The sequence below is a fragment of the Molothrus ater genome, chromosome 1 (genome assembly GCF_012460135.2).
Source record: "Molothrus ater isolate BHLD 08-10-18 breed brown headed cowbird chromosome 1, BPBGC_Mater_1.1, whole genome shotgun sequence".
NCBI lineage: Eukaryota > Metazoa > Chordata > Aves > Passeriformes > Icteridae > Molothrus > Molothrus ater.
In genome coordinates, this window is record NC_050478.2 from 49960853 (window position 1) to 50105031 (window position 144179).

Sequence of the window (144179 nt, forward strand, 5' to 3'; positions counted from 1 at the left end):
TCTCCATAATTACAGTATTACAAATGCAGCTCTATGCCCTTGTAATGACGCGAGACTCTTTCTCCTTTGCTTGTGTCTCAGATCACCAAACTTTTCACAGAACATCTACTTTGGAAGGAACCACTGAACAGACCAACCTTGCCAAAACTGTGGGGACCTAAACATGTAGTGCCTCTGCAACTTCCATTTCGCCACACAACAAGAAATGGCACACACTTGGTATACTCTCTGAAAGTATTTCTGAGTCCTGGGTCTGTTTGTACATCCCATCTAATAGTTCTTGCTCACCTCTTGTATCTCCCCTGTGCCACTGTGTGCCCATGAGAACTGGTCTTGAACAACACATTTCCATGCACTCCCTTACTGAGACACATGAAAAATTTAAAATAGGATCTCAACAACAGGCCTATCATGCTGGAATGAATTTTCCCAGCAATGCCAATTGCCAGGCAAAACTCTGAACTCCTTATCCATAGCGATAGCCCTGTTGACACAAGTACAAGGCCAGACATTCAGCATTGTTTCCTCATCCTCATAAGCAGAAATGCTCAGTGGTATAAAATTAAATTCCCTGTCACAAGTGTATCAAAACTGGAGCTACTCTACCATTCTCTGCCTTGTGGTTTTGATTATTTGCTCAAAACTCTGGTGACCTTTGCAAGGGTAGGAAGTTGTTGTGCCATGACACAAAGGCAGCGATCACCACCATCCTGCTTAGTGGTTTGCCTGGAAATTGCTTGCAGTTTAGGAAAGCTTTCCTCTTAATTTACTGCATATGTGAAATAAATTATACTATGGAATGGTGCTGTCAAATATTTATTTAGTATCTCAGTACTTTAAGTCACTTGCCAATCAGATAAAATTAGTTTTGAATTCTTTTGTACTGACATCATTTTCCTAACTTACAAATTCCTTCTCAGACAGAGAAGTAACAAATGTTTGCATTGGCCTGTTGTGAATAGCAGTGATGTTTAGGAATTTTAATGTACAGTTCAGTGTTTTCATAATGTCACTGTGAATCAGTGCTTAATTTTAGCTGGAGACAACTTTGTCCTTAAACAACTTTCTTCATGTATTTTTCTATTTTCTAATTCAGCCTGAGTGTTAATGTTGGCTCCTTTTAGATGATTTGCATGGAGTTTCAAAGGCATAGGATTTCCCAAGACATTACTAAGCAGCAACAGTGGCTGCAAGGCCAAGTGTATATTGCTGGATCAAGAAGATTGGCTTCTAACAATCAAATAAAAAACATAATTGAAAATAATGACTAGTATTTTGAGAATTGTTTTACTGTGTATGTTACAGTGCCAGCATCTTTCCACGTAATCCTGCTGATTATCTCTCATATAAATAAGCATATTAACTTGTGAAGTTTATGAAAATAAGGTCTGCTCTAGAATGTGTTGAAGTCCATGCAACCAGTTTAGCTTCTCTGATATTTTCTTCATACAGGATTATAAATTGTTGTGTTATACTTTAAGCCTTTTTTTGAAAAAAATGTACAGAATTAAGTTAACGATGTACTATACAGAAGTTGAATCTTATTTGGATTCATTTTGTATTGCTAAAGGTTGTTCAAAATCCAAAAACTAAACACAGACAAAAATTAATCCACACGGTTTTGCTGAATTTGCTTGCTAAAATGTAGACAATCTTAAACACATAAGTACTCTAATAACACTGCACTCCTACTGTGTATTTACCTTTTTTCTTTGTGCTTTGCATGACTGAGAATTTTATCACTGTCAACTTTCAGTCAGAGATAGAACATACTTGAATAAGTTTTGCATGGCCTACATTAAAAAAAAAGGAAACTGTGCATGAAATGATGGGAAGTTATTCAACTCCAGCTTTTCAGGTTTCTGGTTGGATTTTGTACCCTAAAGTTTTGTCTCTGTGGCTGCCTTACTTATGCCTACATCACTAGTGAGGGATCACCAGAGCAGATGAGTTCTTGGAACTGCTGGTCGGAAGGTTCCTGAAATCATTAATAGTGAACAGTAGAAACACAGGAAGGTAAAAATATCTTTGCCCCTTGTCTGCCTGGAGAGCAAGTGAATCTCTCAGTATATATGCTGACTGACAAAGGTAAAACTTGAAAGATTAGTTTAATTGGGTAGCTAGTAAAAAAAGTTACTTTCAGTGTGTCATTTTTTAGAAAGAGGCATAACATCAACTCTGTAATTCTAGTAGTTATTTTAGTCTTTATTGATCAAAAGTCCTAACTGTGCTTTTATAAGGACTGCTTCTGTTTAACTGAGCCATATCAGCTGTGTACTAGAAGTTGTAATGGAAACAGAAATTAGATATAACTTGGCTATACGGCCTAACCTGGTAATAGAGTCCAGCTTCTGTGGGACCATTTACATCTGCGGTCATATGGAACAGTCTGTTACAGGATTATCCAAGAACAGAGTGAGCTCAGGCTGAAGAAACCCCAAATAGTGCTTTTGTACTCAGAATTTCTCAGTCATAACCAAGCATGTAGCTTTTTATTTTTTTCACAGTATGTTCTGCACAACCAGACCATAGAAAATATTGCTTCCACCATTTACAGTGAAGAAGACCAAGAAAAAAGGGGCTGAGGAACTGAGGAGCTGAAACTGTGGTGTATGGATGTACTGCTGAGCTTTTTTTTTTTTTTTTGTGGTTCATTGAAAAAAACATTTAAGAACTGTAACATTGTAGGTTGAGCTACCAGCACTGGAAGGGAACTGGGTCTGCAAGTAGATATTTTCCTTACAAAGTGGTCTGCTGACTGAAAATCTGGAGCACCATCAGAGTTCAACTAATTGAGCCAGACAGCTTGTTAGACTGTCTTATAAAAGCTGGATGTCTGGCTAGATAACTTTTGGCACTTTGAAGAATAGGGAGGCAGATTTATGAACTGGACAAATGAGTGTTACAGTCAGGAATTTTTCTAACAGTTTGGCTCTATCTCTGAGACCCTTTGACTCTCGAAAAGGTGCTGCTTCAAAGGCCACTTTCTGCCAGCTTTTAAGTGCACCATTCAGCCTTAGATATTACTGCAGATTTTAATCACCTTATCTTCCTGTGCAGCTCAGGAAAGGAACAGGGTAAGTTTAGAGCCAATTTTATTCCCATTTACTCAGTAACATGGAAATATAGAAATGGCAAGAATGTTTAGGAAGGAGACAGGTGTGCCTGCACACAGGAGAGGAACAGGGTGACATTAACATGCAGAAACAGCTTGGTGCACTTCAGGAAAGGTGAATCTGAATCTGTGATAGCATTGCTGTCACTAGCATTGCTTTAGAGACATCCGCCTTCCTCACACCATGTATGCAGTCATGGCAGGCACGCACCTCTGCAGTGCACCCACAGACCCCTCCTGCTCGCTCCTGCTTGGACAGGAATTGCTGAACCCCTTCCATGGCTCTCTCTCAGCAGCCGAGCCCTAGCTCGCCCATTAGCCTCCATATGCTCGACCCCAGCAGGCAGCCAGCAGCAGCACTGCCAAGATTTCTGCATTTGTTTCTGCCCTGACAGTGTAGCACGTCATTCCAATCCAGATCCATCAAACTGGCCACCGCAGAAACCGAAACACTGTGGGCAGAGGAACACACAAAATAAGAATTTCTTGGAAAAATCCCAGTTGCTGTCATTGTAAATAGCTGTTTTTCTTCTTTGCGTGCTATTTCCCTTATGGATTCCACAGTTTCTGATTTCTGAGCTTTAGATCAGCTCAGAGTGGAAGAGATAAATTCATGCCTAGAAGGGACTGAAAAATAAGATAGCAGCTGCACAGAGAGGCACATGTCATGGGGTATTTTCAACATGACCAGGGTGCCAGACACCTTGTCCACACAAACAGAAGGAAAACAACTGAGAACTGGGAACATCATCATAGGCTTGTAATTTTTCTGATCCCTCTCATAATAAAACCAAATAGAAAATACAAAGGTTGATGGGAGATAAACACACAAAGATCTTTTCAAGTTTGGAGAAGTTTTTTATGTAAGCTAAGCTGCTACTGAGACATCTTTGAGACTGTTAAAAACAAAGCTAAGCAATTCCCCTCACACCCAAGGTGAAGATAGATGATGCTGTGGCTTAGCATGTTCCCTTTTTGCTCTTGAGCACAAATCATGCTCACCACTTGCCAGTGTTGCCACACTCCCTTTCTTTTTTGCCATTATTTGGTCTTTGTGATCACAAGACTGCAGGTGGCCTGGGGGACCCGCCACAGAAAGGAGGCAGAAGAGTATATTGTTTTCAGAGCCAGACTCAGACACTATCCACACTTGGGAATTGAGAAAGGAGGAAGCACGACAGTCACAAAATTCCTCTATTTCTTTCTTCAATCACCACTTCTTGTTTTCACAGATTTTCAGGGTACACACTCCTGTTTTGCAGGCAACAGATTTTAACAGTCAGTCCTAAAAAATCCTGCACTTAGATTTAAGGTAAGAGTAGAAGAGGAAGCAAATATATGGAGAAAGCTCAGACCAATTTTTGGCAAATCCTCTGCTTGATCTGTGCTGCACTGTTGCCAGCTCTAAGTGTTCCAAAATCATACGTGATGAGGGTGGCTTAAAAATAATCAATTTGGAGTTACTTTTTATTTGCCTTCTGGCTTAAAAATAATCAATTTGAGGTTCCTTTATTTGCCTTTGGTTTCTTAGCCTTCAGGGTACGCTCAGATAATGTTTTCTCAGAAACCATGTGTGCTAGAAAGCTGCTTTCTATTTTCCCAATAAAAATTACTATGTCTCAATTTCAGCCCTAGCCCTATGCTAAGGTTTCATGTACCAAATAGCATAAGATGTGCAATGAACTTACTGCAGGTAAAACCATTCATCTTGTTCACCTCATGTTTTGTTTTGTTTGTTGTAGTCTAGGGCAGGACAGAAGAAGAAGAAAGTGGACAAGTTAGTATGAATAAAAACATGAGAACAGAGAGCTAGGGAAGGAGAGGCAGCAACTTAAGGAAACAGGAAAGAGAAAGGAGGGCAAGGGTGGAAACCAAGATGAAGCAGGAAGATGGAAATATTCACTATGGGAAAGATTTAAGAGGAGAAAGCAGAGCTAACAGGGAGCAAAGATAATTCTGCCTATACCTGTCCTTTAGTACAATGGCAGCTTTGGAGCTCTGGAATCTATTAGGGCTATAAATAGATATATATCTGTAATTAATTATTTCAAGTTGTGCCAATATTGAACTAGGAATTAGTGCTGCCAAAGCAAAAGGGCAGCAGCAGGTGGACGTTTAGAGACCAGATATTTTCCAACTTCTAAATGCTGCACACTTGTGTAGTTCTGCATTTATGTGTCTTCTACAGGGCCAAGTTAACTTGAAATTCAGAGATATTTAGAGAGTTGGGTTAGAGGGACAGTCTTAAAATTCTTAGGTCTAAAATTAAATCTGCAAAATTTGCTTTCTTTAGCAGGCAACTCAGGTGAGGGCTATCACAGTCTGATTTTTGATAGTGTGAGTATATGTGATACATGACTTGCAGAAGATTTGAAGGAACAATTCAGCAAAACACAGCAGTCTGCATATTTCTTCAAATGAAATGCTTCTTTTCTATTTTAGAAGAAGCTCCCCCTTTTATTTTTCTGTATGTTTTTGCTACAGTGTCTTCTGTAGCATTCCTACCCCTTGCATGTGATGTTGAATTGTCTTTCCGTTGCTCTAACACTTTTATGTTTCTCTCTCTGGCCCAAAAATTGGAGATGTCCTACTTAATGTACATTGAACTGCCTCCCATCTTCTTTTAAATATGTCAGTGAGCTTGCAAGATTTCTGTAACATGAGCCATAACATGTTCTCTTTGCAACCATCTACTCTTAGAGCTTGTGAAATTGGTGTGTCACGTTTAGTACCTGCTTACCACTCCATGTATCCCCGTATCCCTATGGAATGAAGAGTAATTAACATGGTATCTAGTTAGGGAGGTTGGATTTAGCTTTGTTGTAGTTGGTGAGCCATATTTAGTCTTGGTAAATGTCAGAACTTTCTCCCCCTCTCAGATTTCAAATGCAAAGGCAAAATTAGAATAAGGTTCCTTGTATACAACCTACCTGGAAGGAGGTGTTCTCACTGAGTGATGAATACATAACCAGAGAAGCACTGATTCTGTGACTTAGATGAGAAGCTAAGATGGCTATTGTGATACAACTCTGACCAGTAAAAGGTTGAAACAAAGAAAAAACTTGAATTTTCATTGACTTCCCTCTCTTCCACACAAAGGCACAGAATATTTGCACTTGGCATTCACATGCAAAGCTCTCTCTCATCTCTCCTCCCTTAAGACTGCTTGGCTTAGTAGAAAGTACTGGTTGTGCTCTGCAAAGGCAACAATTAGACTGAAAGAGACCAAAAAAGATGAGGCAAATAAAAAGAAAAGATGGATTGATAAATATGCTATGACTAAAGACCAAACAACATTGAGACAGGACTTATTTCAGGCATCATGTGTTGGTCAATAATTTGTTGCTCATTTAAAATTGACGTTTAGTAAAGTAACTTGGTCAGCAATACCTCAGCTACTGAAATTAGATCATATTTATTGTATCATTAAATGCTGGTTTATTTATCAAAATGGGGTTTGTTTAAAAATTTATTTATTTATTAAATAGCTTGCTATGTAACCTTCCTATCCCATAGACTTCTTTTCTTTTGTGAATATTGAACTTTAAATCTAATTTAATTTGATCCTTTAGAGCATCTTCTTCATACATTTAACGAAACATATCACATGCTCATAAGGCACACAGGAAAAATACAAAAGTCCTCTGAGTGGGAAGCCTTAGCCATATATGCCATTATCAGCATTTGATGAAGTCTGCACCATTAGATCCATGCCTGGAAATCACCTATTGCCAGGTGCTGAGCTGCAAATATAAAGAACCAAGGAAAATATTTCTCCTTTTTTCTCTCCCTCCCTCCTTCTCCTACACCCAGAGGAGCACACCCACCCGCACGTGTGGGTGTGCGTGCATGCATGCACGTACACACAAAAAGCTTCTGTTTTGATTCCCTTCTCCCAGCTTCTTTGTACAATTACAAATTGCAGATGTTCCAAACTTCAGGGCAGAGCTCAGTTTTGTTTGCCAATGAAATATATGATTAGTATGTTAAAAAAAATTGCTCATCGTCTCAAAAGGAATATTCAACCCTTGAACTGGCCTAGGAATACAGAGTTATTTCAAATTTCCTTCTACTTATGGAGTTTAAATGATCAATTATTTGAGGACACACAGTGTTGATTTTTCTTCCTTTTTTTTTTAACCAAATGAAGGAGAATAGGTCTTTTTTTTCCCCTCTAAATAAATATTTTAATATCAAAAATATCCTGGCTACTTCCACTGCTAAAAGAGCATGTTTTGGTGTCCACTTAAATTTGGTGTAACAACATATTTATATTTTCATGGGTTTTTTTAGCTAATAATAATCCACTACTATTTTTGTAGTGGGTAATAAAAATCAATGGTTGCAATGTTAGTAGCCAGGCATTTGTGGGCACACCAATTACAGTTCCTTACATTATTCAACTCAAACCCATTTGCAAGAGCTGACCAGTTCCAGGGGCTGACAGTAACTCATAGACTTTTAAGACCATATTTTGGTACACAAATTAGATTATTGCCCAACCCCCATCACCATTAAGGGCTTCTGGGGTTTGCCTTAACAGTTGTTCAATTGTTAGTCAGCTCCTGATACCAGGACTCACTGCAAGGATGGAAGTGTAATGAACTTCAGGTGTTTTGGATGGTATTTGGCAGGTAGTGTGAATGTGGTTTGAATGTTGTGTATCCATTTTCCTGACACAAACTGAAGGTTGCTTTGAAAGGGAGGAGATGTAAGGTGATGCTCCCAAAGTGAACCCCAACTACTGTGAAACTGATTGCAGATAGGTCTGCTGATCTAAGTTGCTTGGGTGTTTGACATACCCCCATGCCTACACATCCCACCAGAAGAGCTGAGTATCACCATGAGACTCAGAAGCTGAAATGTTGGAGGAAAGATGCAAAAAAGATGCAGGAGAAGAGATTGAGAGAAACCTGATAAACAAATTTTCTGAAAAGATGGAGGTGGGGGGATTGAGAAAACAGAAATTAGGCTTCCCTAGCCTACAAGCAAAAGAGCTTGATAATTTTCCTTCTATCCTCTTCTCCATGCTTCAATTCTCCAAACTCCCATAGTAGCTTGGAAACCTCTGCATCTGCATGAGCTTTTCTAATCTACTCTCTGTTATACTAATTCTTCCAATGATCTTCACATATCACTCAGAAGCCTTATGCTCCCAAATGCTCAGTTCCATGCTTCTCAAGTACCTGTATATATCAGAAAGATCACAGAAAGGTGTGAAACAAGTCTGACCTGAAAGCATGCTGTGTGGAAAAGGGAAGATGGGGAGTGTGGAAGGTTATTTTCTTCCCAAGTACAAATCAGCAGCAATGACAAGAAAGACTCAAAGCTTCTTCAGCATTTCCCATTTTCCTATTCTTTATTGTCTTACCAAAAATTATAGTGACCTTAGTAATGGCATGCTTGGCTTGTGCAAGGAGGGAAGGCATTTCAAATATTTATATCAACAGCCTTGCTTTCAACTCCCTGTACTCAGTTCTGCTGAGTTAGGAAACATGACAGCTTTATCCTAACTGCTACAGCACGTTTCAGCAATGTCATTTTCCCCAAGTGGAATTAGGAAAACACAGCATTTTAGAGTCTGCATAAAACTGAACTTAAAAATACTACTGGCTTAGTGCAAAGCACTGTCACAAGTTCTTGCATAAGGTTTGCAAACTGCGAAGCATCCAGGCCAAAACTCACTTATATTTCCTGACTGTACCATGGCTGGTGGCTGTGACAGTCTGCCATAAAAACCTTCTGCTTCAGCAGAGCCCTGTACTCCCTTTGGCTCAGCTGTTCCTTTCACTGGGACCTTTAATTCCAGGCACTGAGGTGAAGAACTTTCTCAGTTGCCTTTGCTCAACAGAGCACTTGGTCACACTCCCAGCAGCCAAGAGCCTGTGGGGTGGATCAGAGCCACAGGCTGAGCCACTTAAACGTGCAATAAATAGATTTTAGTTGAACCGGTTGGTGCTGTAAAATGCTGGGGTATAGGCAGGCTGTGTTTAAGAGGTTTGCTGTTTAAATGGTTAGAAATAGACTGGTGACCCACTCCCAGGAGGCACAAAAAATGTCAAGTCAGTTTAGTCAGCTTGTAAGTTTTTGGCAGTTCGGTGTTTGAACACCAGCCATGGCTCTGTGACACACCACCCTGTGGCAGGCACAGCACTAGAGGGCAGAGCTAACACCTGACGAGAAACTAGGGTGCCTTAAGGTCCAGGGAACATTCCTTAGATTGCACATAAACGAACTCCTAGCAAATAGCTGGAGAAGGAAGCTGAGACACAAATGTCAAAATATGAGGTGGCTGGTAAAATAAATGACAAATTAATTGCTGTGCTGGAAGCATGGCAAACACTATAACCATGGCCTTGTGTATTCCCCACAGCTTCTTGGGAGCATTTTCAGCTCTGAGGGACTCCTTCTATATTTGTGGGGATCTGTTTGCAAATGGAAGGACTGGAGGTGTCCCTTTGAAAACCATAGCAGAGGCGCTGGAGGACAATTCTGCAAGGGGAAGGAAACTCCATGCTATGAGCTGTGTGCCAGGGAGGTGGCAGCTTTGCTAGGACCAAAGTCCTCCTGCCACTGGCCCTGGAGTATTCCTGGGTCTCCATGCAATGCTCACACGTGGTTGGAGGCAGTTAAAGTGGGAGTAGATGGAGACAGTGCGAGGTTTTGTGATAAATACTGAAGGTCAGTTCTCATGTGTTGGTCCCTGTTGGCCCTGTGTGTGCAGGGGATGCAGCACAGCACCTGCTGATGCAGGTACAGGTGTGGGCAGCCTGCTCTGGAGGAGACTCACAGCATCAATGAGAGCTCAGAAAGGGACTGTCTTTTATCTGGTTGTTGCCCTGGGACTGTGAGAAGATGAGCCACATTCCATACTTGCTCATGCCATGCCATATATCCACAGTGTGGGGCATTGAGCAGCTATAGACAGGGTAGATGAAGACAGCCTTGAATTTAATTGCTCTCTCTCATCTAACTGCAGGTCATGGCTGGTGAAGGTTGGAGAGTGTGAGAAACTGGATGAAATAGTGAAATGGGAGTGTTTTCTCTGCAGGCTCAACATAGAAATCTAGGCAAGGTATTAGATTCTTATCCACCTAGACTTTTACAGATGCCCACGAAGATAAAACATTTGGGTAAAACTACATAATTTTCTACACTGCTACATAACTTTCACCCTTTAAACTGATGCAAGGCCTCAAAAAGAGAAGAAAGTAAAAGTTATCACACTCCCCAGCCAAATAACACCAACCAAGAGCAGCCAAAAGTTTGGTTTTCCTCTGTTTGTAAAAAAAAAAAAAAATGGAATTAATTTTTATATCACTAATATTGCAACTGCTATTTTATGACCAGATATCTTCATTCTTTTCTTGAGACTGCTCAGTCTCCAAGAAATGAAGTGTGATTTTTACAGTTTACATGGCAATGATTTATATGAAGGTCATGGCCTGTCACATGATAACACCTGACCCCACACAGCATGATGTAAGTGTAAGAATCACACTTTTTCTTAGGGTCAGCAGCTCCATGACACAGATCCCTGTGTTCAACCCACCACCCACAAAGTGGGGGAAATATGTCTTTTCCTTTTTTAAAAAATTTTCTCCTTTTTTGTCAGCTCCCTGAATTACCTTCAGGTAGTTCTGCACATTTCTACTTTTTCATTTAATTAGGTGCAAACACTCTGTATAAACAAAATAAAAAGTTCTCTGCAGCTAGTAGACTGTTGCAGACTGCCAGACACCGAAAAATGTTTGTCTGTGTTGCCGTTGCCTAATAATTCACATTTTATAAACAAAGAAATCTTTCTCTCCCACTTTTTTCTCTCACATTTCCTGTTAGCTTTTGGGGGTTAGAAGCTTGGATCCAGCTGCAGAATAAGTTTGGATCCCAGTATACAGTAGGTGTACTATCCATGGAAACAATAGGTGTACAGTACTACCAAGGTTCCCTGCCTGCCTTTCAGTCACACAGACTCCATATCCTTTAGGAGATGTCATGGCAGTGCTTGTATGTAAATGCTACATAATCTGTTAGGTATTTCAGATCTCTTTACGTGATCCTTGGGAAGCCAAGTCATAATTCTTTATGTCCTTTTTCTAGCAGGAGGCACAAGACACAGACTTCCCCCATTACAATGATATGATACTATGGAAGTATCTATAAAGAACTTATGTTGATTCACTAAGAGCATGTCAGAATGGTGTGTAAACCTGGTTATCTCTTTATATGTGAAGAGAGAGAGTCTGGAGAAGCTTTGCAGGTTTATGAGTTGATGTGCTAGTAAACTGCAGAACCCAAATCCTCTTGGTTTCCACAGTCCCACAGAGAGCCATTGTCAACATATCTGGCCCATAGGAAACCAGTTATTTGGTTGCATTTATATATGGATCAACTGGTATCTGAAAGCTGGGAACTCATACCTGGGCATGGTATCACTGCAAATAGAGTTATCCTATAGTGCCATAATTCTGTGTAGATGCTGCAGCTGAGTGTAGGGCTCTGAGAAAACTGTATGCCTCAGTTACTGATGCATTTAGCTCCTTTCAACTACTGCTCAAGACAGGACTTCAGAACTTCCAGACTGTATCCTAAATTCTAGTAATCATGCTGGTTAGAGTAATTTAGTCACCACCGTGCTCTCTTTCTGGATCTCTTTCTTAAGAAGAAAGTAGTGAAAATTTAGGATGATAAGTAAACTTGAAGCCTATGTCACATTTAAATTCAGTTCTTCAAGCTAAATTGTGCAGACTGTCAACACCTATTGAAGCTATTGCATTATGCAGAGAATCAATTTAAACAGAATCTTATGCTTTAGTGATGGAAGAGAGAGGTATCTTTTTCTGAACAGAAACTTTATTTATATTGTGCTTTATTCTGATACGAAAAGTGACCATTCCTGCAACTTTCCATCATTTTTTCTTCAAAGACCAGTTTCTTGGCCAGCTGCAGCACTTTAACAAATCTCCCAAAATCTGCCCAGTTTGGCCTGAAGTAGCAAATATTTCGGAGTGTCTACTTGCTCAAGACTTTAGGACCCTAGTTCTTATCTTGAAGAGACTCAAGATCATGCGTTAGAATCTGCAGAATTGGAGAAATGTTTACAGTATATAAATTTTCAGTGTCAGAAAATAAATATTCCTAGTAGTAGATCTGAAGAGACCAAATACAATAATATGTAATGTAAATAATTGTGTTGCTGTTTGCAAATGTGTCTTTATTCACTTCCATTTCTTTTAGGTGTTTTATTTAGTCTTAACAATCCACTCTAACTTGAATGACATATTCCAGATGTAAATGTGCACGGATGCTGTTCAGGTTGTAGATGTCCAAATCTTTATTGTGTGCTTCACAGTACACAAGTGTCTTGTGTGTGTGCATTCATACCTGTATGTATATGCTTTATAACCCAGTGCCTTCCTGTGTCTTACTCACTGCATAAAAGTTTGCACACAATGAAACTCTCTTTTATAAAATATCCCCATTGGCACCTTCACTGCTCCCAAGACAGGCCCGATCTATCAGTGGTGTAAAGCTGCAGGCACAATTAATCTTTTGTAATCTGTCATAATACATTGTATTTCATACACTGAATAGTCTGACTGATGTGTTACTATAGTGCTATGAATGCCAGAGGTTCTGAGCAAAAGGTTATATCTGTTTCTAAGCATCTTAACTTCCAGATCTCATTTTGAGATTTTGGTTCCAAGAAGGATTTGATTCTAACAGCAGGATTTTTTTTCCTCTATTAATGTTGATTTCAATGCAAAACCATGCATATCTTCTAAGTATAAAACCTACTCTGCTGAGCTCTATAAAAATCTTCCAAAATACACTAAGACCAGGAATTTTTGCTGGAATCTAAGACTGGAAGGACAACTCTTTGGCAGTGAAATACTTACCTTCCAGGAATTCATAACTGGTAAATATCCTTACCTTTCCACACTTACAGACTTCCTTTACAGTTGAGATGGGATGGCAGAAAGAAGCCAGGTCATTCTACAAACTGTTCATGCCTTCAAAAAGGAACAGATCTTGTGGTCTTGTGGTAATTCTTTAAAATCAAAAAGATGTTCTACTCAAGAATACAAGCTGAGATTTTCCAAGACAGAAGCCAGAGTGGCAACATGCCTTTACTTATATCAACACAAGGAAATGAGCCAATTATAGCAAAACTAACCCAACAGACCTTAGGAATTTTAGATGGAAATCCAGAAGATACTGCCCTTTCCTCCACCTGCTTTGGCCAAACTCATGAGGACAACAAAGGGCCAACAAAGTCATCATCTCTCTGACAAGTGTCAGGGAAACCTGGAGCTATTGCTGCGGTCATGGTAGGTCTCTGTTAATGTCTGTGAGTCTTGCTGTAATTACTTACTCAGTTCCATGGAATCTCTTTGCTGTCTCAGTGAAAGTGTCCACCACTTTTTAAAACAGGGACAGAACAATTGGTGTATCAGAGGGTTAAAACTGCATTTTATGCCATTAGCTACATTGCTAGTAAAATAAACATAAATTCAATGCATGTTACAATTTTCTGTTTCCCTTTCTGTTATGTTGTATGTTCATTCCTGTTACACAGAGCATGGAGTTTCTGTTGAAATGAAATGCACTTCTGGAGTTGTGTTATGCCAGCCATCCTAGGTTAAGGATGAAGTGAGAAAGAAACTTCCTATCCTTCTAATTTTGGGGGCAGTCCTTATGTGTTAGGCTAGCAAGGCAATGCAAAAAAACCAGCCCTGCTGCCCTTTCTATTCTCTGGCTAAACAGAAAATTCAAAGCTACCTAAAACCTATCTGCAAGTTTTCAGCCTGTAGATTCATATGCCAGTTATGGGTATACAAGAGAGGAAGAAGGCTACAATTCTTTTGAAGTCAACAGGATCAGAGCATCATCTTCCCAAATTCATCAAATGAAGGTGTTTTAAAAACTTCTACTGCTATGGTGTTACTTGCTTCCTTGAATTTCTTATACAGGAGTTCCTGATCTTGAGTCATTTTTGTGAGACCGAAACCAACACTGCCCAAGTTCATCGTTCTCAGACCATGGCTGTAGCTGCCTACACCTGGCCTTGCAGGACACCAGGACTTCTGGCAGTGAGAAGGGTCAGCTCCTTATTTCTGCTTCTGGTAGCTCATGGTTTCTTGCCAGACTGAACATTTCTGCCCAGCTTCAAATTTCTAAGGGAAAAAATTTTAAGAAGCTGAAATAAAAGCAAAATAGGATGGGAATATGAAAACAACATTTCTGAGCCCTGCTGAGTTCCAACAGCAACACAAAACTATTCCGTTTATATATTTAGCTAAATAAATCCTGGCATCACCACTAGTATGTTTCCTCTCATTGTGGGGGTTTCTTTTGACTTGTGTTGGGACAAATATAAGATGAATGAGAATGAGGGACAGATGTCAGTTCTCTAAGTGCTAGTGGGAACTGGAAACTCCCTTCAACAGCTGCTTTCAGAGTGTTCAAACCTGACCAAGACCATTTATCTGGAGCAGGAGCGCTGACAGAGACCAGCTGATGGAACCCAGCTTCAACCTGCAGTTCCTCGTGGCCGTCCCAAAGCTGGAATCTGAAATAGCAGGATTAATCCGTCCCAGTGCTGCTCTTCAGGGAGGCTTGGTCACCAGGGTCCCATGCCTTTGTCACTTCTCCTCAGCCCTCACCTGAGCACCATCACTCTCGCTGCAGCAGCCACTGACCTCAGCAAGGCACTGCTGTCTGATTTTGTGTTGAGGAGAGGAAAAGGCTCCCCACGCCTGCACCCAGCCCTCTGGAGATGCACAGCTGAGCTCACAAACACACCGGGAACCAGCACCAGCTCTGGAGCTGCCCTTCTCCTCTCACACAGGGATTGCTGCTGCTCCTCGCTTGTCCTTTCCCCCCTTCTCTCTCCCTGCTGGCTTTTGCATTTCCTCCACGGTGATCCATTAGGCATTTACCGGCAGGATAATGTGACTTTTCACACCGGTTCTCTGTGTGCGCTGCCCTGCAGACCGGGCTGGATAAAGCCTCTCCCCAACCCCAGCTGGCTGGACATCTCCCCCCACCTTCCCCTCCCCTTCACACCAGCCAAGCCAAGGATTCCTCTCTCCCTCCCTCTTTCTTTTTCCACCCCTCCCGCCTTCAGTGCAAACCCAAGACGCAGGATCCTGCCGAGGGAAAGTGCTCCTTGAAATCATCACCGCAGAGCCCGCTACGAAAGTGCAGAGGAGGAGAGAGAAAAAGCCTCGGCAGCCAACCTCCTGCAGCTGAGGGCTTTGGGAGCAGGGCAATGGCTCCAGGCTCTCAGAGATTCTCTCTCACCTTTCTCCAGGGCGTGGGATCTGTCTTCTTCTTCTTCTTACTTCAGATCATCTCTGTTCAGGCTGATGGTGAGTCTCCCATTCAGTTTGGGCTGGGTTGATATGGCTGGAATGAGGGCTGTTTGTTGAAATGTGTTATTGCAAAAAGGAAAAAAAAAACCAAAACCAACTTTTTTTTTTTTTTTTTTTTTTTTTTTTTTTTTTTTTTTTTTTTTTAATAAGAGGCTTAAATACACGCCCCAGTTTGTATTAGGAAACTTCTGATTCAGAGCTTTTTGAGACTTTACAAATATCCTGGGGTAAAGCAGAGAAAGGAAATAAGATCCCAGAAGGCTAAGATTATTTTATTACAGCAGAATGACAGGATAGTGAACTTTTCCAGAGGAAATAAGAATAAAGAAACAAAGCCAGAACACAACTAAGAAGGCTCAGCTATATTTTAGGAGACCTCTCCTTATAATTCAAAGTACCTTTTCTCCAAAGGACTTTCCCATCTCCCCACTTCAGATGTGTCATTTTATATGGGCAGGTACTTGAGAAGTGAAAGACTTTGATAACCTCTTCTGTTCAGTGCCACACATGCTGGAAATGATTGCCCACCTTTCTGCACATGGGCTTCATCTGCACTCCCCTGCTGAGGGATGTGATCAGGACACGGATTTGGCTGAAGCACCAGCTACCAGTTACTCTGAAATGGGACTTTTTACTTGCTGATGGTGATCCTGAAAAGCTGCATCCCTTGAAAGTTTCCAGTAACCCAACGCCCTTTTAATGATTCAGCTTGTGATAATGATGACCAACTTGTCTAAGTTGGTCATCATTACTTTTGAAACAACTGTATGTTTTCCTAGGACAGCAATGCTGAATTTTCCACATTTTTCCACTTTCACAGCTGCGATAGATTTATGCCCAATCTCAGGATTTTTTAATTCCAATACCCTAATCCTTTACCATTGATGTTTGCTGCATTATTCCAGACAACAGAACTTAAACATTTTAGGGCAATAAAAATCTCTTCTTGTTTGTTCTCACAGAATTTTTCCTGTTTAACTTAAATTTCTTTCAGCTGGTGACAAAGTATGGCAAAGGAAAGGGAGAAAATTAATCTTGTCTGTATGTTTCTACAGCTTTGAGTACAATGTATAAATGTATTCCATTTATACAACAGAACCCTTTCTTGTAAAGTTTAAGGAGAGTTACACTTCATTCAGCATAAAGGAAAAGAAATGCATCAGATAACTGTACTATGTTGCAGTAGGCAAAACTGTGATTCTGTTTTTTGGATGTACTCCTTCCTTAGCAAAATGCCTTTGAAATAAGAAGGGGGGGGGTGGGGCGGGGGGAAGCATATCCATGAAAAAGGAATCTTCATAGAGCTTAAGGACACAGGGCAGGAATAATAATTTCCCTTGCTGAGAATGCTTCACCTGAAGATCCCCTTGTTCTTTCAGGGGCACATTCCAATTTTTATTATTTCCATAAAACTAACAAAACGAACTTTTTGATTCCTAAACAAGCATCTTCTAAAAGAGAAAGGGAAAAAAAGTTGGAGATCATTTTAAGGGACAGGTCATGACAGATTTTAATTGTCATTCAACAGTTCGTCAAATTTACTTCACATGTGGTAAAACATTCATAGTATGAAAGGCAGAATATCTGAAATACATTACAGTTGTCAAGCATTATTACAATAATGTGGTTTGCAATTTTATTTAAAGTCTAGATAGCATTGTGAAAGATGTGTAAGTCTGCTATTAACTTGATCTTCAGTGGGTTCTCCCAATATTAATATTTGAGCACACAACTGTAACACTGTCTTATAAGCCATCTGGGTTAAAACAGAAGAAAACACTGTATGTCAGCTTTAAAATTCACCGCTATGTATTTAAGAAAATCTGAGAGTATGAATTAGGATTAATCCTTTCTTTTATAGCAGATTCTGGTCTGATCCAGTCAGAAACTACCTTCTCATTTTTAAGGTGTGGGTGAAAATATAATGGTGCTAGTTTCTAATACATGTTAATGTCACTTAAGTGCCAATGTTCTGAGTGACACATACGTGTTTGTGTATTTGTCATTTTTAACTGAAGGTATCTGACTGTGTTGCAAACTGCTAAAGGGATTTCGAATATGTCTTGTAAAAAACCTGTGAAATTCAGACTGGCCCCTGTTACAGTCAAACCTCTGCAACTGGTTGCAATGTATTTCCCTAAGGAAGACTTTCACTTTATTATCTCACACAAAAATAATGGCAGAGAGTAGGCAATAAAACTGATGGCTGTCGAGGTCTGGTGAAGGTGTAAAACTTCAGAGCTTAATTGATCTCTCTTGACCATTATTTACCATGGCATATATTGCTGTAGCACAAATAGGCTGCAGAAATACCCAGGCAAATGCAGAAATAAAATAGAGCTCCATTTCACTTTTCAGCTTTTTTTTTGCTCAAAGTTGTCCAGGTCCAGGTCAGATGGACAGAAGACTCCCCAAGGGCTTGTTCATACTCTGAGGTACCATGGTGTGCCACTGCCAGTGCAGTTACTGGAGAATAATATGTGTAATTGTGGCAGTTCTCAATTGTATAACTGCAAATTCAGGAGGTTTGAATTGTTTTCCATTTGCACTGGAATAGGAGAACAAGGATGTGACTTCCTGAATCCTGCACAGGAGTTGCCTCCACTTTTTTTGCCTCCCTCTTCTGTTTGTCCAAGGCTTCTAAAATATCCACACGTATGAACCACAGTTTTCTGCAGAGTACTTGCTCTGAGACAGAGCATGTCAGGAGAGGGTGATGGCGATTCATCCACCGTACCGAGACACTCCTGAAATGGAAAATGTGCTAATTTCAAAGCATTACTAATTGTGCCAAATTGGAGCTGCTCTGTTGGCTGAATTTGGATAACATGAAGCCCTATTGGCCAAGCCAGTAGTTAGCAGTGTCCATGCATAGTGCCTGCAGAGGTTGCAGGTGAAAGGATCCAGAGTCCATGAAGCTGGGCACAAACAAGATCTGAGAGATATGCCTCTAACTAGAAACTGATGACGTTCAAAGTAGGAAAACACCCCTACTAAAGTATTTAATTTGGCTTGTTTTTCATCCTTTTTTTTTTTTTAAAGTAAAGGAAAAAATGTATGTTTTTTCTCTTCTGCTGTCTCTCAATGCTCAAATTTCTGTAACAGGTGTCTACACATTTCATTTCCTGCTTACAAAATAACACACATTCACGCGTGAACAATTCCAACTGTTTGGTCCTAAATTGTCCAGTAAAATCAAAATTTAGGCTCAAGCTGGGTTTAGCTGATGGAAAACTCAAAGATGACATCTTGATTTTGCTATATTTCTGATGATGAAATATTTTTTTAATTGAATAAGACATCATTCACTGTTGTTTCTCACAGAAATAAATTACACATTTGTGAAAACTAAGTAGAATTAGTAATTAGCCAAATCTCTCTCTGCAATTGTAGAGTGACTGGATCTTCCACCTTTACACTTACAATCAAGATACATTGTTTCACATATCCATAGAAATGAAAATTAAATTTCTCAGAATTTAAGAGGTACAGAAGTGACCTCTCCTTGCTCTGATCTCTTTCATCTCAATTTGAAATTTTTAACATTCAATTGAAAATGTATTGGACTCCACTTTTGCACATCTTTCACCAAATTTGTTTTGTTGAAACTGATTAAGTTTTATTATTTGAAATAGGAAGTGTCATATTGTGAGGTCAGCACACTGGGCATACCTTTCAAAGTGCTTTCATTGTATAGTATTTTTGAGGGATGTTCTTACTTTAAGGTATATTTGACTATGCAGTTTTCTGTTCCTTCTTCAAACACGATGCAAATCCTGCTGAAGACATGGGGAAATTTGAACTCATTTCAGTGGGCTTTGAGCTGTGCCTGTGCACCTCAGAAGAACTTCTTGTTGTATCTCTTTCTGTAAAAGAATAAATCAGCCAAAGTCTTTTCTTAATAACCAATAGAATTCTGTTAAACCCACTGATCTTCTGTAAAATATGAAGAAACAGATTTTGGACTGGTTTTATTTTTGAAGAACTCCTTTTTTGCACTTCCACATTGTAGATGTCTCTTAAGTCTTGAAAGCATTATGAGGATCAGTTGTTAGAAGCTGAGTTTAGCAAAATTTGGAGCTGGAAATAAGGTGGAGTAAGAGTAATGAACCATTGGAACAGTTTACTATAAAGTGTGCTGTAAATTCTCCTTTACTTGGAGGCATTGAATCATGACTGGATGCATGTTGAAAAGACAAGCTCTAGTTCAACCATGAATTTTTGGACTTGATTGTGGAATTACAAGGGGAAATCTACAGTCTAGTAAGGCAGGAATTGAACAAGGTAATAAAAATGATTCCTAGAAGCCCTGAGATCTATGTCTCTGTGGTTATGTTTTCAATCAGAATACAGTGGGGTACTCTTAAGTAAAAATTATATTAATCCATTGCAAAAAAATAACTACAACTTTCTCAATAAATCAAAATATAATCAATATTCTGTAATAACAGTGATCAGATAATGGCAGAAGATAGCAATCTAATAGACGCTAGTTATTAAAGAGGAAATCTCTTTTGTTTCAAGCATGAATTTTTCATGTGAACTGTGAATCCCACTGACAGATAGAGGTTGGAAGAATGATGTCTTATTATTTATGCCTCATCATTGAAGTGAAAAGCTTTATCACTTTTTTCAAATGGGAATTTAAAAGAATCTCACTGTGACAAGAATCTTTTTCATTCTGAACCTGCTAAACTCAACAAGCTCAGTACGCATTCTGAGAAATACTACTTTGCATGGATTTTTAGCTTGATCTTGAAACCAAAGGGACTTACATTGTTTAGAAAAGCTTCAGAAAAGTGTGTCATTTTGGTAACAAATTTCCACCCCCCTGTGGAGGTGAAAGTGTTGTGGGAAACGAATGTTACAGGGCAGAAATGAAGTGACAGAGTTGAGAGGGAGTGGAGACATGGTGTCTGCTCAAAGGTACCACAACCAAAGGCATACTACATTCTTCATGTACAGATGATCCTTCATCCTGTGTCTTATGGAAATACAGGACAGTCTCACATTTAAAACAGAATGACAACACATATCTTGATACTCTCTCAGAGATAAGGCTGACTTCAACCACCCCAATATAAAAAGATGACTGCTACATCATCAACTATAAGAGACAATCCTTTTTTAGGAAACATTTCATTACAAGTAGGACCGATAAAAATGTTACAAATAATTATCCAGGATCCTCAGATTCCCTTAGACTGAAAATGATACCACTTTTGAGATTAAAAGTGAGAAAAATTTTATACATCCATATCTTGAGTATGTTAGCCATGATACTGTAAGGTGCAGAATTCAGTGTTGCAGTCTTTTTTGTTTAAGGGGATTTCCTGTTTTCATGTGGTTTTGTGGTTTTCCTGTTACCATGCTAGCATGTCTCCTGTATTTTTTCTGTCAATGCCCCTCAGTAATGTGACACATCTCAGGATATTGAGGACTCAGCTATTCCATTGGTCAACCATCTGATAAATGAACTTCGCTTGCTATTTTATTTTCTAAGTAAGAAATTAGACAAAACAAAGGGCACATCTTGAAAAATGGGCAGATAGCCAGAGAGCTTCTAAAAGTTTGAAGAAAAATCACAGGTTGGTCTGGTAAACAGATTGGCCTTCTTTACCCACTTCTAAGCAAATTCTGTCTGACCAGAATTTCCTATAAAGTAGTTCACTGTAACTTCCCAACCAGTCTTTCCTAGCTCACCTTATAATTCATTTGTTTGTATAATTTGATCATCCCAGATACCTTTTCAAAGGACAAATTCTGTGTTGGCAGCATCTCCACAGTTTCTAGTAAAAAGTTAGTGTATCTTAAGTACTAGCAAACAGCTTAACAGTAGTCAAGGGAAGCTGTCTCAGCCCCTGTCTTGGATAGGCTGAAAAAGTAACTCTTTAAAAATGTAACTCTTGCTTCCTGGTAAAAGGACTAAATCATTAACTAATTGTATCTAGATGGAACTCAAAGTTTGATGATTTTCCTTTCTTTAAGGTTTCTAAGTGAAATACTAATAGCTAGAAAATAAGGGTTATGCCATGTCAAAATAACATTCACGATTTAATTTCGATGTTATGCAAATTTGCCCTATATGTCTTTGACAGTGCACCTCAATCCTGACAGTCTAAATGTAGAATGTGGACAAGTTTTTAGCTGGGACAGAACCTGTAAATCATTACACTTAATCCCTGTTTTGCTTTAGGAGCAAAAGCTGTTTTGCCACTTAAGAATGGCTGTTCAAAACCATCACCTCTCTGTTTACTGTCTCTCTCCCTAGGCCATGCACATTTCACTGTGTCTGTTGAAGCTTTGGAAAAAGGAACCACATTAGTGTCATGTGCATTATTTGGGACATATTGTAGAGAATTCTGATGTTTGTGTACTCAGGGATGTAGAGGCTTGCTGCTTTCACTACTTTGTGTAAACCCCCCCATTCTAATGACACTTAATGGTTTTGAATACAGTGGAGAATCCAAAGACAATGTAACCTAGTGATTATCACTCTGACCAGTGTTTCTGGCTGTATTCCTTGGTCAGCTGCTGTTAGCTGCCTTAGGAAAATTGTCTGGGTACTCTGAATTTCTATTCCTTCTCATAGCTGCTTGTCCTGCTTATTTGAATTGCCATTTTCCCAAGTCAGGATAACTTCCTGCTGTGCACATGTAGAATTCCCACCAAAGTAGGAGTCCTCATTAGGACCTGTCTGCCCTTGTTACCTAATGTAAACACAAATTACATGCTTACTTGAGAGAAACCACATTTTTTGATGTAAGGACTGTGATTCTTCTAGTGGGTGTAGTTGTGCACAGGTGAGAACAGAAAGCTGTTGGAGGCACATCTACCCTGTATAAATTGCCTGTATTTAGGATTAGAATCAGATTTACCAATTTTTTTGAAAGAGTATGTGGTGAGAGTGGCACCTGGTACAGAACCAGGCTGAATCAGTCTGAAGAATTCCCAATACTGGTCAATATCTCCTGTGAGTGTGAAGCTGGCTACATAGCAAGCACTTGGCATGTGCTGGAAGTTATGCATTCCTGTAACCACTACCACGAATCCTCTTTGGAAATAAGACATAAATAAGAGTTTCCAGGCATTTACTGAATGAGTGGTGCTTAAAAAATTTCTTCCTGCAACTGCAAGCAATCTCAGTCTGTACCTTTGAAATCCAGGAGGAATTCTGAGGGATGCTATCACATCCCTCAGATGTGATAGAAAAAAAGATAGTTTCTGTGTAGCAAAAAAGATAGTTATGTCAAATTAAATGTCAGCTGCAAAGTGTCTCATTGTTTATTTCTTTTACTGGAGCACCCAGCTAACATGTTCATTCCATAACCCAGTAACTTCTCAAACTTCATTGCCAAAACCCCAACTGACCTGTTCCCAGTTGCCAAAACCTCTAACTTTCACCCTTTCAGCTTTCCTGGTATTAGATAAATTAAAGTAAAATAAACTGAACTGAAAATAAAAATAACACAAAAAATGTTATGCTAAATATGTTCTCATGCTCATTCAAAGAAAAAAAAAAAGCCTTCCATTAATAAAAAACTCTGTCTTTCCAAAAAGACATGGTAATGAAGCAGTCTGCATTTAGACACCAGATGTCATGGAATGACATAATTTTGATTTTAGAGAGTAAGTAGAAATCTATTTTTGATGTGGAAGGCAGGGCTGCAAAACTGGCTTTCAGGCATGTGCTTACTTTATGGATGTAGCTGTTATAGAGTAACTGTAAAATGTTTAGTAATGGATTCCAGCATTAGTAGCCTACAGGAGCTGTTCTTTGTGATTTTAACTTTATATGTGCATATGAGAGAGTATCATGCTTTATCTCTCCAGATCTGAAGCACAGACCTACAGAGGCAAGGCAAGCTTTCCCTCTGAGTTAGGAATGACTAGTGCCATTCTTGCTTTTCCTGTGGTAGACAAAATTAAAAGAAAAGCTAACACAAGGATATTTACAGTCCTGATTAAATTAGGCTTTTCAAAAAAAAAAAAGGTGGGCCATTAAAATAACCTTAGTAAAAGCATGAAGGCTTTATTTGGTGATAATTTGCAATATTTCTGTTGAATATGTATTGAGTACAATTCCATGATGGATGACATGTCCTTTCTTGGTGTTGCAGGGAAAGTGTTTGCACTTGAGTCCAAGAACAACTCTCAGGGTCTGGATTTAGCTGAAGCTGAGAAAGCTTGTGTTGACCTGAGTGCTCGCCTAGCAACTGCAGAAGAGCTGAAAAGGGCTGTTCTGGACTGTTCTTTTGCTGGCTGCACCACAGGATGGCTTGCCAGCGGCTCTGCTGGGTAAGGACAACAGCATAACACCTTCTGGGAACTATGAATGATGGTTGTCAAGGAAGTTTTCCACCTTGACTAAGATTTACTGAAAAACACTGGCCACAATTCAATCACCATGACATACAGCTAAATTGGCCACTCTCCCCCAATAATTAGTTTTTTACAGCTAATATTGCAGGTACACAAGTATTCACAATTCAATCACCATGACATACAGCTAAATTGGCCACAATTCAATCACCATGACATACAGCTAAATTGGCCACTCTCCCCCAATAATTAGTTTTTTACAGCTAATATTGCAGGTACACAAGTATTCATCAGTCTCACATTACGCGTTCACAGATTTGATGCAATTTCTTCTTCTTCTTTCCCACTGAATTACATCACTGTGGCTCCTGTCACCCTGGCCTGTAGTGGGGTGCTGAGCCCTAAAGAGCCTTGCAGGACACATGTCCTTGCTGAGGACACGGTGCTGGAGTTGGTGTCAGTGCTCCCACTGACTGCTATTCTGCAGTCCTTCAGAAGCTCAGCAAACAAAACTTCTCACGGGAACCACGTGTCTGTCTAAGATATTGATGCATGGCTGAGCAGACAATAGGCATGTTCAAAAGGGCACAGATGCACTTAGATATGATAATCCACATGTGCTAGGGAGTTTGTTGGGAAAGCCCACCAGGGAACTGACGGTGTCCCTCAATGAGTTTGAGGTAGCTTGAGTGACTCAATGTGGCACTAGCATGAAGCACTGTTGCCTCTGTAGATCCTTAAATTTAAAGCAGGAATGTAAATGGAGGGAATGTCTTCCCTTGTGTTGAGGGAATGTCTGATGTCACTGAAGCTGGTGGGCTTTCCCAACAAACTCTCTCAGATGGAGTGTATCAAATCTATTTCAATGTTCGATGAGGATAAAGCTTTGTTTTATGGAAAAAAGTTTCCAAACTTTAGCATATTATTAGGTTTTGTGACAGTTGCCAGTTTTTTAAGTAAGCATTGGTGTTTCTGTATTTTTAGAAATAAAATTTCCAAAGGACAGAAAATTACTGCTATTAATGAAATATTATATTGAAACTATTTCAAGAAAAAAGCAACCATTTTCTCCAATTATATTCTTTTCCAGGTGAAAAAATTGTTTGAAAATTTATTTTTATGTAAAAAAAAAATATTCCAGAAATATCTCAGGATAAAAGACAGTGGTCTAAACCCCAAAAATCTTTTTTCCCAAGACAGTTGCTGAGATGTCTTGCAGGCTGACTAGCCAGGAAAACTATATACTGTAAGAAGTCCATGACAAAGTTGTTGCACAGGGTCTTTTATACAACCTCTGTATTCTGGAAGTAAGGATGGGTAGGAGAAGAAATCATGGCTTTTTTATCTAAGCAGTACCACTAGTTAGTCCAGTGAGATCCTAAATTAATTGCTACAGGCACTTGAGCTGTGACTATTAATAGATCAGCTGTGGACTGAATATCTTCAGCATCAAAATAGTGATAAAAACACATCATAAGCATGGGAAGGAAATTAAGAATTTTCATCCCTTCTAACTTGCTGTATTCCATTCCCCCAGTAAACCTGTCTTTAGTATGGAAGTCTCTAAACTATTTATCAGAAAGAACTTTGTGGGGGCACATCAGTACACCATTGTTGTGCAGTCACCAGGTCTGACCTTCACTGGAAAGCTTCACCAGAGAGAAAAGCTCTTCAGAGCTGGAATTTTATACTCTGGGGCTATTTTACCCATGGCTGGGCAAGCACCAGAATGTATGTTACTTGGTTCATTGAACTGGGTATTTTTGGCCCTGGGGGAAAATGGGAATTGTGTACTGCCTAAAAAGGCTAATCTGTTTTAACTGTAAGTTAATGCAGCTCTGGAGAAGGAACTGAGCTGTTGAGCGCAAAGAGCGCAAATGGGACAAAGCTGTTTAAGTTGAACAAGCTCAGCTCCAATACAGATATTTACAGAGAAATTTAGATGAAAGGGTGAAATGATGCCAAAAGGAGTTCAATGATACATGATGATACATGCAGGAGAGGAACATGCAATCTACTTGAAAATATCTTTACAGGGTCTGATTTACCTCTGTCAGGTCAGGAAAGATATGAGGACATCGCTATGGACAGCACAAAGAAAACCTCTGTCTGACTGCAGCTGTAGTAAAAAACAGATGAACAAACAAAAAACCAAATGTTCAGCAAACAAAGAAATTGCTAGAGTGTTCATAGAATGGGATGAAAAATATGAAAAATATATATACATGTAGGTCAGTGTAATAGCCTCCTTTGGAATATTATGTGTATTGTTACGGTGTCTTGGGAAAAATACTAAAAGGGTCTCAACAAAGGGCACAAGAATGACTAAAGTAATAGAAAATCTATTAACAAGGGACTCCAGTTATTCTACTAAATTAGTTATTTTTTTTTTTAATATACCGATTCAATACTTTGGGCATTTACTTGATAACTGGAAACATGACAGCAGGGATAAAGGACAGATGGTATACAGAAAAACCTCTGCACATCAGTTGATGTAACCCAGAGAAGGGAAAGCAAACTTCATAGTATGCCCACAAGTTAGAAAAGTATGGAAAATTATTTCCAAAAGAAAGGACTCCTTGCTGGGCACACCTTGTGTATTTATCTTGATGAAGCACCACATCTTTGAATAATAGGTGACCTCCTCACATATGGCAGGTCCAGGACTGTTCAGGACTTTATAAGTTGGATCTAAAACCTTGGAATCCTCCCAGCAGCTGACTGGTGTCCAATGCAGAAAACAGAGCTTCAGCTGAAAACTCTCCTATACCCTCTTGGACTGTGTACATCAGGAGACAAATAGGAGGGAGCATGATAAAAGTTCCTGATTTCAAGAAGAATGAGGTTTCGTTTATTTATTTGGTGCCTGGAAGGTATTCCAATCTTTCTCCTGAGGAAAAATGGATCAGACATTGACAGTAGAAGTAAACACAGACAAATGATGTGATTGAAGTCATTACAGTGTTACAGATTTTCTGACATGCTTCAGCCTTCCTTTCACCACTTAGATTTAAAACTGAACAGGAGCTCTAGCAGGCGTGTAAGGACTTTTTCACTGCTAGATCTATTCTCCAGGTTTCACACAAGTCTGTGATCTGTTCACTTCTGATGGCTATTTATTGTTTTAATGAGTAATTACAATCCCACTCCTGGTAAATATATCCATCACTGTTGATTATTTTGTCATTATTATTATTTTTACAGCCAAATCATAGCCTGGAAACCAGTGGGAGTTTCTCCTGTTATGGCAGAGGCACATCACTGAGTCAGTGTGAGCATGTTTATACTGCCTGCTCTCTGGGCTGTACCTCTTCTATGGGCAAAGAGGAGCATTTGGCCTAAAGAGCCAGTCCAGTTTGGGTGACTGTCAAATTTCTGATGACTCTCCTGTCCATGCAGATCATCCATATTTAAATATGCCCACTTCAGTCCCTGCAAACTGGGCTAGCCCAAGCAGCAGGTCTTGATGAATATGAATCATTTCTACTGATGCAGAATGGAAATTGCTTAAACAAATTGATCCCTGCCAGTAAATCCAAAGACACAATAAACTGGGTGGTTTTGTGGTTTGAGCAGCCTGAAACAGAACTTCTTTCACAGGAATAAGGGCATGTTCTTGTCTTTCCCTTGCAGTTGTTCAGGCCAACCCAATTCAGGGTTCAGAGCTCTTCACACAGACAGACGTGTCTCTGGCAGTCCAGGGGCTTGGGAACTTTTTGAGAAGAGCCACTGACAAGTAGGCAAGGATAACTTTCCCAGCAAGCCAGAAGTCACCCTTTACAAGTCAGTCCTGACATGTGTAACTTATAAAGCATTACACATTGTTGCATTTCAGGAAATGAAACGTCGTTAGGCAAGTCTTATTTGTCAGATGAGCCCTAATTGCTATTTATACTAAAAATGACACTCTTATGACTTGCTTGCATGTCAGACAAGTGAGTCAGTAAAACCATCAAGTGATCTGCCAGAATATTAATGAAAAAAAGGTGGCAGAGTTCTCTGAAAGGCTCTCACTGCTATCTTTTGAATTCAGATGTCATGCTGGAAAACTTTGTGTTGAGTCTTCCAACACTGGGCAGCATATCCTGTAGGGTCTTGACTTCTTTACTGGGGTTTTTGAAATTTAGGAAGTGAACATGACACAATTGGTATTAATATCAACCCTGTACAAACAGCCATTTATTTTAGAAATTGTTAAACATCCTCAACACCTTGTATTAATATCCCCATAGCAAATTTACTCATTTCCAGTGCTTTTGTAGGATGGAAAAGCTGAAGCTGCCCTATTCCCTATTCTGTTCCTTATTTGCCTGCAAAGAGATGGAGCCATGTTTCTCTTCTACAACAGCTTTAATGCTCTGCATAGAATTTTTCTTCTATGACAGACTTCCTGCAGGGCTTTCAACCTGCTCCTTTGTGTGAAATCCCTGGGTTGGTTCCTACCCAGTCCCTGGAGGACTTATTCCAGAGCGGATAAGTCGGGAGTGAGCAAGCAGAGTCAGCTAGAATAAGCTCTGCTGTGAGAGTCAGAAGACAGGGTTTCTTTTCTTGGCTGCCCACAGACCAGGTGTTTGTTACCAGGAAAATTATTTTGTCTCTATTTTTCCTTCCTTTTGTTAGCTTTTTGGGTTTTGCACTGGCTGCTTTTGAATGTTTCTACAGTGTCAAACACAACAGGGCCCTCACTGCAGATGACACCAGTGGGAAATGTAATAATAAGAGTCAAATATGGCATTTCACAAGACTACCTACTTCTTTTTCTGCCTACTGTGTGGGACTTGCCCAGTACCTGACAGTATGGCAATAAAAGCACATTTCCTGGGAAAGAAAAAAAGCACTATCCAAGGAATGAAATAAAGGGTCAATTGCTAACTCTTGCCAGTCCTCTCATCTATATTTGTAAAGCCTTGGGCTTGTGGGTCCCTTGAAATTCGTCCAGGAGTACACACTAAAACAGGCCCACTAGCTCTTTCCAGAGAAGCAGTTCTGGTGATACGTCCCTTTGGCAAGCTCTTGGTTTTATTTCAAGGCTGTGCTCTGCTGACTGGTGATAATGCCCATGAATTTGCTCCCAGACATGTCTTTGAGGCAGGTCAAGTAATTCCCTTCAAGAGAAAAATCCAGACATAACTGGCAGGACACAGTCCAGTTCAAAATGCTGAAGTTGCTTATGAAATTGTCTGAGGAGGTCTTGGGCTACAGAATGCTTTCATGTCACAAACTCCAGTCCCACAGCTCACAGCTCGTGTCATGACTTTGTCTTCCTGTCAAGCTGCTTCTTGTCAGTCTTCTCAGTAAGTCTCATGCAAGGTAAAACAAAGTAATTTTGTTTCAGGAATAGGGATTTCTGCATAAAGCTCAGTCAGGAAACTTGAATTTAAGAAAAGGGCATGGCCAGTTTAGTCCAAGGGATGATATCATTGAGCAATGTAGCCATGAGCCACTTTCCATCAGCTTTGGGAAGAGAGAAGCAAATCTTTTCTTAGCACAACTTGGGACAGCAGCATTGACAAAGTATGATAGCTATGTTTCTTGTGAAAAAGACAGCCCAATAATTCAATAACTTTTTAGAAACTGTACTTTTTTTTTGAGGAAAAGCACTGCACAAAAGAAAATACATATGTTTTTTGTATTTTCTAGGACAAGCACCCAAACCACCATCTGCTGGACTGTAGCATCACAGTCCTAGAGTTGCCATTTGCTAAGTGAGATATGACTCGCACTTTTAAATTGTATTTTTACTGGAAGGTATTTTGTAACAAACTCTAAGGGATTTAGCAAAACTTTAGCAAGCTTTGGCACAAAAGGCATGGGTTTGCTAGTGAAATTAATTAATGCCAGAAGGTTAGAGATCTTTCATAAGACCAAGGAAAAGCAGAATATTGAACAGGAAGACAAGCCTGACTTTAGAGATGGAGTAACAGAAATGGGGTGCAATGCAACAGTATTTTATGAAGGCTAATAGGAAATTTCTGCCTTAAACCAGCTAGAAAGGCACAGCAGGAGAAAGAGCTGGGTGTAGTCACAGAACACAGGACAGCAGTGGGCTTGTTGAAAAGTGAAATAACTCACCTAAAATTTGTGAGAAAAATGGATGTGATAATCCTAAAAGACATCCAGCAGCAATTCCAGAGGAGAGAGGGCAGTACTGAAGAGCTTGAATGAGGCACAGTGACACACCACCTGCAATAGTGTAATGCAATTCTTTGCATTCAAGCTCAGGAGGTCTGGGCTCAGATAGGATTAGACAAAAAAAGCACCTCTCTTATCAAAAGGGGATTAAAGGTGATCATTTGTTTATCTGAACAAATGAAGACAGAAATGGGATACGCTTATTCTTTGCAAATGCACAAGAGGTGCTAATACCAGGATTGTAACTTGCCAGACAGTTCTAATGAGGTTGGTTTTCTGCTTTTCAGAAGAAGTTCATGTATTTTGCCTTTTGTTTTTTTAGAATCGCTGTAATGCTTTGTTGTATCTGAAAGCCTTTCCTCTGAGAATGAAACTGTTTTGTAAATTAATAGCATTCAAAAAATATTTTTGTATTTTTTTTAAACCCTTTAGTAACTAATCAGTAACCTCTGTTATGAAAGCCATGGATTAAACTGGAGCCTGTAAAGTGAAATTGGGTAAAACCACCTTTCTAGTGATGCTTGACATGTCATTGAGCACCCAACTGGTCCAGGCCAGGAAGCAACATGCACTCCTTTGCTTGCACTCAGAATGCTCAAATTATATGTGCCTAGTGATATTAGAGTAAAATGGCCATATAAAATCTTTCATACTAGGCTACAGTATGAAAGCCTGCATGAATGGGCCATATTTATTTAATGAACAGAGGCCTTACTATTTCAGTAGTCATATGTACAATTTTAAGCACAAAAGGCTGCATTTTGGTGTATATTTTTAAGAATCTAAAGGATATTGGTTCTGCCTTGGTAAGACCTCCTTTTGACATTTCCAGTGGCAGTATTGCTGTTGGAATGTCTTCATGTCACACTTAGCAGCTGCTTTCTTTGGGACATATCCAGCCAAAATTAGCCTCTATAGTTCCCAGGCAATGGACTTTACAAAGCCCACCTGCGCTCCCCTTCATGACTTTTCAGGGAAATTTTCTTCCCTCTGGTAATCATGAACATGTCATTTATATTTTATTCCTCATCAGAGCCAACTTTGTAATATGCAGTTTCCCAAAATACAGAGGGGAAAGACTAAGAATAAAAACCCCCTAATTTGGCTCCCAGACTACTGTTGGTTTTTTTCTCTTACCTAGTTACTGAAACACAAACAGTAAAGCTGACCCATTAAAAAAAAAAAAGCACAACATGTTAGAGATTTATCTTGACTAAGAAAAGTGATGAAGTTTTTACCTTTCTAATTAGGGGAAGGTTTCTCATAGTGTGTTATCAACCAGACTTTCACAGTGCCTCAACAACCACGTTGTTCCTGATGTTCTTCTGAGCTGAATATATTGCAAGCTCATACTACTATGAATCAATGTCATAAGACCATTCTGACTCAGTTCAGTGAATTTCAGTTCAGTGAATTTATTGACTAAGACCTACAAAACCTAAAATCAACTGGTGGATAAAGTAGCAACTACAAAAAATGTCCCACCTACTGTTTTCTGATGGATCACATTTTATCATATAAACTCAGCTGTCAAATCCATATGTTTTAACTTGGACTCACTGAAACATTTTCAAGTATTACAAAATTGCCTTGTAATTTTCTTAGAAAGCAAAATTATCAATGGATACTGCTATAAAGAGTTATCATTTATATAAAAATACTATGTCTTTATTAAAAATTCCTTTATTATACATACATACATACATACATACATACATACATAAAATTTATGACATTAACTATAATTACAACAGTTCAAGCCTATAATTATCATATATTTATTAATACGTATTATATTATGGCATGTTGTGGCATATTGTAAAATAAGTACTGTTCACGCCAGCTTTTCTGCTATTTCCATCTTTGAGAGTGGAGCAAAATATCCCAGTTACTCATTCATTACATAATACATTAGAAAAAAAATTAAGCAGCACAAGAGTAAGCAGAAGGCTTCTGGGAAGTCTGGTTCATACTTTACTGTGCTACATATTAGAATTTCTCTGTGTGTGTGCACATGATATCTGCAATATCTGAGTCATGGCACAGGAAAACAATGATCAGATTGGCCAAGCTCTTTCCAAAATGGGCACAGAAGAAGGACTGTTCCTTGTTCTTAGTTGGATGAACCATATTGTACAGCAGGATTTAAGCTGAGGTTCAACACAGTGCAGAATCCCTGGTCCCTTGTTTTCTCTTTTGAGAGAGAAGAGGCATTGTGAAGCAGTTTGTCCTTCTGAGCTGGGTAGCAGTAGACTAAGAAGATTCTCAGTAGTTTGTCAAGGAAACAATGGAGACACCTTTAGGCACCTTCCAATTTTTCATCAGAGAGCAGGGGCTGCTGTCAACACCACCAATCATGTCTTTATCTTACTGGATAATATGTGGTACATTCATGGTCTATGGTGATAGTGTTTCTGATTGGTTTTTATGCTGAACTTGTGAGTTCATGGCCATGTAAGAATAATTTTCAGGGATGCACAGATGTTCCAGGCAGATTTGGATCACAGACAATTGTTATGGGTGATATGCTGTCCAAACTCAGTATGTTTCTTCTGAGCACGCCTGCCTTCATCAGAAATCTCCACAGAAGGAAAATGAAATCAAATCTGTTTCTTAACTAAAAGGCACAAAATCAAGCATTACACTGCTCTGAGCATCAGACAACATTATATGCTGAGAAATGAGCTCAAGTTCAATTAATGCATGAAATTATCCATAAATAGAATTAAACTTACATGACTGCATTCTTCTGAATGGCTGTGTAGGTGGATGTATCCCTTAAAAAGTACAAAGTTTGTGACATTCTCTCAGCCATGATGCACGCCCCAGGGTAATAATTCAAAACAGTCAAGAAACAAATCAGCAGCAACACCTCTCAGCAGGGTGCTGGAAACAGTAGAACTGCTGTACAATATTTTTGTCTCTTATTTCAGAACAGCTGTGCTGCTGCTGAAGAAATTTCAAGATATGATGAATTCTGAATTGGTAGCCATTTTTAAGTCATGAAAATTGTAACAAATTTAAAAGCATCACATTCCACCTTTTAGAACTGTGACAAAAGTGTACCTGTGTATTTCAGCTCTAATTATAGATTAAAAGCTAGCATTTTAGGATTTAAGATTTTAACCCTCAAGAGCTCAGAAAATAGACTGTTAGTGTGTATTTTTAGTCATACCTGAAATCCTACTGATTGCAAAGAGACTATTTCTATGCCATGGGCATTGCAGGTCTGATCGACTCGCTACTGAGAAATGCTGAGCGCTCTTGAAGCGGTAGTCATCAGCAGCAATAACAGCTTACTGGAGGTGTTTAAAGCTTGCAGGACTGAGCTTGAAGTGGGAAACCACTGTCAGAGAAGAAGGAATGAAAGAGATTAAATGGATTTTTTCTTCCTTCAGTTTTTTAGAATCACAGAATCATTAAGGTATGAAAAGACATCTGAGATAATCAAGTCCAATCATTGGCCCAGAACTGTCTCTTGTGTACAAGGCAAGATTTCTTTCATTTCAGAAGAATTGCATTAGGATGTTTGCAGTTTAATCAGATAAATTTTGATATGACAAAAATCCAAATTAAAGTCCTACGTAGCAGATACATGTAAATACACATAAAATATCTTAATTTAAAGCCTTTCTTTATTTATAATGTTGAAACTAAATGCAAGGTACACCTTTTAAAGTTTGGTCACACTGGATAGCACCTGAGAAATGTTCTTAAAATGAATTAGCTAATTGCTAAAATCTATCAACTACAAACCTGCAATTTATTGTACAATATTTGAAAACAAAAGGTGAGAAAACTAGCACTTTAAATATGCGATATTACTCATGAAGGTATCCTGTTTTGGCAATGACCTCATTGTACCAAGGATGTGTCACCCACAGATAACTTTGTAGCCTGATGAAGAACTGATAAAGAAATTACAGTGTTTTGGGCAGAAGCAAAATACATAAACATAGAAATTGGAATTAGAAATCAGAAAATTCAAGACGAGAATTTCAAAAATGTCTTCCAAGTCTCAGGAATTTTAGTCTTTGATAGAACATAGAAATGAGTCTGGACTGATTTTCAGAGACCAGAATTTTGTGTTGGTGACAGTCTTCAAAATGAATTTGTTTTCTTTTGTTGGTTTTGGTTTTTTGGTTGTTTGGTTTTTTTTGAGAGAAAGAGAAAGCTTGAAGCCTAAAGTAGAAAATTACAGACAAAAAGCACTTTTCTTTTTGCAGTCATATAATTATTTGTTTATTTAGTGTTGCAAGACATAACTGATCCAGATATCTAAGCAACTGAGTAATTATTGGAAAGATTAAGGTTGATGAGCTTATTTTTGAAGGGAAGCGTAAGTGTCTCATTCTCTTAGACCTTGTAAGACCCACTGGAACAATATGTGAATATTATATACATATAGAAAATTTTTAATTGATGTCCTGGTCCTCCCACTCATCTGAACTTATTTTAGCAGGTCAAGTTGCTTTTGTCTAAGTGCTTAATTACTGACTTAGAGGTCTCAGACTTTAAATCCATTAAATTATGAGAGAACTGTATTTAAAATTTGTGGAGACATTATTGTCTTTAAAAAGGGACTTTTTTGAAGGGATTTTTTTTCCCCTCAAAAAATCAAGTGGAACTTTCTATACAAAGGAAACAAATTTGGTTTTAAATCAAGTAAAGGGGCTTTCAGCAGGGAATGACATCATGTTGTTTTCCAGAGAAGAAGTGTGGCAGGAACCATTCTGGTGCATATGCGTGACCAGCACCATACGGCTCCTTTCATGTTGCCTCTGTTTGTTTATATTAAAAGAACAGTAAAGTTACATATTTAACTACTCAAAAGCTAACATGTGCCCAAAGGAAAATAGTCTGTACAACCATAATTCAGCCTATTTCTGTAAATCTCTATATAACATTTAAGTTCATGATCAAATACTGGGTTTCCACTGGATCTTTTTCACTCTCAATGAATGGGCATTTTGTTTACTTTATTTTGGGGTCTTTTGTATTATTGGATTTTATTCCATCTTATTTTATTCCTCAAATTTAGTGGAGGACTGATGGCACATTAGTTCAACCATTGCAAAATACAAAATTATAAATTTCCTCCACTGGAAGGATTTGTTCTGTGGAAAGTGTTTTTATCTTCCTTTCACTAGAATAGCTGACTGTGCAACACGTCTACAAGCTTGCTGTCCACAAAAATATAAACCCATGCCATTAATATCTAGCTGCAAAAATTTGCTCTGAAATGACTTTCCCAGCCTTTGTAACCTTCAATCTAACAGTAAAACCAATATTTTCTACAACAAATTCTCTTCCATTTTCTAGTTTTAAGCAGCCAGTACAGCTGAGAGAAGAGGTAATTAGTAAACTCTTCATCATCAGCATCTACAGGCTTGTAAAACCCAATACAGATCTAATACCTTTCTTCAAGCCTATCAGGGGCAACAGGATAGATTAGGTACTGCTGAGTACCAAACCAGAAGAAATGGGGTTTACTTAAAAGCGTGAAATTGCTATAAAAAAAAAACCAGCTGTTTTTCTTCCAAGAACCCAAGCTGAATTTTCTAAGTAAGTTTGCCTGTGTTAGCTTTTGAGCAGTTAAATATACAACCTTAATGGTTCTTTAATGTAAATGCTAATGATTTATAAAATTTCAGATCAAATCTTGAGTTTCCTATTCATTTCCATCCAGGTGCCATCGTTGGGAATATATATTGCTGAACTGTGAGAGCAAAATATTGTCTTAATTACTCTGGGTATAGGTCTGATATTTAGAAGTATTACAGAACATAATAAGATAAACATCCTTTATTGCTCCCTATGCCTTGAACTGATCTACAGCAAACATTTGTCTAATTACTTCTATTTCTCCCTTGGCTTTTTTTCATAGATCTTCCCACACTACTACCAATGCTGCCAATGCTGAAACAGCTAAGGCTTGACTACTCTGATTAAAAAATCTCCAAATTTCACCTGCATGTACAACTCCAGAAGATTTCTGATTATTGTTTTCTTCTTCTTCTTTATTTTAGGACAATTATATGCAGAAAGACGGGCAGCAAACAGCAGAGCGTGAAAGCCATTGATGTTAAAATTGAAACCGATCCCTTTGTGAATGACCAATATGATGCTTTTTGTGTAAAGGATGAAGGTCAGCACTGATATACTTCTGAAATAACACAGAGTCATCACTGTCTTGTAACATTAAAAGTTTTGCCTTCAATTTTTCTGCTGCTGAGAGAGAAAGGGGGAATGTTAAGGGATAAATCTTTGTAGTAATCACCCACTATGAGAGGCAACTGCTGCAAAGACATTGATTGCAGCAAATAAATTGTGTTGTCTTTTGTCTTTCCTGCAGTTTAGTGAGTTCAAACAGCACTACTGATCTGGCAGAACCCATTTTGGTGCTCACAGAACATACTTTATGGAAAGGAATATATCTGACAGCAATCTAATGGAGATGGCTGAAGCATGTCCCTTACTCAGCACTGTAGCTGACTGTAACTCAGCAAGCTGGTTTCCAGCTGCAACACACCACCCTGCTGTATATCAGTACACAACATTTGTATGCAAGTAACTTCATTGCCTCCATTTTAGTTTAAATTTGGTTTGGTTTTGGTGTTTTTTAACAAGTGTAGATAAGGCTGCTAGGGACACTGATATATCCCAGATGATTCTGAAAACCAAATTATTTCCAATGTGCGTTGGTGCTTAAATTTTTCAATATTTAAGTTCCAGAGCCCACAAACAAATATGAATTCTGGAGGCAAAAAGTAAATTGTTACTGATAGGCAGGATTGCATAAAGAAATTTGGGAACCCCTGAAACAGATTGTTGATGTCTGCAGTGAGTTTTTGCATCTGATTTCCAAGAAAAGCAAGGGTAAGCTGATGGCATTTACTGAGAAACAGTAAGTTCACAGCAGAGGGGGGTCATTCTGATAAACTGTCAGTGGCAGGAGTGGGGATGAAAATATGGTTGAAGTGAAATGTGGCAGAGGTGATGCATGACCAAATTGTTCTTTTTAGAAAGAATGATTTTACCAGAGTTTGACCATCCTCTCAAGTAACCCTTGTGATATCAACTCCAGGCTCCGTGCTGCTGTGAGCGATGCCAACTCTGTCACCCAGTTGCTAATGTGGTCACACAAGCACCTTTGTGCTGTCTCCATGCTGCTCCTCACACATAGGACCAGCTCCCTGTAAACATCTGCAAAACTCTCTCATTGTCTTCCTTCAAATCTCTTTTGTCATCATCCCCTCCCCTTGAGAAAAACCTTGCAGTGGGTTGGGACAGCTGTGAGATGCTGAAATCATTGCTCTGGCCACTATTGTTCCATTGTGCCCTTGTCCTCCCCGGCATGTCCCCATGTGCTCCACCTGGAAATGCTGGATCTTGGAAAAGGAGCTGTGTTTACCTTTTGAGTTTGGCTACTGCTCATGGTAAAGGGGCAGGGAATTTTCTGATGACAGAAAGGGATGATCATCTGTCATGGTTTGACACTGGCACAATGCCAGTGCCCCCATGAAGATACCTTCTCCCTGGTTTCTGCTGTGAGATGTGACCAGGAATAAGCAAAGCAGGCTCCTACTTAGGGAAAAAAGAACCAGAACTTTATTAACTACTCTACAACTACAGATAAAAAGGAACACACACACAGGGAAAATGAAAACTTCACAAGTGCATTTCCTCCTCCCCCCACCAAATTTCCAACACAATACATTTGGTTCCTCAAATCACCAACTCTCGGTCCAGCACCACCTTTTAGACAATCAATCCTCAGTTCATCAAGAGGAGAGGAGTCCTTCTTGTATCATGGGCTTCCCCTGGAAACACAGCTGAAGCCTCGTGTGTTTCTGTGTCACTCGTGGCACCGCCCGGAGTGCATCTGCCGTCGTGACTTCTTCCTTTCCATGTCCAGTGCTCTCACCACTGAACACGGACCAGAACTGCTTCTAGGGTTGTCTTTTAAGGATGCTCTGTCCCGATCCAAAAAAAGGCACAGTCTCTCCTTTGGGACACCTGTCCCCCCCATATTTTTTCACCCCCTGGGGCCGAGGGGCATCAACACTGAACCCTCTTGGTTCTGAGGCCATTGCCTCCCCCTAGAATGCAGTCTCTGTATCACAAGGAACATGGTTCTGTCCATGGCTGTACAAAAAGAGTCCAGCAAAAGCCACTCCATCATCTCTTCCCACTAGGATTCTTCTCTATTCTTCTACTATCTCTCATTCGCTCAGACCTCTCTCACACTGGCCCATTTCTTTCCTCATCTTCCACTCTATCTTCTAGGAGAGGTCAATGATCTGTAAAGTTCTCATTCTCCAAAAAGGGGTTAAAAGCTCCTACAATCGGCCGGCTGAACCCCCCCCCTCTTCTCCGTCCCAGCCGTGCTGCCGGCGCAGGCCCATGTTTATCAAGCTTCAAGGTTACAGTCTCAGGCAGCGGCTCTCTCTCTCCTCTCTCTCTGTGTCTCTCAGGGGGGGCTGCCCGATGGCTCCCGGTGTCACTCTCTCTCTGTGTCTCTCTTCCACCCTTCCACCCCCGGGCTCAGGCCTACCTCTCTCGGCCTCATGGCTTTCCCCTCCCCCTGCCCAGCCAGCAGCTGGGCCGGGGGAGAGACCCGAACTCTTTCCCGCCGGAAACCCAAGAGGACCCTCCCAGGGGAGAGCTCTGCTTTTAACCCGGTGTTCTCAGAGGCGTGTCCATGTCCCAATGGACAGGTTAAATGCCAATATTAAAGTCTGAATATCCATTGGCCAAAAACACAGCATCCCAAAAAACACATTTCCTGTCAAACCACCACATTATCCCAATGCACTCAAGTAGCCCTTACACACAGAACCATTTCTGGATGACTGTAAGGTTCCCTCTTCCTTAAATATATTAAAAAATGGGATGTAGAGCTGATGTTTGAACAGGAAGACTTAAGTGAAGTTGTGTGGCAGAGCCTGGTTTGTAGCTGGTATGAAGAGAGCAAAATCTGGAAAGGAAATGGCCTTAACGTTACAACAGTGACACACAAGGCAGCACAGAGCTGTTGACTGATGAAAGAACATCCTCAGGGATGCCACTTCCAGTTTTAGCAAATATCCAGTAAGAAGCAGCAAGAGTAAACTCTGCACCACAATCTCACACAGAGCATATCTGTTCTGATCTTATGTACATGTGGCTAATAAATACACATCTAAGTTTGGATTAATAAGTTGTTTTCTTACTTGAAACCTCATGAATTTTTTTTTAGTCTTAGAAAAGTGGACATCCCTTTTTATCTATACATTTGCAATTATAATATAGAAATACATTATAGTTAAGTGCAAAAGGCAAGTTGTTTTGCCCTGCTGAAAGTTATAAATCCCAGGTTTCTTACACTGAGATCTATATTAATTTCTTCAAGCCCTTTCATTTCTTTTACATCCACCCAACTAATAATCAGCAGACAGCAGCTTTCCTTCTTTGTCAGATTTGGCTGAGAAGAGCCAAAGGCTCAGACAGACTGGTAGGTTGAAAACAGAGAGGGAACAGTCACATCAACCTCTACTTCAGAAACTAAGCTGACATTAATAACACCCTGCAACTCTATACTCAGTTCTTAGGACTGTGCAGAATGCATCTCAAAACACCATGAAAGTTCTAGTACAAACCAAATTGACTTCTTATCCCTTGATTTATGACTAATCTTTGCTAAATTAACCTTTCCCATGCACGTGAGTGGAGTCAAATTCCTTAAGCACACATCTCAGCATGCCAATACACCAGGGCAGCAGTCAGATGCTAGCAAGATCTCTGGATGTGCTTACAGCATCAGGCTTTTGCAAATAGAAGTCCTGAAGAGAGAGACAATTTTTTTGTTTGTTTCTGAAATGGATTTTGATCTGTACACACAGAAGAATCACAGCAATTGTTGAGACTAAGAGACTTTTACGGGGAATTGAATCCAAGGGCTCTGTTTGACAAGGAAAGATGAAGCTGTAATGTTTTATGAATGCTCTGAGTGTAGCTGCAGTTTGCACAGTACAGAGAAATGTGTCTTCTCAGCTTCTCATAAACACATGTTTTATGCAGCCATTAGAGTCAGCAAGACAACTCCTTACCAGCTCAGGATCAGCTGAGAACGTTTCCCTTTTAGGCCCTGAGTGCCAAAAAATATCTAAAAATATATTAGATTTCAGCCAATTCTGAAAATGCAGTATCACACCTAAGTTAGATCTGGCACACAGAGTGTGTATCTCTATCAGAGTTCATAAGAAAATACCTTAAAGTATAAAGTGGGTAAAGCAAGAAAACCAGAAAACTGGAATTTTTCTTGCCTTATTTTTTTGTAATAATACATACCATTCAATTCCATATGAATATATACAATCCTTTTAGTTTTCTTTCTTATTTTTTTACTGCAGCAAAGGAGAAATCTCTTTGTTAATAACCCCCAGGTTTTACTTGTTCTTTCTTTCAGTGACCCACTGTTATTTACAGGCAACAAATAAGATCTGTTCCATAAGGCTTTGATTTGCTGCTACCACAGGAAAACTAAACAAGCAGCAACTTGTAGCAGAGTACAGCATAAATGCAAATCAAACTTTTTAAAATATGACTGCTGGCTCCAGCTATCCATCAAAGCTTGATGGCTTATGTACAAATTTTAGTTAGTTTTCTTACCTTTTTCAGCAGTAAGAAAAAAAGAAATCAGTGTAATCTTTACAGCAAATTTATTAAGGGCACTTTACAAGAACAATCAAACTGTAGTTTGCCTTGTGTAATATTTGAACTATTTCTTTGTATTTGTCATGCTTTGTTGTAGATTTTTTTTTTTTTGGTGTTACAGCTTTATTTTTCATGGCTTTTCATATAGCTGACAGTTAAAACCACTTCTCTGGTGATGCCACTTAAACTAAAAAAGTCTCACAAGTCCTGTCTGATGTCAGAGGCATTGGCATCCTAGCACTGGTAGCTTACAAGCATCATTTACATTTGCTATAATTGAGTTTTTATTCGTCATACTCAGTACTTCTATCCAAACAGAAAAATTCCGTATACTTTAGGGTCTCTGCAATCAAGAAGCAAAATAAACACCCTCACTCATCTCATATATAGGTCTGACTGCTAGGAGTTGCATTTTCTAATTTCTTAATGACAAGATGACATCCTAAAAATGCCAGTGGCCTCTCTGGAAAAACTCCACTGAATTGAGTGGTTGTAATGGGAGATGTTTTATGTCAAAGGGGATGTCTCATGTCAGCTTTCAGAGTGTGGTGCACAGTTAAAGCAGCATTTCTAGATAATCAGATTTCAGTAAATTCCTGGTTCTGCCAGGTGGGGCGGAAGTTGAAGTCTGCATCTTCTTCATGATAGTTTTTTTGCATTGATCTTAGGCTATCCTTTCTGTAGACAGCATTTTATCAAGACATCTCAAAAAAAAACTTTACAGACTAGTGGGATGCTTATAGGTCAAATAAAGGAGATGCTTCTGGTGTAATCTGGACTGGGGAGGGGAATTGCTGTGTTCTTAAAATGACACGTGCCAACTCTTTGCCAGAAATCACCTGTCTCAAAATCCTTTCCACATGTGTTCTGGGTTTAAAGTTACTATTCTGAGGAGATATTTTTCCTAAAAGCCAATCATTACTGAATGTGCTAACTCAATTAAGAGGAGAGCTCTTTAGTCTCATGTATAAAATAGTTGCTGAGTCTCTAAGAGGTCTGTAACCACAGCTGTCACTAGCCCTAATATATCTGTGCTCAACACCCATGTATATCTTTGCTGTGCCACTTATTCCCATGCATTTACCAGGTGTTGTCTCTGTTCTGATTTCTGCATGTGTATATTGAGATCTTTCTTGACTGTAGTGGTGACTTTCACTCCAGGACACAATCTGTGCCAAATTACTGCTGATGTGAGGATGTCCTGTGAACTTTAACTAATTTCCTTATATCTATGCTGCGCTGTCTTGCTCTGAAGGCCAATCCACCCTCTCTTACTGGAGGTCAATTATCAACATATGGAGGCCTGTTATCTGTTTGACCTCAGTGTCAACATGTAGAAAATTCTGGAAGGGTCATGATGTCCAGAAACCAATTCCAAGTGTTCAGGTTTAAGATATGATCTTGGACATAAGCAAGCCAAGCATGGGACCTGCTTGATGTTCTGCTGGATGGCCCTTAAGTATCAAGCAGATCCAGCTTTTTTACTGGGAACCATGAGTTGGGCTAATTTTTCAGCCAGTAGCAAGAAAATATGCAGGTTTATGGGAGGATAGATGAGGGAAAAATCAGTGCTCCAGATGGATGGAGGAGCCCAGCCCTCATCTACCCAACAGCAGCACTGCAGGCAGCCCCTGTGGTCACCTTAACAAAGAGCACTACTGTTCCTCTGCATGACAAGCTGCTGCCAACACACCCTCTGTCACGCTCCGTGGCCCAGATCTGCCTCCTCTCTTCCAGCAAGAAAATGGCCTCAATGACAGCACTGAGCACACACTGTTGCTCCAAATAAGCCCATGCTCTTCCAGCCCCTGGTACAAAGGCTGCACACAAAAACATGAAGCCTGTCCCCAGAAGTGGCTCAGTGTGATGAGTTGCTGTGCCAGTGTCATTTCTGTACGTGTGGCAGAAAGAACAGGTTTGGCAAAAGGCTGAGCAGGAATTGTCATAGCAACTGAGACTGCAGCAGGACAAGGAGCCATAAGATGCTATAACCTGGAAAATTCCTGCACATTTTATGCAGGAGAGGACAGCAGCAAAATGGATGTAGGAACTTGAGTTTGTCTTTGCAGTGTATCGGCTTTCACTTATGCTTGTCCATGCTGTCACTCAGTATGTTCTGCAGCAAAGGCATGATTGTACAAAGTCTCATGTGAGTGAGTCAAGAGTTCCCCACACAGTGTCAGTCCATGAACATCTTTAAAATCTCTGCTTTTCTTTTTGTTCATGCATCAGCCAGAGCTCTCTTTCAGGGGTTCATAATTCTGTTACCGAGTCTGTTGTCAAATTTTACTGTAAAGATCCCTTCAGCTTTCTTCTTTCCTGTAAGGTTACAATGTGCTTTTTGAATATGTTTGCCATGGTTAACTAATGTGTTGCTTTTCTGCTTCCTCTGGCAACAGAATCAAGGAGCAAGGCTTTGTAGATAAGAATACTCTCTGATGTATAATTGTTCCGTACAGCCTTGGGATCAATACTTCCCTCAGAACAGATACACAGCTCCCATTTGTAGGGATGGAAGTAGCTACATAAATAAAGCACATGAAATGCCAGGCTCTGTAGCCTTCCTATGAGGCAATAAAATAATTTTTTATGCCTTTCATCCACATCAATCTCTGTTCATTCGGCCAGTTCACAGGAAAAGCATTAGCTGCTAACTGCTCCTCACTTCCTCGGATGTCAAGCCTCCATAAGATTCTATATAAACTGGGCTTTGTGTAGCCTCAAAAGCTTGTTTTTTCTGTCAGTGTGTGTGTGCATAACTCCCACTAACTTCTGAAGGTGTTAGACAGTATATATATATATGTGCCTCTCTGTGTGTACAGTACAGAGAACAAGCTTCAAAGTTTGATTTTAGTAGCATGTCCTTTATATTAGTGGCAGATATTTTTCAGCATACCCAGTTGAGAAGTGGTTAGTCAGGTCTCTCAGACAATTTCCAAAAGCCTGATCCAAAGGAATTTTCACAGAGTGTAGATGTGTATCATAGGATTTTCATTTCACTACAAGGTAAATGACTGGCAAAATAAATACATCATATTTCTAAATAAGCATGTATTTACCTATGCCTGAGTCAGAAGTGGGTAGATGATGGGGAAAGCTGCAGCCTGAGACTCACAAGTATTTTGCAGAATGTCCCTGGCCAAAAGCAGGAAAGGGGAGATTGCAGAGGGGAGATAGAAAAAGCTTTTCTGTCAAGTCTATTGCCCATTGAAAAACCCTGGACATTAACTGGTGTCAATGAAACACTTGTCTTTCTTGCAAGATCTTGTGGTGATGATGCCCTAAAAGTAGACTCTAGCAAAATAGCAAGGGTGCTCTTTGAAGATGTTTCTTCTTCTGCATGTTTAGGAACATAGTCTTGGAGTCTTTTCAGCTTCCAAACAAAAGTCTTTTCAAGGAACATCATCTTTGCTTTACCAGTTAAAACAATCAAGTTTTTGTACCAAAGCAAACTATTTCAACAGGAGAGATCAATACTAAAACATAGACCTAGCCCCATGTTTCCCTTATCCAATATAATTCCCAGAACTCATAGCGTTTTAATTTTGGTTGTTCTGTACCTGGACAAAAGAAGATTTTGGATCTTCAGTTACTTTGGCAAGAGAAACAGCTGGCTTTTTCTAGCACAGTCAATAAGGGTTCTAGAGCCACTGGGAAGAATTCCCAGATTTGAGAAAGAATATAGAAGTGATAATTTGTACCAACACCGCAGTCTTTGTCCTTGGGTTTCTTGTTAAAATCCATGTTTTTATATTATATTTTTTTTTGTTTGTTTTGTTTTTCTGTAACCAAGAGGCACCTATTCTAAAAAGGACTGTAAAAAACATGGAGGAAAAAGGGACATGGCAAACCCCGTGTGAAGAGCTCTTGTCAGAGAGGAAGGTCTTTGAGGAAAGAGAATCCACAATGTTCACACGTTCTCTAGAAAATCTTGATCTACCTTGTTAGCAATGGCCAAGATCATTCAAACCTGAAAAAGAGAGTTAAAATTCAGTTTACACTAGTGGTAGCAGCTGTCAGCTGTCAGCCTGCCTCCTCTCCACACTTCTTTAATGCAACAAAAACCAGTTTTGATCTTGCTCATAGTAATTTTTCTTCCTGGCTTCTAATGCTGTCAGCAAAAACACTATCAAACATCTTTTTGAGTTTTATACCCTGCTATAAATTTAGCTTTTCACATTCTCATAGACAGCAGAGCTATGTTACCCCTGGGTATTCTTAAGCTGATGAGCCCAAGTCGCTATTTATTTTAGGGTGTCTCTACTCTGAAAAGGGAGATTTGAATATCTGGGAAAACCCCTAATTTGAGAAAGATTAGAAGATTAGAGATAGTCTGAAAACTGACTGGTGTTCACCTGGACCTCTTCTTTCTGTGAGTGTGGACTGGGCCATTGCTCAGCCTCTGCTGGTTTCCTACTGTGTGGAAGAGATCAAAGTGCTGGTCTTAAATAATTCCACAAGCATTTCTGTGGTTATGAAAAATGACTGTGTCCAAATTGTTGCATTCCAGTCCCAACCTGCCCAAGCTCTTGTTAGCTTTTTTAGAATCAGGCAGGGAAGACAGCTGCGATCTGGCATCCTGCCTTGTTTGAAACAAGGCCCTTCTAAATGCATGACCATCAGATGGTAATGGCATGGGAGTAGACCATCATGGTAATGGCATCAGAATTATAGCCCAATTTATACCTTCCAGCTGTAATGGGCAATTACAGCTGGAAATAACTGTGAAAGGACATAAGGGCATGAAACAGATGAGATGTACAACTTCTGTGGACGTGTATACATTCATCCTCAGGAAAACTCTTAGCATGGCACTAAAGGACTATTGTGAAATCTTTACAATGTCATCTCTTTTTTCCTTCCAGACAAGCCCTGTGGGGACCCACCATCCTTCCCGCACACCATTCTGCACGGCCACACTGGCTTTGACATGGGGGACGAGCTGCTGTACGTCTGTGCCCAGGGCTATGCCATGGGCAACAAGGAGTCGGCGTTCACGCTGCTCTGCGACAGCTGCGGGGAGTGGTATGGACAGGTCCAGGCCTGCGTCAAAGGTCAGCTCAGCCAAAAAACTGCATGATGGTTTCTTTAATCTGCCCCAATAAACAGGCAAACACTTTTTATCTTGCACCATGCCTCCAGGATTTTTGTCTGCAAACGCAAGGGTAGTTGCTCAGATATTTACTCCATTAAAAAGAGTGAAAGAGGATTTTCTTACCAAATGACTTGACTTGGGAAAAGATTTAAAAAAAAAAAAAAACCCAAACCACAAAACCCCCAAGCAAATTGTAAAATGGCATTTCCTTAATTTAAACCCTCAATAAAAACCACCTTTATGTGTTAGTTAAATTCTACAGCAGTCTTTTAACTTTCCCCTTGTTTAAACATAGGCTAAACAGTACCATGAGTTCAGATGTGCATGCAATCTGAATTCTGCTTTCTCATGTTACCCTGCTCAATGCATAAACCCACCATTTTTCCCAGTATTTAAGAATGGTCATCACAAAATTTTAGTATTTTTTTTGAGAAGGCTATCACATCTTTAAAGTAAGGTTTCTGGCAAAACAGATAAATTTTAAGGAAAGGAATGAGCAGCTGTTGCGTAGCTGAGCTATCTATATGGGCTGGTGTTAGTATATCCATTTCAGAACCTATATATTCCTTAATGTCTGGAGGCTTGCAAGGAGTTATTTTTACTCATGAATATACCATCAGGCAGTGGATAATCATGAGAAAAGGTCAAACTTGTTCTTCGTAGAAATAGGTCATGTCTGTGCACTAGGGAACAAGATTCTCAAACCCATCCAACCGGTATAGATACGCAAAAAACCAAAGAATGAAAGCCCCAGCATTTTTCTCAACTGTTTCAGCTTCTAAAACTGTTCTACAAACAGCAGTTCAGATGATTATGCAAAACAATGTAGGACATAGAGGAAGAACATGGAGGGAAAAAGGAAAAAAAATAAGTATCTGCATCTGATCATAGAACAGTTTGGATTGGAAAGAACCTTCAAAGTCATCTGATCCAACCCCCCTACAATAAGCAGGAACATCTTCAACTTACCCAGTGGGTCTGAATCTCCTATAATCTGCACCAAATTGATAATTCTTTTTCCTTTACTGAGGTTAGTGGAAATGCTATCTTCATCACACACAGACATAAGGCTGTATTACAGCAAAGTAAGGAAGGGAAAAATCAGGCCATTTAAGTTGTCTGTGTTTCACTGTTTCCTCTGGATAAATAATCTATTTCCCCTGTTTTTCCAGAGCCTTTCACACAGCTGCAGGGGAGAGGAAAATATTTTTTAAAAAAATAGGAAAACATGGCTGTCAAATCACAAACATCAACACTGAAACTTAGGAGCAGATGTGATATTCTAGATGATGATTTTTAAAATTATTTAAATGTAGACTTCATGCTGGGGGGCTTCCTCTGATTAATGTTTTTCAAATACTTTAAGGACATGGGACAGAAAATACAATAATTGTTCAAGTAATAGTTATGTATTTAATCCTCCTGATCATAATTCTTTAAGAAAGAAGACTTCACAGGATGATTAAAATGTGTGATACTAGGTTTCATTATTTTTTAAAAAGTAAGAATCCAGTGAAAAAGAACAACAACAAAAAAAGAGAACTTAATTAAAAGGAACCTGATTTAGAGTTGACTGATATTTTGGGGTCATAAGAGAGAGGAGAACAATTATTAAGTACTCCAGAAGTCAGCACACAGACTGATTTTTAAGTGCTTTGAGGCAAGAGAGCACCTTCCCTAGCATGAGGGTTAATGATGGGACTTAATGGAGAATTTATATTCCTGTTGGCAGACTGGACCACTTCTGTCCTGACTGGCTGACATCAATGGAAAGATGTTCATGCAGCCACTCCAGTGAACATTTAAGTGCTATGTTTAGAGCCTGGTAAGATGATACAGTGCCCTTGCTCTGCATCTGTGCTGGGTGAGCAACTGGGAAGTGTAAAATGGTCCCAATGCTCTTACTCCGACAAAAGGGGGCCACAGGGAAAAAGCTCTGGTCAGAGCATTGAGAGATATAAGGCCAGTTAATACATCTTGCAGTGTCTCTGAGACTAGGGACAGGTCACTGTACTGCTCTTTGCTGCTTACTCCGCCTCATCTGTGGAAGAGTGATGACATTTATCCAATTTCATAAAGCTTGCTGGGATTTGTGGATGTTACACCTTGAGTAACATTGTTCTACTTGGTAACTGCCCCATTATAATACCCAGCTGTCCAGACAGAATATCAGAATAAACAGCAATAATTGCATACTTTTCTTTTTTGTGGAAAAGCATCAGACTGGCTTTACATTCCCAGTTGCTCACACAGAGCAAATATGGAGTCACAGAACTATCATCATAGCAGTGTCTAAATATAGCAGTTAAATGTTCTTTGAAGTCTCTTTGTGATCTTTCCTCTCTGTTTTGATCCCGTAAGAAGAGATACAGTCCATTCTGGCACCTGGGATATAAGTGCACATGGGATATAAGTGTACAGCCACACAGTCAGCAGATTTGCAAATTAAAATTTAAAAAATACGCAGATAATCAAATAGGCACATAATGCAAAATACATGGCAAAACCTGGCTTTGGGCATAACTGAACAAAATAATTTTAGACTTATATTAAGTGGATTTCAGATGCAGTAAAGTATGATGGAAATTCAAGTGGATTCTGGATACAGTAAAGTATGATGGAAATTAGGAAAGCAGTACATTACAAATGACTGTAATGTACATTGTGCATACCAGGTAATAGACAGTAATTATAAATTAATATGCTTTTTTAAGAAAAATGTGACTCTGTTTCCTGTAATTCCCTGTGATGAAAAGGCACTGTGTTCTAGCTGAAAGCTCAGGGATATTTAGCCCAACAAAGCAACCTTAAGGAGAGAACAGGGAAATACATGGATTTTGCCTTTTTTTTTTTTTAATTTCTGTGGAGAGAATGCATTTTCTTCACAAAATATATCCTGATGAACATTGTAGTAAGATCCGAAAGCAGATGCATATGTGCCATGCTGTGGCTGTCCTGTAAGCACAGAGACCAAACTGACAATTGCTGAATGACATTTGGGCTTTTTTTTCCCAAAATAAACCATGAGCTCAATATCAGAAGCATTAATACCAACACTTGAGTGGCAAGGGTCAGGGCTGGACTGCATTAGGCTGCATTCTCTAGGGTTTGCTCCCTCAAAGCGAGGGCAGATGAGATGGCTGGGAAATCATGCTCAATCTCTTCCCTGAAACTGTCTCAGAAGAATGTTATGTATCTATCCTTTTCCCTGGATTATTTGGGTTTTTCCAGCTATATGCTTGTGGCAGGAGAGTCCATATCTTCTACATATCTAAGGAATCTCTCCAATGACATCACTTGGATACACAGCTAGTGTGTTCCAAGGTAGTCCAACTTTTCCAGGCTGAGGACCATCCTTCAGATTCAGTGTAAGGAGGACTTGGCTGACTTTGACCACTTAATCTGCAGCTACCAGAATTGTTGCCTGGCTCAACAATTCTCATTACTTCAAACATTACTTCCAGAGTTTTCAAGAATTATAGTGGCTCACATTCATGTGGTCTGTAAGCACAACTAGCTAGCACCATTTATTTATGTTTTTTTTATTTTTATTGTGGGGAATCAAACAAAATGTCTCTAGCTTTTGATCTTATTTGAGAATGCTTTTTTTGTTGTTCATTCTGTGAGTGCAGAGGAAGAGTTGTGACAGACAAATATAATCAGCAACAAATATGTCTGTGGCCTGTCAAAACAATTGTTATGACAAACTTTGGTTCCCTTTTCAGGCCTGTCACTGAGGGGTTGTATTAGATTAATGTAAAGTATTGATCTGGCATGAATGGATTGTGCCAAATGGAATAAGTTGAAAAAAATTGATGGGTTATTTGTTTATATTAGCAGGCTTTCTGCTGGAATAAAAGTTATCCTCTTTCTTATAGCTATTGCAAAAGACAAAAGGCACAATCTCTGTCTAGCATACTGTGGTCAACTACAAAGAAATTTGTGTGCCTGATCCAAAATAAATGGATAACTCTTTGAGATGCTGTAGCTCACAAATATGACTTATCTTAGGCAAATCAGTATACATGCTCCTTTCCTTCCCATCCTTAAAGACAGATGCTGTCTTGTTAATGTTTGCTGTAGCTACTCTGAGATTCTTAGACTAAAGATGTTTTATTCAGTACAAATATTTATAATGATGGTCTATATAGAATCAGGTTTCAATTTCCTGTACTCCAAAAATACACCCATAAAATATGCAGTGCATTTTATGGTTGCCCAAAATAGTAACACTCAAAATAGAGCTTGGATACCAATTTACTATCTAGAAGAAAAATTAAACTGATCCTAGAGTGTGGAAGACCAGGCTCTTTGTTTTTGCCTGTCTCTGTGTTTGGTTACTGTTTTCACATTAGGATCAAAAACTGAAGGAGTTGGGAGCTCTACAGAACTGGATGCTTCCTAAGAAGCATAATAATCAGCATAATCCAGAATAATTAAAAGGATTTCACCTTTTAACTGAGCTTCACATCTTTGGTGGTATGTCATTTCAGCATCTCTTGCTGTAAAGTATTCAGACTCAGTAATCCCTCAGAGAGTGAATTAAAACTCACTGATCCTTGAGTCTGCCAGAAGATGATACAGTCAAGGTGCAACAATGACCAAATATAAAAAGATTTTGATCTTGGATAAATTAACTTCAAGGCTGGCTCTTCATAAAACCAGACCTGCCTAGGTAGAAAGAAAGATGCAATCACTTTAAAATCAATTGTTAGCAGTTTAAAAATATATATATAAATAACAGTTACAATTTCTTGGATAAGAGATGGAGCTGAATCTAGTTTGGTTGTTGCTCTTCAGTACCAACACTAAAATTTAGAGAACTGGAAATTTCAGGAAAGTGGTGAGGAGGTGAGCAAAAAGAAGTGCAGAAGTTGTGCAATCTATTCCCAGAAAATCAAGCTCATGGTGGACTTAAAAGATTGTCATGGTAACACAGAGTCACTAAATACTGAGTCCAAGTCCCATTTGAAGGTCTGAGGCCCAGAAAGAAAGAATAGAGTATCATTACTGTGTAAGTCAATCCAGGATCATATAAATCAAACTCCAGAGTAAGGGCGTCCGTGTTTCCTTTGATGGTTAGAGAGCTCAATAGTTGCTTTCATTTTGGCATCCCATAAGCTAACATTAGTTATGTTGATAGTCTCTGCTATAAACTCTACAAATAGGGGAGATTGAATATGAAAATATGTTAGAGCAGCTTTACAACTTGGGCCACAATCTGATTGTGAGAGGGAACAAGACTCCCTTATGTGGTGACGAGCAGTGCATAATGAGCTCCAATCTCAGGATCTCTTTAGACTACAATGGGCTTTTTCTTCCCCCAGCTCTGCATTAAGAAAACACCAATTCATTTCTCTACAGGCAGGATCATGCCCAAAGGCAGCATGTGTGATGGAGACTCGACTGATGGCTCAACAAACCTTTAATATGTTCTGATAGACTGAGGATTTGCACTTTCTTAGAAGCACATGCTTTTTCCTGATGTGCCTCCATAGGACCTTCTCCTAGAGGGCTGAAACCACAAGGCAGGAGAAACACTGAAGGAAAAGAGATTCAAAATCTCTAAAAAGCCTGTTACAACAGTTGTTAGGCATTCATCAATGATCCACTCACACGTAAGGTACTGGTCAATGAGATGAATACTAGATGCCCATTCACACTGCTAACTAAAAAATAGGTCTGGAGGAAACAACACAAGCATGTGGATGTAATTTTTGTTTGCAGATGTGTGTGCCTGCTCACCACAACATAAAAATTACTGTTTGAACCTCAGCTGGATTACTGTACTGTGGAAAGTGAATGAGTGGCAAAAATAGAGGTTACAAGAGACACAGAGGTGAAGACAGACTGTTGTGATGATTCAATTACAAAAATAAAACAATGACCATGATGGCTGGTAAATGGTGACTTCTCACATTGTGATGCTCCAGTTCATGTACATGCCACAGACACCTATAGGCTCTCCTCAGACACACTGAACTTTAGTGAAGCAGGCATGCCAGATATCAGCTTCTAGTAGGAGTCTGGATTATTAGAGGATGTAATAGTTTGAGGCACCATTTTCATGAAAGAGAGTGCCAGCCAGGCAGAAAAACTCTAAAGTGAAAGCAAGAGAAGGGACAAAGTGAGGCTAATGTTTGACAGTCAGTAGAAGGGCTGCATTGTGATGGATAGGGCCATGCAGAGCTTCATGAATATGTTGCTAAAGTGCCCTGGTGTTCAGAGTTATCCTCCATACATTTGCGAGTCTGAAATACTATTGGAAAAGATTTAGGATCAATTAGAAAAGTGAGAGCCCTACCAGGAAGATTTCCACTCTAAGAGTTTTATTCCCCTGACTGTTAAATCATCCTTGAATGAGACAGAAGTTTTTTCCTGCTTTGGAGAGGATGGGGAGGATCTAGAGGATTACCCAGGCAGATGAGAACACTGGGACCAGGAGGGAGAGAGGTCTGTTGTTGGCATTTCCTGTGAGATGAGAGGACCTGCTAAGAACATCCAGCTCTCCAGCATGATAGCTTTCACAGAGGCATTAACTCTCTGCAGGCTATTTGGGACACACATTTGGGTTTCCTTAGCATAACTGCTTTGGTTTCTGGTAGACCCAGATGCTATTCCAAGGAAAATACCTTTTGCTAATGCTCATTCTGTTTTGGCACCTGGCTTAAGCTGTTCTGGCAAAAAGTGAGCTGGTGTGAGCTGTATCACTGCTAAGTGGTTTTGGTCAGACTGGTTTGACAATATTTCTAATCTTTCTGAAGAGTAGACCAAATATGGCTCTGCCAGAAGTCTGGGAAGCAGTCTCCAAGGAGAATGTGACTCAGGCGGAAATTGAGGTGGGCCCCAGATGAAAATGTAATTCAAAATCGGTTGACTGTAAAAAGGCAAAAAAAGATAAGGATTTACAAATGCAGTGATGTGTAAAACAGGTTCTCCTATTAATTCCTTGTTTCCCATGTCATGCCAGGTCTATTTCTTCACTGTCTTCATAAAAGACTAAACACCCTCTTAAAAAGAAAAATTCTCACCATTATTCAGTTTATTTTCCATATCCCAAGGCACTATTTTTTATGACTTCTAATGCCAGCATAAATCTCAGAAATTACATCAACTTTCTATGGAGTAAAACTTGTGTGAACTTAAAATCAACCACCCTGTCTAGTTTGGAAAATTTTTCATTGAGCTAAGGCTTTAGAATAGTGGAAGAAGTATTAGTGCAATGGACTATTCCATTAAAATTCAAACATTTAGCTTTGTGCTTTGAGTCAAGTCTATTTTGCTATCAGTGGTAGGTCTGTTGAGTATTTCTAAATCAAACTCAAGCATTGTAATGAATCTACCCCACTGCTGCACTCAGTTTTTTTACCAATTTTGTTCTGTGTTCATTTTTTTCTCTTTTCTCAGTGGCAACATTTAATTCCTTAAAATTGAAAGCCTAAGAGTTGATTACTAAGAGTAGGATTATCATGTCAACTAGGTGTTAGGGTTTAAGTGTTTGAGACAGGGATTTCTAGCTTTGCAGGGTGCATCTTGCTTTCTTCAGATGAAAACAAGCAGAACTCAATGTCAGCCTTGGTGGTGGAGTCTGCCTCAGCCAGCTCTGAAGAGCTCTTATGGACAAAGAAATACTGTTCTGGCCCCAGGCATTGTACCACTGTAACACCAAGGTGCTTGAAGAAAAGCGGGGTACTGATAAGAATGTGCCTTGATATCTTGAGCATAAGGTACTGAACATAATTCTTTAAAATCATCTAGCTCAAAAGGGATGAAGTTGCTGTAAAACTTCTAGTTTTGTCTGGGGCATTTTTTTTTTTATTACTAGTTAATAATTGGTATATCTTTCTCTCCACACACATTTCTTTCTTGAATAAGATGAAATTTTTTCCTCAAATCTTGCAAAGAGTCACACTAGGGAAAGAAAAGGTTTGAGAAAACAATAAGCAAACGAAGTCCTCTAACTGGAGATGGTGAGTTATTTATATTAATTTTTAAATCTGGAAAGGTAAGACATTAGCAGTTAGCATTGATACCTCTTGTGATTTTTTTAAACAAAACCCTTGAAAGTGAGTATCAGCTCAAGGACCATGCCCTTTTCAAATAAACAATTACACAGAATGAAAAATACTGCCTAGAAGACACTTCACATTGCACCTCTCTTCTTGGATTTTTGTAATAAATGAGCTCAGTGCTTTGACAGATAATGAAATGTTGGCTTATGAGGGTTTTTTTAATTTTTCTAGATGAAACCGAGGCACACATTGACTATGAAGATAACTTTCCCGATGACAGATCAATACCTGTTGCTGAGAATGACCATGGCAATGGCAAAGAGGAAATTGAGCAGGAGCAAATACAGCTTTCCTTCAGTAAAACTTCAGAGGAAGGAAGAACTGGGAGTACCAGTGGGGTTACTCAGCACACAGACATTTCTGAAAAGGGAAGCAGGGCACCAACTGAGTCCCCTGTGTCACTCCTTAGCCAAAAAAATTTGTTTTGGTTTCCATCAGAAACTTTCAGTGAGCCCGTACCAGAGAAAGAGACAGACGATTCCACTAAAGCAGAGTTTTCTGAAGGTGATAACCACATTGGTGTGAAGACAGTCTATGATGAACCTGGTGCCAAAATGTTTTATGACAGTGAGGATTTCCCCATTGGACCCATTCTCACAACAAATGATACAAAGACAGCGATGGGTGCGGTTGCCATCACTGATGAGTCGTGGTTAGATGGATACCCAGTAACACAAGAGGTGGTGGAGGATGATGAAGAGGGTGATAAAGTCGATGGTTCGATGGGAACAGAAGATGACATCATCCTCACCACTGACCAGCCAAATCACGTGGAAGTAAGAAAATCAGGAAATGGCAGCCCAGCTCCAGAGGAAGGTCTAACACAGATTGTGGCAGCAACAACAGCGGCAGATGATGAAGGGGCTGAAGAGACAGCAGTGCCACCTACATCAGTGAGTGGTCTGGAGAGCTTCAGTGTCAGCGGGGGTTATGATGATGCTGCTGTGCGGGAACATCCTGCTACATCTCTGGAACCTGTGACTCAGGAGCCCACTACAACAATGCTGTTTGACATCAGCAGCTTAAAAACATCCATGTCAGAGACCTCTGTGACCCTCAGCCCCTCTGATCACACTCCATATGCAGAACCAAGAGACACAACCACCTACCCAGAACAAGTAGCAACCACTGCACCAGCTCCAGACATCATTACTGACACAGCATCCCAGGAATTAGCTGAGCAAGAAAATCTCACCCAGGGCCTTGGAGAAAAGCCTGGCCCCACTTCTGAACCATGTGAGGGAGAGGATTGTCCCAAGTCCAGTAAAGGTGCTATCATAGCAGTAATAGTGATTCTTCTCTGCTTGTTACTGGTTGCAGCTGTTCTGGCAGTGTGGTTTTTCAAAAAAAGGCAGCAGAAAAATTCTGTTTATAAACTAAATGGAAGGTGTCAGCCCAGACATCACTGTTACCACCACTACCACCACCAGCACATCGAAATGCAGAAAGTCTAACCAGGGGCCTTTAGGCAGAGATCAGAAGAAAAAACATACTGATGCTAGAAGAATCACTTGACTCATGGATGCTAAAATCCAGCAGTGCAGAAAGCAGAAGAAAAACAAGAATGCTAGAAGAACATAGAAGACAGGAAAGATTTCATCCTTTTGAAATTGCAGTCTAGCATATTCGACTTTTCAGAGCTAAAGAATCTGTACATTTTTATCACAAGGGTCTTTTGGAGACACCAGCAGGACACAGTGTGCTCAGTAGTACACCTTCAATTTGTTCCGCTTTTACATTTTGCTCCTATTAATAATAAATTAATTGATTAATTTCTGTGTTACCTGGGTATAATGTAATGGTAGGGCTGGTCAGGCCTCTGGTCTGTTCTCAGTGGAAGAGGAAAAGAAGGAGGGAAGAATGGAAAAAGGATTTTTTGGAGCAACCACACACTTGGTGTTTGTTCCTTTTTTAGAACCTGCCCAAGCTGGTCAGGATAAACCACCATAACAAATTATTACCTGATGTGTCTTAAAAAGAAAAACTATTTGCTACCAGACCTTAATGGATAGTATTGCAATGATTACTAAGGTCATTTTCTTCAATGTTGTGAATTTAACAAGCCACAAATGTTGGATCGTTATGCTACTTTTCTGGAAGGTGTTCTTTTAGCCTTAGTGAAGAAATGCCATTCTTATAACTAATCTTCCTGTAGAAATGACGATGTTTCCCTGGAATTCAGAGAGTACTGTAAGTGCCATTCTTCCTTGAGCATGAGCAGGAGAGGAGTCAGAGCACCTTGGAATGCAGGTGTTATGATGAGTAGCCTCTCATCACAGAGCCAAACACTGATAAAGCACTTTCCAGGGGAATCCTGTATAAAATCAGCTGCTTTCTGAACACAATGTTGACTGACCAAGATACTGAACTTTAATTCACAGCCAGTAGTACCTCTGGCAACTGAAGCCATGTGTAATACTTGGGGAAGGACTGATTTTTCACCATTCTGCTCTTGCATTGGCTAGAGGAGTGGACATTGGCTCTGGGAAATGAGCAGCCAGCCCCTTTGCATACTGCTTATTGTGGTTTGAAAGATAAAGCAGACCTGAGAAAGAAATAAATTGCATCTGGTTGATAAAATGCATTCAGCTTTTAGACTAGGTGTTGGTACAAAAGCACTGAGGCTTTTCCAACAGCACGTTCCAGTTCCAACAGTTCTGAAAATAAACTGGAAGAGGGGAACATGTTTTCTAGAATCCCTTAACATAGTTCGTGTGAGTTTAGTATGAGGTCTTCCTTACATTTCTGAATGAACAAGAGGAAGTCTGGCAACTGTGAATAATCTGCAGGTCAGAAAAAAATTCATCTGCCATTCAGCCTTAGTCAAAGAGTAAGAAAAAGTGCCTGGGTGGAGTTCATTCCCTGCTCTGGCTTGAGTCACAGTGGTAATCGCCTCTAACTCCATGGAAGGTAGGCTTTATGAAATGGAGTGCAGAATTGGGCCCATCTTACATGCAGCCATCAATCTCAGGGCTGGTAAGCAAAACAAAGCATTTTTGGACAATGGCTAGGGGTTATCTTGGAGAGTTTGACCTCAGAGGGGTAAGAGTTGAATCTTGTTGCCTGGCCAGAGCCACAGTAAATAAAAATGACAGAAACTGTACAGATTTGTAAATATGTCTCTGACATATGCATGACTTTATGCTTTTAATGCATTCTACACTATGAAATGACTCAAAATTTCTGTTGTAAACTATTTTTTAAAGCAGTCATAAAAGAAAAACTCAACAATGGATTTCACACCAAGCAACTTTATGGAGACTGTTAACTCAACTAAAACATATAATCTGTAATCCTATGGAAATATGCTGAAAAATAAACACAGGAACATCCATTAAAAATATTGCTTAACTGAAAGGTACAAGTAGGTGTTACAGTTCTGCGTAGCATCATTCTAAATGAAAAGTCAATTCTGTTTGTCCCAGGAACTGAATGTGTAAAAATGAGACTCAAAATATCATTACAAACACAAATTGTACAATGATCTTATTGGAGACTTAGAAACACTTGTTATTCATGAACCAGAAGAAAGTGTACATTAACATAATGCTTTGGAGGTATTTAAATAAAACTCAAGTTACAAAAACACCAGGAAAGGAAGTGTGTGCATGTGTTTTTGTGCAAATCATCCAGTTTGCCCACAAGTTTATGGAGAAAAGAGTCCTGTTACTTTCACAATTCTTGTAGAAGACACCTTGATATTAAAAATATTAGCTAAAAAGTGTTTAGCTTAGACTGCCAGCCCAGTTCTGCTTTAGAACATCTACCCTCCTTTGCAGCATCATCTGTTGGTATTCACAGTATTCACTTTACCAGGGAGTTTGGGAAAACTAATAAACAGATGGGGATAAAAAGCTCTTCAATTATACATTTGACTTAGACTTCCTTCTGTGTGTGAAACTTGGCTAATCACAGATAATGGGAATGGCAAACAATATACACATTGTACAATGAATACAAAATCTTAACGTGATAAGGTCAAAATAGAGTAGGAGATTAATTAATTAGAAATCAAAACTGAAACTGCCAGCTGCATGTTGAAATTAGGAGAGGAAAAAAATGGGTGGAATACCAGAAGTGCTTTTTTGATAGTGACATCCAACCATTGATCTGTTACTCTGTGATAAAAGTTACATATCATTCTCTTCTAGGGAAACCACATGTTACAGCAGGCTGGTCAGAATTTTCCCACTGGGGTCAAGACTGGGATATCATCTCCCTTTCCTCTCCGTTCCCTTGTTAACCTATTAACTTGGCCCCTATTTCATACAGACCCTGTGCTATGGTGTCTGGACAGAGACTGTACAAATTCACTTCAGCAGGCTGAAAAGTGACACTGTGGGGTGTGACATCACAGCTACTGGCAGTGTTTGGAGGTTCAAACCCACACAACCAAAAGGAGGCTGTCCCCCTTTGTACAGAAACACTGGGTTTCATGCATTTTAGGTGTTTGCTAAGTTCTTGAGGGGCTGAAATCCCCTCAATTTCTGTGCTTGTCCTAGCAATATATGGTTATTGTGCTGTACTGCCTTATTGCTCACTGTACCTCCAAAGCTATTATGCTGGAGATTTGTTGCCATGGGCATTGGACCCAGCATAGATTGATTATTTTGTTCAATTATTTACCTTTTTTTAATACCCAATAACTTATAATACAAAGATAAAACAAAATACATATCTGTGAAAGATCACAATATGTAACTTTAAATGACATTTAAAAATTAGCCTTAATAAGAAATTATTACACTATCATAGGACTTGTCAAACTACAGGGTTTCCACCAGCTCATGATAATACTTAAGTGTTTAATCCTTTTTTAGATAAGTGATAGTGAGAATGGGGCAAAGGCAGAAAGCCCCTTTTTTTATTTTCCTTTAAAGTTAACAGTCATATAAAATGACTTCTCTGACTCCCATATTTCCACTTGAAAGTAAGCAAGTTCCATTATTTTGCAAGAGAATTAATCAGGGAAAAAAAGCACATTTGTTACTTCAGGGTGCTGAAAAGACCTACCTATGAGATATATCAATGGGAAGAAAAAGTTTAAAATAATCAAAGAAAACTTAGAAAGGTTTTTCTGCAGGAAAGGTTCACATTTGTAAACTTCGAAATTCAAACTCTCTACAGAAATTCATTTCCATATAACATCAGTACTTTAAGGAGAGAGAAGAAGGGAAGGAGGAGAGATGGATGCCTAAACCACTGAATATTTCCTTGCCAAAAATAAATAAATCAAAATGTATCTATTTATTTTAATATTTTCTCCCAGGCACTGAAGAGGACTTAAGATACAAACCCCTGATTTGCTGGGGTGTGCAACCCAACTTACTTTGGCTATTTCTTACTTAACTCCTTTTTTGTATAGAGCTTAAACCCTCCACACTAGGTCATTCAAGCCTTGAGTCACCAGGAAAAAGAAGTCGCTGTTTAAAGTATGGCAGACGACCAAAAGTTCAGACAGCTGCAATGAAGGATTAGTTGTGGGTTTTTCTCACTGCCTTGCTACAAACTGCATCACAGCTCTATGTTCAAACATTATTAAATGGGAATGTTTTCTCTGGCACTGACTACTCCTCCCCACAGTTTAAGTATTGAATTTTTTTAACTGAAGTAGCTTTGGTTTACAGCTCACATTAGAACTTAAAAACATATTTCCATAGTAGCTGGCATATGCAGGCAACTGTTTATTCTCAGTACCAGCCATAATAAACACTTGTACTTTTATAATCCAACAAATCTTTGTCTAATCACAACTCCGTTTTCAGGGCTGTAAAATTTGCATGCTATTTAAACCATTTTTCATGAAGACTCTCTTGAAATGGAAAGATTTTCTAAGTGTGCCTCCATTATCAATGCAGAGCCAATAATTCACTGTAAAGGATGTGAAGATAAATGGTGGGTATTGATGCTAACTGAGAAAGAACTTTGTAAAAAGCAGGACATGCTATCAGATTTTCAGGGGGAGAGTTTGTCTGGAAAGCATGGAGAAATGACACCTCATTGGTTGGATGGGCTCTTTGGGTGAATTAAGAACAGCAACTGACTGACTTTTGGGTTTATATTCTAGCATTCCAAAGCAGTAAAGCTCTGGAAAATGGAGCAATTTGAATTTGCTTTTGGCTCATGCCTTGTCAACAGAAGTAATGAAGGTCTGCTTGCAGGATTGCTACGGCAAATGAAAGGGCCCAGCAGGACATTTGTATTCCCTTTGAATTTGCCAGAACTGATCATTCTGAAAGTATTTGTTTTTCATAGTTGATTTTGTTGGCAATAGGAATTGCCGAGGCACAGAAATATGGAGCCTGAAATGCTCTTTCATTGGAGCAAAATTAAGCTTTGAGAAGAAAAATCACTACCATCCTTCTTCCTTTTTTTTAATGGATGCTGCCTTTTGTGAGGATGAATTAACAAGGAGCCAGTAATAAAAAGAATTGCTATCAGCAAGAGTAGGCATTAATTTGAAAAGGATTATACTCTTAGCAGAGTCTGTGAAATGCACTGATTTTCATCCTGTGCATGTCTTCTCTTACCCAAGCTTTAGTGCTTACATAAGAAACACTGTCCTGACAGCCAGTGGTTGTGTTTTTCACCTAAACAAATATCCACCTCAGCGTGACACTGTTTCTGACTCAGTTTAATCTTCAGCTTCCAAGCAGTTCCTGATCGTGCAGGACCCCATTCAACAAGAACACAAGCTCAGGAGTCCCATGCATGCAGACCTGTGCGCTAGGAATCTGCCAGGAGGTGGACTTCACCCACCATTCCCCTCTAAGTGGTGATGGAACATGGAGATGGAGTTATTGCAGACCTGATTGTGAGCACTGACAAAGCACTAGAGGCCAACAGCAGCTACCAGGATAGCCAGCTTTGTTATTAGAAATGTGAGTGATTATTAATAAGTGTAGCTGTACAGCTCTGCAACAGGCAATACTACCACCAAGGTGGACAGACACCACAGTAGCAGTGCTGCATTCAATCCTGTCACATGCACACGGTGTGTTGAGCAAGATGATGATCCCATGAGCATCAGCATCACACTGTAAGCCTTGCCAAAAGTGGAGACAAAGCTAAATATCCCATCTGGTTAGGCAGAAGCTGCTAACATCTGAGGCAGACAACTCACAACTGCAGGAATTTGGGGTGGCAGAAGGGAGGCAGGAATATTCTCACTGCCTCCCAAGAAGAGTTGGCAGGATCAGAGAAGTGGAAGAATAGACACTAAGTTATTACAGTCACATGTAAATGTTGGCACTTAACAATAGCAGCAGGAAAAGAAAAATCAGTTAAAAGAACCTGAGAATGCTGAAAAAAGCCACAATAAATACTGAAGAACTGGAAGAGGAGCTATTTCTCATTAGAAAAGAACAAGGGTTTGAGAACTTGTACTTGTACTTATTAAGATGGAAGTGGCTTGGGACTATACAAAGTGGAAATTAAGAAAGCCAGAAAAAAATCCACAGACACTTGAACAAAATAAAAATGGGATCATGGTGCCATCTCACAAGGCTGCAAGAGTATCAGTTGCCTCCTCAAGTTAAATCAAATGGTAAAGGACATCAGACTTCCTTTAAGCAGGCTTAAGAAAAATAAATCATTGGCTAATGGACATCTTAGTAAATCATGAAATCCCCACCTGAGAAGACACAATGGGAGGGGAGTTTAGCTACAAGATCAAGAGGTGAGGAAATGAGTGAACCTAAGAAAGGATTAGCTAAGGAAGCCTTGAAGACCAAATCATAAGCTTGCCAGAAAATTGATAATACCTGAGAGACTTGCAATTGAAAAACTGTTCAGTGAAGAGGAAAAATCAGGGTTCATAGGAACCAAATGTATTCTCACTGTAATCTGTTGAAGTCAGAATCACAAAACAGGTAACTCTAGTGCTTAGTTTTTAGTGGTGGAGTGAAAAAATGGCAGTATTTTACCATGTCCTTTACTCTTTAAAAAACATAACAGGAATCTCAGACAATTACTACTAGAAAGGGGAATGGAGTTCTTTAACTGGAGAGAAATAATTCTGGGTGCAAAACAATGAGGTCCTGGAACTTAGTTTCTCTCATCTTGTACCTACTGCTACTTGCTCCACCAACAGGCAACAGCTGATTAGGAGCTTTATGCACGTGCAATTTCCACACAGGATGTACAGCCATGGGACACCTTGGGCTCAGGAACCTGAATTACAACCATCACTCTTGGAGCCTTTGAGGTTTTGCACTGCAGTGCCTACAGACACAGCACACAGGAGCTGGGACACCACAGGGCACCACAGAAACAAACAGCCAGGCAACAGCCAGAGCCTGGCAGAGCTCTGAAGTCAGTTTGGTAAGTGGTGATAGCAAAAAAGTGAACTAAAAATGCTGTAAGACAAATGTAGATGGATACATCCATCTCCAACCAGCTCCACACCCTTTAATGGTGGGATTTCTGGATTTGAATGCTAGAGTATCAAAGATGAAGATATTGGCTGTCACAGAATCCCAGGATCAATATTATAAGCTGCAAGAGACTCACAAGGATCATGGGGTTCAACTCCTGGCCCTGCACAGGACACCCCAAGAGTCACACCATGGGCCTGAGAGCATTGTCCAAACTCTTCTTGAACTCTGTCAGGCTGGTGCTGTGATCACTTCCCTGGGGAGCCTGTTTCAGTGCCCAACCACCCTCTGGGTGAAGAATCTTGTTTCTAATATCCAACCTTAATCTTCCCCGACACAGGTTCAGGCCATTCCCTCGGGTCCTGTCACTGGTCACCACAGAGATCAGTGCCTGTACCTCCTCCTCCTCTCACAGGGAAGTTGTAGACTGCAATGAGGTCTCCCCTCATCACTGGCTAAATTCCTGAGGACAAAATCTGGAGTTGTGCATCAGTCTGGAAGGCAGAAAGACAAAAGGGGACTCCAGAGCAGTAGCCTCTCATTTGAGCATACACACACCTCCAACAAGAGAAAACTAAGAATAAATTAGAGAAGCTACCCCAGTAGGATATTTCATGGGGTGAAGTGATGGTTTACAATCAAATGCTTGTAAAGAACTTTTAAAAGCAAATTTCAATTCTTAGATAAAATTACAATGAGCAGAGTGCTAATATTGTGTAGAGCAAAACCATGAGGAAATATGACACATACAACCCTCTGTCAGTTCAAGGCACACAGCAAGCCAGATTCACATCTCCTTACCACAAGCTGAGCTGGCCAAATCTCCTAAAGTTAAAAGGCTCTGGATGGATTTTCATTTTGAAATTAAAACAGTCTGCCCATCAACTGCAGTGGATTAGTTGTGATTTATATTAAAGCAGTTAAAAAAGCCAATCTGATCTTCCAAACACCTTTCACACTCAAATTCAAATGTTTCATTGCTGTCATATGCTGAAGGACACTGAAACCTCATCCTGTGGATTCTCCTTGATTCTCCTTCTTATTCCCTATAGACACTCAATGGTGTAGACTACTACAGCTTATATAAACTATAGGAGCAACTACTTGGCAACCTAATGTAGATCATGTTTTACCTTTTTAAAAACTCAAAGCAGATTAAGGGTTTGTAATTCATTTTCATTCAGCTGAATTACAGCTCCACCATAGCAGGTGAATGCTCAAATGGATGCTCATATGCGCTGAATGCTCATTTCCCCTTGATGCAAGCAGGATGAAACCACTTGCTGGGCTTGATCCTTGAAAACAAAAGAGGAAAGCACAGGATGAAATCCTGTATCCTTCTCAGATCCCCTTCAAGGGGATTTTTGCTCTTCAGTAGACTTAGGCACTAATTCATTACCCTTCTCTATCACACCTTTTTTGGTCTGTACCAATACTTCTGTACTGGACTCTGCTGTACAGTTAACAAAAAGGACAGGAATTCACATGTAAATATTTTTCAGTATTCTACTGAAAATCACCTCAGTTTCCACCTGTACTTACCTTTGGATGAAAGCTATGCAGATAGTCCCACCAGGCTGAAAAAACCACACAAGCTATTTTTTTACAGAAGACAATACTAAATTAATCAATCATCAGTATTTCATACAAGACTGGCCCCACCTCAACAGGGACTGTTTCAACAGAAAGAGTAAAAACTGGTAGGAAGAAAAAATATTTTTCTTCTCAGTTTCACATAGTGGAATTTAATTTAGCTTTCAAGAAAGATCAACACTGCTTTCAGAATTCTTTAAGCAATGTTTACAAGATCATTAGTTGTGCTTTGTTAAACACCTTATTTCAGCAATTCAAATGTACCTTATCTTTCAGGTGCACTGGGATTCATTATCACTTTATTCACCATCACATAAAAAGACATATATAAATAATACAATTCATAGCTCAGAAAGAGGAACTGTTATGTCTTCCATAGTTCATAATCTGACAAAAGTTTTTGAGAATTTATCTGTACTGTTACAACTCAGTACAACAGCACTGAAATGAGGAACCTTAGTGTTATCCCAGAAAACAGAAATGGTCAGTTCTGTTGTGTTTGTGCAAGGGAAAGAAAGCTCAAGGGGAAACTCATGTGCACCAGTTCTGCAGGGTGAAAAGCCATGCTCACAGAAGAGTCAGTGCAGCACGAAGTGACCTTTCAGGAGTGGATCTTGGGACAAAAGGTGCAGCTCAAAGAAGCACCTTTGAGGTATATCTAACTGGAACTACAGGTGATCAAATATAATAGTAAGGAGCAATGGTGAGTCTTCACTTTCTGTAAAGTACTTCCTGGTGGTTTCACTCATCAGGATTCCTTCTTTTCCTCCACTTCTAACAGCTCATCAAGGAATTCCACAACTTCACCCTAGAAATTATTAAATTTAACAGAAGAAATTAACCCCAAAACCTGGTGGGAAATTTCTGCTATTTTAATAAAAATAAAATAAATTAAAAAATAAAATAAACTGCAATAATAGTTGTGCAAATATTTTTCACACCCTCCATGCTAGACACTAGTACAACCAACCTATAAAATACAGGTAAATGGCCCATACCAGGGTAGCACAAGGCTTGCAGTGACAAAGACCTTAAAAGGAAAGAATGTCATACACTTCACAGTAAATCCTCTCGTACTTTTACAGGTACTTAAATAGACAATGAAATCTTCAAACTTAGAGAGGAATAAATGTTTAAAGCACCTGTTAAATTAGGAAGTTGTTAGAATCCCATAAAACATTAAAAAATTTTAGAAAGCTTCAAAATTTGAAGCCAAAGAGTTTTTAGAACCATAACTTTGGCTTTGTAAGTCTGCTCTACCTTTTACGTGCCCTGTAACACCCTTCAACACACACCTTCTCCATTTTCAACCATGGATGTTCACAAGCCTTGCTTCAATGCAGCAAAAATGTGAAGATCCAGAGATACTAGGATGTTTTCCATAGTGGAAACAAATAGACTGGATTTAGATTCAGACCAGAAAATTTACAAGCTGGAGATAACAGCTAACACAGAGCACCAACACAATGTAGAAATCCAACTTTATTTAAACTACTCCTAACGTAGTTCTACATCCTATACCTTAGTTAAATCTCTTCCTGCATTCCTGTGGTGTTTGTGAGGTCCCCAGGACAAGGTGGGAGAAGAGAATCTGACTCCATGTTTTCAGAAGGCTGATTTATTATTATATTATGTTATGTTATATTATATTATGCTATACTAAAACTATACTAAAGAAAAAGAAGGATACAGACAGAAGGCTTAACAAGAATGATAATGAAAGCTAGTGACTGACTCCTCAGAGTCCAACAGCTGATGGTGATTGGTCATTAAGTAAAAACAATTCACATGAAACCAATCAAACATGCACCTGTTGGTAAACAATGTCCAGACCACATTCCAAAGCAGCCAAACACAGGAGAAGCAATCAGATAATTATTATTTACATTTTTCTCCGAGGCTTCTCAACTTCCCAGTAGAAGAAATCCTGACAAAGGGATTTTTCAGAAAATATCACGGTGACACATTCCAGCCTGAGTACTCTGGGATGGTACAGCCCCACTGGCTGGAACTTACTGTCTTGTCAACTAAACTACAGCAGCTGAGCTAAAACCTTCTGTGATCGCTTTCAGCACAAGGTAACACCCTCAGTGGTGGAAAGCAGGTGGTCAATAGCCACTGTGCAGCAGCTATCTGGGTCTGGATTGAAGGCACTTGAGACAATAGTTCATGTTTGGATCAGGTGTTTATTATTTCTTATCAGTAAAACAGTCTCACTACTGTGAGTTCAGCAGCTTTTCATTAGAAGGCACAAAATGGCTAACAATCTCTTGTTACAAGGTCTTTTAAGACTAAAATATCCAATTAAGAACTGACACCTAGATTATTTTGCCATTTAACCCAATAACTGATCCCACAGAGCCTGCAATGAGGACTTTTCTGCCCAATTACAAAATGCCAGCCAAACCCATGAAGAAGAAGGAAGAAGAAGCACAAAGAAGAAATGCAGGACAACACCCTGTGCCCTCCATCTTGCTTCCATCCACAACATACTAAAAATCCCAAAACCTAAATTTCTCACCAAGTGATACACCTACGCTACTCTCTATAATCTATTTCACACTTTTGTGGATTCTAGTCTATCTTGAAGTCTAGGAAACTTTCTCCATGAATGAGGGTCAAAGCCAGTGCTCCCCTGGGGGTCAGGGCACCTCAGAACAGACAGAGAAATATTCCCAGTGCCCTGGGTTTCCACAGCAGCATCTCAAACTACTCAAAACTGCCTGTAGCAGCCCATCTGCTGGCACCCTCAGAAACACAAATATTTTCTGGTTTGCCTTCCATGCACAGTTCAGAAACACTGCCTGAGAGGGGAGACCCTGTGGGAATACCTGGGCCTATCCTCACTTTTTGATATGACTTAAAGTAGAGAGATGCAGATGCTCAATGCTACATTTCCAACCCTTTACTCTAGTAACTACAACGTTCTGATAAACTCTCTTTTCTTTAAACCTTTCTGTCCTTTCTTTCTTGACAAAAACATATGGTCTAACAAAGTCTTAAGATGTCATTTAGGTTTTCTCCAAAATAAATTGTCATTTTCTGCTAGAAAACCTGATCAGCTTGTACTCACTCTCATATTTAAATTAATGACAACTTCTACCAGTTATGCTGAAAGCAAGTCATCCTTGTTTGGATGCTCATTTTCCCTTTGCTTCACCACCCATTCCAAGTCTGTGAACTGTACTGGGCTTCTGAGTCTGCCCAATTGATGTTTACAACCCCAATTGCATTTTTAGCACATTTTTGTCTAAACGGGCATTCCTTCAAAAGGCAGCATCTTCTAGACACTTCCATTCTGAGACTCAAAATTTTACTGTTTTCTATTCTGGTGAGAAAAGGGCATTAAAACTCTGTCAATGAAAATAATAAGAGGAAATAGAGAAATTCTGTCTATTTTGAATACAATAATGGTATTATGGACATTGTGATTAAAAAGTATTAACATCACACTTTTAGGAAGTATGACTGGTCACGAGAGAAATAATGAAACTAAGCAAACAAAAATAAATGCAGGAGGAAAGCTGGCTGAAATAACTGCTGTTCTTGTTCCCTGCTTCACAGATCCATCTCAAAAGACCACTGAGATTTTGAAACTATGAAGTGATTTTAGCAAGTCCTAAAGAATGGCAATTTGTTGTGCTTTGAATTTGTTCAAAAGATTTAAGTATCCAACACATTATTGTCACACTCATCACTAAGACAGAATTTTTCAGAAGACACACAACATACAGACAAAATTAATGTTTTTTTTTTATTTCTAGTATGTTTTCAAATCCAGAAACATGTAAGAGATGAATAAAGGATATTTAAATGCAACAATATTAGGGAAAAAAGCCCTAAACAAACCTGAAGTCTGAAATCTCTAGTGTCTGAAACTGAGCTCTAAAGGAAAACATTGCAGAAGTTATTGTGGTCTAATTAGATGTACTGAGGAATAAGAGAGGTTGAAATATGGCAAAAATATAAAAACAGTTGCTGAAACAATATACATAAAATATGCTGCAATACAACTGAGTAATTGCCTGGATGTTGGTTATTTTGGAAAAGGCAAAACCTCCAGATTAAAGACAAACAAAACCCCAGTTGAAGTATTTTTGCCTGTGCCTTCACAATCAAAATGTGAAACATTTGCAAGTTGTCACTGGGGAGGTTGGCAGCCCAATGAAGAGGTGACAACTCTGCCTCACAGGAGGAGATCACATTGTCACACTGGCAGCTGTGCCCAGGCCAGCACTGTCCTTGTCCCATTAGCACTCACTTCACACTGCACCAGACACCCAGCACGGCTGAGCTCAGCACATCCTCCACAGATGCTCATTCCAGGGAAAGAAGCCTTCTGCCTGCTGATATCCAGTAACTTTCTGCTGATCTATGCCTGCAGACCCGGAGCCTGAAATGAGTCTTTGACACGATTTACTCCCTCAGCGAGACAGAGTCCCTCCTGTCACCTGCTGTGCTCTTTGGCTCCTCCCTACATTTACAGGAAGAACATCCCATTTTCCATGCTAAGTTGGCTGCAAACCCATAATTCGTTCCACTGCCAGCCACCCGAGGGCACAAGGGCCAGCAGCTCCAAGGCAGGAACACAAACACACGGCTCCAGCCCAGGGCTGATGTCAGGATGGTGAGCAATCCATGGTCCAAAGGGATTGCTCCTAGGTAGGACATCAGGAGGTGAAGTCTGGCTGGCCTGGGAAGAGAAGGGTTTGCTGCCACACCAGTAGAGGGTGTGACAGTCAGGCAGCCCACAAGTGGGAAGCACACAAGTGGGAAGTATAGCTGGGCTGCTTGGCCAGCTGCAGGGAAGCATTTCCTCCCTGCTCAGTCCTCGGTGCACAGTTGTGTCCTCCAGGTTGGCCAGGTATGGGTTGAGCAGCTCTGTGGCACTCCACAACCTCCCTCCCTGTGCTTCCAACCTCTTCCCTCTCCCAGACCAGGAATGGTCAGTGGAAAGAGGGACTGACTGATCAAGGATGTATGGGAAAAGATGGAGCAGGTATAGCCTGAAATATGAGAGGTGTGATATCGAGCAGAAAATGGGGAATGTTCCCAGACTGGTGTGAGAGGCAGGAGGAATCAGAGAAGCTGATCTGTCCAACTGGAACCTCTAATTATCTGTTAGATATGCAAAGAGAGCACTCTTGGCATAGATTAACAATGGAACAGAGGCACAGACAGAAAGAACAAGTTGTATGCCACAGTAATTAATTCAAGAAGATTTTACTGAGGGTATGTGAGTAGGTGGATTATAATTAAAAAAAATTAAAACAGAGCTCTTGGTCAATTCTGAATAAGTTAACCCAGGCTAGTGAGATTGGGGCACCATCTAATGAGAAGCTAGAGCACCTGGGAAAAAAAAAAAGACCTAAAAAGAGAAGACTGCAAAACTCCTCACTTAGTTCCTCAGTGTACTGAGTGTCCAAGACCATGACATACATTGGGCCAGGCCCTTCCTTATGCAACATTAAATGTCACATTCAACTCACAAAACACAGCTTTTGTAGAGAAACATCTGTACTCTGGAGACTCCTAGCCAACTATTAAAATAAAACAGCAAAGAGGAAGAGCTACGAGTACCTGGCTCTGCTATGGCACACTTGAGGCTGATGGTCCAGCACCATCTTTTCTTTCAACAGCATCATTTAAGAACAGCAGCAAGCAGCAGTTGCACTGCCTACTGACAGACCCAGACACTTTGCAACTGCTTGCAATGAGTGCCTTCTGCAAATGCCAGCATTAATCATTCATCGGTCCTTGCCTCCACCTGTAATCTGTTCTTCCTTTTCTCAGTGGACAGGAAGAGTTATGGGACACAATTAGCTTTCTTGTAATAACCCACATTTTCCAATGCAGGTCTGCTCATGGCCTCTCCCATAGGGATTCTGTATGTATTGCAGTGGGATATCTCATTCTTCAGGGAAGCAACAGAGAAGACAACAAAGGATAGTGTTCTAGAATGAATTAAGTTCCACAGAAAATTATTATTCTGGACATGCTTTTATGCGTGATTACCGGTGAATCAATAGGAAACAGCTTTTATTCTACCTCATCCAACAAACAGCCTTAAGAGACAACACACAGAGCATGAACAATTGGCTGGATCTCTGTTTCCTTATAATCTATGACCTAGAAGAAAAATATTTATCTCACAAAATGTCCCTCAGTTGTCTTTCAGAGCAAAAATTCAAATTTTGCTGAAGTTCAAAGACCTCAATGATTGGAAACTTGTTCGACAGTGAGAGCAGCAGATTTGATTCCCCCATGTACTGGATGTAGGTGATCAGGTTGTGATAGTGAGAAGGGTGGCCTCTAGGTGAGGATCTAGCAGCCCTGTAATTAATTATGTCCTGTAACTGCCCTAGTAAACAATGTGAGTAGTCACTATGATGAGGTTATGAAAACCTCAGATTGTACAGCAGATTCTGTACAAGAACAAATAATCACCTTGCAAGAGTGAAGACAAAGGTTTGGTATGGATGACTGTGGAGGACATTTGCTCCATGGACCTGACAGAGCCTCCACATACACACCACAAAGCCCACGGGCCAGCAATGTTTTGGAGAGGGAAAACATTTCAGGGTAACAGTAAGGCATGTGTCAATGAGTGGCTCGGCCTGAAAGGTTTATTCAGCCTTCAACCAAGAGCAAGTTCCTTGATCTAACCTCCAGTTAAAATCTGAGAGTTAACTGTAACCACCTCAAAGCCCTGCCAGAACTTCCATGAGCTGTACAGTCCAGGCTGGACATTCTTCACATTCTAGCTGGGAAAAAAATAAGAAAATCCCTCAATTCTTTGTGCAGAAAAATTATTTGAACCTTAACTTAATTCTTTTTCAGATACTTAGTCCTCAGTGTGACCAACTGCCACATGCTTATAGGGCTTTTTTTTTCAATATTAAGAAAGCTTAGTTGTTTTTTACATGAATATTAACTACTTTCTCAAATATTTTTCCATTTCATTTCAACTATATATTCTGAACCTTTAACTGTTTTTTTCCCATATATTATGGGAGACTACAGTACACTGCAGTTATTACAGCAGTATTTTACAGTAAACCAGTAAATGTGCTTTCCTTTTAACTTACTTATAAAGCCTATAAAACATGAGTCAACCCAATTTCAGAGGGACTTCAACATTGCTCCAATTGCACTGAAAGCAGAAGCCTTCCAGTGGCCTTGTTTCAGAGCTCTCCTTATGCTCTTTTGCCTGCTTTATGCTGCATGCAGAGGTGTAAGAGAATCTGGGCAGTAGAAGTTCCTCCTAATGCCAGTACCTGCAGCTTGGGGCCATCCATTTGAGCCCAACCATGCAGGCAGCTTCCCATGCAAAGTGGCTTAAATGGGAGGAGGAAGCCCTTTGACCAAGACACACATCCAGCAGTGCAGAAGCAAGAGAAAGCAGAAGGACCCAGCCATACAGGAAGAATCTCCACCAGAAAATTATGATGGCAAAAAAACCCAAAACAACCTCATCTTCTTTTTTCTTTAAAAAAGTGTGTGCTGAACAGGGACCATAACACTGCCCATTAGCTGGCAACTCTCTCAGAAACAGCTGTCACCAGCTCTTCTCAGGGCAGCAGTGCTCTTAGAGCTGTTTGGGCTGAGGTCACAAGCAGGGCAGGGTTTACAGCACTTAAAACTTGCTGGTACAAGCACACTCGTGTAAATCATCTGACCATATGCAAGGAGCGAGTTAATAAAGCTCAAAGTATGTTGTTAGCAATTCCCAAACAGAAAAATAGTCTGAATTCAGATTACTACTTGCTATCAGTACTCCACTGGGGGCCTTGTGTTTTGATGCTATTCCTTATGTCCTCTTTCCACCAGTCACATTAGTTCAGTACTTCCTCTTTGCCTTACATGGATGTGATGAAACACAGAGCCTTTTAATCTCAGCCACTACACAAATGGAACACACACTATACACAAAGAAAGATGTCCAAAAAAAGCGGGTCAAAGCTGCCAACAGCTTTTCACCTACTGATTAAGTACCGAAAGAAAAATCACATTGTAGGCTCATCCCAGCCAAATATTTGTGGTTCTTATGCAATTTAGAACAGCTAAGTAGCTATCTCCCCCCCTCCAATATTCCATAAGAACACTGATTTTTATGGGCCAAAACCATGTCTCACACAATTAGTGTGGTGCTGGAGTTACATCTACACTAGCTGAGTGTCTGGCTCTTAACAGCATCTCAGTTTGCCACTTAAATCTGTGCAGTACCAGGAGCTGTATCCATGATAGCCTTGATGCATTACACATCTGAACAGAAATTAAGAAGCTTGTCTATCCATGGCCAACCAAGATGACAACACTGTAATGTTCTTTTAACTTCCCTGTGGAAAACTGCAAGGATATTTAAGAATAATTACTTTTTCTTAAAAGTAATTTGCAGCTAGCTGGCACTAATATTCTGTCACCTCCACTGTGTTAAATGTTTGAATTAAGAGTTTTTCATTTCCTTGTGGAAAAAAATTAATAGAGTACCACAAGCAGGACAGTATTTCTTGTAGTAACATATGCAAAAATCATTACTGCCTGTTCCAGCCTCTGCAATTACTGCTATGTATTCCTGAAGAAGCCAAGTGTTTTCACTCTCTTTGCTAAGGGGATTTAGAAAGACACATGGATGATCTGGGATACAGGAGCACTGAGAAGTCTGGATAAAATGAGATTCTCCACTTGAAAATAATGACACTCACACAGGAAGTGATCCTCTTGTCACATCAATCCTTTTGCTTCCACCAAGGGAAAAAGAATTAATTTTTTTTCTGCAGATTATCTTGCAGGCTATCTTACCAGCCCACAAGAAACTTCACAAACAGCAAACATGGATCACAGAAACTCACAGAAAGTATGGCCTATGTCCCAAGGAGTACATGGTTTAAATAACCAGAGTGCACTTAGAAGAGAGCTTGCCTCCATCCTTAACAATTTTTAATAAAGTTTTTACTGTAATGCCTTATCTGGGGTTTTCATCAGTTTTCAACATTCCTATGGAACAAACTTTTCTATCTGTGCCAGGAGAAATATTAAACAAAATAAAAAAATTCCACTTATACTACCAGGTCCTGCCCATAGAGCAGAAACTGCAAGGTAGTGGTTTTACTTTTGTACTATTCCTGCTCTGCACTCCCTGGAAGTCTCCTGCAGCCAAAGACAAGTTCTGGTAGCCAGGGATTTATGAGTTCACTACCAAAAGCCAGAGCCAAGCCAGAGGCATGGACAGCCTCCACCCCCCCCAGGTTTTTGGGCCCTAACAAGGGAGGGCACAGAAGCCCTTCAGCTTTTCCCCTGAGAAGAAGAAGAATGGTAACTCTCCTAAACAAAGAGAGTGTGAGGTATCTGCAGCATAGGCAGGCCCAGTAATTTTGGTTGTTTAACCCAAACATATAATCCAGTGTAATGTGACTTCCTTGTCAGCCCAAAAGTTTAACTGAGGTTTACACTGCACCACCCTCCTGCAGATTGTAAGGTCATTTGTAACTGCCCTGGTGAAAGGGGCTGCAGGAATGAAAGCCAGCAACTGAATGCTTGTTTATTCTACACACAGTGCTGGAGACTGAAGATTGTTCCATAACCCCTTCTCCTAACAACATATGGGGAAAACCCTCAAAAAGGACTTCTTCACCCCCCTACTTAATTCTTTACCCCCCAGCTTAATTCTTCAGCCCCCTATTCCTCCCTGTGTTTTGAAGCAGCAGACAGGAAAGAAGGAAAAACATACTAATCAAGTTGATGCTTAACATAAGAAAACATCATGGACAAAGCACAAACCAACAAGGGAATATAAAAAGCACTCAAGTATTTCACACCTTGATGAAAACCCATACAGACTAGTCCTCATCTAAGCTTAACCTTAAAGCAAGCTTATTAAACTATCTTTCAGGGGGTTTTATCCCAATGGAAAGTCTTCTGAAGTCTGGTAACCTTGCAATGGAATTTACATAGAGTTGTTTTCAGATCACAAGAATACTGAAGGCAGCACAGACATTTCTTCTCTGCTGTAAAAGATTCTCACTCCCTATGTGTTGGATAACAGAAATTGCAAAGGTGTTTTCATTTTTTAACATAAACCATCTTCTAATCATCTTTCTAACTAGAACAGACTCAGCAATGCTCATTACAGATACCCTTGCCTCATGTCACAGCTGAGCACAGCTCTTTGTCAATGCCAGCAACATTTCATCATTTGAAGATTTTTCTAAACCTCTAAATGAAAGGACCCAAAAACAAAGCAAAAGGCAATCCAAAACCTCCCATGAATTATGCTTTAATTTCAGTCGCGGAAGGAAATGCCCTTTCAACAATTAAACCAAAGTAAAAAAATCCCTTCTTACATATTTTCCAGTGTAAATAGTAGTCATTATATGTTATTTGACCATGAATTCCAACCATCTAAAAAGCATTACTGGGTGACCAAAATGCCACTGAGGAGAAAAAAATAACAGATAACAAGACTTCCTTTGGACAAAAACTACAATTTAGGTGGTTACTTCTGGACAAAATTGTAAGGACCTTTACATCTAATTTAAATAACATTTTAGAAAAAAAAAATCCACACCCCCTCCCGGCCCCCCCAAACACCAAACCCAGAAAAACATTTGGTTTAAATATATATGCACCATTTCTCTGCCCCCTGGTGTTACAACTTGAAAACTGGGTTTCCTTTCTTTTCTGTGGGCTCAGTGCATTATATATGTACCTTTGTGTGAATTCTGTCCATGTTTTTTTAAATGGTACATGATGTTCTTCGGGTTTGTTCTTATATTCCACTTACCAAACAAAAATTTATTATAAATTGGTTGTGGTTACAAGATTTTTCCATATTAGTGCAATCCTGGAATTACAGCTATGTATCATCTTCACTTTAAACGTGATTGTTGCTTTTTTCACCCTGATTTCATTTGTGGAAAACTCACCTCATCATCATCCATCAGATGTTCCTTCGCAAATTCATACAATTCCAGCTGGAGCGTGGTAATGTTGTGGTATCGAACGGCCTCCTATCAAAAAACACCCAAATTTCTGTAACTTTAGGGTAGCAAGACAGGCCAGTGCCATCACATGCCTCCTGAAACCATCCCAGGGAGGTCACACCCAGACCTAGCAAAGGCAGATCCCAGGCAGGGCTCACAGTGCTTGAGAAAGGAAACAGCAAAACAGCAAACAGCCCATTCCAAACTCTTCTGTGGATCTTCCTAAGCACAGGCTTCCTCACTGCAAGAACAAAGCACTCTCCTCCTTCTCATGTTTCAAAGCACTGGCGGGCCTGAGAATAAGGCATGAGACTGCCAGGGCTGAGCAGCAGCCTGTGCCTGCATTCCAGTGGGCTTTGGACAGGAGAAAGGCTCTGTCTCCCAGTGCTGGCTATGGCAGCAGGCAGTTCTGGGAAAGAGACACACGGAGCTGTTTTGCATGATAATGACTCACCAGCCCAGCCTGAGCCCGGGCTAGGGAAACTCTGCAAGGTCACTCACCTGTCCCTCCTCACATCCCCACTATGTGCCCGGACAGCACAGGGTAGCTCAGTCTCACACTTTCACATTTGTGAGTACCAACTGCCATCTACTTTGATTATTCCATTTAACTCCTCTTGGGGAAGAAAACAGGAGACTCCCTCTTTCACAAGAACATCTAAAGGTCAGTGCCAGAGCCAAATGCTGCTGTCACCCCATTATCACTTTTAGAAAATAAACCAGAGGCATTGTGGTTTTCAGGGCAAGTGATTAGGACAGCAATCAACTTCTGTTTATAGCTACATGGATCAAAGTACAAGAAAATACAGCTGTGTGCATTTAATATTTTGTATTTTAAAATCAAATTATCTGTAGTCCCCAGCTCCAGAAGTTATCAATGAAACAGTCAGAGTGCATGTGTAGGGCCCTTGTTCCGCCCTCTCTGCACTCGTAAGCCAAACGTGTCTGCGGTTTGCAGTTTCATACTGTTGCTACCCCTCACTCCCAGCACCACCAAACATTGTCTCCAATATGGTTACAAAGCACCATTCTGTTCCCAAAAGCAGTGACAAAGGAGCAGTTCCCTTCCCCTGGGAGCTCAGACTTGCTGCTGCTGCTGCTGCCTGAAAGAACCAAATGCATTTTTGTTCCCTTTTGTCTCAGTTGGCTCTGCAGGGCAGGCCTGGGTTCCCACTGTGCCAATAAAGTGTGTGCTCTAAGAGGCATGACTAGAAGGCACTAAATTTAGTTTGTGGAACATGTATTGCTAATGACTAACTGGTTGTACAGCCCATACGACTGATGCCTAAGCAGTCAGTGAGTGTCACAATTTAGCTGCGTGACTTAAATCCTGGTAACAAGAAACATTAGAAAATCCAATTTGATGTCACAGTCCAGGCTGTAAAATTTCCTTGGACATGGAAATTTAAGAACAGCATGGAAACCCATTTTTAAAATAGTTTTCCAAAGCCAGATGACAACTATTGCTGGATGGACTGATATCTTCTTTGCAGCAAGCATTTTAATTTAGATAATTAGATGAAATGCAGTCCTGAGCCTCTTTCCATCCTCATCCACCCAACTGCCTTCTAAATGGAGTAAGTGGAAAGCCAGTTTAGCTGGAGTTACCATATTCAGACACATTCCAATGCCCACAGAACCTGAAATAACAAGCGAGTGGGCAACTATGTGTTGGCAAATAATGATTCACAAAAGCCTGAATGTCACTCAGAGATTTCATCATCACAGATTTCAGGGGCCAGCTGCTTTATTTATAAAGGTACATAAAGACATAAATATGCCTAAGTGTCAGAGAAGTACCAGCATGGGTTTACTTCTCATCATATATTATATGCTATCATAGTATACTTCAACAAAAAGGGAAGAGTTACAATGGCATTCGCTGTTTACATGACACACTGCACCTCTGTGTGCAACTTTCTATATGGCTTCAACAAAACAGGACTCCAGGAACAGAAGATATCTCACATTTTCCCACTGAATTTCAGAGAAATATTTGAATGTGTCTAAAAGGCATTTTAGGTAATCCACCTACCGATCTGGGCTGAAAATCCTCCTCTTTAAGTCCCCACTTGTCTTTGTGGTACTGGTAATAGACCATGTTCTGTTTCATTACTTCATCTTTCTCGTCAAACAGAAGGTAACTGGCAGCACAAGAAGCTGCATTCTTCATGTCATTCACTAATTGATAAACACACACCAAAAAAATCCAGGTAAGGTAAATGAACAAATTCCTGCTATTATCTAAGCTCTGGAAAACTCAAATGGAAACACAGCCCATACTCTACCTCCTCACCAGCTGCACAGAGGAAAAAAAATTGCTCCCCAGAAACTGTACGCTATTTTTGCTCTGAAACACATAAGGCCATGATTCAAAAATCATCTCATCATCAACCTCTGATTGTTTTCTATGAAAATCCTAACCAAATGTTCCTCCCAGGTATCCCAGTATCAGCCCACATCTTGGTGAAACGCACTGGGGCATTTATTTAAGAAACAAAAAAAAAATATATCTTAAACCCCTCCCTACTTCTCTGTACTAGGATTGATAAAGAGGGAAGAGTCAGGGTGTAAGGTGTGTAGTCAAACAACACAAGCAAGAGTCATTAATGGCTTGATGCTACATGGCTGATGTGTCTTCCCTTTGATATTGGAGCCTGCAGGAACAGCTGTAAGGGCTACATGTGTTCTTTACAGTGCAAGCAGCTCCTCAAGAAACCACAACTGTCACTGATTAATTTACCTATCAAATATGTCATCACTGAGCACTGAATACTACAATTTCTTTTAAGTGGTCCCCTCTTTCTTCAAAATCCATTTAGCCCTATTCTAACAGGATGATAAGAATCCACTAGGAAAAAGCAAATAGTATGAAATACTCTGTAGGTTTGTCTGTGGAAGTAATTCTGTCCCATGTCTGTTAACTACAGCGATAACAGGGAGCAAAAGACACCAGGAAACTTAAGGATTTTCTGTCCCAGAATAGTTTAAAATTCAGATTCTGGAGGCCACTACTTACATTCTAAAGCATAAAATTAGAAGAAAAATATTATGAATGGAATCTGTCCCCCATCATCCAACATCAGTGTTGTTTAAGCACAAGAAATTACTACTTACATTTATAATATGCAAACTGCAAGTAATGGTACATGGTGGCCACAAATTTTTCAACGACAAAGCCTCCTATAATAGGTGTCAGATTGCTCTCACACTGCACTTTGCACGCAAGGACTTCAATATAATGGTCTGGAAGGAAGAAAACAGCAACAGAGGATATGGATGGCACAGAGCAAATTGTGATAATCACTCCCATTAGTCACCCATTAAAATCTGGCCTTATAACACTCTCCTGGGTCCTGTGCCTCTGGCTCTTGCTGCTTGGAAGTACTGAGAATCTGCAACTCCATCTGAAGTATGAGTCGAGTGTTGGTACTAGGCCCCATTCTGTAAAAATCTGTGTGGCTGACTTTTAAGGCATCAGAGCTGAATTCCAGAGAGCTGAGCACTTAGGATCCACTGACACCTACAGGCAGTATGTGGTTGGTGGGTTTTACAGAGTATTACACAGTACTGCATTATGTCCTAGCTGTGAACTTCACAGTGCTTTCTCTCCTTTTCTAAATTTTGCAAACCTTGGCAAGGTCATTACATTATTGCACAAAGAAGGTCCCCGTGGTGCTGAGTACAACTGTGTCACAGACAGATACAGCAGGTGACTGCAAAATAAACCTCCAGAGAGGGCTGCCCAGAGTTTGGATGTTTTAAGGGAGAGGAAAGAGAAGAATAGGGCGCTCACAACAGAATAACTTTCAGCCAGGAACATGTAAGTTCACAAGCTTACTCTGTCAAAAAATTGCTATATATAATGCAGGACTATTGCTATATATAAAATAGGACTATAGGTGATTTTATCTTCAAGAAAATGCATTTCAAGAAAACCTTCCAGCAAAAAAATTCAAGCATTTTCCAAATATATCACATTCATCAACAGCACAGAAAATAAATATTTTAAAGTCTTACTTTCCCTCTAAGCCACATTTGGCAGGTGAAAGCAAGTTAGCTAAGCTTGTGCAGCAAATTTCTGACCAAGACAAAAGAACTTTTCATCCCTGACAATTCCTAACATGAAGAACACTGAGGTTAACTAAATATAACTGCTGAAACTAACTAAAAATAACTGGCCAAATGAAATTCCCAGACTCATCTTTTGCAAGAGCAGTGGAATGTCCAGACACAGTAGTGCTCAATTCCAGCCAGCAGTTAAAGCCAGGGATGCGAGTCCCTCAGGGAAGTGATCCCATGCAATGAGGACAGCTGGCTTCCTAACACAACTCACTGCTCAGTGATAAATACATGCCTAGGGCAAGACCCAAACACTTCTGGTGAACACTTACTGCTACATCTGCTTCCTGCAGACCCTTGGAGGCAGAATCTCTCCCTGCAACACGAGCACGATTCAGCCCAGGCAGTGCAAATAAATTTGAGTGTTCTTATCTCAAGAGTGAAATACCTGAAATGCATGAACATGGCCATGGTGACATCATGCAGTAATTCCTGCCTTTCCTTCCCATCACTGCTGCTGGGAATTGTCCCTCCCTTCCAAGGAGGCAGAGGGAGGGTGATAGTAAGTGTCAATCACAGCTAAGCATAGACACTGTTCTTTACAGTGGCTTGTGGATTGTCCACAAGAGGACCCACTGGGGAAGAAAGTCTGTGTTTCTTGTTTTACCTCCTGTGATTTGTGCTTCACTCTGTATTTGTTACCCTAGACCCCTGCATGTTTTGCCCAAGAGCAAGTCAAGGCTTGAGAAATAGTCTGCAATAGCTATTCCATGTCAGCTGCTCTGGTGGATACCAGCTGCACACCATGAGAAACTGAAGCCGCTCATGTATAAACATACTTCACAAAAGCCTCCCCTCACCAAGACATGTTATGGCTTTAGGACAAAAAGTTGGAATAATTTTCCTTAGGGCAACTTGAAACACAAAAAGTGCAAGAGAATTTCTAAGTTTATTGAGAAAATATGCAGGTGTTCTCCACAAAAATATTTCCAACAATACTGAGATGTCAGAGCACTGGAGAAATTACTTGTTTCTTTCGCTGCCAAAGAGCATAGGAAATATGCATGTGCTATTTTGACAACAATCAAAAAAGCTGATGTCCCTTTTACTTTGCAAAGCAATGGGTTTTTGGTTTGTTTTTTTTTTTTTGCTATACACACAAAATATAGATGTTACCTACTAGTAAAACTCTAATGCAGGAAAGATTAAAAATAGCCAACAAAACCTTGTCATACTTACGAGAAAGGAGATGCAGATTACCAGACCTACACAAACCAGAAAGCTGATTTCAAAGGCAGGCTAACTAACCACTGAGCCTCAAAGTGATACTGAAATGATAGTCAAGAGACCTGGCTGGATGACCGCCGCTACCCAGATGGAGCACCTGTTATTTACACTTCTATGTTACTCTGACACAGAACTTCCATGCTAATGTAAGATCTCTGTTCCGATTTCCTGATAGACCTCATTTATGTTACTGATGACAGCATAAAGTAAACCAGAGTTAAACAGTTTTCAGTGAATCTAATAAACTCCCATTGGCCTAAACTGAGGAAACAGGACTTGGGTAACCAATCCTATGAATAAACTAAAATGCACTTTGGGGTCATCTTTCCTTCATGTTTCAAGGTAACCACTGACCTGCAATGGAAAGATAGAAGTCTTTAAAGTCTGTGATCTCTCGGGAGCCTTCGCAGGCTGCTATGCAGTCGTCGTAGGCTTTGAAGAACTCGGGAAGAGCCAGTTCCATGTCCGAGATGGACGTGCGCCAGTTGTCCCCATTGTACGCTCTCACCGCCCTGACAAAGAGATTCTGGAAAATTGGCAGCAATGAATCGGCAGTAACTGACCCGCGAGAAGTGTTGTGTAAACTCAAAACACAGCAAATGATGTCTCCAAATTTCTAGATGAGCTGCTCTCCAGATGATGTGAGAACAAACACGGGAGACTAATGGATTTTAACAGATATTTCCTAGGGAGCAGAGTATGTCATTCCATTTCCAATCAAAAGAAAAGCCTGCTGGAAAGAAGCAGCAGTGTGAGGCTGCGACAGAGATTTTCAGTGGAATCTCAAAGCCAAATGTCTGAGCTATTTTCAGCTGTGCCACTACAGCACTCATGAATTTGGATAACTAGGCACCTGCTTAGCTCCAGCAGCAATCTGCATGTAGCAGCTTTCAGGTACGCCACTCTCTGATTTGCTGTGACTCATTTATGGAACAATGAAGTGCAGGAGAGGTGAGAATTACTGAATGCACCAGGAAAGCAGAACAAAGAGGACTGAGATGACAAAAAGAGATTAAGAACTGAGAACACATAAGCAAATGAGATCCCTGAAACTCACCCAATAAGAGGAGTAATAGAACAGTTCCAAAAGAGCAGACTCTCCCGAATAAAAAGCATACCTCATAAGGCTTTATCTCCAAGTCTTTAATATGCTCCTCAGCATCAGGTATGCTCTTATAGTAGGCCATATTTCTTTGCATCATTTCATCATCTGGATGCTTCAGAAGAAATGTGTGAGCTGCTGCAATAGCTTTTGGAAGATTATTAGCCTAAACAGAGATAGGGAAAAGAAGGTGTTAAAGAAAAAGATTACCTGGAGAAAACAAAACAGAACAGTTCAAAGGTTCCCAGTTTTCTCAATGACTTTTCCTGCATTCTGTATACTCACAAATTTACTTCTACTGAGAGCACAGCAGATACAATTGTACAATAAAACTGATATAATTCCTCTCAGTTTTACTCCTAGAAGAGTGTGAACAATTTACTTAGAAGTCTATCATTTTTGCAGATAGAATAGATGACTGTTGTAAATCAAAAAGATTAGGTTCTATCCCTTGCCCCTCCCCTGTTCATAGAGCTGACAAGGCAAAATACCAGGGCTACTGGGAGGGATTAATCTCACAGCAAGTACTGATGCTAACCTATGGATAGTAGTTGGGAGTCATCACTGTTTGTATGTGTTTATGTCATTTATTTGCCTAGCAGCACAAAGGACATTATTAAAATAATATATCTACCTGGTGGTATTACAAAGTTAGATCATACTGCAGAGACTTGGTCAAAAATTGTGTCCCAAAGCAATTTTCTGTGCCCATTTTTAAACTAACTTTAATCCCTGTTAGACATACTTTGTGAAGTGCGCATTTCTCATTTACAACTGTATGTACCAAACATGTATGTACTTCTGTGTGTGTGCCATTTATGATTTCTTAAAATTATATATATATACACCCACATGCATACTTTCATAAATTATATAGTATATATGCACATATTTAGGAAGAGTGAGAGAGAAAGCAAAAGTCTGGGGTATTTGTGAACTGTTAAAACCCCTTTTCTAGGCTGTTCAGGGTATTGATGTACAGGCAATACAGAGCTCCACCTCACATGTGAAACAGCTTCTGGCAGCACACATTCGAAACCACGAGCAAGAATCAAAGTGTGCACACGCACCCATCTGCTTACACCCATGAAAGGTGCCCTTTCATTTTGGAAAGGAACCTGAGAGATGGCTGCACAGGAGCCAAACTTCAACCCAGCCACTGCTGCTGTGCTGCTAGGAGTGTCCCAGCACTGGAGCTCTGCCAGCTGCCCTTCCTGGCTGTCCCAAAACTACGTGTTTCCAGTCCGCCCTGACTGTGCTAAATGCAAAGGGAAATCTCAGCTGCACTTTCGTCAAATGCCTAGTTTCTTCTGTGCTGTAGCTGTAAACCTGCTTCTTTGGTAGGCTGACATGTCTCATTTTTACTTAGGTCCATGATTCACTCTTGGTTTTAATTTTCACCTCTTAGAAAAAAAAAAAATAAGAAGAGGTTTTGTAGAAACACACTCCTAAGTGAACTCAGTGGCTCTGAGAAAGCTCCCTCCAGAGGAGCAAGCAGCAGCGCGGGAACAGCTACTCCCAGAATCTTACAACGTGGCAAATTTCTCTGTGAGCCCACCTGAATACACACATGGTCACTCTAAAAAATTACATAAAGCACTTCCCTCCGGCTTCTCCCTCTACTATAAACGCTGTTGGAGGGGGTGGAGGGGTGGGGGAAAGGACATTCCTTTCATAGAAACCACCAGCCAGGAAAAAGCCCTTTGGATGCAGCAGTTTGTAGCTCTAGAAGGCAAATTTAGAACTCCTCGAGAAAGATAAGGGCTCAGCACTGAACTACAAATCCAGTACGAAACACAAAATAAACAACAGTCACTAAAGGCAAAACCACCAAACTACTACTCAAACTTAATGCAAATGTGATTGAAAAAAGAGTTAAAAGGGAGGGGGAGGGATTCCTACAATTTCCCTCTCACACTCCTACCTGGCAGTTACCTGACTGTATTCAAAATGATAAGAAGAAATTATATTTGGTGTTATCTGTACAGTGCAAACTTTGTACGTGCCACAAGGGGGGAATTAATAGTTAAATTAAGATAAGAAGAGGAAACATTTTTGGTGATGTCATTTTGGTATCCATATATGGCTTTGAGAATTCGAGGAATTCCTGCCCTCTCAGTTAAAAGAAAAGGCAGAGGCTAAAATGTATCAAGTTCTTTTGTATGGTCTTAGGGAAGGCATTAGAGACCAGTGTGACGCTGTGCATGTGGATGCTGTTCTGGTTTCATGAGAACACGTTTCCCTGGGAATGTTTGGAAAAACTGCTGAGGAAACAGCACTCCTAAAAACAGGGCACAGCAACAGTTTAGAAGATGTGTGTTTTCAAGAGGCAACCTCAAAAGAATGCACAAGCATACAACCCTATGTAATGTATACTGGGATATGTTGGGAGTGAATCCCTAAAAGGGAAAACAATCTAACCAAAGAGCTCAGCTTGTTTCCTCCCCACAGAGAGGCCCTGTTAACCTCAAATGCAAATAACTGCAGTATCTGAGGGGAAGGCAGGAGGGATGGACCCTGATATAGAGAACAGAAGGTGAAGATGAGAAGGGAGAAAATAATCAATAAGATCCTGGACAGTAGAATGATAAGCTAGAACAACAGGATGAAATCTGTTAAGAGAGAAGTGTGTCCCCAGTCTTGGCTGACCCAAGAGCAAAAGGTAAATACCATTCCAAGGTATTATAGTGTCCCACTTCAGCAGCCAATTTTTGCTTCGTTCCTTCTTGCAGCTGCAATGAAACTGGAGTTTTCCAGGCATGAGGCTATGGGCAAGTCACAGGCTGGGCCAGGCTGCTGCACTTGAAAGAACTGGACCAGAAACGAGCAAGTGAAGAAGGTGGACACGCTGAAGAAGAAGAAGCAGTGAAGATCATTTGCAATAGCAGAGCTGTGACATGAAGAGTCTGAAAAAGGTTCCAGAGAAGGTTAGAAAGTAAGGCAGATGGAAAGATGGAAAGAGGGGCAGGAATGACACAGCTACTGGACACCAGTGGCCAGATGTCTAGGAAGAAGTGGAAGGGCTGATTCTAGGGGATGAGCTGGATGAGTTGTAAAAAACAGGGTGAAGAGGGAGCTGGATGGTATGTGGGTAAGCAGGGGGAAAGACAAGGCACAGGCTAATCCCCCTGTGGGATACAGGAGTGGAAAGAAACAACTGAAAGGTTTGTCGGGGAGAGAATCACAAAGTGTAGGGTTGGCAGCCTAGGGGGGCAAGGAAGAAATGGAGGTGAGGCAGATGAGAACTGGTATGGAGGAGGAGGTGATGGGAAATGAGCATGTGGCCCAGAGTAACCTGCTCTGAGGGCCAGGTGAGAGGTGGTCGGCATGACAGGAGGTTTTTCTAGCATCGGGTGCACGAGGCATTTGGGCACACCAGGACACCACGACACTGACAGGCGCGCTTGGCGGGCCTGGAGGCTGACACCGCACCAGGGGAGACTTCGAGAGCCTCCGATAGAGGCGGGGGGAGCGGAGGCAGGACAGCAGAGCGATGGGAGGAGAAAGGAGGAGGGATCAACGAGAGGCAGCGGGTGGGGGGGCCTCACCTTGAAGTAGGCGAACTGCAGGTACTTGTAGGGCTCGCGGCGCTGGAACTCCTCGAGCAGTTCGCGGCCGGGCTGCGCCTGTCGGAAGGCGGGCAGCCCCTGCTTGCAGCGCCGCAGGCACTGCGCCCGCCGCAGCACCCCGGACAGGAGGCGCAGCTCCTGCAGGGCGGCGCTGCGGGGCGCGGGGGGCGGCGGCGCGGCCGCGCTGCAGTTGCGGTGGCAGAACGCCTCGCTGTCGCGCAGCAGGCGGTACAGCCGCATGCTGACCTCCAGGTAGCTGACGCTCTCGGGCCAGTTCTCGGTGCTGTACTGGTCCAGCCCGTAGCGGTAGGCCGACTCCAGCGGCATCAGCTCGTCCCGCGGGAAGCTGCGGAAGCTGTAGCGCTCGTACTGCGCCCCCGCCGCCGCCAGCAGCGCCGCCAGCAGCGCCGCCACCCACATGGCTGCGCCTCCGACACCGCACAGCACCGCACAGCACCACGTCGCTGCCACCCAGGGCCGGGAGAGGCGGCCCGGGCCCGGGAGGAGGGAAGGGAAAGGGGGCGGGCCGGGGAGAGGGCCGGGCAGAGGCGGTCCCGGGGCCGGGAGGAGGGAAGGGAAAGCGGCCGGGGCCGGGGAGAGGGCCGGGCAGAGGCCGTCCCGGGGCCGGGAGGAGGGAAGGGAAAGCGGCCGGGGCGGTCCCGGGGCGGTCCCGGGGCGGAGGCGGCCCCGGAGGCGGCCTCGGAGGCGGCCTCGGCCCCGGGGAGGGAGCGCGGCCGCGGCGGGGCGGGGCGGGGCGGGGCGGGGCGGGGCGGGCCCAGCGCAGCCCAGCCCAGCCCAGCGCAGCGCCGGCTCCTGCGGCCGCCCTCGGTGCTGCTGTACGGCCGGAGCCGGAGCTGGTGCCAGCCGCAGTCGTGTCTGCAAGGAAACTTTTCCTTCATGTGTTTTCCCCAGTGTCCGTGAGAATTAAGGGTTTTTTCCGCCCACAGTTTAGGGGTTTTGTTTGGAAAATATGTGTTCTAAATCAATCTCTTGTACCCTGCAATTTTATTTTTTTTGTGTGTGTGTTGTCTACAAAACCTGTGACACGGGTTAAAGCATTCATATTGTGATGAATGCGTGGAAAAAAAAACAAAAACAAAAACAAAAACAAAACAAAAAACTACCCTGGGCCATATTTCCCTTGAAACTGGGGTTTTAGATATGGTGTTTGTGGAAAACGCCAATCACTTGTTTTTAAAATTTTAAAAGTTTAATAGTAATAAAATGGCTATAAAAATAGCAATATAATTAGGGTAATAAAAATTTTGGACAATTTGGATTAGGACGATATGACACAATAGGAACAAAGAGTTACAGACGTCCGGGTACCTTTTTCTGGCAGCATACGCCCGGAAAAGGACACCCGTTAACAAAGGATTAACCCTTAAAAGCAACAGCCTGTTGCATATTCATACCCTTCATACATGATGCATAAATTCCATTCAAAGACAGGATTCTGTCTGGTCAGTGTCAGCTTCTTCCTCTGAATCCTAATGGCGTCTTAGGGCTGAGTGAGGCGGGAGAAGTTCGTTTCTTCTGATAATGGAGCAATCAATTCTTTTTCTCTGAAAGATTTAGGTGTCCTGTGGCTGCTATTTCCCTCCGAGTCCTTTCTTTAAAACAAGTATCTTACATAGCATATTTTCTATTTTAACATTATGTTCTAACCTAAACCTCTATTCAACACACTACTTAAGAGAATTAATACAGCATTACTTTCTAACACAACACATATAATATTCATTTTAAGATTTGCCAAAAGCCAATCATAAAATAAGCATTTTTCACATGTTCTAAATCAATCTCTTTTACCCTTCCATTTTTTGGGGGGTGTGTTTATCTACGAAACCTGTGACATAGGTTCATGCATTCATATTGTGATGGCAAGCAATAAGTGCATTCCTGGAATACTCCTAAAATTCTGGGCATTATTTCCCTTGAAACTGGGATTTTAGATATGGTGTTAGAAGGTGTTGCAGAACTGTAAGTACTATTTCCAACACTTCTTGCTGTTCAATGTTTGGTTTCCTGAGGAAAATTAATGTGAAGATCTATAAGGGAAGTGATTTTGCATTTTTTTTGGATACTTGCCAGAAAAGCATACTTCAAATCTTAGCTATAGAGCTATAGAATGCCAACAGTGCGTCCTCCACTGGTTCTGTGCAGTGCTTTGGGACATTTTCTGATGTCCAGCTACATTAATTAATTAATAATCATTAGTAAGTGGGAAAAGCTATGGCTGTAGATCCAAAGAATTTGAAAGTTCCTAATCTAATCAAGCAATTCTTTAGAATTGTTCTTTCAGTCTGACACATAGAGATTATTTGCATTATGACAATATGCAACCTCCCAGACTTCACAGAGTTGGACCAGCTGCTCTCTCTCTGCTGCTCTTGGTTGACTCATGCACTGATCAGTGGTGACCTTGGGGCTGGAGAACCCTCCAGCTTCGAAAAAAAAAACTTGTGTAGAGCCATTTAAAATGCTAGCATGGCTTCCCAACTAGACAAATGGTGAAGGCCCAGATCTTTGCCCGTTCTTTTTTATTTTTAAATTGAGAAGTCACGGGTAATTAAAAATAAAACAAAACTCCACACCCCATAAAATAACAAAAAAAAAAAAAACCACCAGAAAACCAAAAACTCAAGCCCCTGATAGTTCCGGTATTTACGTTTCCTTTAGATGACATTTAACCCTGTGCTTTCTAGATCTAGTAAGAATAGTTCTCTATCCCTTTGCTTTCTCAGGCTGAGTATCAGTGCTTTTGTAGGTGTGTGTGGCCTAAATGACCAACCATGAAGAAAATGATTTCTTAGAAACACATAATACTTAGACTGTTTGTCTACATTTCTCAGCAGAGGCAGCCACAGGATGGAGGCTGGCGAACTTCTCCAGAATTCTTCATTGCAGTGGCTACCCTTATAGCAGGGGCTCTCACGAATTACTGAGCTGAGCCTGCCCTTCTGAGCCCAAAATCTGAGCCCTGCAGGTGCAAGTGCTGGAAATGTTGTACCTAAGCAGTAGGTTGTAATGTAATGTAATGTATCTAAGTAGTTGCTGTTATTTCACACTTCAGGCTTGAACGACTGAGAAACCTGGAACACCAGATCCTCTTTCCTGTGGGGAGACAAACACTAAAAGCCAAAACCAATCCAAAATAAAACATCAAAGGTCGCTGGTGTTTGATTCCTTTCCACAGGAGGGCTGAGCACCAACGTGTCCCCAGCCAGGCTTTGAACCTTGGCTTCTTGCCAGCCTTTTGTGTCAGCTCTGCCAGCCTGGATTCTGCATTTTATCTTTGCATGAAATAGGGATCATTCTCCTGTTTTTCCTGGCACATGGCTGTAAACACTCTGAATCCCATTTTTAAACCTTCTTGGGTAACAAAGATGCAGCTGGGAGCTTACACACCACGGGAGGAGCCCCCAGGAGGAGGAAGAGCCCGACAGTCTGGTTTGCGTGCGGATGTTGCTCACTTTGCCACCATTCCCTCTGAGTGCCTGCAGTCCTGTTCCCACAGTCACTCCTGCTCTTACTCACTGACAATTTCTGGAGTTTTGCTGCCAGCTGATTCCCAGAGACTTGCCAGTATGTTGCCAAAAGCATCAGCATAAATGAAACTCTCTGATGCTGTTTTTGTAGTCTTAGGAAGTAGGTATTAGTTTATTCCAGGGGTGCTCCACTGAGATGCACACAACTTGCAAAATTTTTCCCCTATTTCTACATTTTTAGCAAATAAGTTAATATTCATTTGTTCTAAATTACACATTTTTTTTGCATAAATTATTATTTTGTCTTCTATTGGTTATTGATTTCTCACTTCTCATGCTAATTAGTCCACACCTTTTAGTTTTCTTATTATCTTTTTCCCAGACAGGGAGTCTCCAGAACATGCTGAATCACCTTTGTTAGTCTCTTCTACTTCAACATGTCCTTGGAGGGCTATAAATTATGGATTCCAGGTGTCCAGCCTTTAACTCCCAAGGGCTTTTTTCATTGAAGCTTATCAGGGTTAGTTCATCATAGCTTAAAGTTTTTGGAGATCTAATAATCACACTCTAACAATAACAGTCAGTAAGAAAAAAACTTAGGTACACTGCTAAAGAAAAATTACACTGCTAAAGACTAATACACTACTTATAGTTTTAAAAACAATTAATCAATAAGGTAATTAAAATCAACAATTAGGAAAGTTATCTCATTTCCAACAAGTACAGGCAGGAGACCACGGATGGTACAGTGGATCTGGGGCTGACTTGTTCTCTCTTACTGGACTAAAACCTGCTGCTTGTCTTTGGCGCTGAAACCTGAGTGCCATGTGCTGCTAGTCAGATTCCCAGGACTGAGGGGCACCACAGAAGCAGGGGCTGCAGCACCACAGGGAGTACAGGGAGCAGTACAGGTTGGTAAAATAAATTAGGCAAAACCCTGGCATCCACCCCCAGGGGACCCCATGGCAAAAGGATTTGAAATAGCAAAATGAAGGAAATGTTTACATTTGGACTGGAAAGTAAAGGAGCTTCCATGCAACAGCAAGTTAAACCTGGCTCAGTCCCCAGGCTTGAAGGGTTTGCAGTTTCAAGCTTATGTTTTGGAAGTCTTAGGAATAAATGATAAAATCCCACAGGTTGGAGGAAGAGGGATCCACATTCATACTCCCGACTCACCGAGCAAGAGGCTGGGGTCTTTCCAAAGGGAAGAAAGTGAGTGCCTGGGTTTTTCCCAATCAATGCTGCATTTGGAACATGAAGGAAGCAAACAAATTTGGGTTTAACTAACAAAAAACACATTATGAAACTTAATAAATAAAAACCATAGTAAACCATATAATAAAACATATTATAAAACATTATAAAAACATATTATAAAACATAACCAACCCAAACCCTCTTACATACGTTATTCAAAACACAATTACATAAATTAAGTAGAAAAAAGAAAATAAATGTTAAAAAAAAAGGGCAGATGACATCTGGAATGTGGCACATGACTATAAGTTCATGACAAAAGCAGATAGTAAAGCTCATTCATTTTTCTGTTCCATCTTTAAGTTCTCTTAGCCCCAAAATTCTTAAGTCTTGGCAAAAGACACTTCCTTGTCCTGCAGGTGCTGGCTTCTCACAGAAATGTTCCTTCCTCTCATAGTGGCAGTCATCCTGGAAGTGAGAAAACAACCCAGGCATTTTAATTCCTTTATTTCTAATTCAATTGGTCAGTTCTACTTTTCTGAATATCTGTCTGGTTTGAGTGTGACATTTTTTAATTTCATTATTTAATAGAGGCAAAAAGACCAAACATAGCAACCCCTAAACTCTTACATTTACTAATCAATAAATCTTGCTAATAAACTAAGTAGAAAAGCAATCTCATGAGTTTCCCTATCAAACTCTTTCTACCCCCAGTAAACCCCCAAATTAAGCTTTAATCTTGGGGAGAGACCCTTCCTCTGACAGACCATGGCTTCTCATGTGCATGTTCCTTCCACTTGTTATGTCAAACACCCTGGAAGTTAGAAAAAACAAACCTTCATTCTTAATTCCCTTAATTCCATAAATGCTATTAAACCCAGAAGTGTAATTTTGACCTTTATGAAATGTTGCCCACTATGGGTTTACCAGAGTTTCCTTCTGAAGGTTGAGGTTTCAAGAAGACCTTTGGGCTGTGAGGGGTGATCTTCCTACTGCCCTCAGCATCACTCAGGTGGCTTTGGAAGTTTAAATCTGTTTCAAGTCAAAAGCAGCAAGTTTCTAGCAGAAAGAGGAACAACTTTCATATGTCTCAACCATCCTGCAAAGAAAAGAGGGGCATTCTTTGACCTCTTAACTCTATCTCCCTGTTTTCCTTCCTTGGAAGATGGCAGCTCCTCTTTAGGCTACAACAACCTGGAAATCAAAGAGTCTTTAATTATTGTCCCTTCTGTTCAGAAAGGGAGAGAACTAAAGGAAGAAAATAAGCTTGAAAACTCCCAACAGCCCAGGCAATTACAACATCCAGCACAAACACGGATCAGCTCATGCCAACTTTCCAAACACTGAACAGTTGAGAAAGAATTTGGATTTGGCCACAAGGATGGGCTGTGAACACCAAGCTTGGAAGAAAACCCCTCTAATTTTTACTGCACTAAGTGGTCAGATAAATACATAAGTGTATAGATATACACCTGTATATAGTGTATAACTACTCACCTCCTCCCAGAGTGAAGCTGGCACTAAGTGGAGGAGTTCCTGCGCTCAGCTCCCAGAGCTGTGCTCACCACTGCTGTCTGGGACTGCCCTGAGGGCAGGGCACAGCCTGCAGCTCACACCTGGCTGGCAGCAGGATCCCCCTGGAGCTCTCCCTGGACAGTGGCATCAGTCCTGGTGGGTGCAGAGCTTAGAGAGGCCTGTGGCTTTCTCCCCATCTGCTGCTCTTGGGTCAAGCTGGCACAGCTTCAGTGCCCTTCCTGCATGCACTTCTGCATGATCTGATGTGCCACAGCCTGTTTTCCTGCCCTGGATACTGGAGCTCCCCAGGAGCTTCTGATGGGGCTGGGGGGATGGACATTTGGCCCCCCTTGCTGTGGAACACCCAGGTCCTGTCAGCCACTGTTGTGCCAGCTGCAGGCTCCTGGCAGCTCTCTCAGCTTCCCCTGGGGATCCCCTGTTCAGGAAACCAGAGCAGCTCACCTCAGCAGCTGTCTGAAAAATCAGGCCTGTTGTGCTTTCCAGGAAATCCAGGACAGTTAATTAATATTTAGCTGCAAATATTAATTGAGAGCAGCCTCCTCAGCAGTGACACTACCACCCCCCTCTCTTTGGCTCTTCTCTGTGCCTGCACAGACTCAAGATGTCCAGTCCCACCAGGCTGCACAGCCCATGGCATGGCTATGACTCCCCTTGGGAGCAGCCCATGGCCAGTTTGGTTCTGATACAGGATGAATGATCTGTATCGAGGAAGAGGCAAGCATCCAATGCTGCTCTGCTGCTGCTTGCTGCTACAAACTCCTTCTTCCAGGCTGCCAGTGCTGAGGCTGCTCTGTGCTCTGCCAGGGCTCTGCTGGGGCTCAGAGCTGGCCGTGGCTGGACCTGCTCTCACCTCATGTTTCCATTGACAGCTTTGCATCAGATGGGCCCTTTCAGAGCTTTGCATCAGATGGGCCCTTTCTGATCTTGCTGCTTTTTCATCTGAGTAAGACTCTCATCCAGGCAAAGAGATTGATATTAGTTGTACAAATCCAATGGCTGAGAGCTGATACCCTCCAGAGCTACGGCTGAAAGCCTGCATCTCCATGTGATATTTTGTCTGCCACGCTCTTCATTTGTGTCTGGTTGGAAATTAAAATGTGCTGTCTTCCTTATCAAAGAGGACCATGACTGGGAAAAACCCATCCAGTGGGCTGTATTCCATAAGCAGTGCAGTCTTGAGTTTAGGAAAGAAAGACACCGTTCTCCAATCTCAAGCCATACCAAAATCCCCCATAAATGGGACTTTGCATCTTTAAGAAACAAGGGACAATTAAAAAGTGAATGTACAACTTTATCACAGGGTGAGAAGGAAGGGTATCTTCCAACTGAATTGAGGTTTTAAACAGTTTTTATTCTGAGAGCCACCCATTGCTGGCACTGGACAAAGCAGTTCCATCACTGTCACATCTCCTGTCCTCCCTCATCTGCCTTGCCACAGTGATCAGAGGGGTGAGCTGGAGAGAGGCTTGGCTGGGACTAAAAATGGATGCTGCCCAAAGGAAAAGAAAACAAATGAACCACAACTTACCAAACTTATTTTCTCATGGGCTCAAGTACTATTCCACAAGATACCAGAAAGATGCATGCAGAAAAAGATCTGAAGGAACAATCTGCACCTCCATCTTCAAGCACCTTGCTAACACACGTCCAGTGCCTGGAATACTTGGCCCATAATTCTATTAATCCATTTATTAAGGTGTCTCTAGCTTGATGCAATATTTGCCCTGCCAAGACTCTGGGAATGCTGCTGCAGTCCAGGAATTTTCCGCTTTTGGGAAACACAAAATATTGACTTAGGGATCCTCTTTCTTGTAGGCATGAGCTATTCTAGTTGTCAAAAGAGATGAGGAGCATAAGCTACTTCCTTCAAGAAACTAGAGGACAGCCAAGAAATGTTTATCCCAGTAGGATCTGGGCCCATGTGCTCATCTGAAGACCACTGAGGTTTTCAGCACCAAGAGTAGGGAGACAAGTGGTGGAGCACTGATAGACTCAGCTCTGACTTGCAGGGTGAGCAGCATCTACCTTTGCATCCCCTGCACCTCCTATGCTGGCTGGCACCTGCACAGCAGGGACAGCCAAGTGGCACATTCTGCAGCTCCCAATCTGTCACAAAACCTGGCAGCAACCCAGCAGTTCCCATCTACTCAACTGTGCCAGGCAGCAAAAAGGGCTGTGACAAGTCCCGCTCAGTTGTGCCTGTTTTGGTGTCAGGAACCTCTAAGAGGGACAAGCTGAGGCCCTTCTGATGCTCAAAGGGAGCCCCCCAACAACCCCTTCCATCCCACAGCAAAGTCTTGGACTGCTTGGCTGGGATGGCTTCATTGGGGTTCCTTCACCAACAGCACCATTTCAGGCCTCCATAGCTGGGATCATGCTACTGCAGTTCTTTTGCCTCCAGGGAAAACTGAACAAGCTACCAAAGCACAGGACAGGGCCACAAAAATGATCAAAGGATGGAACGCTTCTCCTATGAGGAAAGACTGCAATACTTGGGCATGTTCAGCCTGGAGAAGGCCCTGGGGAGGTCTTACTGGCTTCAAGGGGGTTCTAAGAAAGATGGGGATGGGTTTTTATCAGGGCCTATGAAAAAGGGGAAATGCTTTCAAATCAAAAGAGGATCCTTTCAGATTAAGTCGGAGGAAGAAACTGTTTAAGAGGAGTGTGGGGAAACACTGAAACAGGTTATCCAGAGAGGTCCTAGATGCTCCATCCCTGGAAACATTCATGGTCAGGTCAGACAGGGTTCTGAGCAACCAAATCTACCTCCAGATATCCCCACTCGTAGTGGGGAAGTTGGACTACATGACCTTTAAAGGTCTCTTTCAACCCAAACCATTCTATGATTCTACTCAGTTTTCTCTTGAAAACTAACTGCTCACACAGACCCCATTTTTCAAGCTCCAGCCTCCAGTGGCAGTTTCTTCCCCAGCAGAGAGTTAGAGATGATTTTTCTGCACCAACAAAAAGACCCACAAAATAGCAGCCACAGCTATTCCAATATGCAAATCATCTTGCCTTGACAGCTGATTTCATGGGCTGACCAAGTTAGTAGGAGCTATGTCAGCCAAAAGCACATTTTGCTGCCCTGAGGATTGACTTTATAGGCTTTGCAGGCTCTTTTAAAGAGTTAATTTGGTCTTACCACATTATTTCCAAGCACTCTTACATACAGTTCATCTCTGCAGTGCTCACTGCTCTCTAAAGCATAGCTTCCATTTAAAAAAAGGTCAAAGTTTTTGCTCTCTTCCTGATCAAAATGCTAACCAGATGTCAAAAAGGAGATCCATCAACTTATTCCTTGCTTAAAGGAACAGAAACATTTGGAACTTCAGTTCAACACAAGCACATTTAGTTACATCCACAAATATTTTATAATGGAAATGGCTGCTCAGGCAGACAGGAGATACCTGCAACTCTGTCTTTCATCAGGCTCCAAATTCTCAATCAGCTTCACATCCATGGTCAAAGAAAAACTTTTAATGGTCTAATCAGAAAAAGAAATATGGTAACTCTCCAGATAATATCCCTATGGTAACTCTCTGCTAATTTTGATACTCAAGTGAATGCATTAATGAAGCTAATCCCTCTGCTAAAACATACTTTAAAAAATGATTTGGTAATGAATAATTAAGGCATTTCTAGAACCACCAGGTAAGGCTCAGGTAAGTAATTGGCAGTGATGCAAGACTGAAAAGGGTTCTGTGCCTGCAGACACAATTGAAATGCTTTTCATACAAGTTCCCCAGTTTTAGAAACTTGCCACTGAACATTTCTTCTCATTCTGAGACACAGCTCAAGAAGAATTCAAAAAGTGCCTGAGAAATTCAAAGCATCACTGAAGGCCAAAATGGGACATTTTTCAGTGGGAATATGTCACTCCTCTTATGAGGTTCTCCCATTGATTCAACCAAAGCTACACCAGATGCTGATGTGCTCCAAGGACAGCTATTGGTAGATGGGCCTTGATTGAACTAGTCCAAGCTGATGTGAGTGGGATTTTGTCTCTTGGGAGACAGAGCCTGGAACAGATTAGAGAGACAATGGTATCTGCTAGTATTTGCACCCTACCTTGAGAGGAATTTCCTTAGAGTAAGGTGGTTCTCCTTGCAGCATTTCTATCACCACAACACCAAGGGACCAAATATCTGCTTTGATCCCATATGTATCCTTATTCACATATTCTGGTGCCATTCAGTGAGCTTTCCCAACCATTGAACTCCACTTGCTCTGCTCAGAAGTCATCTGAGCAGAGCAGATGGACAAAATCAGCTGAGGAGGAAACCCAGTGTTGTTAAGCCAGCTTGAATTAAGAAACCAAGTTAAGGAATTTCCCACTCTGAGTCTAAGAATGTGGAGTTGACTCTAGCTGGAAAAGTGGCCATGCTCTGATTCCTCAAGGCTGTCACTGAGGAAATTTGGAATCACTTTTAGAAACTTCCATGTTTCACTCAGTGGCTTTTATTCACTTGAAGTTTAAGACTGTAAGTCCCACCGTGCTCTGGAAGGGTCACACACAAACCAAAGCCATTCCTGACACCTTGTTTCTCTCAAGCCCTCTCTGCACAGGGCAGCTGCACTCTTGGCTTGCAGCAGTGGTCTGTGCACTCCCACAGACACTGCTCTTGGAGAACTGGTTGTCAGTCTTAAACAGCCCCACACCCCACAGCCCAGGAATGCTGTGCCTGACCAAGAATACCTACCCTGTTTGACAGATCCATCCATTCCAAGAGCAATGCTTTCACTTTTTACATCTCTATGAATCACAAGGTCGGAGTAAAAGGAACTTAGTGCTTGCAGACACTGGTAGATAAAAAAACAAACAGGACAGTAAAGATTAATGGCCTGAGTTCATCCCTAAGGAAGAACCTCACTTCTAGCTGAAAGGTAAGTAGTGGCAGAACATGGTGTTGTCAACAGAAAGAGTCTGCTGCTTCATCAGTAGTAGAGCAGTATCTTTCTAGGTGAAGACTTACTACCCTTTGAAAGAGAAATGGCAATTGTAGTTACAGACTGTCCCCTGCAAACACAGACAGAATGACTGCTGCTGCAGGGCGTGGGCTCTCTTTGTCCAGGTGACAAAAAAGGGTTTGCTGTTAGTTTAAAATTCTGCTACCAGCATATTTGCTTTTACAGGCAAGGAATGTAATACAGACAGGCTCCAGGCAAATGCTCAAAGAGGCGAAGTTGAGAAAATTAATTGATTATTTTTAAAAAGAGAGTACCACAACAGTTGTGCTGTACCTGTGCTGGCAGGTCTTTCACCTAAGACACTCCTGCTTCTCCACATCGTCAAAGCAACACAGTAACAAAGCTTTGAATATGAAATCACTCCTGTTCTTAACACCTGTGGAGAAGTACCAGCCTGCCCAAACAATCAGAAGTACCAGTGGCATCCCTTACCTCTCAGCAGATGGTTGCCATCTCTCCTTCAGCCATATGGACTTCTTTAATGACACTGCTTAAAGGTCCTCCATCCATGTATTCTGTAGTAAACCCCATAGATTTAGGAAAAGCACCATGGAGAATATGAACAATAGGAATGCTGAAACAGCAAAAGAAAATTCCTGTTTCCCTGCCCTCCACCCTTAACCTATCTCTGTAACCCTATAAGGCAATGTCATGTTAACCCCTTACCCATTGGTCAAGCTTGGATCCTTTCCAACCCTATAAAAGAAGCATACTGTACCCCATTAGGAGAGAAAGAAGAAGAGCAGAGACCCTTCACGGACCTCCCCAAACAAAGCCATCTCGTGGAACAGCCTGCGCCTTCTCCTCTCTCTCTCCGTCTGCTGCAGCCTCAAGCCCGGGGCACCACTACCTAGCAAGCAGAGCTGAAATCCTGAGAGCTTGCAATCACTATAGAGCTGATAATCACCATGCTTGCTAGATGGTAGCCCTGCGGTCTTGGCATGAGCGAGCGAGCTTCGGGCACCCGGTCCCTACCCAGGGACTGAGCTCCTGAGCCCTAGTGCTCTGCTTTATAATAATGCCAATGAGAGGCTTATTAAAGTGGCAGCCCAGCGACTTCGGACCCCCCCAGAGGCGATATCCATCGGTTGAGCAACGAAGCCCCCCTGGGGTTTTCTGTGATTGCCTGTTTGGGAAGCTGCTCCTTCTGTGAAGGGACTTTTCGTTTTAGAAAATCCTATCCCCAGGAGGGTCAGTTCGACACTCAAAACTTACATCTGAACGAGAGAAAGTTCCAAGAAGAACTGACGCAGCAGACCCCTTCCACAGATCTTGGACCCAGGAACTGTAAGTATTAGCTTAATATTGCACGCATAACTTCGGGGCTCTAAATTTTTTTTCGGTTTTTTTTTCCTTTTTTTTTGCGTTTTTTCTGCTGGAAGGGCTAACCATTAATATGGGTACAAATTTTAGTACATTAAAGCTAAGTAAAACCGAGAGAGAGATATATTTAACTATTTTAGAAATCTTATCTGCTAACAACTTCTCCTTTTCTAAAGGCAAGCTCTCAAAAACTAACCTTAAAAAATTTGTAACTTGGATTATTTTGCAATACCCTGATACTGATAAGAAAGCAGTCATTGAAAATTCGTTTTGGGATATGATCGGGAACACAATATATATCTCCCAAACAAACCAGGATTTCTCTGTAACTAATTATTTGCCTTTATTCCATATAATAACTAAAACTGTTGAAAGATTTAACAGAGAAAAGATTTTGCAGTCGGTAACAGACACTTCCTCTTCAAATACTAATGAGATTGATAAGGACTCAGAGGAATGTCACTTGCATATCTCACATCAGCCCCTAGGTCCTAAAGTCCCTCTCGCCTGCCGTTACTCCTAAAGCAGAGGTTACGCGGCCCACCACGGTTCCCCCCCCCACATCCTCCACTCCTGCAGGACCTGCGCTGCCCAACTCCGTGGATCCTGTCTTATCTATAACTCCACACATCCCCCCTACCCCCGCTCGGCTTCCTCCTTGCTTCCGCTGCCGGGGGTCCCTTTTCCTGCCTCTGCCGCCCCCTCCACCCCTGCGTCGGCCCTGCCCCCCTCCGCTGTGTACCCCCCCACCCCCTGCGCTGATGTCCCCCACCATCCCTCCCATCGCCGCGCCCGCCGCCCCCGCTCCCCCCGCCCCGGCTCCGACCGGCCCGGCCCCTCCCGACGGGCTCCCGTGACCTCACCCCCGCCGCTCCCGAGCCCGTGTCCATCCCCGCTGCCTCCCCCTGCTCCCTGCCTGCCACAGCAGGGGACACCTCACACAGGCGTAGTCCCACCACAGCACCCCGTAACCGCGGCACCCCAGACCGGTCCCACTGCCTGCTCACGCCCACTCCCCCCATGCCCGCACCCCCACCCCGCCCAGCCCCCCTGCCCCAACCACGCGTCCCCCCAACCCCCCGCCCACCCTCAATGCCACGCGAACGGAATCCCAGAGACCCCCCAAAATGCTACCCCCCCCACCCGGTCCTGTGCGTGCTGTGCTGCCATCCCAGCTCCAGTGGCACCTCCCCCTGGCCAGGTCATGCCATGTTTCCCCCCCCAGCCACTGAAACCTTTGAAAAACGCTTCGAAACGAAAAAAGTTTAAGTCACGGATAGCAACCCTGCCTCAGTCCTCCTCAGAGGACCAGAGCTCTTGCAGTGAATCTGATTCTGATACGATCCACACGGATCCATGGGCTCTTATTAAAGTAGAAGTGACCAAAGTTGGGGACTGGGAGCTGGCACAGAAAATTAATGCTTTCCCAGTAGAATATAAGCAAGGACGGAATGGTGGCGAGTCCGCTATAAAGACATGGAAGGCTAACTCGAATAAGGAACTAGTGCAATTAAGAAATATAGCCAAAGAACATGGGCGAAGCTCACATATTTTTAGAAATTTCTTAGAAGCCATGTTCTCAGCACATGTCTTACTTCCCCACGATATAAAAAATATTTTACACTGCCTCCTGTCCCCAGCAGAATATATGTTATGGGACAGGCATTGGAAAAGACATTTAAAAACATTATCAGATTCATATTCTGCAGATGCTAATAAGACGAATTTTACAGTAGTCCAACTAGCTGGTGAAGGTGACTTACAGAAACCAGCAGACCAATTGGAAACCTTGAATAAAGAGGCACTGCAGGACATCGCTCTCGCAGCAAAAACCTCTTTACTTCTCGTGCATGATGAGTTAATGCCAACAATGCATTTTTCTACTATTAAACAAGGGATAGATGAAAGTTTTATCAAATTTGTGGACAGACTTAGAGATGCTCTGGAGAAACAGACAGAGAGCACAGAGGCAAGGAAGGAACTCTTATGTAAACTTGCCTTGTGTAACTCAAATGAAAAATGCAAAGCCATTTTGATGTATCCACCCATGGATACAGACCCCACCATAGAGCAAATGCTGGAATGCTGTACACGTCACATGTCCACTGAAAATACAGTGGCCCAAGCAGTTGCCAAAGGTATTGCTGAAGGAATTTCTGGGGCATGTGCAGTCATAGCTTCTAAAGACCAAGCTAAATGCTATTACTGTGGGGATCTTGGACATTATATAAAGGACTGCCCAGAGAGATCACACCCCCGATACCACCGTAACAATTACCAAAGACCCCAGAATCAGCAGCGTTACCAGCAGCGTCCGTTAAACTCCTTGCGCCGCCCGGTTGAGCCCCGGGCACTGACAACAAATCAAAGGCCACCCAGACCCAACCACGCACCATCCCAGGACGTTCCGGACCACAAGAAGAGGATCCAACACACAGGGCAACCCAGATGGGAACCCGCCGTCAACTGGTAACTGCTTTGTTCATTTACTTTAATAATGAGAATGTTCATCGTGTTCCCACACGCAAATATGGGCCAAAAGGTGGTCCTTCGCACATTTTAATTATAGGTGACTCTCTTAATAGCCCAAAGGAGATCTTCGTTGTTCCAGAAGTGCTGACAGTGCAGCCAGGACAAGAGATTCTCGTCCAGGTATACTGCATAGACTCACCATTTTTTCTTTCAAAGGGAACTCCAATAGCACAAGCCTTTTTACTCCCAAAGGATCACAGGGAACAGATTCCTCTCAACCCTACAGCTATGTGGGCACAAGTTGTGGGACCATCTAAGCCTACCATCGAGTGTGGCCTCACCTGCAAAGGCGAGAAGACCCACCTACCAGGGATGCTGGACACCGGTGCTGATGTGACCATCATCGCCCGCTCAGAATGGCCAGCACACTGGGATCTACAACCTGTTGCAGGCATGATTTCAGGGATTGGCGGAGCTACAGTGTCCATGAGAAGCAAGAACAACATCCTCATGGAAGGGCCTGAAGGCAAGCTGGCAACCATTCGTCCATTTGTGGTAAGGGCCCCCATCACCCTTTGGGGCAGAGACGTTCTATCCCAGTGGGGAGCTTCCCTACGTATTCCCACTCAGGATTTCTAATCGGGGCCACTGAGCTAAGCGCGCTGCCAGAAACACCTCGTCTCACCTGGAAAAGCCACAAGCCAATCTGGATTGAACAGTGGCCCCTCAATAAAGCCAAACTGCGCGCCCTAAACACCCCGGTGGAAGAACAGCTCGCAAAAGGCCACATAGTGGAGTCCAACAGCCCTTGGAACTCTCCAGTCTTCGTTCTACCAAAGCCTGGGACAAACAGGTGGAGGCTCCTCCACGACCTTCGCAGAATCAACGAGGTCATCGAGGACATGGGCCCTCTCCAGCCTGGCCTGCCCTCCCCATCAATGCTGCCTAGAGACTGGACACTTCCTATCATAGACATTAAGGACTGTTTCTTCAGCATTCCTCTGCACCCTGAGGATGCTCCACGGTTTGCTTTTTCCGTTCCCTCTCTTAACAAGGAGGCCCCGCTCAAAAGATATCATTGGCGTTATCTTCCTCAAGGCCTGAAAATCTCGCCTACTATTTGCCAGTGGTACGTGGCTCACATCCTGTCTCCCGTTCAGAAATCATTCCCCGATGCTATCATCCATCACTATATGGATGACATCCTGATGTGTGCTTCAGACAAAGCTTACTTGGACAATACAGTTAAAAAGACTATTGAAACCATAGAAAAGGCAGAAATGGAGATTCGTGAGGACAAAATCCAGTACACCAAGCCATGGACTTTCCTTGGAGTCCAGATCCAGGAAAGGACCATCGTACCTCAGCAGATCACCATAAATGACGACCCAAAAACCCTCAGGGACTTACACAGCCTTTGCGGATCCATCAACTGGGTACGTCCACTGCTAGGAATTACAACAGAGGACCTTGCTCTCCTGTTCAACCTTCTTCGCAGACCTAAGGACCTGGACTCTCCCTGCACTCTCACAGAAGAAGCCAGAGGTGCCATCACCAAAGTCCAGGAAGCCCTGTCTTCATGCAAAGCCCGTCGCTTCAAGCCCAGCCTGCCTTTCCAGTTCATCATCCTGGGAAAAGCACTTCGATTCCATGGACTGATTTTCCAATGGGACTCCCAGCTTCGAGACCCTTTGTTGATACTGGAATGGGTCTTTACAAGTAGCCAGCCCACAAAGACACTTACCACCTACCAGGAGGTCATAGCACATTTAATAAAAAAGGCAAGGACTCGCCTTTGCTCTCTTTCAGGTTGTGAGTTCGAATGCATATACTTATCAATAACTCTTACAGACTTTGAGGACTTGATCCAGACCAATGAAAGCCTCCAGTTTAGCTATCCCTGTAGCCCTGGATAGCTACACGGGCCAAACTTCAGTTAAGATCCCAAAACACGAACTTTTTAACCCTGATGTAACCTTCCATTTGATTCCAAAAGGAATCCAAAGTAGAAAACCTCTCAAGGCTCTAACCCTCTTTACAGATGGCTCAGGGTCTTCCCACAAGTCGGTGATTACATGGAGAGACCCCCAAATACAAGATTGGCACTCTGACATACAAATAGTGGAGGGATCTCCACAGATCGCAGAATTAGCAGCTGTTGTCAGAGCCTTTGAAAAATTTAAAAACGAACCTTTCAATCTGGTCACAGATTCAGCTTATGTTGCTGGGATAGCTATGAGAGCAGAACATGCTCTTCTCAAAGAGGTCTCTAATCCAAAGTTGTACCAACTGCTCTCTAAATTAATATACCTAATCTCCCACAGAAAGCAACCTTACCATATAATGCATGTGAGGTCACACACAGACCTCCCAGGTTTTGTTGCAGAAGGCAACAGAAAAGCGGATGCATTAGCAATGGCAGTAGAAACTGCTAATGTTCCTAACATCTTTGCCCAGGCAAAGTTGTCACATGCATTTTTTCATCAAAATATACCTGCCCTTATGAGAATGTTTAAGCTCTCAAAGGATCAGGCAAAGGCTATCGTTGCTACATGTCTGAACTGTCAGAACTATCAGATACCATCCATGGGGACTGGAGTCAATCCCAGAGGTCTGAATAGCTGCCAGCTGTGGCAGACAGATGTAACTCACTTCGCACCTTTTGGAAGGTCAAAATACGTGCATGTATTGGTCGACACATTTTCAGGAGCAGTATTTGCATCATCACATGCAGGAGAAAATACCATGCACACAATAAAACACTTTCTCCTCGCTTTTGCCGCCCTGGGTGTACCAAAAGAGATTAAAACAGATAATGGACCAGCCTACACTTCCCGCAAGTTAAAGGAGTTCTTCAGTGAATGGGGAATAGCACACAAGACCGCCATACCTGTAAACCCCACAAGACAATCCATCGTGGAAGGGACACATCAAACCCTCAAAAGAGTCCTCGATCAACAGAACAGAGACACGAGAATCACATCTCCAGTGGAAAGACTTTGCAAGACTCTCTACGTCATCAACTTCCTGAACTGTACAGCATCAGAACCTGACCCACCAATACTTAGCCACTTTGCAAATACCACCCAAGCAAAGCTCACTGAGAAACCACCTTTGCTCGTGAAACACACCAAATTTCTGGGCCTCACCAGTTGATTACCTGGGGTAGAGGATATGCGTGCGTGCTACTACCATCCGGTCCAAGGTGGTACCCAGGAAAAAACATAAAGTCATACTTAGGCACTGCGAACACTACTCCTGCAAACGGGGACAAGAATGCTCCTGAGGCAAACACAAGACCACCTCAAAACCAAACCAGCTCTGCCTGGAGACGAAGACGTCGCCGAATACCCACAAACACAAGAACAGACCACCCCATTACAAGACAGCAGACAAAACTGAAAGCTAAACAACAGTCTGCTGCATCAGGCCATAGATAGCCTTAACACAAAAGTGTTCTCTGAACTATATGTTGTTACACTGGTTTTTTTTTAAAAAAAAACAAACAAAAAACCAACAAAAAAGAAAAAAAACAAAAACAAAACCAAAAAAAACCCTGTTATTCCCTCTCCCTAACCTTTTAAAACCCCTTGACCTTCTACCCACTCCTCCTCCCTTAGTGTAGCTTAGAAATTAAAAGAAAAAGGGGGGGAGGAGGGGAACACAGAAAAGAACAAGGCAGAAAACCCCCTCATCATAAAGATAACAAATTCTGCTTATATTCCCTATCAGAAGCCCTATTCCTGCCCAAAGATGAAAAATATCTCCGTTGCTGCTGTCCTCATTGCTGCCTGGATGTTCTTCACCGTACCGCATGCCTTCGGCTGGATTAGCCCACAGCCTAGCCATAATGTTTGGGTAACCTTAGCAAAAACATTAAAACAGGACAACATGTGCTTGTCCATGGGAAGCTTGTCCATTGATAACCCACTTTCCACATGTCTAGTAGGAATTCCCTTTGTAGCAGATGACTGGCCTGTCTATAACTCAGAGCTTCTCCGCACCACAGGTAAGAGACCCAATGTGGTTGATACTTGGGACGAGTGGACAAAAATTCTGCCAGATGCTCGAGAGGAACCCCAAGAATTAGATCTGTTGGGGTCCTCCAAGGCCACATACTGCGTCAAATTTTACTTTAGATGTCCAAAAAAACAATTGGCCAGAAATTGACCAGAACAAAAACACATATCGAAAAGAGATATCACCAATTAACAAAGCCTATAACTCTCACGATTGGTGCAATTACACGGCTCATGTGATTTCTGTGTCCTCTCTCCATCCCAAAGTATTACCCAAGGGAATGTTTCTCATCTGTGGTGACAGAGTATGGGCTGGGATCCCCTCCCGACTCCAGGGAGGTCCCTGTACCCTTGGAAAACTTTCTACCCTTACTCCAAACATCACCCTGTTACATAATTGGAAAAAAGAAAGCGAATCAAAACGACAAAAAAGGTCCTACACTGAATTTGATGAAAATTGTGATCCTAAATTATACGATTGGAACAAACCAAAAAAGATTGCCGTCTCCCTGTTCTTAACCTGGGTAGCTGCAGCTAAAGCCCTCAGTGAAATCAATCACCTTGGGTGCTGGCTCAGTAAACAAGCTAACGCTACATCTGCAGCCTTGAGTGATCTCTTAAAGGAAGAAGAAACCACAAGACATGCTTTGCTCCAAAATCGAGCAGCAATCGACTTCCTGCTGCTTGCCCATGGGCACGGCTGTGAAGACTTCAAAGGGATGTGCTGCTTCAACCTCTCTTCACGCTCAGAATCCATCCATGCAAACATCCAGAAACTGAAAGATCTCGTGAAGGACTTGAAAGTAGAAAGAATCCCAGACTGGGTCAATGAACTTTTCGGGCAATGGGGATTAACAGGATGGGCTGCATCCTGGTAAGGGAATGTTGTTGATTATCCTTGTAGTTGTTATTGTGTTAGCTATGTTCTCATGCCTTGTTCACTGTTTCAAAAGAACTATAGCGAACGCGTTTTTTGTAAAAACAGAAAGTGGAGTTGTAGTAAACCCCATAGATTTAGGAAAAGCACCATGGAGAATATGAACAATAGGAATGCTGAAACAGCAAAAGAAAATTCCTGTTTCCCTGTCCTCCGCCCTTAACCTATCTCTGTAACCCTATAAGGCAATGTCATGTTAACCCCTTACCCATTGGTCAAGCTTGGATCCTTTCCAACCCTATAAAAGAAGCATACTGTACCCCATTAGGGGAGAAAGAAGAAGAGCAGAGACCCTTCACGGACCTCCCCAAATAAAGCCATCTCCGTGGAACAGCCTGCGCCTTCTCCTTCTCCTCTCTCTCTCCGTCTGCTGCAGCCTCCAGCCCAGGGCACCACTACCTAGCAAGCAGAGCTGAAATCCTGAGAGCTTGCAATCACTATAGAGCTGATAATCACCATGCTTGCTAGATGGTAGCCCCTGCGGCCTTGGCATGAGCGAGCTAGCTTCGGGCACCCTGTCCCTACCCAGGCACTGAGCTCCTGAGCCCTAGTGCTCTGCTTTATGATAACGCCAATGAGAGGCTTTATTAGTATTCCATAATTATCAAGAGTTTATTCCCAACAAGGTAGCTGAAAGAAGGAAACAATGGCATGGAAATGAATGTGCACAGCTAAATTACCTTATGAAAAAACTTCAGTTGTGAAAACTACTACAGTTTATTCCTATTTCCAGGGCACTTGTAAATGAACACAGAATGAAAGGAAGAAGTGTTTCTCCTAAGTTACACACTACTTGGAATCTGTGCAGTCTAATAAGAAAGGCCCATCCATGAAAACCGAGATGTCTTAGAGGGCAAGAAAGTGAAAAATACAGGGAAATAATTTCTATGATGAGTTATCAGCACTTATCATAAAACACAGAAAATACCTTCAACTTGAAAAATCCAAACCAACCCCAAAGCAACAAAACCACGTGGAGGCAGTGAACTTAGGGACTGTTGTTTTAGTCAGATAGGTTTTTCAAGACAGGCTTCCAATGATGCATGACAGAAAAGATTAATGCAAACAAAATTCACTGTCCTCCCACATATTGTATACAAATAGATAAATAAAAGTAAAAAGCTCTCCAGCAGTATCTGAAGAGGTTTTCTTTAACTTTTGTCTTGCAGAACATAAATGAACATTCATACAATAATACCAGAAGAACTTACCTGTCTAAACAGCTAACAATATTAGGGTGCTTATTGTCCCTTACAGCTAGGAGTTCATTGATTAGTTCCTTTTGGAGCTGTTTTTGGAGACTCACTTGCTTTACAGCCACCTAAAATGACACTGAAAACCATTAACCTGAGAAGTCTGTCAGAATGATCCTGGAGTGAGAGTTTCTGGAGTAACAAGGCCCAGCTATGCCAAACTGCTATGTGATTACACATCAGAGCTCAGTCACTGACATTACAACAGCCCATGTCTCTGCCAGCTCAGGTGCTGGTTAGGACACATGGCCATAGACATTTTGCCTTGTCACCTTGGTAAAAATGGTCTTTTAGGCGATCAACCCTAGAGCTCTCACACCCTGCACCTAAATTCTTTTCCGATGTCCTGAGTTTATCACCACCATTACCATTCACACATGGTTTGCAAGCACAAAGCAGTTTTGCTCCTGTGAAATATCACAGAATATCCAGGAATCCTTTAGGAATTCTATGGACTTTGAGCATTTTTTCAAATGCAACTTTTTGCTCTTCTTTATGGCAAAACAAAGCAAACACAGACATTATGGATAAAATGCCATCCTAAAAGGATCATTAAGCTTATTCCCCAAAAAACAGAATCCTACCACTTCATAATTTGTTGAATTTTGATTTTGCAACTCTAAAGAACATTCTTGAACAGTTTAGATTTGCAACCGTTTCCTGGCTTTAAAAAGAAATTATCCATTTTATGGATATGCCCTGAGTCCCTTTTAGACTTCTATCTAAGCACAGTTTAGGGGATTAGAAGCTACCAGGAAGAATCAGATGTATTTGCTGTCAGACAGATAGGAACTTCCAGAAATCTTAAGCTGTAGCCCCCAAGAGCTGTCCAAAATGGATTGGGCAGGATGATGCTAGTCTGTGATTTGTAGGAACAACCTTTACAAGAAAGATTTTTCTCCTGGAAACCCAAAGCTCCAACCACAGCTCACACCAGAGGGAAAGGCACTCAAGAGCTGCAGAATCTGGGATTATTGACACTTACCCCTCCTCCTGTGGCAGTAGCAGTCGCTGTATAGACCATTCTGAAACCCCAGAAACAAAATAGCAGCAAAGAAAGGAGAAGCCACTGAGTTCCTATAAGTGAAAGCCAGCCCAGACAGGAGGCCTCTGTGGCCTGGAGTGTTTATAAAACACCTGGCATCACCTACTCTTCAGCCAGCAGCCCACCAGCCCTCTGCCATGCAGGGTGTCCAAAAGAAAATTCAGGTGCAACATGAATGTCTAGCACAAATCTCAAATGCACACACTGGATTTATTTTAGTTCCAGACCTATGTGGGGCCTGGGGTGGGGCATGGAGTACATCTACAAAAACTGGAAACTAATATCTTTCATTCTTTTTTTCTTTTTCCATGTTGCCTTGCTGAGTCCTCAAGAACTCTTATTGCTCTGATCTCAGATCTCTTATTTAAATCTATCTAGGGCCCTATTATTTTGAGAAAAAAAAAAAAAAAGAAAAGATTTCTTTTAAGAAAGTAGGTAAGAGGTGCCAGGAACTAGAGGGACAGGAGATCTTCCAGGTTCTGCTCCTTGCTGAAGGCAAGACACTCCATATGAAGTTCTTTGATGACACCTGATCACAGTTATAAATTCTGGTCAGTATTGAGAGACAGAAGGATCTAAACCCCCTGTCTGAACACATTTGGAGCTTGTCTGACTTCATGCCTGATCTTACACCAGCAAAACACCTGGCCTGTGGTTCTGGAGAAGGAACTGTGGTTGGGCTCACCCTTTGGCAATTTTTTCCAGTCCAACATTCACAGGGTCTCCCGCACTCACAATGCTCCCTGAAAAGAACAAAATGAAAGATTACTTCAAAATGGAGATACCACCATCCAGCAGGTCAGAAATGCATCTCTGGGGCTGTGAGCTGTAGTCATTTGGGCAACAACAACAACAACAACAACAAGACAGCAGCTCCATAGCACAGATGGCCTGAACAGTGACTGGTTTTCTACAGTCCTTTGAAGAGTTACCTTGACAGGAAACCAGGAAAAGGGAGAAACATTCAGAGGAGACAGCTAGAGGGAAAGAACAGGTACCAAGGCAAGCGTTCATTGTCTATGAACATTAGCATGGCTCTATCAGACCAGAACAGCAGAAGACCTACTTAGTGTCCCTAGACTCTCCTCCTCTATCCTCTTTTGCTCCTGGCAGGTGTTGCCACACAAACTGCTGGTGCTGGAGTTCTCAGGTGTGGGAAGGCCTGTTTCAGAGGATACTGGTAAAGTGTCAGCTACTATTCAGAGGATGCATGGATCTGTGACAAGAATCATCAGTTTGTGTCAGAAAGGTGGCTGGCAGAGATACTTTTCATCAGTATTTCAGGGTTTAGGAAGTGTCCATCAGGAGCTGTGTTCCAGCCCTTCAGAGGCCAACCTTCTCTTGACATGGCAGGACTGTCTTCATCAAATTTTGGTCATATAAAATTTACAGGTGCAGTCTAAGCTGTTCATTTAGCTAATTAGATGGTCCATGGAGAGGGGCAGGAACCTCCACAGGACAGTTTCTGTGAACTGTGCCTTTGGACAGCTGGCTCTGCTGATGACAGAGAGCCTGCACAGATACAAGGTAGCTCACTTTAACACCACTAGCATTAAAAGACGCAACGCTGCCTCTTATCCAATGCTAACAGAATGCCAGGAAAATGAAGACTAAACTTGAAAGTTCAGAGCTGATTTTCCAGGTGTCAGTGGCTGGGAGTGGGGGAACCACTTGGTCACAGTAGGACTCCAGCCGTCAGAATTTTCAGCCATGAATGACCAGTGCTGCCTGATCAGAAAGAGACAGCTCTGAATTACACCAAACACAATGCTGACCAAAGGTGGCCCTTACTGATACTGGACTCTCAGGTTCTGGTCCAAAAACAGGTGGAGCTCGGTTGTCTTCCTCTTTACCAACATCTTCTTTAGAAACAGAGGAAGCCCAAGCAGCTTCTGATTCTGGTGTTGTTCACCATGGACAGACAGCAGTGTGAGTGACAGAGCGTTACAAATTACTTACAATCTTATTAATATGCATCAATCTATCCAGCTATACTAAGGAGAAATCATGAACTTGGATAGAAATGGGATTCTGAGTTGCTAAAACTGAATTAGAGTTAGGTAATTAGACAGCACTGCATATTGTTGTCAACCATATATTCCACCATGGCTAAAAACAAACAGCAAGCAACTTCCTGTCTGCAAAACCAGACTTTCATCTACTTAATAGCTCTTCAAAATAAAATTACAAAACAGCCAGGGACCCCTTTTTTGCTGATGCAAATACACTGAAACTTTATTTCAGGCTACAAGGTGGCTCCTATTGCAGCAGGCAAAGTTCGTGGCTTGCTCCGTGATTCTGAAATGCTTGGAACATCAGAGGTTACTTTGCCACTCACTGAAGCACAGGCTTTTCTGTATCCATGTGCAATTTCACCTGTAATGAGCAAGGGAAAATAAAACAGATGTTGTTAGAAAACTGCTTGTTGTGGGGAATCCCACAGAATGAGTCAACCCAAATAAAGAGCATTTTTCTTGCAGGATGTCTCTCCAGTAGCAGCAATTCTTTTACATAGCAAGCAAGAAAACAGCACAATATACTAGGCTGTTCTTTTTCTCCAACCATTGTAAAGTCAGACCATCAAATCTTTTAATCGCAGAATTTAGAAAATAAGTTGCTTTCCTTCAGTTCTGGAGATAACTGCAGAGTCTTTAGACAGACTTCTCAGAAGCTCTGCCAGTCTGCATTTTGGAAGTTGTCTTTGTTGAACCAGCAGCTGAGGAAATCACAGACCCCACTGCCACAGGCCAACCCAATGCAGGGAAAAGAACCCCTGCAGGTTCAATTACAAAAGCTGCCCACACCCCATGAGAGAGCTACAGACATCCCCTTTTTGGCTGAAGCTGTTGACATGAGCTTTACCAAAGTCCTAGTATCTTAATGGCCTTTTCATTTCAAAATCAACTCAGTTACTAAGGGATAGCATGAACAACACACTGATACAAAAGCCAGATCAGATACATCTAGGAAAAAAACTCTACTTACTTGCTAGGTGAGTCACCAGCCAGATTTTGTCTGGGCAAAAATAGAGAGAATAGGCCAGTGGAAAAAAAATTACTAACTACAGCAAAGATTTGCTTGAACATTTTTAGTGATGTCGGGCAGCAGTTTTGCAGACTGCGCACTGAGAAGGGAAAATATGGGACCCCCAGGGCCAAGGGGCAGCCTATCAGCTGGGAATCTCCTCCAAGAAGATCAGAAGAACCCTCTTGTAACAAGCTTATCAAAGGGGTGCTCTGGGCACTCAGGCTTTCCATGCACCACAGCAACATTCTGTTGGCAGTAGCATGGCATCAGCAGCAGCAGCAACTTTCTGCTGACATCACAGTAGCAGCCATTCTTAGTTTGCAAATTTATGCAATCTTCTGGAAAGCTAATGAAAAAACCCATTTCTGAAAGGACCCAAGAGTACAACTCTCCAGACGAGTATGCCCTGTATGCCAATCTGAACACTGAGAAGAAACAAGGACATGAAGGAACAAAAGTAAACATAACCTTTGGTCACTAATGCTTCCAACTGAGAATAGGAATGCTTCTCCCATCTGCGTTAGTTTTGAAAACAAGCAACAAAGAAAGTCACCATTTCCGTGACATTTAGGGGCCAGAAGGAGAAACAGAATTCATTTCAGGAGTATTCCACAAGATGGAATGATTTCCGGTTACTTCTTGCCCACTTTGATGCTGAACTTTGACTGACAGTGGAGCCTGAGCTCCCTTTTTTGCAGCAAGATGAAACCTCTGACATAACACCCCCACGTTTCTGATTTCTCACTCATTCTTTGGAATATTAACATTTGAGAGCATCCAAGACTGCTGGATTCTGCTCCACGTTTGCTCTGTTGGAACTCTGTAACAGCCTGGCCCAGTGCCCCTGGAATGCCCTGCAGATGTCAAGCCCAAAGAAAGAGGGTTTAAAATAATTAAAAGCTGCAGCCTTACAGATCATTACCAAGATCCCATGCTACCTTGTAAGATGACTTGTAGACATTTTGGTCATCTGCTTCATGCCCAGACTGGCTGGAGAGCCATGGGTGTTTCCATGGCAAGCAATGGCCCTGCAGGAAGCAGGAGCAGCTTCCCTGAAGGGAAATGGAATCCTCCCTTTGGTGATTCCTACTTTACAGGCATTGAAGTTCAAAGAGTGAGAATTCTTTCAAACCTACCTGTGGTATACAGGGATAAAAGCTGTGGAGTCACTTGCCTTTTATCCTGAAAATTCAGTGGACTAAAGGAGCAGAGTCCAGAATCCCAGTGCTGTTGAAACCCTTAGAGAGGATGTTTCACAGTGGATGTTCTTGATGAATTGTACCATTGTGAATTATTGTGCTCTTTCTCTGGAATTATTGTGCTCTTTGGAATAACTGTACTTTTTTGAAGGTGGCTGTGATTTCAAGTCATGTGTCTTACTCTACAGCTGTGAAGTGTGAGTAGAAAATGTCTATTTGAACAGGAAGTGAGTTCAGTTTTGTAAAAACAAGGATTGGGAAATAGTGCACTAAGGATTCCCGCTCTGGGCTCTCCCTGAATTTGGGAAAGAAGGTTGGCATAGTAGTTCTTATTATAATCATTATTTTATGTAGTAAGAAGCACTTCCAAAATGCCTTAAGAATCACTTGCAAAGGACTTTGAGAACCTCAGACAGCCTGTGCTTAGTGATATCTCTCATCCTCTACTTTATGTAATGGTAAATGCTCTCTAAGTGCTTAATATCTTTTTAATATTGTGGTGCCCAAAACTGTCCCCAGGACTCGAGGTGAGGCTGCCCCAGTGCAGAGCAGAGCAGAGCAGAGCAGAGCAGAGCAGAGCAGAGCAGGACAATCCTCTCCCTTGCCCAGCTGCTGATGCTGTGCCCTCACATTCAACTTGCCATCAACCAGGATCCCCAGGTCCCTTTCCACAGCACTTTCCAGCCTCTCATTCCCCAGTTTGTTCATACACTCAGGGTTGTCCCATGCTAGACACAGAATCTGGCACTTGTCTTTGTTAAACTTCATATATTTTGTTTTTAAATATCATTGATTTGGGATTTTTTTCTTTGTTTGTGGGCTTTTTTGGTTTTGATTTGTTTTGATGGAGGAGGTTTTTGTTGTCTTCTTTATTTGTTTGTTTTTTCACAGGAAAGAGAATCTGGTTTTCCAGGTTTCTTAGCTTTTCAAGACTGACATGTGAACTAATAACTATTAGCTACAACATTTCAAACACTTGGGTCTTGATTATATTTCAGTTCTGTCATGTTTACATTCTGCTTTCCCAAACAATCCCTACAGATTCACTCAGGACTGCCAGACAGCACCAAAAAAGATTATTGAACAGTTCCTGTGACTGCAGTTCAGTGCCATGTAGAGCAAACCCTGCATGTCATCTGCAAACCACCTGGGGATCTTTTGAGTTGAAAAGCAGGGTGTGAATTGAAAATATTTATTTTTATTATTATTTCTGTAAACAGGCTTGACATGTATCCATTGTAACATTCACTCTGTTGATGCCTAGACCAGCATTTATATTAATATTTTCCCTTTACTTTTCAGTGTGTAGAAGACTTTCATATTTTCAAGAAGCCTGTTTTTATCAAAGACTGCATCAAATTACACCAAATACCCACTCAGTCTGCCAATCTCCAACATACATGGAAGCTGTGAAAAAACAGGCACCTGTAACAAACAGATGTGCTCTTGTTGTTTCAGTTCCTAACAAAATTAAATTTTACAGGAGCAGCAATGAATTTAGACTTCAGGCACCTGTATGCTTTTGTAAAACCCGTCAATGAACAAAACTAGGATCTTGAATTCTTATCTTTTCAGAACAGTCTCAGGTGCTCTAAATCAGCTGACAACCTGACTTGGAATATTAAAAACAAAAATACAGCCCTACCATGTCAGACCAAAGGTTCACTGAACTCTGTGTTCTGTATCAAGTTCTGTATTATACTTCCATCACTGCCCAAAACCAGATGCTAATAAAATGCTAAAGAGGCTAAAAATGATCCAGAAGGTAGGCTGTGATAATATTAGAGGTCCAGTTAGTCAGGGTATTAAATAGACTGGTGTTTGCATATTCTGTGATACCTGACTTTGGTTTGAGAGCTGCCATTAAGACTCCAAACCCTGCTGCAGCCCACTAGCCAGAGATGTAAGGGGAGACTCAGCTTGATGCCAGACCTTATTATCAACAAAACAATGGCATCAGCGACCAAAAGAGATGAAACCCTCAAAGAGTGGAACTGGAGCTCATAGCCATTTCTTTTAAGGTTTAGTTGAATTTGACGTGAGGCTTGGCTGGGCCCTTGGATTAACATTAGTCAGAAAAATTTTCTGTCAATGGAGCAAACTAAAACAAGCAAGATAAGCAAATGAAAAAAACCCCAACAAAACCCAAAGAAAGAAGCTGTGGAGTCAGAAACAGTCATGTAAATATTCCTGACTAATGATAATCAAAAAATAACCAAATTCCTCTGAGATATGCAGTAGGTCAGAAGATGGACACCTGGTAAGATCAAGGACTGACCACTCTGAGAGACGGTGGGCAGTACCTCATTCCTGCACTGGGCTGGTGAGCACATTAATGCCTTTTCCACCTTGCAAAACACACACACAGCTCATTCCTGTTTATCTTACAAAATCGAGCTAACAGCCTCATTAGGTTCCTTGCTGATTCCAAGTAATGTTTCTGCTGCAATGGCTCCAGTTAGCACCATGCAACAGAGTTGAAATGGGGCACAAAGAGCTTGACTCTTTTTGTTAAAAAAGCACTATTCTCAAACAAGCAAAGGCTACTAATTATTTTTCTCTTTTTTTGGGGGGGGGTGGGGGCAGGGGGGCGAGGAGGGTAGATAGGGGTATGTGTGGGAGGATGAGTGAGCAGGGAATGGGAACATTTCATTGCAGCAGGAAATAAAAAGTTGTAATATGCAAGACCCCCAACTGTGCCATTACTGGGACTTGCTTCCAGGACACAGGTTGCAGCCTTGGATACACTTCAGTCCAAACTCTTTACATTGTCAAAGCTGGACTATGGTGGTGTTTACAGGGGTCCCAGGACGAGGGAAGAGATGAGAATCTTGACTCCATGTTACAGAAGGCTGATTTATTATTCTATGATATATATTATACTAAATGAAAATTATATACTAAAACTATACTAAAGAAGGTGAAAAGAGATATCAGAAGGCTAGCAAAGAAATGAATGGAATGATAAAATCTTGTGACTGACCAGAGTCCCAGCACAGCAGGACCTCTGATTGGTCATCAAGTAGAAACAATCCACATGAGATTGCACCTGCACATTCCACAGCAGCAGATAATTATTGTTTACATTTCGTTTCTGAGGCCTCTCAGCTTCTCAGGAGAAAAAATCCTGGCAAAAGGATTTTTCAGAAAATATGTCCGTGACACTGGGCTTATGCCCTAGCTCCTTGTCCAGGCTTTCCTGCATTGAAGCGATATCCCAGCAACCAACGAGGCAGTCCGATTGCCGAAGCTTTGTCCGCACAGACCCACCGCGGCCACCACCTCAGCACAAGCCAGCGTGTAGAATTCCTTCACCTGCCCGAAGAAGACAAAAACCTCTCCATCTGCCGGATGCTCCCCGTCCACCTCCTCCCCCCGAAGCTTCAGCACCGCGGACAGCGGCGGCGGCGCGGGGGTCCCGGTGCCCGCCCGCCCCTGGGTGCGCCCCGGCTGGAGCAGGGTGCAGCAGGAGCCTGTTAGCAAACTGCAGCCGGGTATCCCACTTCTCCTTCGTGTCTGGAAAGAATCCCCTCCTCTCCCAAGCAGTGCTGTTCCTCAGTGCTCTCTGCTTTGCTCTCCTTTTGTGCCCTTTCAATGAGATCCAGAAGTGCTGCAAAGAGGACTTCAAACGCTTTGAATGGGAATTTACCCCTGTAATTGCTCAATTCTTTGTTGTTGTCTCTGTGTCTCTACTCCTATTTTCTTCTTGATTTTTCATGCAGGGAATTCAGTTTCAGCACGAAGTAGCAAGTTAGATTAAGAATGCCTAACTCTCCAGTTATGTTGTTTGATCAGGAAGGACCTTCCATAAGCACGAGAAGAAGGGACTGGAAATAAAAAATATTGGCCTTTCTTACAGATCAACCTTGTCTCCCCATTTTTATCAGTTTCCATGTGTGGAAAGTTCTACTTAAATATTCATTTGCAAAAAAGAGGATACCTAAAATTGAAGGAGTAAAAGTATTACTGAAGTACAGCATTGTAGGACTGAACAGGAAACCTTGTCTCCCCATTTTCATCAGTTTCCATGTGTGGAAAGTTCTACTTAAATATTCATTTGCAAAAAGAGGATACCTAAAATTGAAGGAGCAAAAGTATTTGTGAAGTACAGCATTGTAGGATGGACAAACAGGCACAAAATTTTAAGAAATGCAAGGCAATTTGATGGCCCAACATACAACCAAACTAGACACAGCCACTGTATTTGCATCTTTATCTGTATGATCCTATGTGTGGTTTTTATTTCCTCATGGCACCACTAGCAGGCTCAAAATCTGGGATTTCCACACAGTCCCTTCAGGCATTTATAGTCCCCTCCTACACAGGCCCTGCTCAAACAGCCTAAGAATAACATAAAATTTGTTCTCAAGCTGGACCATCTCAGACTTTAAGCAGGCACATGACAAATACTCAGTTTTGATGAATTACCAGTTAAAAGCTGCCTTACAATCACAGGGCCAATGTAACAGCAGGTAATACAATGCCAATACTATCATAGATGTTTGACTCTGCTTCCATTCCTGGCTCATCCACCAAAACAATGGGCTCCACCCATAGATGCCAGCTGAGGTGAGGCTTGGGCTCCCTAACAAGAGGCAGGCAGGATTTTGAAGAAAGAACTGTTTTCAATAATATTCAGAGAGCTGGAAGACCAAAAGAAAGGAGAAGATGTACTGCAGGACACTTTCTTTTTGAAGTGTAAATGCCTAACACTTCCCAGCCTACATGTGACTGATTTTAGACACACTCACCCACAATCCACCTGAGAATACTGTTCACAAATTGGTAGCAGCTGCCACTCACAGAACAAGGTGAGAGAGCAATATGCTTTCTTATGGAAATAAGCATAAAAATGGCTTTGCCACCTGTATTCACACACAGCCAAAGTGTGGCTGAAGTCTCTTGAATTACAGAGGGTCTGTCTTACTGTACTGCTCTGGTAAGAGGTTCTGAAAAGGGAGAAGTGGAAACCACTGAGCAACAGTCACATAAATGTAGTGTACAGTTCTGCAGGCTTGCAGGGGAAAATTCAGACTTGCTTATACTTCCAGTAGCTTTAAGCTGCATGGTGTTGAATCTGGATCAGGACAAATTGTAGAAGCCTGGGCAAGGCTTCCACACTGGCAGCTTCTCAACAACTCTGTCACTGTTGGTACCCAAAGCAGTGAGCTTGGCTATGCCCATATGGGCTGGAACAGCAGCTCTGGATAGCAGGGAGGGAATTTTCAAGGAAATAATGTGACTCCTATTTTGGCAAACTGTACATACACGAGGAAAATGGATGTAGGCTAGCCAGTGTAATTATTTGAGAATTTAAGATTTCAGGATAGCTTATGCCCTGATTTTTTTTTTTTTTTTTTGAAAGCAGAAGTCCAAGAAGTAGCATCTCTTGGTGCTTTTACTCCTAAAAAAGCTAGAGGCAACAGAAGAATAACATGGCTTTAAACATATAAGGCACAACAAGCTGCAAATGCAAGCCTGTGCTTGGGAACAGAAACAGGAGAAAAATACACTAGGTTGAACCTTTAGAGCATAAAAAACCAAGAGCATCTTGGAAAAAATGCAATGCTAATTAGAAAACAAATATATCTCACAGTTCAAGGAGTCTAGTTCTGATTTGCTATAAATAGAAGGAATTTTTGATCTATAGTCATGCATGCTTTGCTACACAGCTTTAGTCAGTGGTGGAAGAGAGAGAACTGGGACTTCTACTCTTCCTTCACAACCCATTTGAAAGGTTTTTCAGGAAGGAAGTACTGAGCATCTAACTGAATCTCAAGGAGACCACATCTAACTACAGTTGTGGAAAATGATGTTTCAGTAGAAACCATGAGTTTTCCTGACATGTTTTTCTTTCTGGAAAACAGCTGCTTCCTGAAGCTCTTGGAAATCCCAGGGAGGATGGGCTAAAATAATGGTTTTAATGAAAGCATTATAAGAGTGGGCTTCCCATGATCCCACAAGCTCTCCTGCTCTTGACTCCCATGCAACAGTCTGAGGTGCAAAAGCTGTGCCATGCTGTGCCAGCTACACACAGCAGTTTTTGTTAGGAAGTTTTTCCACTCATGTAGTCTGGAACAGACCATAGCAAGCCAGATCAGTCTTAAATCCCTTGTATCAGGATCCTGGATAAAAAAATGGGCTCTTTACAGGTGATAGCCTGTAAGGCCTGTGCTTTCACATGTCAGCTGAAAGCTGTATGCAAGATACCTACCTTTCCCTAGTGGAGTACTCTACCACAGAAGATGGATATCCAAAGGGCAACAGCTTCCTCCTCCAGCCAGAATCTCTTCCTGCTCCTAATCCTGTCTGCTTCCTGCTCTCATCTTGCCTCAGAAATTTCTCAGCTTTCTGCTGGGTCTTATCCACAAACCAAACCAAAACCACCCTGCAAAGAGCTGGGAAGATTTCTCACCTGCACTATAGCCTCGAGCCCCAACAATACTGAGACAGTTTCCAATGCCAGGAGCCAACACAGCAAATGTTCCCTGCAGTATTCCCAGAATGGGGAATTGGGAGATCTCAGCTTCCCAGGCCCTTCACTCCCACTTGCTCCTTGACACTGACATCTTGTGACCAATTGTGCATATGACAACTCACTTAACTCTGATGGAGATGGGACCCTCACTTAAAGGGGATTGCTCATTCCATCTTTTATCCCCTTCTTTTTTTCCTGTAGGATCAGTGGCTCTCTTCACAGGCCAAAGGATCAGAGTAAAGATAAATTAAGACCAGAGAAAAATCCACTCAGGCATTGAGGTGTAAACAGACAATGCTGAGAAATCTGTATTTCCATCTGTTTCCACTAACCCCCCAAAACAACCCCAAAATGACACCGGTGTTTCCAGTGACTGGTGCACAGCACCATTAGCACAACTGCTCCTCCACACATCCCTCACCAGCACCTTTGCTGAGAAAAACACAGTTTCTCTTCTTCTCTGCCACTTGTTCAAGATGCATCTTTCAATACTTGCCTCTCAGAGCCAGCCTCTGGAGTCAGCAATGCACTGAACTTCACCATGTTTAACTGTCCTCTAGGGGAGGCATGACATTCTGTCACCTACACAAAAAGTGAAAAATGAATTTTGAAAAAGTAAGGTAGTCTAGCAGTCACTGTCAAGGTTCTGTTACATCCAGCCCTGTTCCATGAAAGCCATCAGCATCCTGGAGGGTTGACACTGGTAAAACTGGGTTTGCACACAGAAAACACTAGAATGTGACTTTGCTGAAAGTTCTGAAGTTTATTCCATGTCCATCTGCCAATAAACTCCATTGAAGTATTCTAGAGGTATATATTTATTCTGAAGAAAATAAAAAGTAGATATAAACTACAGTTTAGATATGAAATACATTTACAGACCTGTATTGGATACCTATCCAAATTTAGGATGTAACTTTACAGATAACTGAAGTAATCTCATTATCCATTGGTTCTTACAATGTAGAACTCAAACAAAAATATAGTAAGGGTCAGCATTTAGGCCACTTACCTCAGTGAGTACATACTTTCCTACTTGTTCTCTGCTATTCTTGGCACCAACCTACACATCACTGAACTGCCACACCTACACCAGTAAATTGGGCATGTCTGGGATATTCCCAGGCACCCAGGCCAAGCAATGTGGAGGTGCCTGCACCTGTGCTAATAAATTCTCTCATTCTCCAAGCAGTCTGGCTGCACACAAACAGCTTCCAAGAATGTGCCAGCTCCAGAAGAATGTTCAGAAGTCCTTGGAAGTGCTCTGCTTGGCACAGGCCAGCATTGTGCCAGCCAGCATCTCAGTTTACTGACAATAAATAATCACATTCCTTTGCCTGGGCCCTGGTTAACTATCACAAATACTGCCCAAATCCTCTCAGCATGGAGTGTCCAAATACACTTGATATTGATACACTTGAAGGATGGGATGCTATCCAGAGGGATCCCCTTACTTGGCTGTGGTGGTTTCACCTGAAACACTGTTGTCCAGTTCTGGAATCCTGCTCCTATCTTGGGCCACAAGAAAGGCATGGACCTCTTGCAGCAACTGCAGAGGAGGGCAACAGGAATGATGACAGCAATAAAACACCTCTCTTTTGAGGAAAGGCTGAGAGAGAGGGAATTTCTCAGCCTGGAGAAATCTCCAGGGTCACTTATTGCAGCCCTTTAACAGATGAAGGGGTTTTGTAAAAAAGATGGAGAGAGAATTTTTACCAAGGCTGGTAGTGACACAACAAGGGGTAACAGAACCAAGAAACAGGGCCCTGAAAAAAAAAGAGAAAAGGCAAAAAAAGAGAAGCCATCCAGACAGACACTCAAAATCATTGCAGAAAACAATCAGTTTTCCTAGGCAATACAGGAATTTATATTACCGTCACTTAGCGTTTTTCATTAACTTACAAGAATTTAGTAGTATTGAAGTGGAACACTTTCACATCAAACTTTTTATCATCTTTCTACAATGACGACTGAAAATTATTGAAAGATATTTTAAAATAAGCATCATAATAGATGAATCAACCACTGAGCAAAAAATCCTGAGTTCTACAAGTGTTCTCTTGCTCTAAATTATTTTTAGGTGAAAATCACTGAGGTGATTTTTAGATGCAAATCACTGAGGTGAAATGCAATCAGGATGGATATTTTAAGCATTGTTTTGAGGTTCACTGAAGTGATTTACATGAAGATTATGTGCAAGGCAACTCAGCATCATGTGAAAGTTCAGCTATTATGCAAACAAGATAATGAAGGTCGACAAGAAAACTACCAGAAAAATAATTCAAAACACTTGTGTGACACTGAGCCATTTTAAATCTTACATTTTTAGCTCAAATTTACTCTTTATGTTCTTGCTGTGAGTTTGTGATTATCCCAGCTGCCTGTCTGTGTTGACTCACAGCCTGTGAAAGGCCAGGTAGGTCCACGTTTACTTTTGAGGTTGTAATATGTTTTAATAGCAGAAGTTAGACCTATATAACTTAGTCTGACATGTCTTTCCATTTTCATGATTTTTGTGGAAGAACATTGGCTTCTTCTTTTTTGATATTTCCTGCTGAATATGCCTCTTCCAAGACTAACACAGCTGTACCCCACAGAATGTGCAAAATGAGGTACAGGATTACTAGTGTCTAGGCTACCTTTTAAAGGAGAAAAGTACAGTGTGATACAAGGAGAGATTTCCACAGCCCACCACTTAATGATGTTGGAGAACACAGATGCAACCAGTGAAGACTTTAAGGTAGCCACTGGCAACTTAAACCAACAGGAAAGCCACCTACTGAATGTTCCTAAGGAGAAGCATATTTAAGAACTACAATAATCTGCTTGTTCCTGGGGATGCAGGTCTGCCAGCAGTGATGCTAACACCTTACCAAGATATGATACACAGTATGTACAAAATGCAATCCACTTTCAAATAACCAGAGTGCACTAATACCTGCATTTTCGTGCAGCACAGCAGATGTCATCAGGTAGATTTTTTTTTTTTATCCAGAAACTACACCATAGGTGCTCTGTGAGGCCTCATGCTTTCTGGACCCTGCAGTGTGTTCCATGACTAGGGATTTGTATGGCCAATTCCTCACAATCAGACAAGCTGCAGGAGACCTGTGCCATCCACTTTTCCATGCATCTAACCCAGAGATGACCCTAGACTGGGCAGGTGTTCCACCTGCCTCCTGCCTGGAGACCCTCCTGGCAAAGAGAAGAGTGCTCCTGTCATCAATTTACATAAGGAATGAGCACTCAGCAAAAGGCAGCAGCGCTCTTACCAGTAGTGCTTGGCCCAGAGGATTTTCAGCTGCATTGTCAGCCCCACAGGTAGCCTTTTAGAGAGCAGGAAGGAATCCCCTGGAAGAGCTGCACAGCTGGCACACTCTTCCAAGTGCTCAAAAGGCATGGAGCTGGCACCCCAGCTGGTCTGGGATGAATTCCAGCTGGTCTGGAATGAATCACATGTCTGAATCACATGTCTGGTGTGCCATTTACCACTCTGTATTTGCTGTGCCATCCTGTGCAACCCTAATCTAGGAAGACAGGCACAGCCCTGCTGGTTTGAAGACAGACCAGACCATGGTCCTTTGCCAAGGTCCTGTTTGTCTAGTGGGACATGCCTAAGATCCTCCCAGTGTTGTAACCACCCACACAGTGAACTGACAATTCAGCAAATTTCTCAGTCAGGCTGTCCTTGGCTGAACAGGGATCACAGGGGTTCTGCCTTCCAGGCTTTCCTCCCGCAGCTCAAATAAGTAATAACAACCCCAACTCCCCTGTATTTGTACTATTTGCACTTCCTTTTCACTGCCTAGCAGGATGTTGGTACTTGGCACCTTTGACTGCCTAGCAAATTTACTGATCTCCTTTTTCAGTTGGCTAAACTGGATGGAAAGAAACCACAATAACCATAAAATTCATCATGAAAGAAAAAGCATTTAATTCGGTATTTTACACTCCAGCAGACAAATGCAATAATAACATCACTTCCCCATTTTACATGCTCACTTTTTCTGCAAGCTACTTTAACCCGTTTTGCAATGGTCTGTCATGAAGTATTGGGCTTGACAGTACTCCTCTACCTTGAAAGGTCACTGTCAGTTGGAAAACCTCCAACATAAATCAGAAAAAAATGGATTACTATAGCCACTATCTCTCTCATAAACTTAGAGGACAAAGACAGTAAATATTTCACACACCAAGATGATATTCAAATCAAGGGTTGTGTTAAACAGTGAACAAGACTCTAAATAAAAACTTTCCATACTCTTCATTTTTCCCACTGAGAACCTGGAGTGTACAATCTGATTATGTGCTATCTTCAAATTACTGAATATCAATGTTAATCAAACTAATATTTATATTGATACCAAAACCAGGCAGGATCAGGATCACAGTTTTGGCAGGATCCAGACAGCTTTAACTTGGTTCAGATCAGGTCCCACTCAATTCTAGTGATGTGCCAAGTTAAAAAACTGCTCCTATATCAGCTGCTGTATTTTCCAGATAACTTGTGTGGCAGCTGAGTTAAGGAAAGGCACTGACTTCTAGGCTATAACTTATGAATGTAGAACACAGCAGGACTTTTAATGTGCTTTTTTTTTTCCAACCTACAGACCACTTACAAATGCCAAATGGCAACTGATGCAACAGCAGCCTTTCATAGCAATGCAGTGTCTTAATCCTCTAAAATTGTGGAGTTTATATTTAAAGCTTGCACTTCAAAACCTTGAAGATAATCATTTATCATAAGCTACTGCTACTCTTTTACAGTGTGACTGCCACACGCTGAACTTAGCAGCTCTTTATGCTTACAACCTACCAATTCAAGAGTCAAAAGTTTCGTAAAAATTAAAATAATTGTCCTATGAGCCTATGTAACTAACCCAAGCAGGGGGACAGACTGGCAATTTTGGCACCAAAAGCCCAGGTTTTAGCGGTGTCTTGTTGCATCTTAGGCGTTCACCATATAAACCATCTGGACAACCACGGAGAGAAATTGCACCGCAACACCTTCCCGTGCAATCACGGCGCTACCGGTGGGCTCGCTGCGCCACACGGTCTCCGCGGGAAGCACCCAAGGGCGGTATCTCCATACCACCCTTCCCATCCGCGGCAGCACCGTACCGAATTCCCCTCTCCCGGCGAGGGAATTTAGGAGGCCCCAGCGCTGCCCTCAGCCCGCCCGCTGCCCCGCCCCGCCGCACGCGGCGCGCCCTCACAGGCTGCCGCGGGCCGCTGGCCCCGCCCCCCGGCGCCGGCCCGCCAATCACGAAGGGCGATGTGGCTGCACGCGGTCGGGGCGCTCCCGCCCCATCCCTCCCGCCTCCCGCCCCTGGAGCGGCCGCGCGCTCCACGCGTGGCGGGCTGCGGTTGGCAGCTCGGCGGCGGCCAATGGCGGGGCGGCACCTCAGAGCGGCCGGGCGCTTCCGCGCGCGGTGCCGCCGCTGCTTTCCCGCCGCCGCTCCGGCCGATGGCGCCCGTGTCCCGCCGCGGCGCCGCGGCCGCTGCCGCCGGGGGTCCCCGGGGGCGCCGCGGAACCCGCGAAACCCACGCACCCCGCGCCGGCGGCCCTCGTGACGATTATTGATTGGCGACCGCGCCAAGCACGTGTTGGGGCAGCAGCCAATGAGCGGGCGCGGCGTGCCGCGGGGTGGGGCGAGCGGTGGGAGCGCAGCGCAAGGAGCGGACGGGCCAGGCCGGGAGCGGCGGCGGGATGAGGATGCGCGGGCTGTGGGTGCTGGTGCTGCTGCTGGGGCTGGCTCAGATTGCCCTCCTGGCGCAGGGCGCGGCCGCACAGGAGGAGGATGGCGACGGAGGTGAGCGCGGGCAGGGGCCGGGCCGGCACCGCATGCCGGGTTCCCCCGCGGGAGGCGGCTGCGCGGCCCCGGCGCTGGGAGCTGCGGGGAGCCCGGGCTGGCGGGGCGCCGCTGGGACCGGGGTGCTCTCGCAGACCTCTGTGCAGGCGCCGCTGGGACCGGGGTGCTCCTCGCAGGCCTCTGTGCGGGGCGCTGAGCCCGCCCCGTGCAGGCGCTGAGGTCCGTGCGAGCCGCTCGTCCCGGCGCTGCTCGTCTGTCGTGCGCCGTGGGGCGGCTCTGCCTCGCCGCTCCCAGCACGGAGGTAACAGCGAGCTAACAATTAGCCATGTTGGCAATCCCCGCTTCTGAACCTCCTGGGAATTTGCGATTTCTTTATTCCGACTCCTATCGGACAGATTGCCATTTCATTACGTAGGAGAGGGACTCTTCATCAGGAGCTGTGGTGATAAGACAAGGAATAGTAATAATAAGTAGTAGTGGTAATAAGACAATGGGTGCAGATTGAAAGCGGGGAAATTCAGGTTCGATATGAGAAGAAATGCTTTACTCTGAGGGTGCTGAGACACTGAAACAGGTTGCCCAGGGAGGTTGTGGATACCCCCGTGCCGGCAGTGTTCATGACCACCGAGCAGTGCTCTAGAGGGAGGTGTCCCTTCCCTGGCCGGGGAGTTGGGACTATGAGATCTTTAAGGTCCCGTCCAACCCTTAGCATTCTATGGTTGGACGGGACCTTAAAGTCCAAAAATAGAATGTAAAAATTCTATGGTTCTGTGATTGCTCACTCTTTTCCTTACTCCTTTTTTCAGGGACTCTGTGCATTCTTCGTATTTCAAACTGATTTTTTTTCCCCCCTCACAGAAGGAAGGCCCATTGTTACCATCTTCTTGGTGTTTCTTCCTACCGTCTTTGGATTTCACTGACGTGTGTCTACTCCTTTCCAAAATTAGCTGAAACAAAGCTGCTGAGGCTTAATGAGTATAGTAGGAGGCAGACATTTGAAGGTGTTTCTTTTTTCGGTTTTAAGTTTCTTTCATGTGGATTTTGGTAAATTATGCATTGTTCATATTTCCTGCATGAACACTGCTGCATTTTGAGTATTAGAGAGCTTTTAGAGAGACTGGATTATGGATGACCTTCTGAACTCATGTCCTGCAACTTCTTGCTGGCCTAACAGGCACTAAAACTTGCAGAAGTGCATTTAGATCAGTTACCCTATTTGTGTAACTGTATGGTCTATAGGATGAGGGTAAAGAGATTTGTTTTAAATATGGCATCTAAGGATATGGCAGTAAGGATACAGAGATACAGAATCTTCCTGTGGAGCTCTTTTCTTTTTTTTCTGTTGTAAACTGGAATACAATTTTTATGCTTCTTTCTCTGCTTTTAGCTAGAACGTGGTTGTGTTGTGGTTTCTTTGTAACATGTGACAAAGCCTAGTACTGATTTCCCCTGCCACCTTCAAAGGGTGAAGTAGCACCTGTGATGTTATAGTGTTACCTGTGGCTGGCAGCAGTGGCTCGGCTCCTTGTGGGCCTGGCTCTCATCAGTATTTCCCGTGCTTGCAGCTCTTCTCATTATAGGAGTTCTGGGCATCAAAGGTACCCAGGGATGGAAGTGTCTCCTACTGTGTGGAGCTGAACACTAATCCACTGCTCAGCTTTCAATCATTTCCCAGGTTCTATTGTGTATCTTGAATTTGTATATAGATCCTGAACTAGCCTTGACAAAGCCTTTGCCTTAAAAATGCACATAGTTGGGGATTTTAAATTTTGCCCTTGGAATGCAGACGTGGGTGAAGTGGAATAAATTTACTTTGCAACAAGGAAGTAATCTTATGCACTTGGTTGTTGGGGAAATGAAAAGTTCCAAGCAAACCTATCTTGTAGCACTGCATGATTTGGGAAGTGAGGTTTGAGCAGGGCAGGGGGGTAAATATGCTGGAAGTGAGGTTAGGCTGGATCCTGACCACTACACCCTTGGCATCCTGATGATGGGAAAGGAGGGATCATGTAGAGGATCCACCACAGAAAAAGATTGAAGGGGGCTGATATTAAATTAAATTGAAAATCTTTCGAATGTCCTAGCAACACATGATGAGTTCTGGGCTTCTGAAAACTGAGCTCATCCAATTAGGGAACAGTGTGCTCCTCAAAAGGAAACTTTCAGGCAGCATCCCAAAGTCATTGGTGTCTGGATGCAGCTTTTCTGTACAGGATCTGCTTTGTTTAAGAAAATGTTACTAGGCTGTATTTCTGATAAATGCTGAGTGTTCAGTGAAGTTACTGTAAGAATTAATTTCAGAGTAGCTGTCATCCTAAAGAAGGCCTGCCAGCCAGCACCGTGTACTTCAAGTCTTAAAAAAAGTACCTTCCTGATCATGTTTTTTGACTCCTGTAGTAATGTGTTGGAATTTGTGGATTGATTTTGTGGGTTTTTGGGGAGTTTTGTTTTGGTTTTTTTTTAATTTTTTGTATGTGTTTTTTTTGTTGTTGTTAGTATAAGGGGGTTATCCATATTTTACCAGAGGACAGGTTTTAGCCACAGCTGTCACAGCTGTTAGTTTGTCCACTGGCTTTGCAAGTCTCTTTAAGAAACAAAGATACTTCAATTTGGGGGCAGCTGTTTTATTTTCATGAGCTGACTTATGCAAGTATTTATTAGCTACTTCTGCCACTTCAGGTGTCACAAACTCATTCTGTTCTCTTTAAATTGTAAATCTTTATGCAGAGGAAAGTTTCTTGCTCTCTATGGGGGAAAAAAAAAAAAAGTCCTGCTTGTTTCTCCCGTGGTTGGGTCCCTGAAACAAGTCTTTCAGTCCCAAATTTAAAGGGATGGTAGAGGTAGCTGTGATAGCCCCGGGTGTTGGTGAAGCTGGAAGCTACAGAAAGTAACTCTGCACACTTAAGGACCGATATCTAAGTGTGGTTAATTTCCTTTTTAACGCACGCCCTCCTTAAGCGTGGGAGAAGGTGGAGTCCTGCTGTTCCAGGGCTATTGTCCTGCCTCCATCTCCAGGGAGGAGGAAGGCGGTGTGTGCAATGCCCGTGACAATGTGTCGCTGTCGGGGAAGTTTCACCTTGGCAGGCTGTACGGCCACTTGTAGGGAAAGATACAAAATTATTTCAGTGAGGGATGGTGGATCTGATGGTTACATTTATCCACCTGCGCTGGATGTTTTTGCAGGGAATACCTTGTTCTTTCTAAAAACCGGGTGCCACTGTAGCTGCTGAGGTCTTTGTCTCTCTTGGGGGTGGGTCGTGAGCAGGTGAGCAGGAGCAGGGGTCACAACCCGGTGGGTGGTTCGAGGTGCAGGAGCAGAACTGGCCGGCTGGTTTTGCTCGCGTTCCTTTGTGTCAGGAAAAATCCTATCTGGAGCAATTTGCCAGGAGTGCAGTGGCCGGGAATTCAGGCACAGGCCAGCCTGGAACAGCCTGTGATGAAACTGAGCCCTCAGAACTGCTGGGCACCCGTGTAAGGTACAGGCTTTGCCTGCTGAAGCCCCCTGAAATCCAGCTGTTCCACCAGGGCAGTCCTGCAGGTATGTGAGGCATGGATTCACTCAAGGGTGAGCAAGAGCTGCAACACAGGAGGCATTGTCTGCTTGCAAATAGTGCTTTTAGCTGCCTCAAAGATCAGGTGAAACACTAGTACTTGTTAGAGAAACCTGATCCAGCTGACTAGGGTTGTGTGATAAAAGATCTCCTGTGATCTCTCCCTTCATCAGAAGCTTTAGTATTTTCTATTTTTGTGCTAAATAAATTTGACCTCTAATTAAAATCAACATACTTTCTCCAAGAGCCCCTACTGTTTCCTGAGAGCATATAGGCTTGTTTTTGTATACTTTCTTTTAAAATAAAACTAGCTATTGCAATTTAATGGCATAATTTTATCCATGGTGAGGTTGTTCCTAATGTCTGCTGTTGGTCTGACAAAAGTGGATTTTGTTTTGTTAGCTTTTTCATATCTGGATAGTACATATTTATTGTTCTTAACTTTCAGCTTCCTGATTAAATCAGAATATTTTCAGAATACTGCTGCAGTAGCTCCTCAGCTTAGCCAAAAGCCATTTAAATAGAAAATAATTTTAAACGAGAAACCCTAATCCCTTTTTTCTTTTTTATTTTTTTATCCCATTCCTGGGACTCCCACTGGTTGAAAGGGACTTAACTTCATTGTTTTACAGTTTTCATTTGGAACGAGATATTTTCATTAGTTGTTCTGTCCCTGAAATTCTTTTAAAGTCCTTCAGGAAGATCTGGTTTCCTTGAAAGATGGTAGTTTTGGTGGTTTTTTTTGGTTTTTTTTGTTTGTTTGTTTTTGGTTTTTTTAAGTTTAAAGGAACATATGAAAGGTCAGATATTGAAAAAAACCATCTCAAATTCCATGCCAACAAAGAATGAATCAGTAGAAATGTGCTGGCTTCAGCTTTCACATGCTAATTTTGCTTTGGTAATTTATCAAATTGTTTTTTCCTTTAAAGGACTGTTGTGGACCAGTGGTTTTGGTCTTAATTCAAAGGCCTCCCCAAAAGTTCTTTGAAAGAAGAAGCTTTCACTCCATGGTTTTTGGTTTTGGTTTTTTTTTAGAAGAGTATCTGGCATTTGCCAGGTGCATAGGTATGAGTTTCTGTGGGACTTCTGCAGTTAGTTACTTGATTTTACACTCACTGCAGCCTGGTGCTGATCCAGAGCTGAGTGATTGGTGCCCCTGTGAGTGGAAAGGCTCCTCAGTGAATAGCAGACCTGGAACATCTCTGAAACTGAGAGCAAGAGTGGCAGAGGTGGATGGAGCAGTCAGGCAAGAAGCACAATTTAGAAGTGCTGCCTCCAAACCACCTTGATTGTAGTGAAATGGTAAATTTTGGTTTTATAGCAAGTGTGTCTGTTTATTAGACCTTCAGACAGGCAGCACATAGCTATTGTGGTGTTACAGGTCTCCTGAGCTGGGATACAAGGGAGCACTGGGAACAGATAACACCTGCTTTTTTGGTGTAAGACACTAATTTTTCCAACTTAAAGTTGGCTACTCTGTTGCATGATGAAGGGTTCTGTTTGAAGTTCATCTGTGTGCCCTTCTTGCCCAGCAAAACATGTCCCAATACCCATATTTCAACAAGATGTTTATCAAACCTTGGTGGCAACTATTGCACAGATTTGTGTTCTTTAATTGGTCTTGTGTCCATTTTGTTAGTTCTCCCTGACATGTGAAATACCTGTTGATACTTTACTGAAATATGAATATTGTCAGCTGGTGTAGTGTGGACAAAATTGAAATGGTCAAGCATCTGAGTCCAGGCTCTTTGCAAACTGAGATAGCTGTATGTGGAGCAGAAACTAATCCATGTGGGTACTTTTCTTAACCACAGGAGGTAGCTAATCCATCTTCAATCTGGTACTGTCACATTAATATAAAACTTGACACAATCTAATCTGTGTCATATTCTTACCTTCCCAGAACCTGTTACAAAAGAAGCTGACGATGAAGGTGATGATGATGACGATGAAGAAGATGACGAAGAGGATGATGATTCTGTAGTTAAAGAAGAAAATGGTGTGTTAGTCTTGAATGATGCCAACTTTGACACCTTCACTGCAGACAAGGACACCGTGCTGCTGGAGTTCTACGCACCATGGTGGGTTCACAGTGCAGCATCACAGGGCTGCTCTGCCAGAACAAGCTCCTAAAAAGTGACCTTGGGTTGCCATTTTAAAGGTGACAAAGGATTAACTTGGCTGCAGGAGATGCCCTGGACTCTGCTATAGTCCAGAAAAAGAGATGGTTCTGGTGGTGGGCAAGAGCCTTTTTTCCCGCCTCTGTACTTGCAATAACCAGCAGCCTGCTCCTGTTCCACAGATGTGGGTCATACTGAGGGATCCCATGCCTAGGGGAGCACAAGCCTGATTCTATCCCTGGTTTATGCCTGTCAGGGAACAGAAATGGTTCCAGTGAGGCCCAGGAAAGTCATGCAGTATGGTCCTGCAGCCTGCTATCGTCCTGTGCCAGTGCTGGACCACTGAGAACGTGTGTACTTGCTCACCTAGATGGAGTAACGAAAGCTTCCCTAGCAGGGGAATTCCCTGAAGGTTTTCCTTTCCAAATTCACATTTCTGTCCTTGCCAGAAAGGTGTGGAGTGGTTAGGGACACAGCTTGTTTGTATTATCAGTTTAAGCAGTGCCTCATACATCTGCCTAATGATGGCAGTTCTGCTGGCATCCCAGGGTGTACAGCACTTACACTGGTCTGCTCCAGGGAGCTACAATGGACTTAGATGCATGTAACCAAGACAAAGGATTCAGGCCAGGGTGTGTCCTCTCTTGCATTCTTATGTTCAAAAACCTTAAGGATGGTTACTGGGTGAAAACAAGATAGAAGATACTTTCAGTAGAATTGCTGAGTTAGTGTTGCAGCCAGAACCTTTCCATTGTGGCTCAGTGATACAAAAATGACTTACTCATTTTTGTAGTAGTCCTTCTCCAGCCTTTGAATAGAGGGGGAATATGATCTTGCTGGAGGTGGAGCTGCATTTTAATTTGTGCCATTCTTGTAACAGAGAATCCCATTCCTTCTTGGCTGTAGGCACTAATTCTGCAGCTGTAGTTTGCCTACATGAAAAGGATGTATGACTAAACATCTCTCCTATTTTTCTACTCCCCCTCCTTCCAGCTGAGATGCTAAGGAGCAAAGGCTATCTGGCACACACTTCTTTCTGTTTTCCTACATTTTCCTGGTTTCATCTTTAGCTTGTCAGGCTGTATTATTTATTATGCTGGTATCCTCTGTCATGCCTGTTTTTGCATCAGGAGCCTCTGTTCTCCCTAGAGAGTTCTGATGTGGCCAGAGAGGGGGCAGATGCTGTGTTATCATAGTGGGTGGGCGATTTCATTTGGCCAACTTGACTGCTGGTTCATTTTCTCTTTACTTCAATTTAGGGTGCTAGGGAGAGAAGATGAACCTTGGTTAGGGAGAAGTGAAGTTGAGGAGGAAGGAAAGAAGGAAGGAGCGAGCGTAATACAACTTCATTGTAAAAGCAGTTGTTGAATTTTTTACAGTGGTTTTATAAAGCACATGGCAATACATTCCACATTGAATTAAAATTAAGAAAAATAAAGGTTTTGATGTGAGCATACAGTACATTAGCTACAGTTGCTCTCCATGATCTAAACATGTAGCAAGACAAACATTTCTGTGCTGATGATGTGGACATCTGTCAGAAGGCATCCTAGAATTGCAGAGCAACTCTGCATGTCTGTTGTGCATTTACATACCTACTTGTGTCTTCCTCTGACAGGTGTGGGCACTGCAAGCAGTTTGCTCCTGAGTATGAGAAGATAGCTAAAACTCTGAAGGAACATGACCCTCCTATTCCTGTAGCCAAAATAGATGCTACTGCAGCCACTTCACTGTCAAGTCGTTTTGATGTCAGTGGCTACCCAACCATCAAAATCCTGAAAAAAGGCCAAGCTGTTGACTACGATGGGTCTCGGACAGAAGATGGTAAGCACCAGTCCTTTGCAGTTCTCTGTAAGAAAACAAAGTATGCTATGATCTTTCTTCTTAATATATGGCTGTTTTGAAGGACTCTGATCTCAAGTTATTTATCTTAAAGCAAGTAATATTATGAATGCTGAAGTTTTCCGTTTTCTCAACAGGCTGCATGCTAGAGGACAATTTTGCAGGTAGTGAGTAGTGCTGTTACTGACAGAAGGTTTCTAGAAATATGACTTGACTAGAAGAGAAGACAGTCTCATGTTTGCTGAAGGATCAGCCAATAAACATTTGATATATATATATATTGGCTGTATTTTGCTTAACTTATTTTGCCCAGCTCTAGTCAGAGGGGGAAAAACTACCTTTTCTGTCTGTTTTGAGATGGAATTCAGTGCTGCAAAGTACAGATCTGTGCTCTGCATAAGACACTCTATGAGGTGAAGAGACCTTCTCAGTAATGCCAACAAGGAAATAAGGCATAAATGAACTTGATTAAGAAAGTGTTCTCATGTAAGCTTGATGTATAAGCATTGGTCCAGCACCATGCTTGCCCTCTGATTTCAAATTCTTGCATTTGACATGCTAATGGTATGATAAAATGCATGCTTGCTAATTGGGTTATTGAACTGTATTTCAGCTATTGTGGCCAAAGTCAAGGAGGTTTCTGACCCCAACTGGACCCCTCCACCCGAAGCTACTCTGGTATTGACCCAGGATAATTTTGACGAAGTTGTGAATGATGCTGACATAATCCTGGTGGAGTTCTATGCTCCATGGTAAGCAAGAAGGCAGTCACCTGTATTTGTCTAGCACAGATGGCCTGAACACACTTGGTGTACCTCAATTCTAATCTGCACCTGGGATCACGTTGCAGATCACTGGCAGACTAGACTGGATCTGTGTGTCAGCAAGGGGTGGTGTCCAGATCTTCACTGGAGGTTCACAATGTTTGCTGATTTGGGAACACACTGAGATACTGAAAACCAAAAGAATTGGTCCTTAGCTTAAAAATGGCCTCTAAATATGAAGCTACCTATAGTAATGTGAGGCCAGGCACAGAGGTCAGCTTCAGGTTGCACAGACACGGCTGAAGTGTCCTCTGGGATTCAATGATCCCATTTCTGCATGCTGGAAGACTTAACTCTTCCACTTCAGGGGTAGGAGGTACCTGGCAGGCTTAGTGGCTGGTAAGAAGTGCCCTCTGCTCTGCCTCCCTAGGTGTGGCCACTGCAAGAGGCTTGCTCCAGAGTACGAGAAGGCTGCTCAGGAGCTCAGCAAGCGCACACCTCCCATCCCCCTGGCTAAAGTCGACGCCACGGCTGAAACGGAGCTTGCAAAGAAGTTTGATGTCACTGGCTACCCAACTCTCAAAATATTCCGCAAGGGCAAGCCTTATGACTACAGCGGTCCACGGGAAAAATACGGTACTGCAACTTTACTCACAAGAAAAACTGTGTTTTCTTGTGTTCTGAAAAATATTTTGACGTATCTGTCGGACTCGCAGGCTTGTTAATGTCATAGCAGCAGTAGCTGGGGAAAACTGAAAGATTCTGCTCTCATACCTACACAGGATATTTAAATTTGTCTTTAGTCTTCATAACATCTTTAGGTGGTAGTGTCAGCTCCTTTCAATATCAAGTAAGTTAAATACACTTGGTGAAGCAGTGGCAGTATGGGTAAATGGGCAGGTTTTAATTATACTGGAATGAGCCTTGAGGGCTGGCAAAAATAGTCAATATTAAGTTTTAATTAGACTTAAGACTATTTAAGTAGCACCTTGGCTTATAATAGATTCAGGAGACAGTGAAGGGTCTGGAATTTCAGAAAGGAGCATTGCTTGCAAGATCAACTGATACTCATGGATTGTGTGCTTGGTCAGCTCTTCTGAAACCAACCTGAAAGGGAATATTCAGAACTGCAGCTTTAAAAACTTGGACTGAAATCTTGCTGATTTGGTCTTTAGGTTATTGTGGGAGGACTGCACAGGAGGAGATGTGTTCATGGGAAGTGTGACATTAAATGTTTTACATGGAATGCCCAAATCTTTCAGTTCAGTAAATGTTCTAAGCAACTTTTTGGGGGTGGGTTTCTCTCACAGGTATTGTCGACTACATGATTGAACAGGCTGGTCCTCCATCCAAACAGATTCAGGCTACCAAGCAGGTACAAGAATTTCTGAGGGATGGGGATGATGTCATCATCATTGGTGTCTTTAGTGGAGAGAATGACAAAACCTATCAGCTCTATCAGGAAGCAGGTAAAGAATGTTTTAAAATATTAATGGAATATATGTTTTGTTGGGATTCTGCCTAGGACTTTGGGCATGGAGAGATCATTTATTTCTGCTCCTAGTATAGTAGGGAGGGTTGGAGAGGAGAAGAAGTAGTAGGAGGAAGGGTGATCTTCTACTTGTATTCAAAAAATAAACTCACACCAGATTTTGAGGCTGTAACTAAGGTGTCAGCAGGTCACAGAATATACCTCTGCTTGATAATTGTGTCACTAAAAACATGTGGACTAGAGAGGAGGAAAAAATGCTTTCCTGAGGAACAAACCACAATTTCTTGGCTTAAAGCCTGGATATGTTTGCTGTCTGTTACTCTAGTTTCATATCTGGCAGCCCAGAGTCTGTTGTCACCAAACTCATTTTGGATGAGAGGTCTGGAGAAAGGACCCTCATCCACTTCTGGGTCAGTTTAGTTAGACCATTCCTGGCAACCTGTCTATGTCTGATTCTGGGGCTGCTGTCATAGTTGGATTAGGAGCTCATTTGTTTGCCTCAGCATGGCAAGACAGAGAACTGTTTCCCAGGCTGTCCCAAAGCAAATAGTTTGGCTAGCTGACCTATTTGGGGAGAGGCCAAGAGGTAAGAGATTGACAAAAGAAAAACTGTTTTGCTGCATATGTTTTGGAAGCTGTTCAAGGTGTTTGAGTGTGTAGAATAACTCACCAAGTAGGTGGGATGTTGAACAGCATTAAAATAGTGCTGCTGGAATTGTATGTATATTCACGTGCTTCTCACCCCTGAATAAGAGCTGTTGTCTAAGACTGGGTTGTTCTGTGTCACTTGGAGAACAGGAAGAGCATTTCCTTGCAGTTATCTCAGTTACAGTCTGTAAGTTCACTTTCTAATGACTTTTCCTTCACCCTAACCTTAATTTTTCAGCTAATGGTTTGAGAGAAGATTATAAGTTCCATCACACCTTCAGCAATGAGATTGCAAAACTATTGAAAGTTTCTCCAGGAAAACTGGTTGTCATGCAGCCAGAAAAATTTCAGTCGAAGCATGAGTCCAAGATGCACGTTCTGAATCTTAAAGTGAGTAGATGGTCCAGAGCTAAAATGTTTGTGTGTGGGATTGAAAGTTCTCTTTCTCTGTAATTACAATCAGTAGGCATCTTCCTGTTGGAAGTACTCCTACTAGATATTTGAGTTAACCTGTTTGTCCACTGAAACTGTATCTCTTTTTCAAGAGGACTTTAGGAAATTGGTCCAGATGTTATGTTTTCAAATAATAATTTGTCCATACAATATTCAGTGCTCAAAGGTTTGAAGAAAATGTGGTGGCAGCCTTGTTTTTATAACATGTCCTTCCCTCTTTCGCACTCGTGTGTGTACCAATACTGGTTTTCTTAGTAGTGCATAGCAGATGTGCTGCTTAAATCTGTTTGCTTGAACTTTTGTCACTATTTCTTTACAGGACTCTACAGATGGATCTGAGATTAAAGAGCATGTGCTGAAACATGCTTTGCCTCTAGTTGGTCATCGCAAGCCTTCCAACGATGCCAAGAGATACTCCAAGCGTCCTCTGGTGGTTGTCTACTACTCTGTGGACTTCAGTTTTGACTACCGTGTTGGTGGGTTTGCTACAATTACCCTTCCTTCACTTTGAGAGGGAGCAGGCACTGAATAACTAGAAATTACCAATTCTGTCCTGTTCTGGTTTTTCAGCTACTCAGTACTGGAGAAGCAAAGTCCTGGAGGTGGCTAAAGACTTCCCTGAATACGTGTTTGCTGTTTCTGATGAGGAAGATTATTCTTCTGAAATAAAGGATTTGGGCCTGCTCGAGAGTGGAGAGGATGTCAACGCTGCCATTCTGGATGAAGGTGGCAAGAAGTACGCCATGGAGCCAGAAGAGTTTGACTCTGATGTACTCAGGCAGTTCGTGGTGGCATTCAAAAAAGGTACAGTTTCTAAAATGGGGTTCTCTAAGCTATTTTGTTTACACTTCCAAGAGTTGTTTCCTGAGGCAATGGCTCCAGTAAACAGAGTCTGTTTTATGTGCCTAAAATGTTCCTGTGGCTTTAAAGTGTGAGCTGGTCATTCATATTTGGGACTACTGTATTAAATCATGAGTTATTACTTTGTGGATGGACAGCCATAAAAAGAAGAGAAGGGTTCTAGGGGGAATTGCAAAAAAAACCTGTTGCCTGTATTTCATGAGGTTATTGGGCCAAAAGCTCACCATTTAAGTAGCCTGTGTTTCATGCGGAGGCAAGTTCAATTGCCAGTGCAGTGATCTTTCCCTGGCAGGAGGATGTACTCTTCTGCCCTTTCTTAGGAGAGGTTGTAAGGGCTGCTCTTACCACATTCTAATGGTGTTGTGTGTGTTTTGCTTCCTTCTAGGAAAACTGAAGCCAATTGTGAAGTCCCAGCCAGTGCCAAAAAATAACAAAGGGCCTGTGAAAGTGGTAGTGGGTAAAACTTTTGATACCATAGTGATGGATCCAAAGAATGATGTTCTCATAGAGTTCTATGCCCCATGGTGTGGACACTGCAAGAAACTAGAACCAGTGTATAATGAGCTAGGCAAAAAATACAAGAATGAGAAAAATCTGATTATAGCCAAGATGGATGCTACTGCCAATGACGTGACGAATGACCACTACAAAGTGGAGGGATTCCCCACCATCTACTTTGCTCCAAAGGACAAGAAGAACAACCCAATTAAATTTGAAGGCGGGGACAGAGATTTAGAGCATTTGAGCAAATTTATAGAGGAGCATGCAACAAAACTCTCCAGAACAAAAGAAGAGCTTTAGATAAGATGAGGGTGGAGAAGAAAAGTTGTTTGTACAATGTAGTTAAAATCAAGTTACTGACAAAACTTGGTGAGAGAAGAATTAAGCAGTTTTGAGCAAAGAGATTCTTGAGCAGTAAAGCAATTTCAGTATCTTTTTTTTTTTATATGGCAGATGAGTTTTTTTCTGGACACTGAACTTAATACTCTAATATGAATGTCTTATGTTAGTTACGGTTTTGATCTTTGGAGAAAAATACATTCTTTATTTTTTGTGACTATCTCGAGCTTTGTTCTTTGACTCCAATGCAGCTGTTTTTAAGTTAAAGGATACTACCAAAAAGAGAGAAGCAGATCCCTCAGACAAACAGATTTGTCATATTTGTTGTTATGGTTACTGGGGGGAGCAGTCTTTTCAGCTAGTGTTTTCTGTTATGTTTCTTTGTACCTATTCATGTGACTCTATCACTGTATTCATAGCTGAGGATAAGAATGGAGGTTTTCTAAAGTGTGCATGAATTATATGGTCCTACTAAGATAAGACGCAGGGACTAACTAAATATGCTCTAGACCTGTTTTAGCTTTGTGCCTCTCTGTAGAGAGGGTAATGCTAAAATAGAAAGTTTTCCTAATGGACCTCTCTTTACTAGTCCTTATTGATCCATTTACATCTCAGTCTTCCTGAATATGTTTTGGAGTAATTAGAGTATGGCAGAAAAAGAGCATGTAGTGGGTGGAAATGCTGGGCTTCTGGTGTCAGATCTATGTGTTACTGTCTCCTTTCCTTTTGCAGAGAGGAAAGTTTGGTAGTGATTCTTTGGGCAAGCAGACTGAGACCTTCTAACAGCCTTTATTCCTGTAGCAGGTATTGCAGGTACAAAGAATAATCACATCCTCTCTGTGCTGCCCTTGGGTGTATATGCATTTAAAAGTGGGTTTTTATCTGGAATGACCCAGTTTGGATATGTCCATAAATTTATGGGCCATGTTGAGGTTGCAGACCTATGCTCTCTAGAAGCACTGTCTCCCTCTTCTCAGAGCTGGGATGCTGCGGTGTGTGCGACTTGAGTGTCCCTGAGGCAGTTTTGATTCACATTTTGTTTTACAGGTAGTTCTCCTAGCAGCACTGTTTTCTGTCTTGCAAAATATGACCAGTCTTCCTTCAGCAATTGCTTGTTGCATTAGTTTTTAGATTTTTGGAGGGTGTGTAAATCTAAAACCACTACCCATTTTTTTTTTTTTTTTCCTGGGGAGATGCATTCTTCTGTGTAGCAAGGATAAACCCATGTCCAGGAGGTGGCTGTTCAGGTAGAGTCTGGGGACCCAAAGGGACTGCAAGGGGGGGTACATAGTCCTTATACTTTCCTACTGCACTTGGCATCCCTATTGAAGGGGTGTCCTTCCCTTCTGCCTTAAGGGGGACTGTCCCCCACTGTTAACAACCCACAGAGCAAAGCATAACTATCTAATTATTCTTGTAAAGGTGTAGGGGACTGCAGGAAGGCTTTCCCTTAATTAATGGTTTAGCCAAAGATAGTGAACAAAGCTCACCAGCAGATTGAGTGAGAGGGACAGTATCAAATCTCCTGTGAGTGCTGGGTTGTGCCTGAATGCTATTCAGCTGCTACTCTTTATCAGCAAAAGCTGGGAAATGCTAAGCAAGTAAGTGTTGAAGCAGTGTCATCATTTACCTCAGGCCCTTGCATTGTCCATCTCCTCTCTTTGCATTAGAGGCTTTTTCTTTCTGCTGTCCTTAAGTGGACAGATGGCTGTTAAGCTTAGACAGTATTTCATCTACAAGACTCTTACCAGATAAAGTGCATTATCTTCCCATCTACTGTCATTTCTCTTTGCAGCTCTTCTGTAGGCTTTCAAAAGCTATAATCTTTCTAAATGTGTTGTGCAGGCAACAGGAGTGAGATGAGACTTAGCTGAACACCAGAGGTGATTTTTTTTTTCAGCTTTAGAAAATATACATACAAGTCAAGTAACAAGTTCAGTCCTACCTGCCAGTGTTATTAATTCAGTTCTTCAAAGAACTAGGCACAGACTTTTTAAATCAGTTCTTAAAACATAGTTCAGGTTCTATGCCTAAGCAAATATCTCACACAATGCTGTGGGGAACTAAGTTGCTCCTTGTTAGTTGTTTGCAGACTTAAAGGGGTTTATTCCAAAACAAGTGCTGTCTAACTAACAGGGGAATATGGATAAATATGGAACCAGGGGAATACAGATAAATACGGAATATGGATAAATATAGAAGGGAGGGTGAAGAGTCCCTTATTGGTGGTGAAGGACTTCAGTCAGGGCTGAGGCACCATTCTTCTTGGGACAGTAAGGGTTAAAGTTGAGCATGAGCATTTCTCACCTCTCTTCTGACAGATGCTAAATCATTAACATTTTCATTGCCAATGCTGTACTGTTCCTTTAAACTGCTTCCTCCCAGCAGGAGCCAACTCCTGTCTGGGGTGAAACCTCTGCAGTCTCCAGGGAGCCCCTCTGGCAATAGAGGACACAAGGCCCAGGGGAGTGTCCTAGATGTGCTGGCTCAATGCTCCTGCCACCTCTCTCTTTCTTCCTTGCCTCCACAGGTGGAGGCAGCCTGGTACACAAACTGTTCCTTCAGAGTATGGTGCTGAAACCCTGACTCTTGTTCAGGAGCAGTAGTGCTTAAGTCAGAGCTGAAGAGGAATACAGTAATTACTACTGCTTCCAGTTTCTTGACAACAGTGAGCTGCAAGAGCAGGCAGTGTTACCCCTATCAGGTTATGGATTTATGTTATGAGCAGTGGAGGGAACGAGTTTGTTTGTTCCATCCTTTCACTGGTGTCACCTGGCCACATTTCCTGTGAGTCCTCACTGTGCCACTCACCTTGGCATCTGCCTGTCATAATAAATGCATTTATAACTCCCCAGCAAGATGAGGATACTGTTGCCTCTAAGCGTTGGGCAGAGTCGCAGTGGAAAGCAAATTGCTTTCCTTAGTTCAAGTATCCTGTCCTGTGCTGTGTGCACCTGTCAACATCACATGAACCCTCTGTGAAACTCACTGGGATGGATACAACATAAGATCTGTCATCTCTGTACAGAAAGTGATGCTAATGTGATTGATGCATTCTAAGGAGAACAGGTCATACCATCTTTTGGAATTTGTTAATGCATTATGCGTGCCTGCTTTTTCCTTCCTGCGGCATTAGGATGCTTCCCTAAACATTATAAATTCTTTTATTAAAGAGTTACCTAAATGCTGCTGATTAACCTTGGTGTTCCCTTCTTATAGAAGAAAAAAGTGCAGTGCAAGAAAATAAGGGAGCTCCCCTCACTTTGCCACAGCTGCATGAGCCTATGACGTAATTCATGATTATTCCAGTTGGAAGAGATCTGCAGTTTATGCTTCAGCACAGATTGATTTGTTTAATATTAAAAGTCCACGGAGCCTGGCCTGGTGTATCTCCCACACATGCATCCTCTTGGAAACAAACTTATTTCTGTAAACTGTAGTACATCTTAAAGTAGTCAGACTTGGGACTTCCTCAGGGTCAGCTCCTTTCCCTGAAGGGTTAAGAGCTAAGGTAGGCAGCAACTGTAGCACAGCTGGTGCTTCTTGAGGAATGAGTTTGTCTGTACTGTGTCTGTGACAGTAAATACTGGCCTGTGATCTTGATACTGTGTCAAATTTTTTTAGTACTGGGAGAGATTTGTTAACAGCAGAGGGTTTGCAATCAAGGTTGTTACCTGGTTTCTACTCTCCACAATTTTATATGTCCAAACTGCTAATTATGCTAGTGCCTGGGTATGGCCCAGGATCTGGCTGGTGGCAAGCAAGAAAGGCACTGCAGAGCTGTTGCCACAAAGTTTTCTCTGCCCTCTTGTGTGTGAGGCTATGTGCTGAGGAAACAGCCTTCTGGAAAGCAAAACATGAATAAATGATACAGGTTAAAGGCTTCTCAGAAAGTAGCATTTACTGCAGTGATCAGACTGCTGTCCTTTTTTTTTTTTTTTGGTAGGCAAGAGAAGCCTGTGCAAACTCTGTGCTCCAAAAGGCCTTTTGCTGACAGCCTGCATTGGTAATGGACACTGGTCAGAGGGCTGAGTGTTGCAGTCTGTGTGCTCAGCCCTTGATGTGGGTAGTGAGTAAGTCAAGCCCTGTGCAAACTGTGTAATCTGCTTAGTCAAACTGGTATATACCCTTGTAGTTGTGCAATTTGGCTTTGGTTTGCTGTGCTTGAGTTGCAGAACTCCCTTTGTCAATGCAGATTAGGGATCTATGAGTAACCCTAGCAAAATTCAGTGCAGCAGCATCTTGGATCAGTTGCCAGGCATTCTAAGACTTCAGCACAGCTTGAAGAGTCACAGGAATCACTGCACATCACTGCAGTGCATTTGCCAGGGGGGAGCTCTCAGTTGCTGACTACAGAGGGCTTCTCTTCTTTTCCTGCCTGGACCCATGTAGGTTGTGTGAAGCCATGCAACCATGGGCAGAAGAAACGTTCTCTTACCATGCACAACCTGTCTTCATATCTGCCCAGAATCCTACTCACAAATCAATTGTTTTCGTTCAACAGCCTTGGAGGTTGCTCTGCACCTGAAGCCAGTTCCTTTAGACAGAGCTCTGCCTGCTCTCAGGCCCCAGACTGATGTCATGTTAATGTTAGTGCTGGATTTTCTGTGTCAGGAGCAGCTGGTTTTATGTGAAGCCATTGTGCTGTAATCTGTCTGAACAACCTCTATATGTACCATGAAAAATAAATGATCATGTCTTTGTAGAGGCTAGATGAGGCTGCTTGGGTCTGGAGGGGACATGACCAGTCTCCAGTTTCATTTTTGCATTCAGAGAGAAAGGGATCTGGTCTGTGAACTGCTCCAAATCCTTACATTAGAAAGGTGGGAGTTTCAGTTTCAGAAATGCTGTTCACATCTCAAGTTGTGTGTGACTTGGTTAACAGAAACACAAAGAGGATAAGCTATATTAATCCAAGCATGCAAATAAAACCGTTATCACAATCAGTAACCCAATCCTCTGAAGGATTTTCACAGGCTGGGGTTTTGAACAGCCAGTTGTTTCTTCATAGTGAAAGCTGACACTTGGCAGCCTGGCCTGCATTAATATCCTTCTACTTGCCTTTGTCTAAGTTATAGTGGCCTTCCTGAAATCTGGTATCTTTTGCCTTACATTAGGAGAGAATTGTTCTGCAATACCGTAAAATGCTTATCAGAATGATAAAAAGACCAAAAATACCCCAGTAGAAGGTGATCTCAGGGGAGGAGAAAAAGGTAATTTATAAATTTTCCCTGAAGTTAGAGAAATTGATGCTAGACAGGGCCATTTACTCAGCTAATCTTATTGGTTTACACATCAGACCACAAGTTATCTGCTGTTTGCTTTCTATATTCAGCCTAATAACTTGCATTTAACCAATGAGCCTACTCCAAACAAAGTATGCAACACAAACTAGGCTCCACAGCTCTGCTGAGTGCTCCTGCTGCACTAACACTCATTTCTGAACCACAGAATGCATTCAGGAAATGGGATGTGCCACTAGAAATTGGTACTGCTGCTTTGGGTAAGGAAGTTTGCATTCAGTTTTGCATTCAGTTTGCAGTGTGAAATATTTATATGTAACTTTTGCTGGTGCCTTTGGACAGTGGACTTTAGTGATGCATTTTCATGTGGGAGTTGGCACTTCTTCTGTGATTTTGAGTTGGTTTTGGTCTTTTTCAGCCGCAAGATAACCTACTAACATATGGCAAGTAAAACCCCACTAGCTTAACTGAGCTGTAGCTTTTCCCAGCCAGCAGATTGTCACAGAGGGCCTAGTGACAAGAGGGTTGAGCTTTGTTTAAGCTCTTTTCCCTGAGCCTGAAGGAGAGCACCTGACTTCAGCAGATGCAAATTGAGAGCTGTTTACTGGTGTATTAATGAGTCCATGGAAATGTCAGTGGCCTTACTATGATCTGCCTGCCTCTTTGTTTTTCTCAGAGATCACCCTTAATGTTCAATTTGGACAAACCAGCCATTCTTTCAATAGAATAATCACATTTTAAATAAAAAAAGGGTCACAGTGTTTGGTTTTTTTCATTCTTTCACTTCCAAAGTGCACATTAATTGTTAATGATCTCCTTGAAGCATGCTGTTTGCCGTAGCTACACAGCAGTGGGTATAAGGGTAGTGCTTGCTCATGCAGGAAAATGTCCAAAAGAACTTGTAAGGATCAAAAAGTCCTCCTTTGATCACAGTGCTGTGGTAACAGTTTCAGTGTTAGGATAAAATCAGTGTTTGTTCGGAGTTCTTTTCTTAACAATGCAGCTTGTTTTGCTGAAAATTATAGGAATGGTCAAACTTCAGTGTCACAAGATGTCCAGTACTTGAACACTTCAGCCTGAAGAGGAACTGTGGCTATATAAGGGGCAAGTCATCCTCTTGTGCATGAAGCACTGCACTTTGAAGGGCCAGACCTAAGTCACTGATGGAAAACATAATGCTTGCAAAGGAAAGAGGAAATTAGGACAGTGTGTGATTATTACTACATATATGTAAATGATCACAGGCAGTACCAGGCAATACAGCCAATTACATGTATTTGCCACTAGTAACTACAGATCAATAGTATATGAGAGCTAAAAAACATGAGAAAACATTTAGCCTGAGACATGCATCAGCTCAGATATAAAATAAGTAGAACTATACAAAAAAGTTCTAGTGAGAATTGTAGATCTTGGGATACTGTTTATAGGGGAAAAAAATAACATTGCCACAAAACTCTTGGTTTGAAGCATTCCTTGCTTTCATCTGGTGACTGGCTGAAATCAATAACTAATTTAGACCGTGCACTTTAATAGTGATTAAATAATGAACATTTTTTGACTCAACAGAGTCTAACAGCAAAATTTAGTTTCTTCAGACACTTTGACTTCAGAGAATCTATCAAATGCATTCATAAGTATCCTGCTATACTCATTTGTTTGCCACAAGAAAGGAGTGGTTATTATGTGGTTCTCTGCTGTCTATGACATTTCCTTTTCCCTAGGTCAACTTTTCTTCCTTCTACTAAATTGAATCCAGTGTTAATCTTTCAGAATAAGCAAGATCTATCCAACACTATGGATGCAACAAAGTTTTCCTCATACCAAGCCATGATTTATTAATTCCAGTAAAAGATTCAGTATCAAAAATTAGGTGACTGGCACCTGCACTGGAATGTAAAGTCTGAAGTTTGGTATCTGGGATGCACCCATGGGGTAAAAATCTCTTTGGAGCGAGAGAATCAGACAAAATCCCAAACAATGAAGCTCTAGCCAGCAGAAAAGGGCCTGAAGGCTGCCCCACTTTCAGACCTAAACACATTTCTTAAGGTCACAGAGCTGTGCTTGCACTCTGTGGTGATTGTCAGCATAGAACTCCCTTTTGGAAAGCAGGTGCCTTGGCATGCTCCATCAAACAATTTATCTTTGAGCAGCAGGTGTGACCCTCCATGCTTTTACAACAGTGGTTAGCCCTTCTGCCCAAGGCCGAGGAGACGCCTCTCTCTTCCTGAAACTGCTCAGATGTGCATCTTTTCAGACAATACTTTAGCTCTCTACCCATCAGAGACAGCTAGGCTGTCCCTTCTGCCACCTCTGTTCTGCTGCACCTGTCTGACCAGGTGTAGTTTGGAAAATGAGGTTCCTGTACCACTTCTCAAAAATGCTCGGCAACACTTTTAACTGTGCTCAGTGGTATGTATTTATAAATACATAAATACCACTGCTCTGCTCTGCTCAGAGCACCCTGCTGTGCTTCTGGCATGTCACCAGGTTAATCTAAATTAGCCAGGTTATGTTCAGTGCTTTGGAGGCTGCAGGCAATGCCTGGCAGGCTGAACCACCGAGAATTTGGCTGGAAATGTGGATATTGCGATAGCAGGCACTGTCATAAATACCTTATAAGAGGGGATTTTTTGGCCGTGGTGGGAGGCTGTGCTTTCCCTTGCACTGGAGCTGAGAGGCTGGGGCAGTGATGCTCAAATGCTGAGGGAGAGTCTGCTGGGGGTGCAAAAGACTAGTCAAGTGCAGTAGTGGGAAGGGGGGAAAGAGAGAACGAGGAGATCAATCTGTAACTGACTGTGAACAATCAATTGAGATACC

The 144179-nt window shown here is 41.9% G+C and overlaps 3 protein-coding genes across 3 annotated transcripts; 2 read left to right on the plus strand and 1 right to left on the minus strand.

The window, feature by feature from the left end:
• The first annotated feature begins 15389 nt into the window (after positions 1 to 15389).
• On the plus strand, positions 15390 to 55396 carry SUSD5 (sushi domain containing 5). Its single transcript, XM_036378603.2, has 5 exons — positions 15390 to 15489; positions 23613 to 23790; positions 35979 to 36097; positions 45513 to 45701; positions 53986 to 55396. Exons 1-5 carry the CDS (start codon positions 15390 to 15392, stop codon positions 55266 to 55268), a joined length of 1869 nt encoding a protein of 622 aa, XP_036234496.1. The 3' UTR covers positions 55269 to 55396.
• A 1548-nt stretch (positions 55397 to 56944) lies between these two features.
• CRTAP (cartilage associated protein) lies at positions 56945 to 85272 on the minus strand. Its single transcript, XM_036379167.2, has 7 exons — positions 84764 to 85272; positions 81232 to 81381; positions 80468 to 80639; positions 77882 to 78010; positions 76800 to 76945; positions 74708 to 74791; positions 56945 to 64590 (listed from the first exon to the last, which is right to left on the minus strand). Exons 1-7 carry the CDS (start codon positions 85202 to 85204, stop codon positions 64531 to 64533), a joined length of 1182 nt encoding a protein of 393 aa, XP_036235060.1. The 5' UTR covers positions 85205 to 85272; the 3' UTR covers positions 56945 to 64530.
• A 38053-nt stretch (positions 85273 to 123325) lies between these two features.
• Positions 123326 to 136336, plus strand: PDIA4 (protein disulfide isomerase family A member 4). The gene is made up of 10 exons (XM_036402368.2): positions 123326 to 123545; positions 129000 to 129177; positions 130835 to 131040; positions 131672 to 131810; positions 132253 to 132458; positions 133133 to 133291; positions 134201 to 134352; positions 134735 to 134891; positions 134986 to 135219; positions 135662 to 136336. Exons 1-10 carry the CDS (start codon positions 123443 to 123445, stop codon positions 136075 to 136077), a joined length of 1950 nt encoding a protein of 649 aa, XP_036258261.1. The 5' UTR covers positions 123326 to 123442; the 3' UTR covers positions 136078 to 136336.
• Positions 136337 to 144179: the final 7843 nt, after the last annotated feature.

Bases quoted from the DNA above. Each gene is read 5' to 3' on its own strand.
- SUSD5 (XM_036378603.2), top strand. From the start codon at position 15,390: ATGGCTCCAGGCTCTCAGAGATTCTCTCTCACCTTTCTCCAGGGCGTG. The intron at 15,490-23,612 runs GTGAGTCTCCCA...TTGGTGTTGCAG, and splicing joins CATCTCTGTTCAGGCTGATG to GGAAAGTGTTTGCACTTGAG. The intron at 23,791-35,978 runs GTAAGGACAACA...TCTTTATTTTAG, and splicing joins CTTGCCAGCGGCTCTGCTGG to GACAATTATATGCAGAAAGA.
- CRTAP (XM_036379167.2), bottom strand. From the start codon at position 85,204: ATGTGGGTGGCGGCGCTGCTGGCGGCGCTGCTGGCGGCGGCGGGGGCG. The intron at 80,640-81,231 runs GTATGCTTTTTA...CCAATTTTCCAG, and splicing joins TGGAGATAAAGCCTTATGAG to AATCTCTTTGTCAGGGCGGT. The intron at 74,792-76,799 runs GTAGGTGGATTA...GTTTTTTGATAG, and splicing joins AGGATTTTCAGCCCAGATCG to GAGGCCGTTCGATACCACAA.
- PDIA4 (XM_036402368.2), top strand. From the start codon at position 123,443: ATGAGGATGCGCGGGCTGTGGGTGCTGGTGCTGCTGCTGGGGCTGGCT. The intron at 129,178-130,834 runs GTGGGTTCACAG...TTCCTCTGACAG, and splicing joins CTGGAGTTCTACGCACCATG to GTGTGGGCACTGCAAGCAGT. The intron at 131,041-131,671 runs GTAAGCACCAGT...ACTGTATTTCAG, and splicing joins TGGGTCTCGGACAGAAGATG to CTATTGTGGCCAAAGTCAAG.